The sequence below is a fragment of the Cavia porcellus genome, unplaced genomic scaffold (assembly GCF_034190915.1).
Source record: "Cavia porcellus strain 051 isolate PalLab524CR breed Dunkin Hartley unplaced genomic scaffold, mCavPor4.1 scaffold_7, whole genome shotgun sequence".
Lineage (NCBI taxonomy): Eukaryota > Metazoa > Chordata > Mammalia > Rodentia > Caviidae > Cavia > Cavia porcellus.
Window position 1 is genome coordinate 76,944,580 of NW_026947490.1, and position 144,179 is coordinate 77,088,758.

Genomic DNA, 144,179 nt, shown 5'->3' on the forward strand with positions numbered 1-144,179 from the left:
CAGTAAACAATGGGCTTACTAGATTTTTACAGAGTGTTATACTCATCATCAAAATATACATTCTTTTCAGCTGCACATGGGAAATTCTCTAAAACAGACTATACATTAGCCCATAGAACATGCTTAAGTAAATGTAAAAGGATTGAAATTATCCTATGCACAGTGCACTGATATTGGAAATTAATGTCAAAAGAAATTTCAAACCCTACGTAAACACATAGAAATTATATAACACCCTCCTAAACAACCAATACGTTATAGATGAAATTAAAAATATGTACAATTTAATTAAAATGCAGATACAACATACTGGAGTCTGTAGATGCAATAAAAGTTGTCTTAAGAGGAAAATATATAGCAATGAATTGTCACATCAAGAAAACAGAACAAACACAAATAAACAAACATGCTGCACCTAAAGCTTCTAGAAAAAAGAAGTTAGTCCAGTCCAAATCTCACTGAAGGTAAAAATTTATAAATATCAGAGCAGAAATTAACACAATTGAAATTAATACAACAATACAAAGAATTAATAAATCAAAGAGTTGGTTCCTGGAAAGAATAAAAATAATTGATAAACCTCTATCCAATCTTATCCAAAAAAAAGGAAAAGAAGAAACACAAATTCATGCAATGAAGAATGAAAAGAGTAAAATTATGAAATATCTTGAAAGATCATGAACATTTACTTCAAAAGTCTTTACTCACATTGGCTGGAAAACCAGAGGAAATGGATACATTCCAAGAAATATGTGAATTACAAAAGCTGAATCAAGAAGTTATAAAATTTTTGAATAACCCAATACTACTTACTGAAATTGAAAATATAACTAAAAACTTACCAACAAAGAAAAGTGCAGGTACTAATGGTTGCACACCTGAATTCTACTAGAAATTTAAAGATTTAATGCCAATACTCTTCAAACACTTTCATGAAAACGAAATGCTTCCTCACTAGTTCCTGGAGGCAAGTATTACCTTAATACCCAAACCAGAGAAAAATGCAGTGAAATGGGGAACTATGGGCCAATCTCCGTAATGAGTATCATGCAAAAATTCTCAGTAAAATTGAGAAATAGCAAATAGAATGCAGCAAATCATCAAGAAAATTAAACATCATGACCAAGTGGGATTCATCTGAGGAACTCAGGGAAGATTCAACATACACAAATCAGTAAAAGTAATATACCACATCAACAGAGCCAAAAACAAAAGTCACATGATCATCTCAATAGATGCAGAAAAAAAGCTTTTGATAAAGTACAATACTTGCTCATTATAGAACTCCTACACAAAACTGAACTAGATGGTATCTACCTCAATCTGGTAAAAGCCATCTATGCCAAACCAATAGCCATGATCATACTAAATGGACAAAAATCCTGAACATTTTCACTCTAAAATCATGAACAAGACAAGAATGCCCACTACCACCACTCCTATTCAGTATAGCTGTGGAAACATTAACCAGAGATATTAAATAAGAGTGAGATATAAAGGAATAAGGATAGTAAAAGAAGTTAAATTATCACTATTTACAGATAACATGATACTCTATATAGAAGACCTAAAAACTCCATCAAAAGACTACTAGAGTTAATAAGCAAATTTAGAGGTATAGCTGGATATCAAGTCAATGCTAAAACATCAATAGTATTCCTGTACACAAACAACAAACTTGCTGAGTGAGAAAGTATAGAAATAACACCTTTTTCAATAGTGCCCAAGACAATGAAATGCTTAGGAATCAACCTAACAAAGGTAAAAGACCTCTACATTGAAAACTGCAGTACTGTAAAAACAATAAAATAAAATAAAGGTGATTAAAGAGATATCAGAAAATGAAAAGATCTCCCTTGTTCATGGATAGGAAGGAAGAACCAACATAGTAAAAATAGGAACACTACCCAAACTGTTATGACAGATTTAGTGCAATACCAAACAAAACGCAACTAATATACCTCACAGATTTGGAGAAAACATTTTCAAAATTCATTTGGAAACAGAAGAGACTTAGAATTGCAAAGGCAATCTTCAGCAACAAAGGCAAGACGGGAGACGTCATAATCCTAATCCCTGGCATGAAATTCACTACAAAGCTACAGTGATAAAATCAGCAAGCCACTCGCAAAAAAACAGACTTGAGGATGAATGGAACAGATTAAAAGATGCAGATATAACTAAAAAGACATTTACCTACCTTATCTTTGATATAAGGGCTACACATGTTCACTGGAAGAAGAACAGCCTCTTTAATAAATAATGCTGAAAAAATTGGTTTTCCATACAAAGATTGAAACTAGACCCATATCTATTATCATGCACTTAAGTCAAAATGGATCAGAGATCTAAATACTAAAACAGAACACTAAATCTATTGTAAGATGAGGTAGGCAGAAATCTTGAAAACATATGAGTAGTCAAAGTGCTTGTGAACAGAACACAAATCACACTGAAAGTACTTAAAAAACCAACTAGAATCTCATCTTACTAAAAGTTTTTGCACTTCAAAGAAATCACCAACAGAGTAAAAAAAGAACATCAAGGATGGGAAAGAACATTTATCCAGCTGTATGTTAGACAAAGGACTTCTATCTAGAACATATAAAGAATTGAAAAACATCAGAACCTTCAAATTCAAAGATCCAATCCAAAATGAGCATCCGAGATCTAACACACATTTCTCAGGGGAAGACATACAAGAGATACAAATAAACCCATGAAGAAATGTTCACCATCACTGGTCATTTGAGAAATGAAAATTAAACAAACACTGAAATTCCATTTCAATCCAGAAAGAATGGTTGCCATCAAGTAATAAACTACTATTATTATTGTTTCAATTGTTTATTTTTATTATTGTTTTTATATGAGGGAGACAATACACAATATAAATATGAGTTTGATTAATTTCACTTATGAGTATGGTCTCAAGTTGCTTTCATTTACCTATAAAAGACTCAAGATCATCCTTTTTATAGCTGAGTAATTTTCCATTGTATATAGGTATACATATTTCAATGTATGTATGTATATATATGCAAGATAGAGAACTATACTACTAATCTCTATTAGTCCATCAAAAAATTGTTTGTTCTGTCATTGTTTGATTGATCAATTTTAATCCTAGATCTTATAACCTGAACATCTACTTATAACAATATGCAATATACTAACCAGTGTTAATTTCCTACTATTTTTAAAAATTATATATCATTTCTATCCTTTTTTTCTGTTTTGATTTTTAAAATAAAAAAGATTGAAAAATAAATCAACTAGTAACAAATCCTGTGGGGACAAAAAACAGTTCCTCACTGTTGGTGGGAGTATAGACTGGTACAACCATTGTGGAAATCCATGTGGAAATTTCTCCAAAAAACTAGGATTGAAAGTTCCATGCAATCCAGCTATTCCCTTTCTGGGTGTTTCCACAGAAGAAGTGAAAATGTCATGCCACAGCAGTACATGTGTACCTATGTTTATAGCAGCCTAATTTGTAATAGCTAAATATTGGAAACAAAGGAATGTCCATCAACCGCAGAATGGATAAAAAAAGATGAACCATTTTTATATAATGGAGTATTACTCAGCTATAAGAAGGTAAATCTGAGGAATTTTATAGGTAAATGGAGGCAACTTAAGACCATACTCATAACTGAAAGAAGTCAGACTCACATTTGTAAATATCATACTGTCTCTCTGGTGTAAAAAGAAAACAAAAAAAGATATAATATTCAAAATGTACAATAGATAATATGATAATGAAGGGGGAAAATGTTCAAAAGCAAAGAACAACTGCACAGGAGGTAGAGAGAAAAGGAAGAATGGAAATGATTATATACATATAAGTATCCATATATATGTGTGTGTGTATATATACATAAATATATACACACAAGATGGATAACTATATTACTGTTAATTCATCAAAAAGAACAATTTGTGCTTTTATTGTTTCATTTTTGATTACTTTTATGCCTAAAACTTGTAACCTGAGCAAGAACTTCCATGATAACAATATGCAATATATTAACTAGTGTTAATTTCCTACTTTGTTTGAAGGTCTGTGTTGTTCCTATCCTTTTTTCTGCTGTGCTTTTTAAAATAAAAAAGATAAATGGTGTCTGAATATACTAAGATCTTTAAACCAGTAGTTTGCCTAAGGGAATCTCTATCTTAAGATATTGATTTAGAAAGTCATACAAAGAATGCAAGGATAAACACCAAGATAATTTTCAGCCTTAACCATTCAATGCAGAATCATATAAGTGTTAAGCAATCTTCCAAACCAGCATGTTGTATAGAAAATTATTTGAATATTTCACATCATGAAAGATCTTTTCTCAGTGTTATGGTAGACATCCATACTGACAAAATAAGCTTATTTTTCTACATTTGTTATACAATAGAAAACACAACAGAAGGGGAAAAATATAGCTGGTTGTATTCTGAATGTAAGTGAAAAGGAAAGAGAAATCCTGAATTCCTGGTTGTCTACATTTAAGAGATGTTATATAAAGAAACTAATAATCACATTGAGAAAAGAGAGCAATTGCTCTGAATTACATATTTGGAATTCTGTGCCAAAGCTTCTCCACAGAGCTCACTGAGACATACAAGAACTTTATGCCAGGCACAGTCACATGCCTGGAATTGTAATACTCTGGGAGACAAAGGCAAGACCATGATTTTAAGCCTTGCCTCAGCAACTTAGTAGGCACAAGACAAACAGTGTAACTCAATGTGAAGGCGTTTTGTTGAATCCCAGAGTCACACGGAGAAACAAAAGAAAAAAGAAGAAAGGAAAAAGACTGGTGCTAAGTTTCCATCATTTCCATCCTGGTTTCTACAGCACAGTACATTGGACTGAGTAATATAAATTACGTAAGTTCATTTATCACAGTTCTAAGGGATAAGAAGTTCAAGATCAAAGTACCAGCAAATTCAGTGTTTTGTGAGGGTATAGTTCATGATTGCATCTTTTTTGTGTGTGTGTGTGTTGTCGTACGGTGTCAAAATAAAAAAGGGTCATATGGGCTCCTTTGAGCACCTTTGTAATCCCTTGCATGACTTTGGAGAACTCAAGAATTTATAACTCCCTAGTTTCCCACCTCTTCACACCACTACACTGGATGATTTACAGACGGACACAACCTTCAAACAACAGCACCTTACAGATGAGTACTTATAGTCGATGTGTGAATGATGAGATAAATACCAGCGAGCACCCTATTGATGATGTGACAGATAAACTGAATTTTTACACCTTGTCTGAATTGGGAACTCCCAAGGGATTGAGAGGATTACACTCCTGCGTGTACATGGGTGATCACGGAAGTGTGGTTTGAGGTATATGCCTCGTCCCCTGCTCCCTTCTTTCCGATGAGGTTCTACTGCTCTGCCAGCTGGGCACTAAGCATCGTTGGGCTGGCCCAGGCTTCTGGAATGATGTTTCTGCGCAGGAGCTGGCGGAAAATAAATCAAAAGCACTAAAACTGTCACCCACATTAAACTTCTCCTTGAAGTCAGGTCTTGTGTTTCAGTAATGGGTAAACTGACTAATAGAGAAAATTAGCAACAGGGCTGTGGGAAGTTGCTGTGACTGTACCTGACTGAGTGGTTTACAAGCCGTTGGAACTTGCAGGAGGGGTTGGAAAGGCGTGGAGCTGTGCTCTAGAGAAGCCCTACAGTACTGTAGGTAGAGTCTGAATGTGTATCCAGCCAGGTCTCAGAAGACCAGAGTGTGACCCACTTGATTACACCAAATTAACAATTTGCTATACACCATAAGAAATTATCTGAAATAATCAGAAATAATCTGAGTCAACCCCATTGGGAGGATATATTTTCAAGCTATTCATCTAACAGGAAATTAATATCTGCATAAATAAAGAATTAAGAAAGTGGATATTAAAAAGTAAGTAATGCAATTAAAAATCAGATCAATTGTCTGAATAGATAGTTCTCAAAAGAAGTAAAAATACAATGAAACATATAAAAGTACTCGGTATTATTATCCATTACAGAAATGTACATCAAAAATAAGATGACATTATCTCACTCCATTAGATTTGCTATTATCAAAAATGAAACCAAAAATGAAATAAAAAGTTAAAAGAGGATAGAGATGTATCTTAGTAAGAAGGACTTATATTCAATTTCCAGTATTGAAAAATAATAATAAATTAAAACTTGAAAGCTTCTTCTGTATTTATCTGTTTTTATATGAAGCCCTAGAGGTTTTTTCCTTACTGAGCATAAGGATTATTAGTAAATATAAGTTGATTATTTGTAAAACACTTTAAAAGTGAAACACTCAACATTTCTCTTTGTATCTTGTTTGTGTGTTTGGGGGAGTTTATCTTGCTTTCTGGAGAAATGCTCAATTAGTAATCCAATTTATTGTTCTTTTTTAGATCTTTTTGGTTTTTGTATTTTCCATAAAAAAATATTTGGTGCAGTGTTATTAAAATAACATTTTCCAAGGTTTTTGTTCAATTATTTTATAATTTCTTCATATTTAATGCTGGCCTTTGACCTTTTATTGGTGCTTAATATGTTAATCAGCATTTTGAGTGATATAGTTAATCAGCATTTATTAAGTGATATAGTCAGTTGTCACTGAACTGAATCACACTTTCAACACACTATCTGTATCATAAACTATGGTCTATTCTCTCTGTATAAATTAATTGCTGATTATTTCATCTATTTTCTGATAGAATAAATAGAAAGTTCTTCCTGTTGTATTTTCTCATATTTTTCTTTTTTCATTGTTCATGGAGAATCTGCAGTTTTATTCTTTAGTAAACCACCTACCAAATCTTCTTTTATTCCTCATAGCTTTACAATTAATCTTTTAGTAACTCTAAGTACAAAATGATATCCATCCTAAAAATCTGTTACTTGTTACTTAGGGTAATGACAGGTACTTAAATCTGTTTGAAATTTTATAAATAGCATCACTCCCTGCTAATCCGTACTGATAGACACATATTAGCAAGCTGCCCCTATTGTCTTTGGTTATTATAGTAATTTATTTTGTACACCAGCACCAAGCATTGGTGAAATCAGAAAAAGAGAAACAAGAGCATACACACTGCAGACTGCATTTTTTCCTGGTTCCTCAGAAGTTTATTATGTATGATCAGAAAGAAGTTATTTTTCACAATCAGCTGCAAAGATAATTTCCAATTTTGTGGTGAAGGAGGCTCAAGGTTCCAAACGGAATTCATTGCCTCTAGAAGAAGAGTATAAAAAATGATCGAAGTCATTAAATCAGCAATATAAACAGATTGCTCAGTAATGGATAGCCTTATTTTCATCTCAGAATATTGCATCCATAATTCTAGGTGGTACTTTGGCTCCAAAATAATCAATATTCCATACAAAGTAATAATGTCAGCTAACACTGCAGCAGCTTTCATGAATGTTCTGCAAAAGTTTGTAGGACAAATTGTCCCTTTTGCCACTTACATTAGTTTGTGTCAATTTAGTTTATTTTCTCCACTTGCCCCTTGTTGCTTATCGGAATTAATAACCACCAGAACTTAGTGGCTTTATAATTTAAGTGGTTATCACTATATTCTTTCTCAGTGTTTTTCTTTAGAATATGTTAGATATTTTTTACTACATTTTCAGATTGTCAAAACTGAAAAGACAAGTGTCAGGTTTAGTCTTTGTGGATCAAGAGACATAGAAATAATACTGTATTCATACACTTGAAAAGCAATATCATATGTTTTCTATATATGTCAAGAAGGAAGCAATTTCATTAACAAATTTCTTAGCTCAACTTTGAGAAAACTTTTCCTGAGAGTAAATTTACATCCTCATATCTTGAATAAGAAGTCAATATGATCAGCTTTCTCCTGTGACTTATTCTCTGAGTTGGAAGTATATTTTATGTTTATATATTATTAGATGATGGCAATTTTCTATCAGCTTCTTCTGTTGTGTATGGGTAAATTTAATTGAGTGTACAACACACTACTATAAATATAACTGAAGGTAATTAGAAAGTTTGATGATCCTGGGCAGTTTTGAAAGCAGCTCAGAAGTGTGGGGTGATATGAAAAAAGTAACTCAGAGTTACATTACTTAAGCTGTCAGTAAAAGATTAATTATCTTAATTTAAATCACCAGGATTCATTTATAAAGCTGGAAGTCTGTGTGTTTCTATATGCAAATGCTAATACTGCTCACTATGTATAACATTAGATATTTGTAGGCCATTTATAGTTACAGGTCAGAAAATTAGTTTTTAGGATTTTTAAACTTGGGGCTCTACTAAAGTGGTCCATCTTTCTCATTCTGAATTGTAATTACTTCAACCATTCTAAGAAAACACAAAGTTTAAAAAAAAAGAATATAATTTGAATAAATACATTCTACTTCAATAAAACTTAAAAAGCAACATTCTAATTCAGAATAAAATATTTGATTTGAGTTCTAGTTTTTGAGGGTGCATTTTGTATCTTGATACTTTAAAGAATGAAATTGGAAACCACCTACAACACAAGATAATTTGTTCTTTTATCACTTCTGATATTAATAGCTTTTCCAAATTTTACCTGCTAAAAAAGTAGTATACTATTTTATTATACCAGGAGTGCTTTAGTGTTTCCTGAGACTTCTGAGAATTTATTAATTCCTTCTTTAAGATATTTCTTCTAGAACTGAAAATATCATACCACAGTGATATATGTGCACCCATGTTTATAGCAACACAATTTGTAATAGCCAGATCGTGGAAACAACCTAAGTGTCCACCAACTGAGGAATGTATAAAGGTGTGGTATTTTTATACAAGGGAGTACTACTCAGCTATAAAGAATGATCACATTGAGATATTTATAAATAAATGGGCGCAGATTGAGAACATACTCATAAGTGAAATAAATCAAACTCACATGTATAAATGCCAAATAGTTTCCCTAGTGTAAGAAATGGTCAGAATACATAAAAGTATGTGTTAATCATGCTTCCCCATTATATTGTCTTGAAGCCTTATAATGTTTTCATTCATTAATCAGAATGGTTTTATTCTGGGGTGTTTGATTTTATTGTCTGTGATGGTATGAACAGTTATTTTGAAGAAAACAAGACATCATAATAGCTAGTGCTGATTTAATATCATCTTGTTTTGAAGTCCCATCAAACTTTTGTTCTTCTTTATTATATTGTATCTTATTGGATTTTATTATATGTGATAGTATAGACAAAATTTTTATAGACGAGGAGATAATCATTATTCATGTTCTGTTAATTGGTTCTAAATACTCTGTAATACTTTATCCTCTTGAATTGTTTTACACTGTCTTGTTATGTTATAGTATACAAAGACATACTCAAATATTTCAAGAAAAGAGACACTATGGTAACTACTGTTATGTCAGGTTATCTTGTGGTGAAACACTATGTTGCTTATATTGTTCTGTTCTGACCTGTGTTGCTATGTCCTCTTTTATCTTAAACTCATTTATTTCTTTTTAAATAAAAAACATATTTCTTCTATAGAAACATATGTAGGATTTATGAAAGTTTTTCTAAAATTTACATGAATCATTTGAAACCAATGGTCAGGTTCAAACAGAGTTGGATAAAAATGTCTGTGTGCTCTACTAGAATATAGCTGTTATTTTACTCATTGCATTTAGTATTGATCTACAGAAAAATGAAAATTCTCTTCACTTTCTTTATACTACTTCTAAAGGCTATTAGAAATAGTATTTTATTTCTGGCAAGATTTTTACTGATGAACCCGGTAACTGCCATCCTATTAGATTTTTTTTTATTAAAATGCTTATTTGAGACTTTTTATTAACACATATTAATTGTACTAATTAATAGGACTCACGGTGAAATTTTCATACAGACATATAAATGCACTGAACACACACATACACTTCCTGCACTCCCCTTTCATTTTCTAGTCTCCAATCCCCAGGGACTGTAAATGTCCCTTACAGTTTAGGGACTTCCAAAAACTGTAAGAAATAAACCTTTCCTTTCCCAACTTTGAGCATCAGGTGTTTTGTCTCAGCAATGAGTAAAAAATAACTAAGACATATATTAATCACTTACTTTTAGGTAGACATTTTTTATATTTTTAAATTTCCACAAATGAGAAAGAAAATGTAACACTTGTCTTTTTGTGCCTGGCTCATTTCACCTAACATAATATCCTTCAGCTCCATCCATACTGTTGTAAAGGATCTAACTTTCTTTCTATTCATTGGTGAATAACGTCCATTGTAATACATACCATATTTTCTTCACACTTTCAATTGGTGATCCGGATTCACAGTCATTCCTCGTCTTGGCTGTTGAGAGTAGACTCACAATAAACCTGGCCATGTAGATTTGTCTCTGTGTGCCGACTTCATATCCTTGGATAAATACTCAGAGGTAACACAGCTGGATAATATGGTTGTTTCACTTTTAGTTTTTTTCTTTTTTTCCCCCAAACTTGTATACTATTTTCATGACTAGCTGTACTAGTTAACAGTTCTACCAACAGTATATATGTTTTTTTAATACTCCCATTAATTGTCTTGTTAAATTACTAATTACTCAGGGAAAGCTCAAATTTTTATTAATTTCAGTAGACAGTTTATGCACAGAGACCAAAATCAAAATGATGAAAGACGACAAACTTCATAACAACCCATCTCTACGCTAATGTCTGTATCAGAACTCTGTACCCAGGAGGAATGATTTTGTATCAGTTTAAAGTATCTGTTGAGTATGGGTTCATTCACATGTAACAAAATGAAAATACATCGTTATCCATCCCTTCACCTCAAACAGAGTATAGCATAAAACTCCTGTGCATCTCACATTTTGGGGACATAAAAACACAATGTGTAGCTTCTCTCTTTTTTAACAGAAACAACACTGTCATTAAAACACACACACACACACACACACACACACACACACACACATATTCTACTACAACAGTATGCTGTAGCTCAATAACTTTTCAATGGATGAACCTTTCACGTGCATTCAATATTTTACTATTATAAATAAGAAAGCAATAGAGTGCTGCCAATCAGGCATTTTCTTTGACTATCGGTAAATCTCTGAGATATATTTCCCACAATGGGATTCCTGGATCAAAAAAGTAAATGTAATTACAATATTAAGAGATGCTGTCAAATTTTCCTTTCTTTAGAGGGTGAATTATACTGCTCTCAGCAATGTTGCACGCATCTCTTTTCTCAAAATATCACAGCAATATTTAGTGTTTGACAGCCTTGATAAAATGGTGTGTATGTGTGTGTATGATTCCTAAATATGAGTGAGCTTAAACATCTTTCTTAGGTTTCAATTTCATTACTTTCAATTACCTGCATATGCAAGTATTTGAAGACTATATTTTAAAAGTATTTTAAGTATTGAAAATTTTGACATACGGTTCCAATTTTGGCCTATTTAACTATCAATTTGTCTATCACCACTTATGAATGAGTTCACATTCATCACCTCTGAATTCAAGTACAAAGGAGTTTTAAAATAATACATTGATATATAACCTTTAATATACTTTAAAAATATATTAAAACAATTTTTGTACACCAAATTGGTAGCTGATTATATAATTGATTGTAAGGCACACTATATATACTGATACATAGTTGTTGGAAATAAACAAAAAACAAGGCATTTTCGTGATTGATTTGGTGATTATCTTTCAAGCTGTTTATACACATACACACTTTGACTCAGCCTTCCCCCTTGCAAAATAAATATAGTCACATATATAGGCAAAAACAAAATGCAGAAGAAAGATATCACTTAAAGCAATTGATCAAATTAAAAAGAAAAAAGCAAAACAACCACAAAAACAGTATAGTTGAGAGATAATCGGTGCTATTTCAAAGATTTCAGTTCATGCTTGGCTAACTTGAAATTAAGAATGATATAGTAAAAAAGGCTGGTAGGAAAAATCTGTACAACCTACAACAGGCAGGAAACAGACAAAGGAAAGTACTGAGCAGGAGATGCATGCCCACCTAAGGCCCATGCCCAGAAACTCACATCCCAAGCTAAGGGCACAGGTAGCCATGAATCACCCCAAAATGGATTAAGAAATGACTGAAGCAGTACAATTACCCAATCACCTATTGAAAGCCCACTTTCAAACACATGGAACTTTCGGGGAAAATTATGGATCTAATTTATAATAGTACATTGTCATGGTTTGTTGGGTAGCTCCCAGGCCTCATGGGTTTGTATTATGCATTTGTGATTGGTTCATCGTCTGGCGCTTAGATTGATGATGTCAGTGCTACACACCCACCTAGGGATGGAGCCAGGATGTAATGTAATGGTAGGAAGAAGGTGTGTCTCTCTCTCTTGCCGTTTCTGCCTTGCAGTTTACAGCCGCCATAAACTTCTCCCTGGTATGCCACCCTGCCTTGGAGTCAACAGAGTATGGACTGAAACCTCCAAAAACTGTAAGAAATAAACCTTTCCTTTCCCAACTTTGGGCATCAGGTGTTTTGTCTCAGTAATGAGTAAAAAATAACTAAGACATATATTATTCAGATTTCTTATATTTCTCCCTGATTCTCTGCATCAAGTTTCCATCCAGGATAACACGGTCTATTGGGGTATTACGTCCTTTTTAGGCACCACTTAGCTGCTTGACGTTGCGTTTTGTGTACTGGTCAGGTCCACACTAGATCTGTGGCTGTTGATCAATACCTTGAATGAATTAGAACCACCTATCAAATCAGTAAAGCAGAGTTATTGTTGTGTCTATGCATGAGTGACATGCAGGCCAGCAAACAGCAGCAGGAAGAACCAGCCAAGATACAGACAGGAACAAGAAGTTGCCTTATGGGTTGGATGGAATGAAAAGAAAAAGAAGGCAATGAGCCAGGTTCTGAAGAACATTCTGCCCTGGGAGGGTAGGTACCATGTTGTGATCACCTCTGAGCATTTGTTTTCAGGTGTCCACTTTCCTCAGCCTTTCGGTGCAGACACAATGGGAAACTTCCAGGAGCTCCCAGGACTTCAGCCTTGGGCTGGAGCTGTATTCTCGCGTCCTTTTTCTTTAGCTGCTATATTCCTGGCTGAGCAGCTGATGAATTATACTACCTTTCATATCTATAAGTATTTCTACATATACTTATCCTCATCCATATTGGGCTAAACATGCATTCTTTTCTTTTAATCCAATAACAATTCATTAAAATATAGATCAGTTTTCTCCTCTTGATTATCTCTACCATCCTACCCCAACAGTTGGAAATCTTTTTGACCCTACCCTCCAACAATGAAATGAATAATTTCCCCCAAAAACACATCTCTGTGAACTACACATGACTTTTTATGTACAATTGTTTTTGCCTTTCACTTTTGTGCTAATCACGTTTCCAGCACTAGAACAAATTACGTGAGAATAACTATTTTAAGGGAGTAAAGATTTATTATAGATGCTTGGCTTCAGTGGTTTCAGTCCATCCAACTTTGTCTCTATTAAAACGACTCCTCTGGCAAGGAAGAAACATTACTGAGGAAGGGCATGTCTGATAGATTCCACTGGACAAGGTTGATAGGTAAGTACCGTGTTTTCTCCTCTCAATACTGTCTGGTAGCTCTTGATCTTTTTCTCATGCTATGCTGCAGTTAATTTATCAAATTTCACAAAATAGCTTGCTGAGATTCAAGTTAGAGACATTCTTTCAATTTTACATGGTTTTTTTCTTATTTTTTACTTTATGTTTTATTCTAAGAGTGTACATGCTAGAAAACCAATTAACCAAGCAAATTTTAGTTCCATGAGATGATCTTAGTATCATCCCAATTTCACATGACCTGAATGGATGATTTTAATTACCTAAAGGTTATTTATAATTTAAGAGGGGCTAGAGTAGACAAAAAAGGGTGATGTTTCAGTCAAATAATGCTGATAAAATAGCTAAAATTTAATTGCTGTTCTAAATTTATATTTACTTATTTAACTATTGTGTCCCTGTCATTGGTTTGGCCCTTGTTATTTATCTACATAAATTGATAAGTTAAAGAAGGAATTATATAGTACCAGAAACACTAAACTTATGAACAAAGGGATTTCCCTTATATTTTTCCATCCATGAATAATTAAAGTCCTATGTGTTCTCAGAACATGCTTTCTAAGTGTAATATGGTAGCCAAATTTCAGTCCTTTCAAAGATGCTTTTATTCTGATATGTGTAGCTCTAAAAATAATTGCTTTTTTATTATTCTAGGCAGATAAAAACTCAATGTGAGTTTTAAAAATATATATTTTCACTTTAGAATGACTGAACTATTAGGTCAGATGAGTTGAAACATGACTCTTTTCATCTTGCAAAGTTTCCCCTTGACTGGTTCAAGAAAAGCCTAGGACACTGGGAAAGCGCATTTCTGGGTGTGTCTCCGTGAGTCCAGGAATGCGACTTTGGGGCCGTGTCTGGATCTTAGCCTCTTCCTCTGAGGCTCTTCTCCTGTTCTCTGCTCCTGGGTACCACCAGTTGGGCGAGTTTTCTCTTGCATGCTCCTCTGCTATAATGTGTTTGACCTAAGAACCAGCCAACCTCCAAAACTGTGACCCTCAAATAAACCTCTCACGCTTGAAATTGTGGGTGTTAGGTATATTGTCCAGCTGTAGGAACACTGACTGATTTAATGGCACAAAGAATACTGAATCAGGAAGACTTTCAGAAGCAATTTGAGGAAGACTAATGAGGTTATTGACCACAGAGAGGGAGCTGGTGTCTGAAAAGGGGGAATTCAGGAAGTCTGTTGTTTGAACACTGGGAAAGGGGTTTTAGGTGTATAAAGAAAATGCAGCCAACTTCATGAAGCTCAGGGAAATATGTTAAAGCTCACCTTATTAATGATGTACCTAAACAATTATTTTAACTTCCATCTTCACATCCAAAAACCATTCAAATAATAACAATATTTCTCAATGTGTGGGATTCAGTCAGAGACCAACAATCCTATTACAGCCAATGCAAAACTGAATTTTTTCTCTTAGGTAACTCCTGAAAAATAGGATACAGATATACAATTCAAACTTTTAGGCTATCAAGTGTAGCTTTGAATCTTGAGGGAATGAATCTAACACGCAAAGCCATGCCATTTTTTTAAAAAAGATGATAAAACCAAGGAAAATAAACCATAATGAAGCCAATCAAAACAAACCAGTGTAAATAATGCAGGACCTCTGAACATTATGAAATCAATAATAGTTACCATAATGCCTCTTGTTGTCTTCAAAATAGCTGCAGATTCCTTTGGGTATAGTAAAAATCAAACAGAACAGAATAGAGTAGAAACAAACAAACAAAAAAACAATGAATGCAATAAAGGACTTCAATACAAGCCAATAGTAAATCCAAAATGGTTATCCTAATATCTTGCTATTATTAAAATAACTGCTCATGCCATCAGACTTAAATAAAACAAAAGGAAATAAAATTCAACCCAACAAAACAATGAAAATAATATAGGACTTCAAAATAAGACCATAGGGAATCAACAACAGCTACAACCCTCAGAAGGAGATTCCCTAGATGCCACATTGCATACTGTTATCCTCTGAACAGATGATCAAACCACTAGCCCTAGACCTGCAAGGTCAGTGAAACACCACAGCACCACAGGTATCCAATTGCATTTACCTCCATACCTATCATCATAGCCTATGTTTCTCCAGAAAAGCCAGTCGCTTAAGGGAAGAGTAGGACGAGATTGGTTTGGCACTTCTTATTTGCCAGCCTGTGCACTGGAAGGGGCTGAGGTCTGACTGTCCCCACTCTGGTGGCAGTCCGTGCATGGAGCTAGCTCCCAGCATGGGCTTGCTTCCTGGTATGACTTTTTCCTCTCTCCTTGCCGTCCACAGATGGTGCTGACTCATGGGGAAAGCCTTGGATCTGGCTGTCCCAGTTCGGCAGCAGCCAATATGACATTTTATACTATTAACTGAGGGAAGAGGAGTAGTCATGGTCAAGGTTAGGAAGTTCTGAGTGTTGAGCTTAGTTGCTACCAATGCTTTGCTAGGTAGATAATTTTTTGGGTGGACATTTTGGGTCATATGTATTACATATCCTTGATTGTCTAGCCATCCTGTCAAAGTTTCAGCCTGAGAACATTTCAGTTTACTATGTTTTACTTTATTTAGCTGGCTAATTTCTGGAAGCCAAGAATAGAGTGAAAAACAAAAAAACACATTCATTGTCTTCAAACCTGGTAAAAAGGGAATTAAAAGTTCATTTAAAAAAACAAACTCCACGTTGCCATGTCTAATAGAAAATCTCTGTTGATATATATATATATATATATATATATATATATATATATATATACACACACACACACACATAATATCATAGGAATAATATTTTAATTTCATTCCTCTGTTTCATCATTTAAAATGCCTCTTGTTAAATGGCATCTTTATTTGAAATATGGAGTGAGAAAAAGTACACTAAGATTAGTTTTAGGAGGGATAAAAAACATGAAACTGCCATGAAAGTAGATAGATAATCGGCCAAAAAAATGCTTTCCAGAAATACCAATACAGAGTTCCAGTACCATATTGGAGAGTTTCACATAGTTTATGTTGCTTTTGGAAAAGATTCAAAGTTCAATTCGGTGACAAGCAGGAAAAAAAATGTCTAGTCAATCATTTTTTGTTTTAAAATTCCAAGAAAATGGAGGTTCTTATGAGTTTAAAAATAGATGCAGCTTAAGAAGCTAAGATAACAGGCAAGTTTTTCTTTATACTTGTCTTTCTCACTTTCATGGTGATGTAGAGACGCTGCCTATACCTGTTACGTGTTTCTTCTTCTCAGTCTCTATTTATGCCTTTCTTTATCAAAATTAAAATTATCTTTATTCTCTACCTTTTTTGTTTGTTTGTTTTGGAGTTCTTGTACCCTTAATTTGTTTTCCAGTGTCACGTTCTATTCAGCTGGGGGAAAAAAAAAAAAAAAAAAAAAAAAAAAAACAGCATGCAGCTCTATAGCAGCTCAGCTGGACTCGCGAGCTACTACTCTGAGCAAAATCAGTGCATCTGAGCATGGCTCGCTTCTCCTTACACCACAGATTGTGGTAAGTCGGGGCACAGCTACTGTTCAAAGACAGTTCATACTTCTGCTTGGTGCAGCTGAATAAACGTTTAAAAGAAGACTAGTGTATGTAGGTACATGTGCACATACTTTCCATTTCAAAGTCTCACTTTTCCTTCTTTCTTTATCCTTTTTCTAGAACAAATCATCTCTAGTATTCAATATAGGTTACTTTGGTAAAGTTCTTACTTCCCCATGAAGTCCTAATGGGACTTTCAGGTTTACTGTGGCATACATGAGACTTGTACAAAATCTACTTTCTTGTGAGTTTATTTTATTACGGTGTCTAAAAAGTATTTGACATTGATTTAATAATAGTTCCATGAAGAAAACAGTAGACTAATGAAAACTAATCATTTTACACCTTTACAAGCAAAAATAACATGTTTACTGAAACATGCAGTTGTAGAAAGAGAAAGTGGAATATAGTATTTTATTATAGTTACAATTTTCACATTTATTGAATTTTCATTAAATGCTCTCTGAAATACCTTTAAAGATTAATTTTGCCTAAAATTGTTGGCACAATTTTCCAACAGACCTGGTCCTAAGGAAGCATGTCAAATGAAGAAGTGAGTGATCAGGACATTAGACGTAGTCTCCCTTAATTGAATCAACTTTCTTCTTTCAATAGGTAAATAGTCTTCTCCAGAACTTTTTCTTTCATAGTTACACACATACTTTTTTTCTATGTGTGATCTACAATTTTATAATCTATGTGATATATTTTAATGAAGCAAAAATTTTAATTTTAATATATTAGTCACATCTTTTTAAATTATCACTGTTTTCTTCCTTGAAAAACCCTTCTGTAGCCTATTTTCATGCATGTTTTTTGAATATCTTAATATTTTAATACTTATAGACTCAATATGGAATACATTTCATCAATACATTTTTATGTTAGATTTTACTTATAAAAATGTACACTAAGATTAGTTTTAGGAGAGATAAAAAACATGAAAGTAGATAGATAATCGGCCAAAAAAATGCTTTCCAGAAATACCAATACAAAGTTCCAGTACCATATTGGAGAGATATGATGGCTTTTTCCATCATGAAAAAGCCACTATTTTCTACTGATCTGTAATTCTAGCAAACGATATGCATTTTTGTAAGTATGATGTGTTTCTAGAGTCCACATTACTTTTTCTGTATTTCTACAGCTTTTCATTCATAATACCTTATATTGTTTAACAATCTTTACTATTTCCAATGTTCAGTAAAACTTTGATTTACTATTCTTTTTTTTGAGATATGCTTGGACATTATTGCTCCATATTTTCCATGGTAATAATCTAAATGTTATTTTTATCAAATTATTTAAAATATGTAAACTGTCAAGGGCAAGAGAGTGAATAGTTCAGTTTTTGTGGGCTGTGCATTTTATGTTACAAGTATTTACCTCAGTTACTGTGTCCCTGAAATAGCCATGGACCACATAAAGAAGAATGAAATGTCTGTTTCCAGTAGAAAACTCATACAAGTTTATTTTCTAAATTTGTGTGTGGACTTGTAACAAAGACTGTGTAATCAAAGTTGTGTAATAAAGGTTATGCTTTTGCTACATATACTTAAATTCCATAAACAATAGATCACAGTTAGAGTGTTTCTTTTTTAATGTCATACAACTGTGATTTCAGTGCATTTCTTAGGCTATTATCTCTTACACTGTCTTAAGGATTGATCATTTTTAAACTCAATAACTGTAGTCCAGTAAATTTCTAGTGTGTAATGAGTGAGTATTGTATTACTTGCATAGATTCTCCAAATATTGACAATTACTTAATTTTCTTTCTAATTTCTACCTGTCCTGCTTGCTTTTCTAAATGCTAAAGGAGCTAACTTAAGAACTAAATACCTTCTCCAACATGCTGAAGGCATAAAACTTGGTCTCAGATGATTATTTTCTAGCGCAGAAAATCTGTTTCTGGCATGTAACAAAGACATTTGAATCCTGAATAAGTTTAGAAAAACTAAAGATCAAATTATGCAATATTCATACTCATTACTTTAGGTTAAATGTAGAAATTTTGCTAATAGCCTAGTTATTTTTTTACTGGAAATACTTGAGAATTTTATTCTTGACATCATCCTCAGTATATTAAATGTAATATAGAATTTTTTTTTATAAGCATTGACCTAAATCTAAAGTTTTCGAAGAGTGCTAAGCTGACTGGAATTTTCTTAGAAAAAAACTGAAATATCTTTGAAATTTTCAACAATCAAATGTTCTAAATGGTAAGAATTATGCATTGGAAATCTGGGACACAGAAAATGGCCTTTTCACATTGAACAGATACGAGTGCTTTGAAAGACAGACTCAAAAGAAAGCTGTATACCCTGTGCTTTGATGAAAAGGAACACCACATCCGTATTATGTCCCTGGCACAATTTTCCAACAGACCTGGTCCCAAGGAAGCTTGTCAAATGAAGAAGTGAGCGATCAGGACATTAGACATAGTCTTATTGTTTCCCTATGAAACGGGTCTCAGATCACTGTTCATATTTTCCTTCCAACTTTGCTTAGGAGCAGAGAACCAGTCTATGGCTTCTAACCTCATTCGGATCTCTGTGTAGAACTTTCTTTCCATCAGTGCTATTTACTTGCAGGCTAATCTTGGTAAAAACATGCCAAATGGTTTTTTTGTTCTTTGTTTTTTCTTTTACGTATCTCACTAGGAACTCATGTTAAAATTTCTTCTCATGTTTTCAGTGCTGAGTATCTACTGTTGGCAATAAACTTCAGACTCGATTTGTTGATGCTGAACACTTAGACACCATGAAATTTCAACAAGACAAGTCTACTCCTGCAGAAAGGCACGCTATAATCCTAGGGCGAGGCAGAGAGTGCAGAGAGGCACCAACAGCATCCTTTTATAGTCTAAAGCATGTGAAGCATTCCCATTTCCCACTTTGGGAGGTTTGAAGATTCACAGTCTATCCTGATTGGCTAGGCTGGGTGACCTGAGGAGCTATCTGGACCTGGGCATGGATGCTAAAGAGGAGGGCCATGTGGAACTGTGTTTGGGGGAGTGGATGTTTATTTTTCCTACTGTAACAACTGGAACTGTGATGCCAGGGCTGATGGGTGTGAGGAGGCAGTCTGGGGTGAACACATTTCAGGATGGAGGCATTTTAAGTGGCACTTAAGAGAACTTAACGCACGTTGCATGTGGAACCATAGAGATAGTTGAGAGGGGGCGGCATTCAATATTGCATCCTACTCCTTTGTGAGCTGCAAAGTGATCTTTCAACTGCAGCTAATTTGATGTCCTCTCTTTTGAACCTGACAGGACCACCCGAAGTACCAACGTCACTCTTGTTTCATGCTTAATGTAAGATTTAAGTTCCTGTGAAGTTGTGAGTTTAAGTAACATATAGCATGTTGTTTTGAGACAGAAGAATCTAAATTTTGAAAGGATTATAGGACATTTTGAAGTTTCTTTTCAAAATTTATTCACTTTTGTTGTGGTTACTTTTCATTCATTGTTGGGACAAAATACCTGGGAACCAACATAAAGGAAGGAAAGGTTTATTTAGCTCACTGTTTGTGGAGGTTTCAGTCGATAATCAACTGGGTCTGAGGCAGGGTGGCACATGGCACAGGGGCAACACTTCAAGGCAGTAGACTGCAAAAGCTGCAAGAGTAAAAGGGTTAAACAAATCTTCTTTCCTTCCTTATACTATGTTCAGGCAGGGCTGGTATAGAATTCAGGAAATCTCTGTGCCCTGCTCTTGCACAGGATGAGGATATTTACAAAGTAAGGGTCCTGGCTCCCTGCTGAGTCTCTTAGTTAAACTTCTAAGCTTCTGAAGATGACACAGTGTATCAACCATAACAACTTTCTTTTGTCATTTTTTCCATAAATGCAATCTTTCCTAAACATTACTTTCTATCTTTCCGTCATTCAAATATAATTCATTTAATTTCCCAGGTAAAATTTTGTATAGGAATCACGTATAATAACTTTTCCATTGTATATTTTACTTTTTAACAAACTGTTGTCCCATTTTTCTAACTGGGTATTTCTTCTCTAAGAATGTGAACATTGCCAGCCCCAGGGTACAGGCCTATATCTCAGCACTTGGAGGCGGAGGCATGAAGATTGCTGTGAATTCAAAGCCAACCTAGGTTACAAGCGGATAAACTTTCAGGGTAGATGACAGAGCAAGATCTGTATCTCGAAATACGAAGAAAATAAAAGGAGGATGTGAGCAAATAAAACTGCTTAAATTCCCATCTTCATGAGGTTAGAAAGTATTTTTGATTGCCAAGTAAAAGCAGAACTCTTTATGTATGCTAAACTAAATTGTAAAGATTGTATTCACAGTCACTCTGTCCTCTATCAGTGCATGTGAGATCAAACATTTTCAATTTACTCAAAATGATTACTACAGTAAACACAATGGTGTCTTTAATCATCACCTTCTGCAAAATCTAAGTGAGCTGAATCTGAAAATGACTGACACATTTAGCATACTGCTGTGTAATAAGAATATACACTTTGTGGTATTCTGGAGCATGTTTTTTTCAAATTATGTTGAAAGGGAACTTTATACTTTTACAAGTACTTAAAGCCTGCAATTTAATTCTCTAGATTCCTAAGTATAGAGTTCATATTTAAAGCTTAAAGATGTCCTTGAATTTTCAATCATTTAAAGACTTTGGAATCAATGTATTACTTTATGTTTATGTAAATGTACATAAATTAAAGACAAATTAATTACGTGCTTCAAATTAGATTCTGAGATACAGAACACAGTGCAAAAACCACCATTTTATGCATGAAAATGACTAAACATCTAGACAATTGTTAGTGTATTCAAACTGCACGGGAAAGATTGAAAGTGATCATGCTACTACTTCTCCTGATCCAAACCATCCAGAACCTTCCTTACCCTGCTATGTTCATGTGAAAGCTGCTGCCACCTGTGGGCTACTTCTGCATTGTCTTTCTGCTTTGCTGTTTGCAAAAGATAAAGGAAGAAGATCTCAAGGAGGAGAGGGATTATCAATTGTTATGCTTCTTCCATGCTTCTGCCTCACTTTCTGGGTAAGCTATATGCATCCTGGAATTAGAGGATTGTTGGAACGAGATGACATGGCCAGCAAAGAAAGCAGAGGTCCGAGGTAAAGGGAGGAAGAAGAACTCTATGTAGTGGCATCAAGGTAACATCGTGTAATCTAATTTGGTTCTGAGTGTGTTATGTGCTCAGTGAATTGGAAAGGTCGACCATGCAGCTAAGGAGCGGATGACTCTCAGAAGGCAGGCCTGCCAGGGCAGAGAGTACAGTCAGGACCTTACCTCGTCTAGACTGAAGCTGCCTCTCACCAAGTCTCATAGTGACCGGAACATGATTTTGATTCCCTTTTGCCACTTCACTAGGGAGCATTTTTGCTATGAAGTCTACACAATTACACCATGCTGCTCAGTGTCTAGAAAGAAATTTACTAAATTAAGTATTTTGTGGCATGAATTCTGTATCCTTTGCTGCATTTCTCATAGGAAACATTTAATAAATAGTCAATTCCTCAAAAATATGCATGCAAGAGTCCATTTTTTATTAGAAGGACCTTTAAGAGGAGAAGGAAGTAATAACTGACATCTGAATTTAATTACACATAATTACTTATGTAAATAATTATGCAAGTAGCTATGTAATTAGAACATGGAACTCAGATTCCTTTTTGTTGAATACAAGGTGAAGCTCCAAAGCTGAGGAGAAGCCCTACCATGCTAGGCAGAGTTGCTGGAAACATTTCTGTAGTGCAGGTTGACCCAGTGTGCTTCTTGATCTTGATCCGCTATAAGCAAGGCCCCCTGGACCCGTCTCTTAAATAGGCATCACAGGTGAAATGAAACTTTTGTTTTAGAAGTGACCACAAGTCACTCTACCCCGTGTCCAATGTAAAATCCATTATAATCTCTTTTCATCCTCTCCTTTCTTATACCCTATCTTCTGTTCATTTATTCTATAAAACACAGTTTCAAAACATCAAGTCTTGATGCTGTAAGAATATCTCTGAACATTTTCTCACCCAGATTTAATTTCTTGGGAATGCTATAGGATTTTTTCTAGAGCAAGTTTTCTTTTCTCCCTCATTGCCTTCTGGAAGTGCCTTGCCAAAGTCCAACTTCAAGAGTTCTCTCCTTCTTACAATCAATATTGTAATATCTTGATTGGAATTACTTTTCCTATGTATTTCCATTGCAGTCCAAACTCAAATGTACCCATTCACTTAATGAAGGTACTTTAGGTTCTAAGGGATAGACTAACCTACCTAACTTAAAGATCAAGAATAAGTGTCTCAAGCAAACTCTAGATGACTACGGAATGAAGGAGCCTGCATACTGGTGATTACACACTGTTTCTATACCACCTGCCACATAATATTCTTGCATAAATCACCACTAATTGTTTTCGAACCATGATTTAATGCCTTTCTCCTCTGAGGTAATGAAGGCCAAGTTTTAAGATACTCTATAATCTTGTTCCACTTCATATATACAGAGGAATCATCTTATAATTAATCTGGGCTTCTCTCAAACAGAAAGAACCTCCATCACCTAAATAATCTGCCAGAATTTCCCATCTATTTCATTTCATATTTTCTTCTTTATTTCTCAGGTAACATAAAATACAATACAATAAACACAGAGTGTTAAATAGCCACTTTGCTACTAATTCTACATGGTAAGCCCCCAACAAGAGATAAAATCCTTCTCTGAAACAGCTTGATATTAACTCTGTAGGTTTTAGTGAGGGTGAGAATTGCATAGGGAACTGCAAGGTTAGAGGGCTGTGTTTTCATTCTGGTTTGCCAGCCGTGCTAAGGAAGCTATTTAACTTCTCACTTCCCACTTCCTACTTCACAACCCATGAAATAGAACATGTGTTCTGTCTCTTCATGGAAGAGTTGGGAATGATTAGATCAGAGCCCTTTCATGCCGAGTTCAACTGCTTGATTCTGATTCCAAACGTACTACCTCCATCCACCGCAGGGGAACTCCTGAAACTCTCCCAGCATCTGTTCTTTTTTGAGTGCAATGTAAGTTGTAACTCCTCAGTGTTAGGATTTAGATAAAATGATGCATTAGAAGCACGTTGAGTAGCTAATCATAGATGACAAATTCTCCTGTTATGGTGCTAATGAGGAGGATGATATTTTCAATTTAAGTATGCAAGTAAGTATTATTTTCTATGTAGGTTTTTAGATCCCTCAAGTGTTAATTATTTTTATTCTAAATTTTTCAGTTGTCTTTGTCATCTGGCACTTTTGTCCACAATGGGTGATTTTTTAAAGAAAAATTGTTGACCATAGGAATGAATGATTGGATAATACTCTTATTCATGATGTATGGCTGAGAGTAATGGCTTTGGCCTGAACTGGAGTCAAAGGGGATTACTGAGTAAAGTGGAAAATAATATTGCGTAAGATTCACATGGGAAAAATTATAGACATTATAATCTGATTTGCCACATCCCACCATTGGAAGTCATCTTGAACATGATAGTAAGATGGCTGAAAAATGATTAAGATAAGTGGGAGTTTTTTTCAGTGAAATTCAGTAGTTTAGAAACAGCCAGACATGCATAAAGGAAATAAGTTCATGCTTTAGTATTGGCTGCTACTCACAAAATAACTTGCAAATTTCACTACCTGAATTATCACATATAATTATAAGTTTTAAATTTTATATTGTCTGGGTGAGTCATATACAAAAATATTTCGTTCAAATGACGTAGATCTTTGGGAGAGGAGCATAGATCCTACTTTACATTTAATATACTTTGATATAGTTTTATTTTAATGGATATATATTTTTATATAGTCTTAACAGAATCATCAAAAAATGAGGATAATATATTGCATATAATATGTTAACCTCTTAAATGTGCATATCAATACAGCAATTAGAAAGATTCAGTCATCCTTATTTCTAGTGAAATACAAGAATTTGCCTTAAAATAAAATTATCAGAATTTGTAGGGAGCAGCTTGTAATGTTTGCTGCTGCCCTGCCCCTCCCGCCTGAGGGCATTTTGTGTGTCAGCCTACATTTCCCATGATCCTCCCCTTGCCTACAATGTGTATGATGTAAGCCAACTTCCTGCTTCAGCCTACAGTTCCCATGATCCTCATGCCTGCCTGCATTACCCATAATCCTCTCCAGCTTACATCATATAACCGGATGTGAGGATGACCTATCAGATAACACTTTGTGCCTTCTTTCTGCCTTTGGCCCACCTCCACCCTATATAAGCTGTAACCATTTTTAAAAATAAAGAGGTTTGACCGGAATTTCGCCAAGCCTCTATCTCTCTTTTCTCTTGCCCTGCCCCCATCCCTGATCCCCTCTCCAGGTGAGACCCATGGATTGATTCGCGGATCAAGAATGTTTTAAGTTGTCATAAAGTTTTAGGAACAAAATGCGCAAATAACTGTTAGTTACAAATCTACAAATACTTTACGATTTGTATCCTATGGTGAAATACACTTAGCCTACTATGCTAAAAATGAAATTACAATTTTCAGAGAGTTCAGAGTATCACGTTGACTGAGCTTTGTAGCACATTACCACGTATCCTAACGATAGGTATGCAGTGAACTAAGTGGTTCTGTTATTTCCAAAAAAGTTAAAGGACTTTGAAAAATAAATCTATAATTTTGAAATCGCCATTTCATGAAAAAATTGTGTGCCTTCAATGTGGACAAACCAGCACACTGTTTTCCACAGTTTGCTTTTCACAAGTTCTGAAACAAACAAAAATCAATGATTTTCAAGGAACTGAACATTGATCTGAATGAACCTTAACCTAAGATTACTTATTTCATTCATACGTTTAAGACAAAATTGTGAATTTAAAATGTAATTGAGCCAATGATCATTACATTTCCTCCAAGTTTTAATGTGTCCAACCATCTTCTTCATAATTAAGATTCCAAGAACTATTTTGATGAAATATGCTTAATAGTTAATAAATTTTCACAATACACAATTACATAATTATTTAATCCATATAATGACACTGACATAAATTTTTATGCATTATCTGAGGTATTGTATTGGAATTTTTAAATATTATTTTTTTAAAAATCATTTTGGTTCAGTTTTCTGCATCTTTAGGGAATGTTTTACTGCCATCTGTTTTTATGAATCAGTGCCCAGGGTTAAGGCGAAAATTTGATAAATGCTGATAACCACCACAAGACCTTTGCCCTCGCTGTATTTTTAAATTTCTCTATTTCTCCAGAAGTTCATAAAGGTTTGATAACATTACTTAAGACCTACTCAGATTTCTGAGAATGGACACGAGACTTAACCAGGTATCAAACACAAAAATCTTCAGAAAACAGTAACAAAATTTTATTAGCATTGGTTTAACCAAGGCCCCTTTTTACTTTGGACTAGTTCCCTTGTACACTTTATGGAGTTGTCAATGATATACTATAAATCCCCCATGTCCTCTCATTTCATGTGGCAATAATATCTAAATAATATACTTTTATAATATTTTGTTTCTATTAACATTTTTCAGAACAACCTTCATTTATCCAACATATTTTATATGATCCAAACTAAGGCAAAGAAAGTTTGACAGGAATGAGTCAAAAAGTGAAAGTCAGAGCTTATCTTAGACCTGATTTCCTTAAAGCGCTTCCTCAAAATTAATGCCATTTTGCCTTCCAGTCCCCCAAATCTCTTCATTTGCTTTAAAATACCAAATGTTTTAATTGGTACTTGAAAGTGGCTATATTAAATTCTGCTATTTCTCTAAATTAAGCCAAGCAATGTCTGCCTCTGAGTCCTTTTTAAGAATAGCCCCGGGCTGGCCCCTTTCTAACCTCTGGCTTCCTGTGGAGATCATGGATCCCTCATAGTTCTGTGGGTATCTTGGCCTATAAGAATAGATTTGTAGTACGTCACTGCATTTTCACCTTTTTTAGTCTCTACATCTTTAAACTTTCCAATATCTCTTTAGTTGCTCTCTCAATTAATGGTGATTTATAAAATAGGCAGACAACTCATTTATAGAAATATATTTTTTAAAAAACTACTTAGAAAGCCATAGGTATTTTGCTCCATGGAAGAATACTCGTCATTGGGAAAATGGAATTTGTATTTTATTTATCTAGTTAACCTTGAAAATATTTAAAGGCAGCCTCTTATATCAAAGATAGTCCTGATACATGCACAGTGATGAATAAGATGTAGTTTGTGATATGAAGAAACAGGTCCAAGTCCAACATGACCTGGAATCAAACAGCAATCACGGTGTCTTGGTGAATAGTACATTACTTGCTTAGGCTTATTCTCACTTTGGCTTTAGTGCTAGTTCTTTTGTTTGCTCAGAGTGATGCTCATTAGGGTTTTTTTGTTTTCTCTTTTCATTACAATGTGCAAATTCCAGCAACATTTAATCTAACAGGTGATACCATCTCTGGTACAGCATAGGAGACTAAAGCTTTACAGCTGAAGTAAGTCAGCTGTCTGTGACAGGTTGGAACTGAAAACTTCAGAAATGACTGGAAAGGGCTGGGAGTGACAGGGGTGTCTGGTAACGAGTTGTGCACCCTGTAAACATAAGAACAGTAGTTTGCACTGAAAAGAGGAGAGAAGAGAAGGACTCTAACACATTTTCAGTTCCATTTTAAATTCCTTTATTTGCAAGTCAATAAGATTCCTGCACCAGTTTTGTGCATCCCGTTTTGTGATCACAGGCAGGAAACTTCACTGTAAAGACCTCTGTTTCCTTTTCTGCAAACAGGAGATGGTAATATTATAGATTGAATAATAATTATATATATTTATATTTATATGAATGATATCTTATCCTCATACCAATGCTACTCCAGTATTAAATGACTTAACATGTGAAATGTGTTTACAGGAGATACTGGCATATAATAAGCGCTTGGTTAAAGTGACCTGATATTATTGTTGGTTTGCCATTGAAATTTGAAATAATTTTAAGTTATCAAACTCCTTAGGGAAATAAGACTGTGGCCTTGTGGTAAAGCATTTGCCTAGGGTAGGTCAGGACCTAATTTCAATCCCCAGGACTAAAACATGTTACAATATGTATGATAAAATAAAATGAACTCCCTTGTTAATTCTTTGCCTTAGCTTTTTTATAAAAAGAAAAAGAAATTCTCTCAAATTCACCATCTATGTAGTCTTATCTTGGCATTACTATTCTTTCATTAGAAGATACAATTGGAGACAGACAAATGGCTTGGGTGGGAAAAAATGTAATCATGGCAAAATACTTTTCCACACTCCATTTTCTCATTGTTTAATTAAATATTGCATCATATTATTTCAAGAAGGCTATCATTGGGAATACTATGAGAATTTATCTATTATATGTAAAGATATTTAATATTTCTGTAGTTTATTTTTGTATTTATTTTTATCTGCTTATTTCATTTTAGTATTGCCTGCTTTGCTTGAATTTTGAGTTATTTCATATAAAAGTGAAAGATTTATGTTTAGGATCCATAAATAATTTTAAGTCTCAAAAGTAAAAATTTCAGTGAAAGAATTAAATAATTTTATTTAATATAAGTGTTAAATTTCTGATATTTTGGCCAGCTTTTTAAGAGTGGCAGTTAAAGTAGGACTTAATATCAATAACTGCTTAATTTATTTCTTCCAAATTTCTTCATTTAATATATTTCTACATTAAAATCTGCTAGCAGCTAGAAACTTTTCTTAAAATTTTAGACTCATAGAAATGAAGTTATGGTATGGTTCTTGCTTAATTTTCAAGCTTTGCATAATTTCTGTGGTTTATTTTGCCATTGATTTCTGATTGCATTCAGGCTGAGATGTGATGATATACATAAGATAATTTTTATTCTTTTGTACTTTTTTAAGTCTGCTTTATAGGCTAATTTGTATTCCAGTTTAGAGGAACTCTCTGTGTTTGTGAGAAGAATGTGTATTTCATTGGTGTTTTCCATACATGTCCATTTGCTTGAAAGTGAATTCAATTCTGATATTTATTTGTTGATTTTTTTGTTCACTTGATCTATATCGTTATGACATCATGGTATTGAGCTCTCTTTTATAATTGTGCTGATGGTTATGATTTTTATGTCCATTAGTTATTGATTTATGAAGTTGGTTGTGCTGCTGTTCAGTGCCTATATTCTGTATTTATAATTGTTAGTTTTTCCTCTACAATTATTTCATTAACAAATATATAGTGATCTTTGTGTCTTCTGATCAGTTTTGGTTTGAAGTCCACTTTATCTGAAAATAGGGCAGCTACTCTTCCTTGTTTGGGCTCCTATTGCACAGAATATTTTTTATGGTTTGGTTTTTAGTAAATGACTTGCTTTTTGAATTGTTTTTCTTCTATGCAGTATACCGCTATGTAGGACACTATTAGGTTTTGTTTTTTTCTATCAATTTGTATCTTTTGATTAGGCAGATGAGACTATTTACATTGAATTTTTCGTGGAAGTTATTGACTTATTCTTTGCACTGCATTAGCTTCCTGCTGCTAATTTATTTTCCTCTCCTTCTGCTCAACTCCTGTTTCAAACTGATGTATTACTTCCATTCAACTTTTTGTCATGGTTAGCTTCACTGTCTCTTTCCAGGATAATCTCTGAAAGATTTTCGAGGTGGTGTTTCTTGGTCATGAATTTGTTAAGATGCTGTTTGTTAGGGAACAGATTTAAATCTCCATCAACTTTGAAAGATAGTTTTGAAGACTGTATTAGTTTGAATTGGATGTGGTTTCCTTTTAAGGTTTGAAAAACTTTAAGCTCTACAAGCCTTTACAATTCCTGCTGAGATGTCTACTGTAACTCTAAGTTGCTTACTTTTATAAGTGACTTGCTAGTGGGTTTTTTTGTTTTTGTTTTGTTTTGTTTTGTTTTTTTCTAACAGACTTTAAGATGCTGACATTCTGGAATTTTGACAGTAATGTGTCATGGAAATGTTCTTACTAAAGATAGCAATTTGGGGTATTATATGCCTTAGTTACCACTGTTTTAAATTCTCCCCTCATACATTGAAAGTTTTCTGTCATTCTTTCTTTAAACAGGTTTTTTATGCCATTTGCAGTATGTTTTGATTTTTCACTAATTCCAAATAACCTTAGCCTGCCTTATACCACCTAGCTGTGGTGGAGTCCGTTTTCCATGATCTCTTCTTACTTTTAAAGTATTCCTGAGTCTATGGTCACCTGGATCAGCCATATTTTTAAATTTTGACAGTGACCTCAGATTTGTCACTTCTGCTCCCCATATTTAAGAAGAATTTTTCTAAATTTCCTGGGTCTATTTTTGGTATCCTTTTCATGGAGTTTGCTAAACTAGTCACTTGTATTTTTCGTCTTTTTCTTTACCTCGGCTAACTTTTTATTAATACATTATCTAAATTTACTCTTCATTTTGTTCATTAAATCTATTACCTGTTTAGCTTTGAGCTCATTGAGCATCTTAATATTTAGGTTTTCTAGTTTTGCAATCAGTTCACATAACTTTGTGTAGTATATAATTTTATATGCAATTATTTTCACTAAAATTCATGGTTTCACATCTTAAGGTCATGGAGATCACATTCAGTCCCTAGATAATAGTAATAATAGATAATAACTAGATAGATAATAACTTCAAATATTTAAATATTATAATAAGCATCACACTCATTCACTCTGATCTTCTCTAACTTTAGCTGTTGAGCTATCAGAATAATGTAGTTTATATCTTTAAACATTGTAGAAACTTTGCTGAGAATTGCATACACCTGCAGAACAGCCAAAGCACTGGACACTGTAGCTGTTAATGGTGTGCTCTCTGTAGGATTAGCTACTCACATATTGTTTCACTATCTTATCATTTTGTGATGCCCTTGTCAACAAATTCATCAGTTGTTCTCCATGGACAGTCTTACATTACTAAGTGTCCTCAGGGTATATTTCTAAACTAACTCAGCAGTTTAATGATATATAAAAATTTGTCATATACTAAGTCAATAAATCAAGTATCAATTTGAAAATAATCTAATGTATCTTTCCCTTACTGAGACTTATTTTTAGTTACCACCTGCATTTTAAGCCTCACAAATTATGCATTTGCAAAATTTCCACCATAAGAAATATTTTCAAAAATAATAGATATATGATTTTATTGTGATAAGAAAAAATAAACTTAATACACAACTTCTGTAAACTGGAAAGCTATTGAGGCTTAGGGAAGAAATAAAGACAAATATTAATTGACAGATTATAAAGAAGTCAACTGTAATTCTTAATTGTAAAATAATTATGACTAATGTTCTAAGAAGGAAACAAACCTCCCTGCTACATATTTCATTTGTTGAATCATTTTTATTTTTTCAAAATATTTTAGCACTCTCTTTTCAAAAATTTAAATTTCTCTTAATACTGATAAAAATGAAAATAATTTGTTGTAATATTCCGAATGTTTCTGGTCAATGAACATCTTGTTCGTAAGTTTACAACAATGAAAATAGATGACAATTTTAGCTTTTTCTTTTCAGATTTTCTTCTCTTACCTCCATTCCTCCCCTCTACGCCTCTCCTGCAAATGACTCCCAGATGGAAAAAGCAACCTACATTGAGTTCAATGTTTATTTCTTTCCAGTAAAAGACTAACTGGTTTCTTTTATTCAGATATCATGTCAATGCCGATTACCTATCTATCAAGTAAGTTTGAAAGCAGCCACCTATCAGTACATGATGTCATCTTTTCCAGTCTTCAGAATTTCTGTACACACCTGGCAGAATTGCCTTTCAAAATCTCAGGCCTTGCGTTTAGATATTTCTTACTTAACTTAATAAGTAAAAAAGATATTCAAAATGACTCATCAGCTTGTCTGGTCTTACATTTGATTAGTCTTAAACTACTATAATCACAATGTGAAGGGGTTAGATGACCTTCTCATCTGTTTTGCCTTTTATGAGAAAGATAAAACTCATGTAAAAATTTACTTCCAGTCTAGCCTTTGTGGTAATAGGATACTGTGCTTGTAAACTTTAAGTCTGCCTTTCTGCACTATTCTAGAAAAAAAAATAATAATAATTATCCAATCATTCCTTTTTAGTTATCTATCTGCTTTTGTGCTCACACATTTTCTTATAAGATTAATTTCTTTAAAAAATGAAATGTTTACATTTATAAGTTAGAATAACTAGACCAACAAACATCTCTTTCCCAGTAGTCAGTTATTCCATCCAGCAGAACTGACTTTTTCGTATTTTAAAAAAACGTCAAATTTTATAAAATATAGAAATTAATTACGAATTGTCACCTTTCCTACCTTGAATATCATGTATGTTTAGGAAGGAAGTAAGGGAAATAAAAAGCAAAATGAAATAGAACAAACAAACTGTAACTGTGTAGAAAGGGAAAAGGAAATAACGGAGCAGGGAAGAGATGAAAAGCAACAGCAAAAGAGGCAGGAGAGACACGGAAGGTAAGGCAGGAAGATCCAAGAAGAACACTCAAAGAAAAGTCCTTTCCCGTGAATTTCCTGCTTCAACCAGACGTAACTGGGAAATTAGTTAAAATCAGCAACCTCCCAATGTGCAGTAAAATGGGACGTTCAAACAAATAAGAAACCCTCACTCCAGCACATTCTGTAGGTGGCTGTGAGACCCAATCAGCTCCCAAGATAAGGACTGATAATTTGTTGGCTTGATTCATTCAATTTCTTACTTAATTTACAAACTAAACTTTCCCCTTTGTGTGTGTACATGTCTTCTGCCAACTTTCCTCAGAAACCAAACTGGCCATTTGCTTCAGAGCTGGGAAAGACCACCACAACAACACAGGGTACAAAGGATGTTGTGAAAGACTGGGAGATAATTTGTTGCTACTGATATATGGGCTTACGTTCTACTGATTGTGATTATCAGATGCATTGGTGTTTCAGTACTGGGGAGGAGTATAAGAAATATCTGTTAATTACCTCATTGTGTAAAAAGACCATTGAAGAAGTAGTTCCATTATCTGTAAAAGCTCTATTATTTCTCATAGTGTTCGCCAGAATCAAGACCATGAATGGTACACCTTTCCCTTGGTAAGAATTTCCTTTTCATTGTTGGAATTCCATGAATCATGTAGCTCTTCACATTTCCTGAATTATTTGGGATACTATGAAACTTAGACCAAACTCATACCATATGAATAACAAATATACACAACATCACTGCAAATAATGTGGGTAATAACTTGAATACTGGACTTAATTATTCATTGCTGATTTGTGATTGTCAAATCTCTCATAGAGTACAACAAACTGGATAGAGTAAGACAGATTTGTGAAAGCAGAAAAAGAGATGAAAAAGAAAGTATTTAGTGAAATGATTATAGCCTAAACATTTCCTCATCTTGTAAGATGTATCTTTATTCAAATTCACTTTAAGCTGATTTATATAATTAAAATGCACATTTGCATTAGTTACAGTGTGCTAAGGTAAAAACAAAAATTATATAAACACAAGCTTCGAAGCATAAATGTTTATGTATTCATGTTACCAAGTCCTGGGGTGAGTAATTCAGCTGTAGTGATGGTTCCAGGACATCTCCAACTGTGGCTTCCCCTCGTCTATTGTGAGGATTCAGAATGACTACTTGATTCCAGGTATGAAACTATTTTCCAGAAAGATCCAAGAACTTTTCTCTATGTCTAATTGATCAGAACAGTGCCATTACACTACCCTTCTCATCAGCAAAACCTGGGAATTCAACTATTTTAAATGTCAAATCTCCATTAAATAAAGATGGAGAACAAAATTAAACTACATGTGGAGTTTTCGAAAATATGTCGTATTTTATTAATAAGTCATTTGTCTTAAAAACTCTAGAAGCTATTTTAAGGAAATATTTGCCAACTGTCTTCAAGGAACAAAAATTAAGGATACATAATTCAGTTTATTAGTGTAAGTACAAAGACTTAACTTACTGGTGCCTGTCATGGTCTGAACAATTCCTTCTAAACCTCTCTTTAAATTTTCATATGACCATGGGTAATATGTTAGAGATAAAAGTATTCTGACATACAGGAACATATGAAGCACAACTGGCTTTGAGTTTCATTTGATTACAGTAATCATTTCATGGATGATTTCTGTTATAAATATTTCTGAGTCTTATTTTTCTCATCTGCAAAAAGAATCATTTCACTTCAGAAACTTCTCATGAGTATTATATGACATAAAATATTTGACATTACGTAGATTATAACATAACCTAAATAAGTTTTGGTTTCTTTGCAAATAATTTAAAGATGATGAGACTATTCATTCATAAATTTTCTTCTGTATAGGAAAGAAATCTAAGGCAGAAAAGGGAAACTTTTAATCTAAATTGTAAGTGATATTCTATGCCAAATGTAAAACTGTATTATATAATTCAATATGATATCTAAAATTTAAGAATTTAATATATCATAGTGTGTGTTCTGGGATTATGACTAGTATATAACAAACAAATATATTTTACTTCATAAGCCTTTAAAATAAAAAAATACAAAATCATATTTATGTATTTCCTATTAACATTTAGAAGGTCAAATATAACACAGGCACAATACTCCTTTTTTTTGTTCCATTGTTGTGTCTTCATTCAGTTGCTGAAAGCTGTATTATTCCCTTCTGGGAAGAGAAGAAATTCTAAATAGCATATCATGACAGAGTGTTTCAGAAAAGAAAAATCGGTTCCTGAAAATGTATCACAAAATCAATACATTTCCACAAGTGACCAGCTTAATCACCCACCCTTCTAGTCAAAAGAATTCCAATTGAAATTCCGGGCTTCCTCTCTGTCTTCAAAACTCTGAAACTGCTCAGCGACAGCGATACATTGACCGCGTCAGAAAAGAAAGTAGGTCTGGGAGTCAGGCATTGACTGCAGAGAGGGCACCCCAAGCCTGGCCAGGAGGCTGCAGCGCTGCGATTGGAGTAGTCATTGAAAATGCATTCATAGTTCTGCTTCTTTCTGTCAAACATATTATGATCAAGCATATTATATCCTTTTATATCTTAAGAATGACAGAAATATAACAAGAATATATCTTCTACTAGATAAAAATATCATTTGCCTCTACAATAGGAAATCTAAGAAGCTGTTATTTTGCACCCTGTGAAAAATTTAAAAGTAAATATTTTAATTATAAGAGAATCCAGGAAAATATTTTGAATGTTTGAGGAAAGTAATATGCATATAAACTATTTAAATTTGGGAGGGGGGGGCTGGGGGTTTAGCTCAGCAGCATAAGCTCCTGCCTTGCAAGCAGGCAGTCGTAAAAAAAAAAAAGAAAGAAAGAAAGAAAAAAAAAAATTAAAAAAATAAACTTTTCTTTCATGAGTCTCTTATTCCAGATATATTTTACCATATTCTAAGAAACTATTTGTTAGAAATTGGAAACATTTTCCTGGTTGTTTTTTTTTTTGTTGTTGTTGTTGTTGTTGTTTGTTTGTTTGTTTTCTTTTCTTTTCTTTTCTTTTTTTATCACGAGAAAAAGATGAAGCAAAAGAAATGGCAAAGAAAGAAGGAGGATGACCAGGATAATAGCTCTCCCACTTCCCCTGTTTACTTTTTTATTTTTTAAATTTTTTTTGGCTTTTTCTTTTTTTTTATTGGTACCGGGGATCGAAATCACAACTGCCTGCTTGCAAAGCAGGTGCTTATGCCGCTGAGCTAAATCCCGAGGCCTTCCCTGTCTACTTTTTAAAACCGATATGTTTCTATGGAATAAGTCTTTCAATGAGCAACAGATGCCTCCCTTTCCACATACCAAAGAAAACCTTAATTTTAAAATTATTGTATAGCTGTGGATATAGCTCAGTGACCCTGCACCTGCCTGTCAAGCTCATGGTCCCAAGTTCAATTCCAAGATAGGATTTGTTATTGTATAGTTTTTAAACTAAGCCTCAATACTTACAAATTTCTAAGCCAAGGATTAATATCTCCAAACTATATAAATAAAAGCATTTATTTTAGTAATGTCTTGTGTCTTGGTGGATATTAATTTTGTTTGGGCAAGAAGCTACTCATTTAAAATTTTTATTATTATTTTACCAAATTAATACAGAGAACTTCATACCCTTTCATAACTTAATAATTCTAGTAATTGGAATGTGCATTACCTTTAATATAGATACTAACTTTCATCCATTCTCAACTCTGACTTTACATATTACTTAACATCTTTATGCTTAAGTTTTTTTAGTAGAAAAAGACTTATGTTTGAGGGATATTATTATATTGAGACATAATATTATAGCTTTAATTAGGATTGCAAAGTCTTTAAAACATTTATTCCTGTATCAAAAGGGGAGAGGTTAGGAATTCTCAAGAAAAGATAGCAGTTACATCAACAGTAGAGACTTTAAATTGGCCTCACATGTCATAAGTATTTGCTTCTGGTTTGCACATCAACTTATAAAGTAAGTAAGACTTGAAAGACTTTTGAAAATAAAGTTGTGGTGGACGTCAGAAAGTCTTCATTTTTTGTTCATATGCAAGGACCATTGATAAAGGAAGTTAAACTGAGGTCAATGTGGTCAGGTCATTTTTGTGTTTTGGTAAAGATTTCTCAACAAATAAAGGAAGGACCCAGGAAGGGAGGGAGGCATAACAGTTGGTGAGGTGAGAGGGGCATCACTAAAGCCCTGGGAATGAAAGAGAAAGCAGGAAGAGAACTCTGTTAAGAGAACAGAATTAGCAGGTTAATTTGCTGCTGGATATGATTCCTGATGCAGCAAAGGAGCTGGGATATATCTGTACCTACTGGGGGAAACTGTGCTGGGAGTGCAAATCTGAGAAGCAAAGTGGAATCAGACCATGGAAATTTCTAAACCCTGCTAGGAAAAGGACAACCATGAAACAAAGCTGCAACCTGTGTAGGAGACAGAAATAGCTTTATCTTGTCTCTGTCGTCACAATTCAGGGTCACCAGAATGGAATTAATAGGAATAAGCAATAGATAAACCAATAGTTTGACGTGTTTCACTGATAAAGCCAAGTAGTAGATGTTTAGATCATTTAGTTTATCTTCCTGTTTTCTAGGCAATTACTCCTCATTCCTTACAACAGGTGCCCTGATGAATTAATACTTTTTATTTTCTTTTAGCTACTGTAGACTGGTCCAGGAGCATATTTTGACTGTGTGATTCCTTCTACCAACATTCAAGAAAGTAATACAAATTCAACTATCAATAGTCACAATGGAGTCCCAGACCAAATATTAAGGAGGAATTTACAAGGAACTGGATCAACAGATCTAGTTCTGCAAGAAGATGGGGAAAAAGGACCTGACTGCCACGTACCTGCTTTCTTTACACAGAAGAAAGGAAGATGCATAGAGGAGAGCTTTAGATGACACATGAGATCTCAGGAAACTGGGGGAGAAGAATGAGGATAACAAAAGCAAACTATCTCACCAGGAGCTAAAGGAAATAATTTGAGAGCAGGATATGAAGGTTTAAGCAATAACAAATTAACAAACAAAAAAGAAAGATGAGCTCACAGATCAGAGTTCAGAAAGGATAAGAAATCTTGAAAAGAAATTGGGATAATAATTTAAGCCAAATCATTGGGATAATAATTTAAGCAAAATAATAGTTTGAGCAAAATCAAGTTAAGCAAAGTAAGGATTTTATAATATATATTCACGAACATATATATTTTGATTAAAAATTTGTTAAATATTAGAATATTTAATACTAGTGAAGTTCTGGAATTCTGGGAATCTACTACCAGTCGACTATAAATTATTTTAATAGTGGTTGTTTATGTTATATTTAAAATTATTTTTAATACCTTCTGTGAATCAGGCCAAAGTTTTACTTTTGATGTTTAGAAATGTAGCACTGAATTAGATACATAACATCTCAAATGAATGGTAAAGAAAAAATAAAACTGACAATAACCTAAGAAAATACAATGTTGGCATGAACTTTGCAAAATATTCCAAACAGAAAACTCAAAACAATTTTATTAAAACAAAACAAATGGAATTCTGCTAGGATTCTTACAGGAAAGTGGTGATTTGTTACTTTTTAAATATAAGATATAAAAGACACAATCTTTTTGTACAGTTCCTCTGTACAAAGAAGCACTTAATATCTGTAGCACTGTATATTCTGCAGTGTGTTACACTTCTGTGTAGTATATTGAGCTTGCACAGGTTCCCACAGAATCATTGCTACTTTGTATGGCCATTAACAATTATGTGTACCAGCAAAAAAGAATGAATGGATACCATCCACTATCTAGAATGAATACTATACGGCTTGGTATGTTGTAAGCAAGTATCACAAAAGCAGTTGATGGAAGGCAATTAGCAGCGTTTCAAATGCTTAAGAAAAGGCCAAAGAGGAAGTTACAGCAATAATAAACATTGTAAATACATGGGTAAGAGATTGACATTTTGTGTGGACTCTCTGAAGAAGGAGGTTGTGTGGAGAAAAATGAAGAAACCTCAAAATATTAACTGAAATTTATTTCAGATATTTTCATATCTTATACTGGGCAAGTAATTGCTTTAAAAATAAATGTGAAAGGAAGGAAATAAACACACTCTTGAATTCTTCATACATGTATGAGCCTTACCTTTACTAAGCAAAAATTATAAAGTCAATTATCCACTGCCTAATGAAGAGAGGTTAATTTGGCTTACAGCTTCAGAAGTTGCAGTCCATGGTCAATTCTAAGGCAAGAACGTCACGGCAGAGAGGAATGGTGAAGGAAACTGCTCGGTTCATGGCAGTTAGCAGGGAGAGCGGAGAAACTGTCAGAAATGAAGAAGTTGGGGGTCAAACAGAGTCTGCAAAGTGATACCTCCAGACATAAACAAAAGTGTGTTTTAACTAATTCCACAGGTGGCTTACGACCAATCAAGTTCACAGTGCAGCCTATCACAATACACTACACAGAACTCAGGTTTTTCTCAGGATTAAACTAGATTTGAAATTTTCATCATCAATTATAAACACACAATGCTGCAAAATACTATTGGAGTTAGAGAAGAACCACAGGGCTGACTGTACAAACAATACAACGTTAATGGTAACACAGCAATAGCATGACCCTAAAAGCACTGCTATTTTCATAATTATTCTAGAGCTGCTAATACCTTATATTTAATGTTAAAATTATCTAACATCACTAAAAGCCATGGCATTATATGGTTTTATAAAAACAGTACATGAAAGCTATAGCTTTATAATAGTAATATAAATGTATACATACCTAACAAGTTCTATGATTTTGTTTTTTAAATGGTCTAAGGCTAAAAAAATATTTCAAATACGCAATTTTTAATTTTAAGAATACCTTTTCTATTTCAGTGACACCAAAATACTTTGTTGAAAACTTAAGAATCCAATTCTTAATTCTTTAAGCCATAACATGCTTGCTTTCTATACTAAAAAGATCCATTTCTATTGATTTTCTCGGTCTTAATATTCTCTAAACCAATCTCTAAGCCATCTAAACCATAGTTTGGATATTCTTTGTGAGATATCCAGAGCTTCACTAAATTGAACACATTTTTCACTTGCTATTTAAGCACATGTGGTTCAGATACACACACACACACACACACACACACACACACACACACACATGCAGTGCAGACAGAAGGCCATTCTTGTGTATCTATCATTTTCATAATTTTCAATCTAAAATTTTTGAAAACCTTAGCTACTTCAGTAGTTTTATTAGTGACTTGTGCATTTTTAATAAAACTAACACAATAGAAAAAGACAACACAGTGGCTAGTGATTATGCATCATTTCAACCTGCCACCACTGGGGAAAGAAATAAGAGAGGTTACCTTTTTTTCCTCCTGGAAACTTTAAAGTTAAGTTAATTTGCGCCAACAAAGAAAAATCAATAGCACATTGTTCAGAAGAGAAGAATCACTCATCATTTCTCTGGCTTCTGTAACCTAATGACGTAGATTTATGGAGGAAAGCATTGCTCGCCAATAGGAACTGAGTCTTACACAGACATCTCTAAGCTCATCGAAGACACAAGTAAAGTTCCTCCACTGGCCTCTTCCAGGGTCTGCCAGCAAAACAGGACTATATTCCGTTGGCTTCAATAGCATTTTGAGAGCCATAAATCTTATATTTAAAATGATAGAATAATGGATATTTCCATCTGCTTTATCTTCACACATTAGTTTTAATTTTATACAGGGTTCTATGGAAATAGCTTACGCCTATGGAGCTCTTAATATTATTCTTGTTACATGCAAAGAAATACATCCAGAATCAGTTGTGCCCAGTTTTGGTTTGGGTTTGTTGTCACTCTTTCTGTAAACTAATTTTCTACTGTTGGCTTAATTCTGAGAAAAAAAATGTTTTACTTTCTTAAAGCAGTCTTCAAATTTCTTCTCCAAAAGGCAATTAACTAATAATTCAGTAAGAGAAACTGGTTATACAGATTGATTTCATTTTCACACTTTGTACACGTGCGTAGCACACTTTAAGCATCCAGTCATCACCTTTCCCTGTATTTCACATTTTTGAGGGCATTGGCTGTGTTTGATCATATTCATAACCTCTGCTACCTGCCCCTACACCTGCATTCCCTTTCCCCCTTCATTTTATCTTATAAAAGTTTCCCTTTTATTTGTTTTATGATATTTAGATTCCACATATTAGGGAGAACACAAAATGTTTATCCTTCTGAGTCTGTCATATTTCACTCAACGTGTTCTGTGCTGTTCCTTTGCATTTCTGTGTGTATGACAGAATCTGCGGCTATTTAACATTCTGTTGTGTACACTCCACACTTCCATTCTGTATCAATCTGTTGATGTTTATTGGGTAGTTCATGTGATGATTACTGTACATTGTGCTGTGATAAGCTTGCATATGCAGGTATCTTTATTGGCCTGATGACTATAATTTTTTTTAGGATTCACCAAAGAGTTGCATAGCTGAATCATGTGGTAGCTTTATTTTTAATTTTTAAACTCCACATGGATTTCCATAATGACTGCAATAATTTATCTCCTCAATTCTTGTGCAGAGGGACCTAGAATGCCAAGAAACTAAGCAACCCTCCCACCCTCCACCGGTGAGCTGCTGTGAGAGTGGCAGGCTCCGGTGGCCAACCCCAACCGCGTTTACTGGGACCCACACCATGCTGGGACCTGGAGCACTGGGAAACCAAGCAGCCCCTCCCTCTGCCTGGTTTGTTTTGTTGAACTTTAATATACATGAAAGTATGAACAGCTATTTTGAAGAGAATGAGAGACTCCATGATACACATTAGTGACTTCCCCATTGTCTGTTTTGGAGACCTAAAATGTCTTCCTCATTCTGTTTGGATCAGTTTTATACTATGTTGTTTTGTATGAATTCTCTGCATGCAAAGACATGGACAACTATTTGGAGGAAAACAAGAGACAATGTGATAGATAGTGAAGATCTCAGATCGTCTAGCTTTGAAATTTGTGTCTCTTACATTGCTTTCTTACATCTATTTTGCTCTGTTATGTTGTGTTTAATTTTACCCTCTTTAAAGTAAAAAAAAAAAAAAAAAAAAATTCCTGTGCAGAAGAAGGCATCCCTCTCATTTTCAGTAACATTTATTGCTTTTAGTTTTGTTGAAGATAGACATTCTTACAGACATAAGACAGAACTTAGTGTAACTTTAATTTTTGTTTCTTTAACGACTATAGCTCTTCAATGTTTTCAAATCAATTTATTAGCCATTTGTACTTCTTTTTCTGTAGAAATATCTATTCAACTCTTTTATCCAGTTTATTCTTGGGGCATTGATATTATTGGTGTTAGGTTTTGTTAACTCTTTATCTCTTTCAGTATGTGTTTGTCATTCATGACATTTACATTTGTTGGGATTTGGTACATGTTCATAACACAGTTTTTTTTTTTTTATTTATTTGTCCTCCTCCCCTTCTCTATGCCCCTTGGTCACCTTCCCTTTTACAAAAGATCTATCACTCTGTTTTTTATCATCTGGCCTTTATTTTTCTGTTTATTTTATTAATATTTTGAGTTCCTCATATAGGGGAAACCATGCAATATTTAGAGTTGCATTTTTATTTTTGTTTCACTTAATATTATCTTTCCCTGTGTATCTATTTACCTACCAATGACCCATGTTTAACCTTTCTATTGCAGAGTAGTACCAATACCACATTTCCTTTATCTGTTCATCTGTTGATGACATACAGGCTGCTTCCCAGTTGGCTATTGTGAATTATGCTACCATAACCTTGAGTATGTGTATGTTACTGTAATAGTGAGTCCTTTTTATAATCTAGATATTACTCTTCTGTCAGAACCATAGTTGAACTGTAGCTTCCCTCTTCATTCTGCTGATTCTTTTCCCTTGTTAGCTAGAAAACTTTTTCTTTGATATAGTCCCACTTGCTGATTCTTGCTTTCTTTCCTATGATGTTGGATCCTTAGCCAAGCAGGTTTTGCCATTAGCTACATTTTCACATATTTTCTTTGGCATATTCAAAGTTTCAGGCCATACACCTACGTGTTCAATCTGCTTGAGTTCATTTTTGTACAGGATGAAACATATCCAGTTTCAGTCTTACACAAGTACCTTCCCCAACATAGAGTACGGACTCCCTTGTCCAGAAGCAGACGGTCATTTCTGCCTAGGTTTGTTTTCATGTCCTTCAAACTTTCCCTGAATCCACATATCTATTTTTGTACAAGTACCATGCTGTTTGTGTTACTATGGCTATGTGTATAATTTGAAATTTGGTTATGTGATGCCTCCAAACTTCCTTTTGTTTTATGGGATTTCTTGGGTCATTTTTGCTACCTTAATAACTTTAGGTTTGTTTTGCTATTTTTATGAAGAGTGTCACTGATATTTTGATGGAGATTGTATTACATCTTAGATAATTTTTACAAATTAATTCTATCCATCTTGGATTGAGCAAAATGTTCCAAAATCTGAGTGCACTACCAACAAAGGCTTTTTAAAGAATATTAGGATGTTTTCAGTGTGCATTTTATGTCCTCAATGTAAGTTTATTTTGCTGAATCACACATAAAAATGGTGAAAGGAAGTCTCATCTCAGCTCAAATTGAAAGGTATAGTTTTGGGGCTCTTCTAAAATGTTTTATTAAAACTGTTTTTTTTTTTTTTTTACTATTTTTTAAATTTTTTTTTAATTTTTATCGGTACCAGGAATCAAACTCATGACCACCTGCTTGCAAGGCAGGTGCTTATGCCACTGAGCTAAATCCTCAGCCCCTGAAAAACTATTTTCATGGATGTGTAGTTTGCAAAGACACTGAGGAGTGAAGCTTCAGCTCCCATCACAGCCCTGTAACTATGACCGTGACTGCTCCTGATGACCAATGCCTTGTAAGACTCCAAACTCCTTGGCAGTCAGTCGGCTGAGGGATCCCATTTCAAATCTGCTACAGAAACGTCTGAGAAGTACAGGTTGCCGTACCATTCCCATGCATGTGGCAGAAGCTTCTTGATGATAGATGCAATGTGTGGAGAGAGAGAGAGAGAGAGAGAGAGAGAGAGAGAGAGAGAGAGAGAGAGAGAGAGAGAGATGGAGAGAGAGACAGAGAGAGAGAGAGAGAGAGCTGAAATCAGGGAGTTATTTGCTAAATATGCCATTTGTTAGAAATGTTTTAAGTCATTGAAGCTCAGTCTATCATTAAAACAAAAGCATTACTGTGACGATTGCTGCAATAAAATAACATAAACCACTTAAATCACTGAAATTACTCAGTATTTGCAATATTGTATGAGTTCAAAAAAATGAACTTTGTTTGACTACCAAGGTTTCTTGGACAATGAAACCTTCCTGCTCTTCTTGTAGCTGTTAATCCTGACTGAACTGCTTAAAAATAACACATCTGTTTGATACATGTCACAAACCTGCTAGCAAAATCTCCTAAGGAGGGGTTCCACCATATTTAGGAAGTTTCAGATAACGTTGGAAAGTTTTCTTCTAAGCTATGATTTTATACTATAATTTAATTCTGCCTTTACTGAGTTGAAGAAATAAACAGAGAATTAAATGCAGTGCCTTAAGTATGGTATAAATAAGTGTACTCTTTTCAGACATCAAAATAGTCTACTTATGTTAACGAAACATCCTGGATGGGTGAATAAGGACATCTTATTTTTTATCACTATGAGTCTTCTTAAATAAATTTCCTGTTATTCAGGGTTTTTCTGTTTGGATGTTTTTGTTAGTTAGTTTGTTTTCGCTTATGCAAAATGCAGGATTTGGTATTTTCTCCTTATTTCATTTCCTTTGTTAATTTTTACAAGTTATCGGTGATAAATCAGGATAACCAGAGGTATTACTTTTGCCTTCTTCTCTGGCCTATAACATGGCCAAATTTGATGGACAACCTCTTATGTGTTCATCAAAATTGTCATTGATCATGTGGTTGGAATACAGGGAAGAGTATAAAGCACTGCCTGATTACACCCTCAGTGCCTCTCAGGCACTAAAACAACTCAAAGGCTCTTCAGATACCAAGTGTAGGTATTTATAAAGGTGAATCAAAAAGCCCAAAAAGATGTTTATTCAAGTATTATCATTTTATTAATTATCATTTTAAATAAATGTGCACAATGGCTATTACTCCTTGTAAGTTGAAAATACTGATATGGAAATGCCCAAAATACTGTATTCTGGTATCTAAAGCATCTTCAAATATAAATAACAATATTTAAAAAAACATACTAGTATTGCAGAATGAAGTAAGAAGATAAAAACATGTCACTTTCTCATTGGAGTTACTAGAAATAGCCAGAAGAGAGGAAAGGAAATGGGAAAAAAAATCCATAAAATTTTACTACTATAACTGCCTTAGAAATTAGACAACTATTGTATCATTTTACCTAACAAAAGTAAAGAAATTATTTGCAAGATGTTGCAAGTATAGTGCTAGAATACGTGTTCTGTTATCAATATTTTTTCAACCACTCTAAGATGCCAAGACTATCTTAGTCTATGACAGTAAGAAACTCAGTGACAGACTGAAATGTAAAATAAATCAAAAATTTATTTGTAGTGTTTGACAGTGCTCTAATACACACTGTATTCAAACCATTTATAATCTAGTATCATTTAAATTCTTATCTTCAAGGAGTATGGAGATAGTTATATAGGTTGTTACACTTTCAAATGTCTTAACAGGAAATTGTGATTAGATTAAAAACAATTCTTAATTTTTCACATGTCTACCCTTCCGACTTGGTTCATAAGGAGATGCAGTGTAGGGAATGCTTTGGGAAAGGTCTCTTTACAGTGAAATTACTTTGGTGTGAGACCATGAGTACATTTCAACACTTCAGTATAAATCAATCATTTTGACCTGATGCTAGCCAGAAGCTGCAGTGCTAATTATCAAGCTGAACTCCAACATTCCTTTCTATGGCTTCTTAAATAGTTTATCGCAAATGTTTTTTTGAAAAATCTCTTTATAGGCAAACTGTACTGCATTGTTATTTAGGGAAGAGGGTAGATGTCCATCTGGTGGGAATTCTAAAGAATTCAAGTGGAAGAGAAATGAAGAACGTGAACCTTGGGAGAAAGACCAGAGCATGCATTTGCAGAATGGCTAGGCTGAGGAGTTTCAGCAGAATAGCTCATAGTCATGAGTACAGTGAAATAACGATCTCTCGAGTTGCAGCTGGATTTCAGGGTGGTACAATTGTGAATACAGCCGTATACCTTAACACGAGCAGGAATGCTAGCTATAGCTTAAAGAATTGAAAGTCCCCACCTTGTCTTCATGCCAGGAACAACATTGCCCAGAAGGCTGCAGAGAAGACTGTGCTTCTTATTTTCAGATAATATGCTGTGTTTTCAAACAGAGAACTACATTGAAAAGAAACAACCAAAAACCATGATCCTTAAGATTAAAGAAGTCTGTTGCTTCTGAAAAGGAGGCATTTTGGTCTTTCTAGGTTTAGACTTGGGTTATCCACCAAACCAGCCAAATGTTGATGGTGCAGTGCAGATGCTCCAGAGAAAGGATTGGCACCTGATGCTAGTTTAGGGTTCTGCCTCACTGAGGTAGTGGCACAGACATCCCCACGCACCCATATCATCCTTTCTCCAAGCTTTGTTTATGAATCTGTTACAGAACCTCCCAAGTCAGCCTCTCAGGGAAAAATTTTACGAATACCTTTCTTCTACTTATAATGCCCATCTTTTCCCCTAGCTACATGAATTCCACTTACTCCAAATGTTCATTTCAAAGTATTCCTTCTCTCACAACTTACTCTAAACTTTAGGATCCATATTGTTCTCTCACTGAACCCATAGGTCATGATTTTGGTATCTCTCATTTGTCACTGAGTTGGTAGTGGTATTTATTTAAGGGATTCTTTTCCAATTGGCCTGTATATTCTGTGATGTTAGCAAATATGTCATCATTGAAGTTTTAATCCAAGTGTGGTTGTGTTATTTTTTTTTTTTTTCAAAGAAGAAAATCTCTCTTATTGTTTGAGTTCATTGAAGTTTTGTGAGCTGACCTGAAATCTAACTACTTTGGCTAAGCAATTCTCTCAAAACCTATTTTATCTCCAAATAATACTGTAAAAAACAAGGTAAGGAACACAGTTGATATGTAGATTGAGGAGGGACATGTTTTCTCAATTTATGAAAAGATTTAAAAAACTAAAGCATACGTACTCTCTTATTTAAAGAGGTAAAATTAAATAGGAAGCTTAGATTTCATGTTCATTCTAGTTCTAATTATCTTGCAAATATACAGATAGAATCATGATCAGGAATACTGAAACCATATTCCTTCCAACTGCTTCACAAAGCAACTCAGATTATCCCAACATTATCAGAGTATGGAATTCTGTATTTTCTTTAAAAATACACTAAACATTTCCTAGCTTTTCACTGAAGGAGTCAATGAACATGGCAAGTTTTCTAATACGCCCAATGAATGTGCACATCCAATATAAAGCCAGCATTCTTCGATTTGAACTTTCAGCTAAAATTCTTAGCTATCTACTTTAGCAAAAAAGTGACTTCTGCCCAGTCTTTTTTTCATGTCTGGATTTTGTTATTTTAAGTTAAATACTGTCATGGTTTATGTCTGTGGCCCCAAGGCCTCATGCATTTGACATTATGCGTTTGTGATTGGTTCACTGTCTAGCGCTTGAATTGATGGTGTCAGTGCCACACCCGCCTAAGGATGCAGCCAGGATACAGTGTAATGGCAGAGAGAAGGTGTGTCTCTCTCTCTTGACAGTTTCCACCTTGCTGTTTGCAGCTGCCATGAACTGTGGCCCCACTATGTCACGCTGCCTTGTAGCCAACCAAGGATGGGCTCCAAAAACTGTAAGAAATAAACCTTTCCTTTCCCAACTTTGGGCTTCAGATATTTTTGTCTCAGTGACAAGTAAAAAATAACCAAGACAAATGTCATATGGAACTAACTGTCTATTCTCTTGACAGTTTAAGCACTAGAGAAATGCTTTAACTGCCCCAAGATGCAATTCATTCAACAGAATCAAAACTGGTCCACATTAAAGAGAACACTGCAGAGCATACAAAGTGCTGCAGTGTTGAATTTGGTTTATTGTAATTATTTAAGCATTAACAGGATTATGGATTGGTTAAGTGCATTCCAACTCCTATGTGGCAATCGAATGCAGCATGTGACCATTAAGAAAGGAAGTATTTAATACATTAACAGCGTTCAGTGTAAAGTGCCTCACAGAGAAAACACTACAGAGCACTGCAATTATCTTAAATATGGATGTAACATTGCTAAATGTTGAATATTTATAAATTTAACTCTGGGATAAACAAAGATTGTCACAATAGTGTGTTTAAATGCTTTACTTTAGAGAGATGTGAGCAATTGACCATAATTTTTGTCATACCATAAAACTATCTAATGGAACGTGAGCAAATCCATGCTTAATCTGGAAGGTCTCCAACACTCTGTAAATCTTAAAATAAGTGTGTAATAGATCTCCTTTAAGGAACGAGTCTCTTTAATACTTCTCACTTATTCTTTCTCCTATAAAGTAGATTGAAATGTTTTCCTAAATGATGTTTGAGGCAGAAGGGCCAGAAAAATGTATCCCCAGAACTGGAGATGCTTCCTTACTCCAACAATTTTTTTTTTTTTATTTCAAAAACAAACAAACAAAACTCTCAATGTACACATCCTATGTTACTGGACTTCACGGGCCTGCCCTGTCCTCCAGTTATCCCCATTATAGTACTGCTATAGTCAGGGATTGTGCAGAGAACAATTAGAATCAGGATATGTTTATGATATTATTTATGATGGTCACCCAGAGTTAACACAAGAAAGAGCAGGAAATCCATCTACAACACTAACGACATAGATGATTTAGCCAAGGGCCCAAATCCCACAGCAATGTTCCATATGAGTTCAGATGAAGACTCAGAGCACATGACAATGCCTCCCATGAGTCCAACTGAAGGTCCAGAGCCCACAAGAAGGACTCAAACCAGTCTCCTACAGATCATGTTGGGAAGGCCCAAAGGTCAGCAGTGGAAGACAGAAAGTCTATGCCAGCTGGGTGAAGGAGCTGTGCTGGTAGGTTGAACGTTCTACACTGGAGCCAAGAAGTCACACTCACAACAAAGACAGGGCTGTCCTGAAAAGTACCACAGCCATCCTGTGTGACACAGAGGCCCCGAGCTCCTCTGATGATCAGAACAATCATGCCAGGAAGCCAGCATGATGAGTTCATCCTGGAGACCAAGCAGCACACGTCTTCCTCTCTGGAGCCAGAAAGCAATGATGTAAGGACCAGAGCTTCTCCAGGAGAACCAACGGCTCAAACAGCAACATGTAGGAGAACTCATCACACCTTAATTCCTCAATGCCTCCTTTCTCCTTCTCCATGTGTCTATTTATGCTGACAACTTTCCTCAAGTGGAGCATCTATGCTCAGCACTATGCTGATGTAATCGAGTCGGCGTTAAGTTGACCACCAGTTTTTAATTCATAACAAATATCATTGCAGTTTCCCCAATTCATCAACAATTTCCATGTTGCTGAAAGTTCAAAATCTCTTGTGTTTAGCTTACTTTACTGCTCACTGACACTCACCAATTAACAATTCCCACTTTTTTTGAAAACTTTTAATTTTGATTTTTAGTTTCTTCTGTCTCGATTTATGTGTGTGTGTGTGTGTGTGAGCATGCATGCATGTGTGCATGCATATGTGTGTGTGCATGTTGATATCAATCCCAGGGTTTCAAGCATGCTAGCTACACTGAACTCTCACCCTCTGCATAGTCGATTTTAAAAGATTACTATATCTGTATGGTTATCAGAATTCACTTTCTATCTTTCCTATACTGGCTTGTATCTACTACTGTAAAAACACATGAACAAGTCTTGTTCACTGTTGTGTATTCGGTGACAGCAGTAATGTGTGGCCATAACAGATGCTCAGTGTATGTGTCAGAGTGGTTCTGTTCTTCTGTCTTCAGTAATAAAGATTATCTCTGTTCTGGTGGCTCCAAAATATGTCTGTTTGATTTGATCTATGATCTCATGATTAAAATGTGTACAAATTCTCATTTGATGTACTCCTTAAGACTTTTATACTTAACAAATATAACAGATTGGTTCTTGATTCAGCTGAACCAGTTACAATTTTCTCCTGTCTCATAATGGAGGACATTATTCTTACTGCTAGATCCAAGAATTATACATCATCCCCAAAGCGTTTCATTTGCTTAACTCTTTTTTTGTCATTTTCTTTTTCATGGGTACCGGGGATCGAACTCACGACTGCCTGCTTGCAAGGCAGGCACTTATGCCGCTGAGCTAAATCCCCAGCCACTCATTTGCTTAACTCTTTATCTAATATATCAGACAGGTTTTTTCATTTTGTGTTCACCAATGGACTTCAAATTTTTGCTGGTTTCCGATGTCCTTGCTATTGGAAAGTGGCTTGTAGCATAGCTTGTCCTTTAAATGACAGTCTCCTTGTGTGCAGTGCAAAGAAATGAGACTTAAATTTACTTTGGTAGGACCAAAACACCCACAAGAATTCCAGAGAGAGAAATGCAAACTCAAAGAGACTTAAGTCTGTGTGTCTGTCCTGATGTCATTTTTTTGAGTGCCTAATTCCTGGGTCTCCTGATCCTGCCAGCCTGCTTCCTCATCACAGTGGCTTGAAAATCCAACACACATGCAACCTAATTCCGATTTCACACAATAGCCTGAAAGGCATAACGATATCTGCCTTATGCCCTGTTTCTTTTTCTACCCGTCTTATTCTTTCCTGAGTCTTCTAAACTCTAATTTTTTCAGCTTCCAAATTTTTTCATCACCAGGTCACTTTGTGTCACTTCCGTCGGCTTAACACCTTCTGTCTACTTTTTGTTCTTTCGAGGTTTTGATTTACCCATCTACCCCTAGAAGAACCTTTCTTAACAAAAGGATTTGGGTTCCTTTTGTTGTTCTTTATCTCTGTTCTGCAGATGTCTCTGAAATTACTGTATTACCTTATGCTTAGGTCGTTTATTATTGTATTAAATTATGCTTTTCTTCAAATTGCCTGTCATAAAGGTTTAAAAATGACTTTTTACCGCTTTGGTGCCTGGCACATAGTTATAAAACTAATAGATATTAAAAGAAGCAATATGTAGTGTGTGTGTATATATATATATATATATATATATATATATATATATACATATATATATGTAGTATATATAGTATATGTAGTATTATATATACAGTATAGTATACATACAAGTATATATATATATATATATATATATATATATATATATGAGAAGTTCCTAATAACCCAGATATGCTATTTATTCATGACATTTGTTGCTTTTAAGCAGAAATTGCACATTCTTTGAAAGAACCAAATATTTTGTACATAATAGAAAATCAAAAGCATAAAAATATTTTGTGTGTCTAAGAAGATAAATATTCATCAACATTTGCAGTCAAAATCATTAATATGGAGCAGATAAATGCAGACTATTACCCTCTTCAGTTGAGTGCCTGAATCGATGTGTCTAATAGCCTGTTATTCACAAATATTGAGTATTCATTTGATCAAGTAACAAAAGTAATCAGCAGAAAAGATTTTCCTTTCCTTTCTCTCCTCCCCTTCTTCTTCTTCTCCTCCTCCTGCTCTTCATTTTTCTCCTCCTCCTCCTCCCTCCTCCTCCTCCTCCTCCTCCTCCTCCTCCTCCTCCTCCTCCTTCTGTTGGATGCTTATTTTTCTTAGAGTCCATCTGGCTCCTAGAGTGCAAAAGCTCCAATTGGTTAGGTTTCCAAACTCTACAGCTATTTTCTAATTTGGATTTAAGAAAATTCATGCTGTGGCATGCTGATGGATTGACCAGGTCTAACCCTAAATCCCACCACAACTTCAAGCCAATTCAAAGATAAAGAAGTGAAGGAAACAGAACAGCATTGATTATAAGAGGATGCCTGAGCAGTCTCTGCTCATCACCTCAACATCAGCTCTCCTGTCTCCTCCCCAGCTGCTGTGCCTGGCTTCAGAGAGCAGGCAGGCAGGCGAGAGGGTGCAATGAAGTCTGGTTGGAGATGGTGGAGGACTTTGTCCTTGATGAGTCAGACAGAAACTTTTTATGAGTGGACCAAGTCCTCAGAGACCAGAGGGCTTCCCTGACCCTCAGCCTCGCCCGTGAAAAGGGAAGCTCAACCGTTTCACCTGACCTTTCCTTCTTGCTGCTCAAAGAAGTAATGAGAAGGAAGTGAGTTGCAGTTGGGACATCATAGAGGCCAGACAGAAGAGAGACTGTTTTATGGCAGCTCCCAAAGAAGAGAGCTAACTCACACTGGGATGGCTGAGAGTGCTGGAGACCACTAGGAAGCCGCTCTGAGCAGGATTTCAATTTTACTGATTGGCTTTCTATGTTTCTCTGTGAGTCTGTCCAAGGCCTAGGCCCCTTGCCTGGCAATGGCACCAGGCCTAGTAAGTGAACCTCTATGATTCACTGGTCCTGGCTGAGGCCTGTAGTGGCCTGTGAGGCCAGAGATACCTCAATGGGCAAGATAAGGCCACAGATGTGGACACTCTGGCTCCAACCTCAATTAACAAGGTACAGAATACAACTAGAAAAACTATTCCTACAGTCGTTCTTCTACCATGTCTTCATGATAAGACAGTGCTGCTGAACTGACTTGATTCATGACTTGGACACGTCCTTGAAGTGACCCCCAAGGTCCTGCTCTTTGCCTGTGCTTTCCTCAGTTACTCCACCTTTTGTGCTTGGCTAATATAAGTGGACTGATCCGGAGAAGCTTTGTCTCAACCCTCGAAGTCTCGAGCTTAATTAAAGGGTTTTGACCCTCCTGGCACCCTAAAAGTCATATCATATGTCTCTTTTTATTTAACCTCCGCCGTACACTCATTAGGAAATCAGGGATCTAGGTCAGAATCCAGTATGAGAGGTTGTGTCTCAGAAGCTACACTGTAGCTTCTTGAGTAAAGCTAACTAGTGAGTCACCAAACGTGGGCAAATGGCCAGGGATTTAGCTCAGTGGCTTAAGTGCCTGCCTCACAAGTGTGAGGTCATGAGTTTGAATTCTTGTACCAAAGGTGGGCATATGTAAGGAAGGAAAGGAACAGGAAGAAGAACAAACACTGAGACCCAACAACAAGAATGTTAAAATCATTCAAAGACAGAAGCAACTGTGGAATCTAAAAACTAAAACACACTTTGTTAAATGAAAGAAAGAAAAAAAGAAACAAAATGTCATGCTTTATTGGTTAATTAAAAACATGATATTGTTTGATATTGTTTTAAAGTAATACTCTGGGAAATGAGGGAAAGATGTAAATAATACACTTGGGAAATCAAATATGAGAATAATAGAAGTCCAGAAGTCAGTGAAAAGGACAGAAGGAAGAGCGACAAAGTAGAAAAAGTCCCTGAGCCCTAGAAGAACCTGCGATTGTGGACAGACTTAAGATGTTCTGGAAGAGATTGAGCAAACACCTACGTCAAGGGGTTACATAGCAAAGATATAATAAACCTTGCAAGCTCCTGGGCAAGAAGAATCAGTTGTCTATTTACAATGGAAAAGAAAGGATGGTCACTGAGCTCTCACCTGCAACACAGCAAAGGCACTTACAAGACATTAGAATAATATGTTAGTTCACTGAGAAAAAATTTAAAGAGTCCAACCAAGAATCCCACGTACATTTGTGATATCCAGTAATACTTAGATGAGCTAGATACGTAGATAGATGATGGAGATATAATTAAAGTCTATTAATATGATTCACCAACAATAAATAGGGATTCCTGAAATAAGAAAATAGGCCCTGGTGATCTGGAAAAAAAGCTTCTAAAGTAACTCAACAGAAAGTACTGACAATGGGAAAGTGCAGAGAGAAAAATGAAAGTGTCCTGAAAATTTGATGAAAGAAAGCAGTAGAGAAATCAGAACAATAAGCAGAGAGAAAGAGACTTTTTTCACATACTAGGAAAATATTCGGTTATGAGCACTGGACCTGAGACTAACCAGAAAAATGTAGAGAAGTATAAGAAAACTCTCTAATGGACAACAAATAAAAGGAATGAGCAGCTTAATAATTTCACCCGAGTTTTCTCCAAGAGAAATAAACTGAGAAGCATGAAATTAAATGACAAACAATTTAAGTGAAGAGAAAAATCATTTTATTACATTAATCAGTACATCAAATACAGACTTTTCCAAATAAAAGCCAAATTTGTTAGTGTCATCACATAAAAAGCATAGCATAGCCGTGCGTTATTTGTAAATAGTATTTAAAAGTAACATATACATATAAAAGGATATTAGGATCCATTCTTGAACAAATAAAAATTTAATCAAGTGAAAACCAGAAAATATAAGCCTAATAATATGGAAGATAAAATGTTATATTCAGTAGACTATAGAATAAAAATGCAAGTTATATATTACATTTGCAGACAATCACAGAAATCTGAAAGAGGAGAAATAGCTCTAGATCATAAAAGTGGTTCACAGTTACCAGCACCATTTGCTGGTGGGGGGTAAGTAATGGTATATTTGTTTGATAACTAATGAGGGAATTTCCCCTGACTTTTATATTTAGGCACCCTACATGTTACTACCTAGAAGACCAGACTCATACCAGCAAGAATGTTAGCCTGCAGACCCAAATTATATCTTATAAATATGCATAGAACATCAAAAATGAAACTTTAGAAAAAGTCAGTTGCAAGAGTTTTACTGGGTCATATTCTAATTTTTTCCAAGCTTATGTATTCAAACTGTTCCTTTCTGACATAGCACATTAACATGAAATAAAGTATTAACTAATTTACATTCTAATGTGCTCTTGGCAGAAGAGACTAACAATATTTCAAATAGCCAAAAAATTGCAGACCATAGAATACATAAGATTATCAAAATGCAAATACTTCCAGTAATGTTAACTCATCCATGTTAAACATTCTGTAGATTTTATATCTCTCATTTAAGTACTTCTTAAACACTATATATAATTTATAACATCATTTTACATACATGTATAAATGATGTTACAAATGAAAAAATGATGTTATAAATGTTAAAGAAACTCAGAAAACTTTTAAGTTTTGCAACAAGTAAAATATCTATGCACAATTATATCAACAAAGCTATCTATTTTTAAGATAAGAAAGTGATACTTTGAAGAATGTAACAGAATTATAAACTTAAGAGTAGTAACATGCAAAATTTTCATTCTTAGTAAAAAAAAAAAAGCTATGCAGATTTTTACATATCTAAACCAAAAGTCTAGAAATTAATACACTATCCCTTACCAAACATTCTTCTCCAAATTCAAATGTAATTATTACAGCAGTATTCACCTTCCTCTGTCTCTCCTGCTTCTTAGATACAGAACATATTTTAAATTGTTATAAATAAGTTAGGGTATATGGATAAAATTAAGTTAAAGTTTATTAGTTTGTGGCTCAATGGTAGAACTTGTTTTTCTGGCATTCCTGGTAGCTGGGTCTCTCTTGGGTTGCATGGCTGGAAGCTGTGACTTTTTCTTCTTTGCTCTCCTCCTCCTCCCTCTCCCCTACCCTGACCATTTTGGTTCTCATTCATTAGGAGCAAGTGTCCTGCAGAACAGCTTTGTCTCTAGGAAAATAACAGATTGAGTGGAGTCTTTCTCTTCCTCTTTTCCAACATTCATGGTCCCAGAGCACCATGAGAAACATCTTATTTTCATGTAAAAATAAAACTTAAATCGAAAATTTTGTGTAAGTTGGTGATTTCAAAATAATAACATGTAGATTCTGAGGGATTAAAAAGATTTCCTTTATGTTGGTAAGAGCTTATGACATGATGTTTGATTTTTTCTTATAAAAAGTCACACATAAGTGCAGAAGATGTAAAAGCTTATAAACAGTGAAACTATAATATAACTCACTACTCAAAAGTAACCACTACTAATATTTTAGCATGTGTAACAAAGTGTTTATGCATTTGTGAAAACAGAGGAGAGAACAGGACAAAAACAAATAGATCTTCGAACTTTTTAAAACATAAAGTACTGCCTGTATGATAAACATTTTAATGGTCACCTAGTCCAATACGTTAGTAATTTATAACCTATTGAATAATCTTCTGTTATACCTGCAAGGAAGTTGTCCTTAAAACCTTGCATAACAAATACAGCTCCAATGAGTGTTTTCATCCACAAATCACTGCAAATACTACAGTTAGTTCCTTGGGATTTAGGCTAACAGCAGAATAATAAGAACAAATTAATGGAATTTTAAAGCCCTTTTGGAGGCAGGCAAGAGTCTGAAGAGAGGAGTTAGCGGGAGCTGGAAGGGAAGTGCGGTTGACCATTAATATAGAAAATATGATTCAAGGAGCTTAACCCGGACAAGAATCAGAGAAAGTCCAGGCACTCTTGGTTTTCCCTTCTGGGGAAGGAGCTTCCCTGTTATCCTATTTATTTTACTCTTGTTCTTGTTAAATTTTGTGTTTGATATTCATTTAAAGTTTTTGTTCAATCAAAAGAAGAAATGGCATAAATAAAGGCCAGGAGTTGCTCTACTATGATTTTTAAAAACTATTTAAATAAATACATGGAAGTGCTACATTCAAATCAATAAGCTGCTACTTCATGTTTTAACTTCTCAGAGAAAATAGTAAACACACACACAAGTTTTCTAAATCCTTGAGAAAAACACTCATCATGCTAATATGATCTGACTGCTATTTTTGATCTAACAAGCTTAGAAGATAGTTCTTGACTTCTATGTACTCATCCATCCCTTCTTCAAATAAAATTATTTGACTATTCTAGTTTTCTCTATTGATCTCTGCCTTCATAGATGATAGACTTAAATCTTTATCCCTTGTCTCATTAAACAGAGACTGTTTTGACAGCGTCTTTATTAATGGAAATAATTCACATAAGCAAAGGTCTGAGGCAGAGCCCACACAGCAGATTTCCGTGGGAGAAATGAGGCATAAGTTTAATCCCTGCGTGCCAGCAGACAGAGACAGATAAGGCCATCTGCAGAGAACAAAGACGAGCGAGCTTTTTTATATGGCTAGAAATGAGGCAGAGGATATTAGGAATATCCTAGTAGACAACAATGGTCAAAGCTCTCTGGATGCTTCACATTTCAATGGGCAAAGACCTTGAGGCATTCGATGTGAATGTTAGAGTGTCTTCAAATGTTTGGAAGATCCCATGCTCTATCTTGTCTCATTAGATCATCCCATGGTTGCCTAAGACACAGGTGCTAAGCTGGGAACAGTGCCTCTGTTGTTGGGTACTGGGAGAGTCCGGTCTGAATGCAGTCTGACAATGCATTTCCACAACCTTTACTTCTTTCGCTATTCAGTCTCTATCAGTTATTCTTTTATGTTTGTATGGTCAAAGTTAGTAGCATTTGTATCCTTATGATAATTTTGTGTTTCCTAACATTGTAGAGAGCTGAGTTAGGTACAGATATTCTTAATATTATAGAGAACTAAGTCAGGTAGAGATATTCCCAATATCATCGAGAGCTGAGTTAGGGAGACATATTCCTACTATTATGGAGAGCTGGGTTAGGTAGAGATATTCCCAGTATCATAGAGAGCTGTGTTAGGTAGGGATATTCCTAATATCACAGAGAGCTGAGTTAGGAATATCATAGAGAGATATTCCTAATATTGTCCCTTCCTAAAAGGTCTTGCTCTTTCCTGTATACTTTCTACATGACTGCTTCCCCACTGGACCGATTTTACCGAAGCAACAAAATTTGCTCGTTGACCATAGTTTTGTCCTGCGTTGTGCCCACCTCATGATTTTGCACCCACCTTCTGATTTTGCTCTAGAAAACTTATTCTGTAAAGTGAGGTCCACGGCAATCCATTTTTTCAGGTCCCCTCCCATCTCTCAAGAGTTATCTCTGTCTCAAAAAATATTTCCTACTCTTAAATGCTATCGTTCCTTAGAATTCATTCTTCGTTGGGGCAAACAGGATTGCACCGGGTCTGACATATAGCAGGTCTGGGTTACATTTGCTCTCCCTATATCGTTTTTGTTGTCACTAATTTCACTTTAAAATGCATGATTAGTGTGATGAGGTTGCACTGCATAGATAATTCAGCATCTGTTTCCTGTCCGCAGTAACTTAATGTGCTGGGAGATTTTTCCCCCAAAGCTTGTCCAGGATGTTAAGGAGAAGAGGCAATATTAGCCCATATGAAAGACAGAAGAGACCATTTAGAAATTTCCATTTAGAAAGAAAATGAAATATGAATTCCTGCTTCTTTATGGGGAAGAGAGAATGAGACATGTGCAGTACGAAGCTGAACCCTGCACAGACACAAAACGCATCTTCAAGGCTGCATTGCCTGGTGCCCTGTTCCCTGGTTCAGAAATGTGCGAACACCAGCAGCCTTCATGGAAAACTTATGTTCCACCCAGAAATTTGCACCGACAACCTGTTATGTTTTCTTTCATTTACATACTCCATGACTATTTCTCTTATTTCCAATTACTGATGAGTTCAAGCCTTTCAGACAAGTTCTGCACTCAAGCAGGTACTGCTGACATCAGCTAAAAACCTGGCGAGGGATTTAAGTTAGAATTCTGGTGAGGCCAAGAGAACTATGTGATCTTACTGCTTGGGGTCTCGGGAAGATATTATTTTTATTTGTTAAACATTTACAGTAATCATACACGACGCTAAGTGATTCAGGCAGATAAAAAGCACATCAGAAAGTCAGCTGAGCAATTTGAATGAATACGTAGAAAGCATTACTAGGTTCAACAATGAAATTTTATATGGCTGTCTTCTCTAAAAGACATTTTTTCTAAATTCTCATTGACTGCTAATGATTAAAGGAAACCAATTGTAGGAAATGAATTGTATCCTAGTAAGTACCAAATGATTCACAATTTTATAGGCCGTGTAATTCTGTTGCAACATATTAAAATAAGTAGTTGATTACAGAACTTTACTAAGGATTGGAAGTGATTTCTGTGTGTCTCTCAAGAGTTTAATATTGGAAGTTTTTTAAAATTTTTATTTAAAGAGAAAAAAAACAAAACAGAAAGGGTAGACATAATACAAAATTTGAAACAAGTAACAAATCACTAGTTGATAAATTACACATGATCATTTTAGAAATAGTTGTTCAAGTTACAGAATTAAAGCATACAAAGTGGACATTGGAACAGTGAGACTGCGAACAGTTCTGTTCAACTATCCAACAAAATTTAGTGATATGGTTATCTATCTTCCACACTTAAACATACATGCAGTTATTTCCTTTAGAACTTTCTTTTCCTCTCATTTTTACAATAGCAATTACACATTTTGGGTTTTATTACTTTTATAATTCTTATTACTTTTTACACTAGAAACACAAGGTGATATTTATAAATACGATTCTTATTTATTTCACTTATGAAGATCATCTCAAGTTGCCTTCATTTACCTATGAAAGCCTCAAGATCATCCTTTTATGGCTGGGTAATATTCCATTGTATAAAAACACCACCTGATTCTCAGTGTGACAATTCTGAGAGATAGTGGAGCCCTATCAGGTACAGCTAGTGAGAGACCAGTGCAGAATTGCCCCTAGAAATGACAAGGGCAGTTCTCACTAGATTCTAGATTAGTTCTCCTGAGAGGATTCCTATAAATTCAAGGCTAACTACTCTTCACTGTGGCTGCCTGTGTCACATGTCCTCTCTTGTCACTGCCATGCGAAACATCAAGAGGCCTTCTCAGAGCCTACTGGAAACCAGGGTAAGGCCCTTCCCCCCTAGAAGTGTGATCTAATCTTTTCTACTAAATTACTCAGCCTTGGGTGTTTCACCATAGTAACAGAAAGTGGACTGATAGTGTGTAATGTGCACATAAGCCATATCCTTTTGGCAGAAGTATTCTGGTTAGCATACTCAACAAAAGCCATAATACGTAGTTGGTGATCTGTCGTCGTGACTGTTTGAAATGTTGAAATTTGTAAGAATCAAAATTCAGCCTCTATGTTATAAGGCATTTTTATTTTTCTCATGTTTTTGAAGCCTTTGGTTTATTTTGCATTTGTAGGCTGATAAATTATGAAATTGCCCCTATCTAGTGCAAACATTTTTAAGTGACACAAATCATCTCATTGCTGACTTCTTTCTGAATTAGAATTCGCCTGATGTAACTCCTCTTTCTCAGTTGGATTTACCTGTTTTTGTCTATAAATATATGTAAAATTATTTTAATTTAAGTGTCTCTTGAATAAAACATTGAGTTTCATTTTGCCTTGAAAACCAGTATCTTTTTCTTTTGGAGATGGATTTAAAACATCAGTGATTTAACCTCTTACCAGTGGACCCCAGGCAGGCATCTCTCAGGCACTGCTCTTTAGCTCTCATCAGCTTTTATGTTGAATGAATTTGATAGAAGTGTTGCTTTTTTATTTCCTATTATATTATCTGATTACAATTAATTAAAAACAAGCAACTTTGGGAAAACCTGTATTTAAATAATTGGACTGGTAAGTGGTTTCTGATGGATATGTATGGACTAAATTTAATCTGTGGTATTGTCCATGATCTTTAATTTTGTACACTGCATTTTCCTCACTTTACTTTGGCATGTCTTATAATTACTTTGAGTTATTCACTGTTGACTCCAGTACTTTATCTTTTTTTCTTTTTATTCTATGAAGAAATAAAACATTTTCCTGATAAAATATTAAGAGAATAACAATAATTATTATACTGTGTATTTTAAATTTCAAAGTAGTCAGTACAAGACAAAACAAAACGATACTTATAAAAAGCAACAAACAGATAATAGCACAAACTTTCTTTTCAATGAACTAAGATAAACTTTTGTATAGCAAAATAAGTTAGCATATATAGAAATAGCTGTAAGGCTATGAGCATGTAATTTGGGGAAGTTTTGAATTCCTTTCTACTTTCTATTTATCTCTCTACCATTTGCTTTTTACTAGTTTCTCATGTAAGTTAAATCACGTGATATTTGAGCTCGTGTCTGACTTAATGCACTGAAAATTATATTTTAGTGCTTAATTTTATAGAAATATCATTATATAATGCATGACCTCTAATTATTGATAGCATCTGTGGATCCTCACCACAAGCAAAGATGATATTTAAGCATTTCAATTTTTTTATCTCACATAATTTTAATACTAATTAACTTTCACCACTTTTTAAAGTTGTTTGATATTTCCACCTAGCATTTTCATTTAAAATAATATCTTTAGAGGTTAGGGATTTAGCTCAGCAGCATAAGTGCCTGCCTTGCAAGCACGCGGTCGTGAGTTCGATCCCTGGTACCGATAAAAATAAATTAATTAATTAATAATAATAATACCTTTAAACCCTCATCTATTAAGGCTCAAATCAACGTACTTACACTCCTTCCATATTTTCCTTCCTCCTTATGTATAAAATTAAATTTATGTATAAAATGTGTATTTGTGCATATATCTGTATGAGCAAAATATATAGCATGTTTTCTATTCCATAACCAAATTTATCATATTTTAGTTTTAGTAATTAAATGGGTTCATAGGTCACAGTATTTGAATTGCTTTGCTTTGTTATCTCCTATTAAGTTAAGTTTTTTCCTCTTTCATTTTCTTCCAGAAAACTAAAATATTATTTGTCATGTGCTTAAATGCTTACATTTTCAAGGCAAAAAACAAATTTCATAATTTATTACACTAAAATGAATTTGAGATATATTAAACAGGCAAATATAAAAGCAAAACTTTAGAATAAGTTCAACTATAAATCAACAAATACTGGACCCATGGATTGTATAGATTTCATAAAACACATGAGACTGCCATCTTTATGGAAATTACTGCATAAAATCAAATTTTAAAACTTCCATATCAGAAACCCATTGATAATTATTAAAGCAGATAAAATTGAAATTAAAAGTTACCCAAAACAGAGGTCTATATTAGTGCCAAGAACCTTACAAATAATAAATCCTTATGTAAAATATTATTTAAAATTTCACTTAGAGAACATATTTGTTGAAAGTCTTCAAGTGGGATTTTAATAGGTGAAGAAAATAGCCAAGTCACTTCATGTGGAAAGATTACCAGTCCTTTGATCAAAACTCTAGAACTATCAGTGGTAAGAAAATTATAGCTGAAGTGTTTGGGGGAGGGGACGCACCCTTATGAATGAGATAATTCAGAAGCAAATATGAATATATTTTCCTACTAACTAAATAATCAATAGAATAGTGGAGCTGACAACATTTGATATTCAAAATTCCCTAGTTCTCCAGGATTTTTTTCCTGTTCGATCTTTGCCTTGTGAAGCTTTCTGAATCTAAAAGCCATGTCTATATACCTGCAGACCTCCTAAGAAAGCTCTATAATGTGTCATCATATCTTTGCCTACTAAACTTTTAAACCAAGGATTTTAAACTGAGATTCTCCTTGCAGTCTGTTCTGTTGTATAAAACTGTAGTGAAGCGTTTTCCAAATACTTATTTTGGCAAGCAAAAATGAAAATATTTTCATCCATCCCATTTAAAAAAAGAGCAAGGTCTTTTTGTTTCAGAATATCCTACCCCAACAATGAAGACATGGATAGTTTTCATCCAAGTGAAAACAAGGTGGCCAAGGAAATAAAGCCTGTACACTTACATTCCACAGATGCTGATTGTTCAAAAGTGCCCAAGGTCAAAAGAATTCGCTGGCCTGCAACGCCTGAAGATGGAGTGGTTTAATTTGTGGAAAATCATTACACTGTCCATACCGTAAAGGCAAGCTACTACCAACAGTGGAAATTTCTGCAGGCCACAGGCCTGGCTACTGTGCAGATTACAGACTGTCAGTTAATCAATGTGTGTACTAGGAGTCACCCATCTGTCGTCCTAACCAGGCAAGTGCCTGCACTATGAAAAGAGATGTCTTAAAAATAAACATGGAAAAAACCCATATACATATATGCTTTTGCTAAAGGCAAAAGTTATCATCAACTCAAACTCTCCACTGCGTCTCACAGGTGCATCTGGTAGTACCAGCAATTTCAGTTATTGCAGGGGCTAGAGCATTTTCTCCAGCTTGCTTTTCAGGTTATAAGAATACTTTTATCTCGAAATCACAACATATCTTAAAACTTATTCTGGGAAGCGATCACTTTTGCTTTCTTACAATGCATTCACCATTTGCATTTAGGAACTTTGAATTACAGCACCAGTAACCCATTTCAAATCCAAATTTGATATCTCTGGCTTTTTTTTTTTTTTTTTTTTTTTTAATGACAAGCAAGAGTTTTGGGGAGACTTTTTTCCAGAAGACTCATGCAATTCTTCAAATGAGTTTGAGTCTTCAATCAAGAAAAAGGCACTCTGCATAGGCATGAGGAAAAGCACTTATACAGTGGCTTCAATTTCACTTTGCAGATAGTGACAAACTACAGCACTCAGATAATAATGAGCTTCTAGAGCTTTCGCCAGAACCTCATGAGATTAAATCGCATCTTACTGTTTCTTGCCGACATCCAAACATTCTATCGAATGTGGAGAAAACTGCTAGATCACGAAGACATATGAATTTGAGGTTTTAAGCCCTGTATAACGTAGATTTTGATGCGCTTCCCTGAGCTGTCATGGAACACAGAGTTCTCACAAAAACAAGCTCCAATTATCAATTTCATGACTAATGCATTTGGTTCAGGAAAACACATTAGCTCAATTCTATGCCTGGAAGTTTTGTGTTTTTTCCCCTTGGGGAACTAAAATCTCCCAGAAATGAAAGTTTCTCAAGGAATAAAAAAAAAAAAAAAAGTGATAATATTTACCTCAACATTGTTAAAACATTTTTTTTAACATTTTAGTTTTGAAAATGCTAAAGTTTAAGTGTTTTTTTGCAATATTGAATTATTTTTACTTTGTACCCAGGTAGTAAATATTTTAATTACATTAGCTTTCAAAAAAACGACGACAACAACAAGGAAAAAACAAGCACTTTAAAATATGGCAAAAAATTTCACTATGGTTAAATCGTACAGTTAGTCATTTTTAGTTTTGGGTAATTGTAAATGTCATGTAATTCTTTTCTGGGAGGAACGGTGTCCTGTGCATTGGGGAATGTTTGTAAGCCTCCTCGTGTCTACTCACTGGCTCTTATCCAGGGTTATAACCAACAATGTCTCCAGATACTGCAAAAATTCCCTGAGGGAAAATTGCTCCTTCCTAAGGGTCACTGACACAGGCTAATATGTAATGACCACACCATGCTGACACTCATGCATTTTCCTTGCATTTATTATTCGTGCTTGCTGTTTGTAGGTGTTGCATTCACTGTCGGGAGCTGCACTTGGACATTTCTTTTCGCTTCTCCAAGCCCTCTCTTCCCTCTTCTCTCCATCTCTAGCTCCCCCTCACAGAGGAATGATTTCCCTCCTTCTCAGTATCTTGCACTTTACTCTTCAAATTATTACACTTTGTGTTTCTCCTGTAGAAAAGCCCCATGTCAGATTTAAGGTTGTGTGTCTGATTTATTTTTTTTTAATATTAGGGCCTCTACACACATCCATTTCCCACAAATGAGTCAGCATTATCTGTCTGGATGGCTGAGTAGTACTTCCTTGTGTACAAATACCACATTGTCTCTATCCCTTCATTTGCTAATGGACTAAGGGTGCTTCCAAGGTTTAAATGTGATAAGCTGTGTTCCTATAAATATGACACCAATCACCTTTAATTGATGTTATTCTTGTTGCTTGTGTTTTCATGCTATTAGAAATTGAACTCAGAGCTTGCTTCATCCCTGGCTTTTTTTTTTTTTTTTTTTTTTCCAGAAAAGACTCTCAAAGTCACTAAATTGTGTAAACTGAACTCCAAGTTACAGCCCTCCTGCCTGATCTTCCTGGTGTGCTGTCTACATACACCTGTATGCTCCACTGATAGGTAGAGAAGGGGGAGATTCAAAGGTATAACATTACTTTATGATAACCTTTCAGCAGCTACCAGTGAAGAAAACAGAAACAACTTTTATGAGCCTCCCAGTATTTATGCCTGACTTCCTCCCAGCCATCTCCTGCGTGAGACAAGGACCAGATGCCCAGACCACACAGGAACACTTAGGACTGAGCTCTGAGGACATGCTACCCATTCCTCAAACACAAGAAGAAACTCCTGCTGCTTCTCTGTTCATCTCCTATTTCCTCTGATGCAGAAATAAGTCAAGCGATTTCCCCAAGTTTGTAAGCCTCGAAGTTGTGCTAGACTTTGAAGGCTCTATGGAGTGGGCAGCTGTAAGAGGTGATGGCTTCAGGAGCCCCACCTCCACCCCGCCCCAGAAGACCTCTCTGAGGACAAACAGGAACAGATAGACAGTGCTTTGCCCTCTTGCTGTCTGTAGTGGCTGGAATTATTTTTAATATATTGTGTCTTTACTGATATATTTCCATTGCATCTTCCTCATTTTGGGGTAATAAAGTCCTAGTGCTACAGGCAGCTGAGTTAGTAAGAAATATTATAGGCAGTGAGACAGGGCTGGGTCCTCAAAGGAGCCAGTGCAGAAGGCCAGACACTTTGCAAGTATGGGGGAGCAGACACCTCCTGCTGTGGACCAGGCCTAAAGACAAAAGATCAAACAAATGCCCCCATATCCTTAGGACTCATACTTTAAATAGTTCCCTGTTACCCTGAGGAAGCCAGGAGTCACCCTCCCAGTACCCTAAGGGAAGACACAGGGCTCCCTAAGAATGCCTGCTTTCTACATGACTGTCTCCCCATTTGTCCCTAACTTAATCAGTTTTACCTAAACAATTAATCTTATTGGCTAACTATAGTTGTGTCCCACCTTATGCACATCTGCCTGTGATTCCCAGGTTTCCCCCACTTAAACTGTCTCATCCTATGATCTTACTCTATAAAAGTCCCTGGAAAAGACAGAGCCCTGGGCAACCCACTCGGGATCCCTTCTGTCTCTCAGACAGAAGCTTTCTTTCTCTCAATAAATGTATTCTACTTTAATCTCTGCTGTTCCTAAAATTCATTCTTCGATTTTAGAGAACAGGAGCTCATGGACACAGTAGTCAGGAGTTTCATTTTCCTGTATCACTAGTGTAGTAATTAGCTGAAAATCATGAAGCCATGGCTTCTTTCAGGACCCTAACTTCCTCTCCAGTACACTCCCAGACCCCCTTCCTTGCCTGCCTGCCTTCTCTCCTGCTCTCAGCAGGTATTTACTTCACTCTTCCTTCAGCGTCAGATCAGCACCTGTTCCCAGAGGAACAGAGAATGGGCAGTATGGGCAAGGCCATCAGTCCGCGGAGACCCACACCCAGTTATATAGCTCCCATTTCACTCTGTGAGTGCACAGGGCTGCCAGGGTGCCCTCAGTCTCACCACGGTCACGGTGCCTTGACTTTCTTAATGATGCACCATGCAGATTGTTCCCTCTGCACTAATGAATATCTCTGATTTCTCCAGACCCAGATCAATTATGGTGTTCAATTGAACTGTCTCTGACTACCCTGCTCCACAGTAATAACAGACTTTCTCACGTGAGTGCTCATCATTTGTACAATGTACGAGGCATTCTACTTGCCACATACCAGGCAGTACAATATCATTTACAGAAACTACAGGTGTCTCATATTTCAAGTTTGTATTATATGTTATAGTTGTTTCATGCCATTTTTCCAAACTATACTGTGAGAGATAACACTTTCTTCCCTGGATGAAAAAGAATGAATAAATTATGCATAATTAGTCACAATTGTAATCCATCTCTCATATTCTGTTCCCTCATCTTCCTGAAGCAATCTGTGCTGTTTAATTTTTATTTCCCTAATCTGTATCAGTCTTTAAATGTAGCTCTTCTCAGTTCCTCTAGATATTTTTCCAAGCAAAGGAGAAATTGAGAAAATTGACATTTTTCTCACTGCTTCCTGCCAAAATATTGACTATCTGTCAGTTTTGGGAGTGTGTTGTATTGGCTGAATAATCGTCTCAACAGGCACTATTTCTCCATGTTTTATACTACAAATAGCACACTGCTGTTTGATTATTATTGTATCAAAATGAACGGATCCTTTTATTTTACTACAACAAAATTACGAATAAAAGCGGGGAGGGAATGTTTTTTTGTGTGTCTAGCCAGGAGCAAAGTAAAACAATTTTATTGTAGTGTAAGTGTTCAGATAAATCTCAATTACACAAAAGATTATGAACAAACGTTTGTTTAGCGAATTTACCCCTCTTCCCTAACAAGAGAAGTATTTGGAATAAATATATTTAAAAACTCTAGATAGTGGAAATTTGTGATGAAATATTAACCATAAAAGGAATGTTAAAATGAACATGGAAAACATTCAAATTGCACAAGCATGGGGAGACAATGGAACAAATTCAAACAGTGTGTAAGAATAATTTCCTCTGGCTGAGAAGGATGGCAGTGAGCTAGAGTTTTTTGGTTTTTTTTTTTTCCCTGTTGTATAACTTTGTATATTTGAAAGTGTGTTTCAACAATTCTGTTTGATTATTAGATTTAAAAAGTGGACAACTGTAACATATTCTAAAAAAGGTAACAGAAAGTACAACGGAACATTTGTTATGCTCTGAGATTATTTTGCATTTCCACAGCTAAGGATCACAGAGCCTCAGGACTTCCACAGAAAGAGGATGCTTCCTTAGGACAGAGCCAGCAAAACAGTCCCTTTGCACCCCACATACCTCCACCAGCACTCTAGTCTGGATTATAAAGATGACTGCAGCACCCATTCATGGCTGTCCATTTGCATACTCAGAATCTGCCTGCTGAGACTTTCTCCACCTTTGCAAAGCGAGCAAATGATTCTGTGGAAGAAACATTCACAGGGGACACCAATGCTACCAAGAAGGGGTGAACAGCTTCATTTTCAGCTGTAGGTGCATCTACACCCAGGCTTCTCTCTCTGTATTTTGCTACTCTAAGAACAAAGGAGCTGCAGGAGAAAGAAAGAGAGCTGCTTGTTTGGCTGACTTCTTACTCTTGAGAAAGTTGTTTGAGTCCTCCCATAGCTGAAAGACATTTCACTAACAAACAGTAGGCAGTTGCAAAAGGAATTCTCACTGAAAGATGGGAATCCATGGAAATGCAGCACCCTGTCCTATATGAGAATTTCTAACGGACTCATTAATGGCTCCCTGAGGCTCATCAAATAGCAGTGCAAATTTTGCCTCCCTCACCCCCATCATCTCCGTTTTAATAATGTACAAGAGGAATTGAGGTTCAGAATGGTCTGCTAAATAAAAGATTGTCCATGCTGAGAAAAGACATTGTAAATAGTAGCTTAAGAAAAGAATCATCTTTTCCCTTGTCAATTTTTCTATGAATTGACTGGACTAAATCGGGCAGTCTTTTGCTGGTGTCACTGGAGCCATTGAGAAGCTCAGCCATGATGCTGGGACACCCTGAGCTTTCTCTTTTCTGAACAAAGTCATTTCTCTACATAACCTCTTCAGCAGGCATGAGAATCCCATGAGGAAAGAAGCAAAACAATGGACCCCTTAAAGGCTCGCCACAAAAACTGGCATAGAGTTGCTTCCTGCTAAAGCATGATTGTGAAATAAATCACAAACTACAGGATCTGCCCAACCCACAAGAAGAAAGGAGATAAACCCCTTCTCCTATGGGATGAGACAAATACTTTATGGTCCTTTGAGGATGATAAGGAAACTACAAGTGATATAAAAAATAATCTGGAAAAATCCCCCCCTCCAAAAAAAGAAGCCATACATTTTCAAAACCATTTTCTCAGGTTAGGTCAAAGACAAAGAGAGGTAGAGATAAAGAGTTTTATATTAGCTATAAAGTTGAGATTTAACTTGAATCAGTTTAGACCAGACATTTTTATGCTTGAGTCTCTCTGGAGGGTTATGATATAAGTCCCTCTTGCCGTTTACAAAGCAAAAGCAATATGATTGGAACCAGAGTTGAGAGAGAAAATCACTCCATATTTGTGCTTAATATTGTTTGTGTTTTTCAATCAGAAGGTCACTTTCAGATATGAGTTTAGCCAAGAAAATAGGGAATATAATTTTGTTATTCAGAAAGTAAGCTGGGTCATTTAACTTAGATGTATTCACATATAAATCATTCCTTCAGTGAAAATTAATCAAGATTTTATAAATGCCAGCTACTTTACTAGGTTAGATTTTGAGTTTTGTGTAGATATGAGAGCTCTAATCTCCTGGGTTCCCAACTTTCCAGAAAGCAAATAAACAGCCTGTATCAAAGCCCCAAAGCTAAAGATAGTCTTAAAATAAATGAAACAACTACCAGGGCCTCTTATTGGTCCCATGCCATAGCTGATAGTAACCTGCTGGCTCCTTTTCGTCCTCAGTCTCTTCTTTGGGTATTGATTCAACTGTATGTGTAATGTTCTGCAACTTTTAGAATGAAGAAGAACTCCCAAGAATGTTTGCTACAATCCAGATGTCATTAAAAACCAAGTTTTCACAAGCACATACTTACAGCTTTTCCAGACAAAGACCAAACCATGAAAGAAAAGGAAGGAGAAAGTCTTAAGAAGGTTAAGTTAAACTTCAAAAACAATCCTACTGGTCAAGTAGATATTCTTGCACCTTAAGGAGAAAAACCTTCCCAAATGACTTTGTGGGCTCGGTGGGTCACAGGAGTAAACCTACGTGCTCAAGGAGGCTGAGGCTGGAGGTTAACAAGTTCAAAAGCAATTTGGGTCTCTCTCCAAAAATTTCTTTGTGCAGAACAGAAGGCAGCAATGTAAAAAGGTATTCTCATTGAACATAAACCAGAGCGTTAAATTTGTAGAAGGAAGCTTTCCTGACATGAGTCACATGGAGAGTTAGGTGTGAAGATATTCTGTTGCTCAGGAGGCACAGGGATTTTCATGCTGCCTGGAATGGCGAGACATAACTCAGAACCATGCAAATTCCTGGCCAAGGTTTTGGGGATAACATTCACATCCCAGTAAATTCTGGCTCAATTTCTTTTCTTCAGAAGTTAGACAACCTTAACTATGAGTACTGTAAGCGAAAGTGTCTTTAGGAATGAGACAAAGGGCAGGCAGTGAACAAATTCCTAAACCTAGAGAGTCCTTTTTTTACATTGTTATGTTATTATATAGATACATTTCCTCTATTTACAGCTACAAATATTAAAAACTCTAAACGTGGAAAGATTTTGTATTGTTTTGATTTGATTTGGTCAGTCGTTTAGAATTAACAGAGCAATTTATGATTCTTGTTTATCACATGTAGATGAAATACTTTATTGTAGAGATACTAATGTGCTTGATTACAGGCTTTTATGTTACTATATGCAAGATATATGTATCTTCGTATCTCTTTGAAATGAGAAGTCCTGATTTTTAAAATCTGTCTTATCTTAAGGGTTATGCATAAGACATTATAGGATCATTTAGGATCTTTTAGAATACAAGAGATGCATGCTATCTCCAGCATAGATAAGAAACCAGTAAATAATATATTTATTTATCCTCCTTTTAAGAAATACTTTTCTATATTTTTCATACTTCTTGTGTGTAAGACCCAGTTCATATTCTATCAGGCATAAAGGCAAATAAGAAGTATCTGTCCTTGATAGGCTTAATGGGAGTCTCCACATATGTCTATAAAAAGTCCTACATGAGGAAGTGTAATTTTTATTTGATAGTAGAGTTTTTGTAGTGAGGCACTTAATGTGACTTTACAAGAAGCTAAATAAAATGTACTTCATTGGTGACCTCGTGTCCATCATCTCTTTACACTGAGTGTTATGGCTTGTGTCTAGATGTCCTCTCAAAGCCTCATGCAGTCAAGCATGGATCTTTTCAGAGATGGCTCAATCTAGGCTGAGTGCTGCTGGGATCAGGAATGTGAGGCTGGGATTAATTCACAGTGCTATTCTAGGATTAAGGCGGACACTTTCAAGGTACCTTGGAGTAGTGAGAGGTACCCGCCCTAAGTAAGGGTAGCCTGGGTGAGACATAAGGGACAGAAGGAAAGCTGTTGCCTGTCACCTACTGATTGCCACTTTGCTACTTTTTTGCCTTTCTGCCTGCCATGATCTCTTCCCCCGCCCTCCTGTGATGCTCCTCTGCCTGGCCATCCTGCCTTAGAGCCAGGCAGTGATGAACTGAAACCTCTACAAACTGTGAGCCAAATAACCTTTCCTCCTTCTACTTTGGGTGTTGGGCATGTGCTCTCAGCAATTAGCAAAGCAACTAAGACACTGAGCATGAAATATTTTAATGTTAGCTGAGTTAGTAAAAATTTTTTGAAAAGCATGCTAGAATGCTAGAAAAGCTTAAGATTTAAAAGATGAGTCTGGTAAAATAGTAAGGAAAGAGTCAACCTATGTGGTAGTAATTAAAACTTATAGTTTTAGGGTATTTATAATTTCTTCAAATCAAAAAGTGATTTCGGTCTCAAGGGAAATATTCAAGAGATAATCAGATATAGCTAAAAGTAAGTGGAAGGATGAGCTGTAACACTTAATGTGAGTCCGTTCCAATTATGAATATATTTTATTTCCTGGAATGCTTGTTGATCTACCTTTAATCACCTTGAAAAAGAATTAGAGACTTGTAAGACATGCACTTATTTAGATATGTAAAGTAGATGATGTGATTGTGTGTTTTTTAGTTAAGCCACCATTCTAGGGGTTCATATTAGGACATGACATAGCTTTGTAAAATAAAAATGTTCAATAAACTTTCAGGTGAAATGATTTTATGTAATGAAAGCATTAAATGAGATCACAAAAAATTGTGTTATGCTAGCTGGTTTTTCATTTAACAGAAAATATGCATTTATAGTGGATTCTAGGATTTTTAAAATTTTATAATTGACAACTCTTAGAGATGGTGATGTACCACATAAGGAAAACTGGAGGACACAAAAAATGAAACAAACAGAAGTGATCAACAGTAGCAATCCTCAAGTGTCCTGAAACAATAAGATGGGGAAGGGGGGTCCTGACATACAGCACTGTATCCGGAACAGATGGGTCACAGGTGGCATTAGAGTACCAGAAATCTTGCTGTGCTGGTCATTGAACTTTGAGCACTAACTGTGTATCATATGCCTCCAATGTCAAAGGCACTCAGCAGGAGAAAATTACCATCAATTTGTTCTAATCAGTGTCACATTTTGGCATGGCTGACGTCCACCCAACAGAGAGGCTTATTGTATAAATAAGCTGTTTCAAGATTTTATAGGGTCCTGTGTGGCCATGCAGACCAGGAAATTGTCTAAAATTACTGAACATGGAGATTATGTGTTTAAAAGCTAGTTATCCTATCAAAGTACTGCAAACAAGAACACACCTTCAAGTCTGAAATTGATTTTATTCTTTTGCCTCATCTCCGTATTCAAGAATGAGCAACATGCCTAAATTCCTGCCAGATATTAATCTTTAATGAGCACAGATTCGCCAGGCTTTGCAATGACTTTCTGAATGTGAACCTATAAAGCTCATGTGTCATCCTAATCCCAGAATGGGGAGCCAGACACTTCAGGTTTATTTTTGGTATTCAAGAAGCCACCTATGTGCATACCTTCCACCTTCATTTCTATCTAAAAAAGAAAGTATTAAGACAAAAATTCCCATGATGCAAAATAAGTGGATAAGCCATTATCTAAGTAACTAGAAAAAATACCTTTTGGAATGTAAACTTTCTTGTTATATTTGGGAACAAATTAAAAATTCATAAACCATAAACATGACCTATTCCAAGATGCTTCAAGTGTCATGCAGCCCGTGTTTAATCTCTTCTCCCGCCACCTGCCATCAAGCCAGTGGGACCCAGCTGCCCCAATGATGACTCAAGCAACTGACATTAATTCATTCACCCACATGTGTGTCCTAGATAAAGGACACACTCAATTTTATGTCAGCATTACCAATGTGGAAGTACTTCCATCAACAACAAATTTTCTCCTTTTCCTCTCCCTATCCTACTGTTTCCACAAGAAGCTATTTTCATACTGGGTAAGTGTAAAACACAAAAATGTTCTTACATGACAACTTTCTTTTATATTTCCTAAAATTTCTTATATTTTATTTTTCAGGAAAAAAAAACATGTTAATGTAAAGCGTTAATTCTTTCTCATTCATTACAGAGAAGTTTCCTTTCTTACATTCTATTCTCACAAATATTCGTAAATTATCATCATTAATAATTAACAAATGTCCACATGGCTCCATCAAATTCTTTTTTATTAAACAATTTACTTCAGATTATGCAGAAAATACACTTAAACTTTGAATTATTTATTATTACAATAAGTTAAAAGATAATATTGGAGAAAATAAATGAGTTATTCATCCCCAAGAACAAAGAGAAAAGCAAATGGCATTTGTACATCTTTATGTGAAGTAAAGTCAAATTCACCTTTACGGTGATTCTAAAAGGTTTGTTCCACTAAGCGTAAACACAGCATCTCCCAGATGTCCTAGCTGGACTCTGAGTCACGTGGGTGAGCTCTACTTATGCCAGCTGCATGTGTCTGATCAGCAGCCCTTCAGGAGCCCCCTTCTCTGCTTGATGTTGTAAATCTAGTAGAATTAGCCCTGATACCATATTTTACAGCCCAGACCAGCACAAATGAAGTCTGTTCTCCTACATCTTCACTATCTCATGACCTAATTCATCCAACCTTGGAAGCCTCAGAAATTGCCCCATCCTGGTTTCTGAATACAAGGAACGTGCTAAAACATCAAACTCCAGAGAAGCAATGTTCATGGATTGTTACAGTTCAAATACAGACTTTGATGCTTATGTTAACTTTAGGGATGAGTATTTGATAGTTCTAAGAAAATTTGCATATTATAATATAACCATGAAATAGCAGCATGCATATTTTGTATAGTTAGAGACCTATATTTTAATAGATATAAATCCTTTCTCTAGGTGAACATTCTCAGCTCACTTGAATTAGTGAATAATTTTGAAAAAAAATTGAAAATTCTTCTGAAAATGTAACGTCAAAAAAAGTATGGACAAATTTAAGATCAGTGAGCTAAAATACAAGCTCCAGTGATCGGTTTAATTTGAGTTGTTCACGTCATGATCCTAGCAGCAAGCTTCTGAAACATTTCTACCAATAACCTGAAGCACATCTAGAAAACAGATGGTTACATATATGAACAGGTTTTAAAGAAACTAACAAGAAAAGCTGGTTTCATCAGCATCTCATCAGCACCTGATCTCGACTCTACAGGAACCTCTCTCTGAGCATAAATGCACTGAACTTCGCTTGATTCTCTGCTCACACTATATGGAAATTCTTAATATTTTTCCTAACAAAATAATTCACAGTTTTATTTGCACTGGCCTGGCAGATTCTGCAGTCAGGGCTTCCAGCAGGAAACACTGGTGCACCTGAAGGAATTCTACTCCAAACTTCTTGAAAGCTCAAGATGGCAGAGTCAGTCCAGTGTATCAATCTTCTCTGCAGGCTTTGGAACTGCCAACTCCAAAAATCATGTGAGCCGGTTCCTTAAAATTAAAACAAGCATACAGATTTCACACTTTCTAAAAAAGAGAGGGAGAAACTTCATCACTCCAAATCTAATTTTAGACAAGAAACTAAAAAGACAGCCCACCAAAGAAAGAGAAGATGGAAATAAAAACCCCATATCTCACTCAGCCATGACTCTCCTCAACCTGCAAAAATTTCTTCCTGGATATTCACTCTGATTTCAAACACTGGAAGCCGGAGGACAGAAGTTTCACTCATGTAACCCACAAATGTCAGTCTGTTAGGTCACATATTCAGATGGGGAAAAGCAAGAATAAATCTAGAAGATAAAATGATCATAGTGAGTATCCTTTTCTAATTTTCTAAATTGAAAATCCTAAATATAGTTCCTGGTATGAATATAATTACTTTTTCACAATATCTTTCAACTCCATGAAATACCATTGTCATTTTCTTTTCAAAGATGAAGAAGAAGACATAAATAATTTAAGTACCCAATATCATCCAGTTAATAAACAGGGGAGCTGGGGTTTAAGTCTTAATCTTTCCCATCCCAGAAATAGTGGTCTTGGTTACTTCTTACTCTGACATGGGCATTTTATTTTCTGTTTATGTGTTTGTTTTGGATTTCATTTTCATTGTTTTCAGGTTGTCAAAGAATAATTCTTCTAAACACACAGCAAGACATTGTACAGACTAAGCCTATCACCATTGTACAGACTAAGCCTATCAAATATATAAGAAAAGAAATAAGAAAAATGTTTATTTTTAGTATTTCATGTGTGAATTTCATAGTTCTGAAACCTATCTTCAACTAGCTTCCCTGGAAGTTCTTAACTCTTGGCATTTCCAGTTTGTGCAATTTGCAAAATGAGGATGATAATACTATTTACTTGAGGTCTCTCATGAAGAAATTAAAGTTTGTAAGATATTTAGCATGATTTTTGTTAAATAATAAAACGTCAGAACAAAACAATAATTTAAAACTGTAAAGTACCACTCTTTATAATTATTAATGTAATTATCAAATAAACATCATTGAAATGCTTGTATCAATTCAGTGAATGAACTACACACTGTAAAAACAAATTATATATTGGGAATTTTATGAAAGTTGCCTCAAAATAAAATTTTCTAAATTTAAACATTAAATCACATAATTATTCATAGATTTTGAAGGAGTAATCAAAATATCACATTTGTCCCAGCTGAACGTTTCAAATAAAATGTGAAGAACAGACACAAGTTTACATATAAATACATGAATATAGCAAAATTTTAATGGTCAAGCCATAAAACTTAGTAACAAAATACTTTGTCATTTTCAACATTAATTGTATCATTCTAGCTGATAAAAATTGAGAAAAGTATAAAACATTGCTTTGTGTATGCATTATTATTATTATTATTTAGAAATGGTACATTTATGTAACAAAAAACATATCTGATGGAATTAACTGGAAAAATATTACCAAAAAGAGAAAACAAGTGAGATAAATAAATATGAGAAAAAGACATAAAAAGATATGAAGTTGTTTTAATTTTCACGAGCCATTGATTGAAGGAATTTAGGGAAGTGTAGCAAAGTGACTTCAATGACATCTCCAAGTACCGAAGCAAATTTACTACTGAGAAAATTGCATAAAAGTTGTGACCAGAGGAAAAAAGTAACAAGAGCTATGAAAGCAGCCAGTCTAGATTCTCAACTTTCAAAACCCAGTTGTTTGTCTATGGGAAAGCTAAAAATTGAATCTCTTTGAGTCTGAAAACGATATGGAAAGGTGATGAGGCTAAAGGATGGTGATATTATTTCTAGCAATCCTTTCTGTACAGATTTGGAGGAATACAGATTGTCTTTAAAGAGTTCCAACCTCCATACCTCAGTGAACCACCTGAGTCAATCCGGAAACCCTAGTGTAGTGATAATCATAGTGTCTTCATGGAATACTGAGCATACCAGGAATAAGCAAACAGAGCAAAGTGTTGGCAGTTGTTGATAGTGTATGAAAGACAGATGCTGAGTCACTTTTGTTTATTTTTTCTAAGATCAGAATGATGCTCTATTAAAAATGTGTTTCACTGTATAAGTACTGTCTACATATACGAAGTAGATTTTTTTAAAGAAGCTTTTTTTTAAAGAAGCAAATGAAAAATTTAAAAATACAGTATTTAATTGAAATTTTTCTAAAATATTATTTCTTCAAAAATAGGTAAAATTCTAATATTTGGAATTTCAGGTGTAGCCATGGAGTGCTTTGCATCCATGAATTATCTTCCAAAGTTAAAAAGAAGTCTGAAATTACAAGGTAGCTTTTATCTAGACAGTTTGAATTTCTACAGTAACTCAAGAAAAGAAAAGAAAGAATATATACATATATATATATATATTTATGTGAAAAAAAAATATATATATAAATGGCAGGGTTATTTTTAATGTTTTATTTGTTCTTCTATTTTTAGGTTTATTTACATAAGATATGTCAAAACAACACCTGAGAAATAAAACAGCAAAATTTTGTTGACTATTTCTCCATTTTCTAAATTGTATAAGGACATGTGAAAACTAAAAGGAATAACAAAATGACAAAAAGATTCGTTTTTCAAGAAGCTTCTGTCTAGCTGGAGAAAACAACACAATTATGAATGAAACAATTTAAAAATAGTTCTGTCCAGAAAACACGGTATCTGTGGAACTGCTGTACAGTGTAAACTGGGAGAAGTGAGTTCCACTAAGTCAGCAAGACAGCCTACGTGAGATTTCAGAGGATGAGACCTGAGCCAGTCCAAGAGGAAAGGGAAGGTTTGAGTAGGTAGAGGAGAGGGAAAAATGGGCAAGATCTTAGCAAAACGCCAGAGTCTGGTGCTTGCAGAACTCTGAAAATTGTCCTATTGGAGTCTAGTATGTTTTAATGGAAAAAGAAATTGTATAACAAGATTCAATCATCCCATTAATCATCTTTTGAACTTTACAAGAAGGTTAGGAGACACTGTAAATTTAACAATGGAGTCAACTTGATGCAAGAAGGGCAGAAAACTTAAATTCACATACTTGAAAAACTAACTTCATTAGCAGATGTGAAGTTGGTAAGATTAAGACTAAATCAGAAATATCTCACCTATATGGTGCTAGAAGTTGAAGGTATTTAAAATTTTACCTCTGAAATCAGCACTGTTTACTGCATGTGATACCTTTTCTTCTCTTACAGAAAGAAAAACAGTCTTGTTTTATGCACACACTCTTCAAATTTGATTCTATAAAATTGAAGAATACAGGCAGTAGATTGGAATAGAATTGGAAAGAAGTATGAAATATAAATGACCCTTATTTTAAGAATGCGGGGAGAGACCACCGACCCACCAGGGTCGGCATAGTCCCCAGGGGCTGGCAGTCTCTCCTTGGGGTTGGCCATCTCTCTGTCAAACACGAGGAGTTTGGGCATACATGTAGCATAGGTTTGGAGCCTATGGGGCATTAGGGATGTACAGGTAGCCCATTGGCATTCATTTCCTGCCAGAGGCAAATTCCTAGGGGCAGGGAAGATAGAGCTCATTGGTTCTGCCTCCAAGGCTTTACCAGCTACAGTATCTGGCCTAGGGCAAGATTCTTTCAGATAGAATATGATTGTGAGATTTAATCTTCATCACTACAGTGACATAAAGATTCTTCCTCAAGTAAATGGAAGAATAGTTGTTTAAAAACAGAATTAAAATTATTGATATTGTAACTAATTTTGAGTGTTTCTCAAAGGATATTTTTTAGTATAGTAATTCAATAAAATGTAGTAATAGATATTGATCAAATCTATAATCAAAATATTTACAAATCTTACAAACACATATTGGTATGACACAGAATTTATGATCCCTATATAAATTTTTGTTGTTTCAAATTTATGATGAGTTCAGTTCACGTAGTATAAAATGGGAATAAAAATAAGATAAATTAAATTATAAACCTCTAATAACTGTTCCAACAATATAATGATACTCTAAAAGCCTGTAAATATCTTAACTGCACTAATTTGAAGTATATAAGAAAAAGACATTTACTCTGTGAAGTGATCTTTATGTCTCATCTGTATATCCTAAATAACAGGAAATTGAATGTGGCTAACAGGTAGTATGCTATTATTAATTCAGTAATGTGAAACGGTTTCCCTTGTGCCTAGACAGATGCAAGTTCTTTGGATTGTGGTTTTGTAATGGTCCAACAAATAGGACAATGTTAGAGGCTTAATAGGATCAGTAGACAAATGTGAGTTTTACTATAACAGTCATTTATCAATGTTCCCAAGAGACAACCAAAAAAGGCAATTTTCATATTGTCTGTGGTAAACAATTCCACTAATAAACAAAGCAATGCTCATCTTGTATCCAATGAACTAAAAGAGAGATGAGGCTTTCGCAATGATAGCAAATGTTTAGAAAAACACGTCCAGATGAGAAGTACCATCCTGGAGTATAAGAACCAAACCCAACCATTTCAACGGCAGAAGAACAATCAAGACCAAAAACCTCCCCTGGACTGAGGGTGAGTCTCCAGTACTTATCAAAACATTCATCTATTATAGGTAGCTGAGGTAGGTAGCAGTCTTACAGGCAGTCAGACAGGCTGGACCCTCAAGACATCAATGAAGAAGACAGCTGTGGCTGGAGGCTTATTCACTGAAGGCTGGGTTTCAAGAAAAAGAACTACTCACCTACATACTTCTTTTAGGGATGAACAGCAGGAATTGATGTTGTAAGCATCAATCACCTTGAGGGAGAGGTGCAAACCTTCTTAACCCCCTTTCAAGGAAAGTTCTTGTTTGCCCATCTGCATTTGCTATGTGACTTGTTACCCCATTTGATCCCCATTTAATCAACATTACTCAAGCAACTACACTTGTAAACTTATTGATTCACCCTAGTTTTGTGCTACCCTACACCCATCAATATCACCTAAGCGACTATTACTGGTAACCTTATTGATTGATTATAGTTTTGTCCCACTTTAAGGCTGCCTCTCTTCATGGTATTGTTCAGTAAACACCCTTGAGAAGCGGGGTTGGCCCACTTTCTAGTCCCCTTCTGTCCCTACTAAACAGGAGGTTTCTTTCTCTCAGTACATTCTTCCTGCTCTTAATCTCCATCCTTACTGGAATTTGTTCCTTGATTTTAGAGAACATGAACTCAGCATTTAGGACACCTAGCAGGTTGGGGGTTTCTTTCCCCTAAATCACCTCTAAAGACAAAGCCTACCATTGACCAAGACAAGGCAACTACATTACCAAGAAAACCAGCAATCTAAGAGCTCAAATAATTTCGTTTTAACCTCCTGAGAGAAAGTGAGACAGAGAAAAACGAAGTATAGATTGGAGTTGTTTCTTTATAGTTTTGGGATAATAGATACATGAGCCTTTGTTAAAAAGCACTGATGAGGGGTCGTTTGTCCTGTTAAGTTGGCCCTGTTTAGCATAATTTGATGACTTCTCTTTTGCTGTCTTTTACTCTCTCACTTTTTTTTTCTTTACATTTTTTTTAACATAAACAAGTCTAATTGCTATAAAATACTATAATTTTGGAGAGATCTCCTTCTGGCTAGTGCTCCATGTCCCCTAGGGGACCAGAGGCAGAAGGAGGCTTTCAAGGGGAGCTGAGAGATGATGCAGAAGTTTTCTTAGTGGAACTTTCATTGTTTGAGTGGATTAAATAGTGACTTTGCAAATGTTCCAGGTAGCAAGTGTTCAACTTTTACAGGACATAATGCCAGCCCATGCATTCTCGCCTCCACACTGTCCTCCAAAGGTACATCCAGATATCTTTTAGAGATGCTTTCAGTGTTGCTTAAATTTCTTTTCCTCTCTGGATAAAGTTTGATCGACACCATATACATGAAAGTAAAAGAGCAAAGAGAGAAACCTTTGAACTGGCTTGGCAATCGTTAAAAAATTCTCCACTGATAAACATAACCTGCGACCTTGCAGAGGTCATTCTGGAATATTCTATGACTGCCTCTGCACCTTACCAGGATATGCAGGTGACATCCTGGTTCCTTTACCAGGATTGGGAAGTCGTTCCTCTGGATTGAGTTGCACCACCTTATTTCTCACACCATTCATGACTGTGACATGGTCCCTAAGATGAGAGATTACTCAGAGGCAGTGCCCAATTCAAACTCCAAGGAGTTGCAGAGGCACTGCCCTTCACCAGAACCCTTTGGCATGAGACAGTTGTAGTTATACACTCCTTCAACTGGTAGCTCTGCAGGTTTTTACTGCTAGAACTAGAAAAGAAGGATAAAAGACAAACCAGAGCATGGTGAGAAGGCCAGAGCATTCATTCATTCAGGCAATGTGTTTTGATTCTACCCAAATTTGTGGCCCATTCTGGGAGGCTTTGGACCTATGGTTCTCGGCATCTGTGTCACATACACTTTGGCATGTTGCCCCTGCAGTGAATTCTCCTTCAATGCCAGCCAAGGAAAAGGCAGGATCATAAAATCATTGTGATGTGTGATTATTCACCTCATTGACTGGATCTGATAGCATGTGATTTTTGGCTGTTCCCTACAGTAAAAATCACCCTGAAAGGTAAATATTGTCAAGATATCATGACAGTCACAGCAGCACAACAAAAGACAGGTATGAAAGAAATTTCACTTCAGAAAGACGCTTGAACGGTGGGAAAAGTGAGTTTGAATTAAGCAGGAGTATTTTGATGGAGGTTTATAGCAATGTGACTTTTACTATAATAATTTTTTAAAATTTAGACAAAGTCACCATATTTTCTACCATACTTCATAACATTTTCATAAAGATCAATTTATATATGTTTAGCAAATAATGCCTGTTTAGTAATTTTTAAATCATCTCATCAAGTGAACATGTGATAGAAGAAAAATTCACTTTTAAAATATTCATTTTTAAATCTTAGAATTTATGAATATGTCCCCTTGTGTGACAAAAAAGAAACATTTCAGATATGATTAAATTAGGAATCTTGAAATGGAGTACTTCTGGATTATGCAGGTAATTATTAGGATAGTTATAAGGGAAATTGAAGCTCACGAGAAATGGAGAAAGAGATGTGATGGTCCCTGGGGCAGAGGCCACTAAACAGATTGTCCTATAGAGTCTCAAAACAGAAAGACAAACCTGGCTTTACGCTTTTTATTAAAGGAAGCTAAGTTAAAAGTTGATATACGGAGGGACTGGCCCTCTGGAAGTCAGTGAAAGGTAACACAGCAGAGCTGTGCCTGGATTACATCTGAAGAAGCAAAGTCTAGAGATTAAAGCCAAGGTGTCTAGATTTGCGTATTTGCCTAAGGGATGAATGGAAACTTAAGGTTCTACTCTAATTGGTGCCACCCAGTCCGTTAAACCTCGATGTGCATCAGACACCCAGTGGGCAACCAGAAGAGCTGGGCCCAACCCTTCCCCAACACGTTCCTGTTTCACCAGTCACAGATAAGCCAAGCTTTACAGATTCAGCCGTGTGCCCAGGTTACAAATACTCCATTCCACATAGCATCGGTGTTAGCTAAGCAGCTCTCCTTGTAGTCTTACGGTGGATGGTGTTTGACTCATGTTGTACTCACCTCATGATTTTGCCATCTGAAACATTATCGGAGAAGTGATCTTGGTGGCCACCCACTTCCGGGGCCCTCTTATCTCTCAGGATCTATTCCTGCTCCCCAATAAACCTCTCCTACTTTTAACCTCCCTTTGTCTCCTGTCATCTGTTCTTCAGTATCAGGGAACACAAACTTGGCTCATCTGACAACTATCAGGCTGAGAGTTACATTTCTTCTATGTCATTATCTACAATGGTAAGTAGTTAGGTCACATTTCTTTAATTTGCTGCAGCAGTAATGTAATTTAGGTCCTTAATTTAGGTCTTTTTAAACTTTCCATAATATTGTGTAGCTTTCATTGCAAAAAGTAAGAATTTCTCTGGTTAAGTTTGTTTATAATTTCTGGAGTTTTAAAAAGCTGCTTTTTAAACTTTATTTTTAGATTTTATTTTCATTGCTATTGTAATATACACTATTTATATTTATATATTGATCTTGTACCTTTGCAACTGGTTTTCTGTCTTCAGTGTTGTTACAATGTTATTCCACCAGTGAAAAATGTAATGTTATTTCATTAAATCTGGAAAAGAAGTTCCTTTTTTCCTTTTATTTTTTGAGCCAACATAAAAAGCTTTCCTTTATGACCTAACTTTTCTTCTATATTGGAGATTATTACATGTGTGACTGACAAGAATTTAAATGTATTTAATTTGACATGACATATTATATTCAGGCATGGTGGCACATGCCTCTAACCCCAGCACTTGCAAGGCTGAGGCAGGAGGACCACTGTGAGTTCAAGGCCACCCTAAGCTAAGTAGTGAGTTCAAGCCCAATCTGAACTACATGGCAAGACCATATCTCAGCTCCATCCCCAAAAAAGAATAAATTATAGATGTCTATCAAGTATGGTTGGTTTATACTGCAAAAGTCTCATATTAGCTTAGAAATCTTCAACCTTCAAAAAATAGTTGTCCTATTTTTAATTTCATGAAAAATAAAGAAATATTTATAACAAAAGAATAACAGTAGTTTATACACTATGTATCATAATCTCAAAAGTAGCTATTTAGAGTACATGATAGACAAAAAAAGGTTCTTTTACAAAGAAGAAACAGACATTTGTACAATCATTTCTTTTGAAGGGAAAATAGTAATATAAATGGAATAAACCAGCATATATAATAAAATCTTTTTTAAACAACAGAATAAGTACTTTGCGGTATTATTTGAACTTCTCTTTAGTTCCTATGTTTATAATTTCAGTTTTACTTCTCACATTTTGGAGCTCTATCATTAGGTGCATATATGTTTGTAATTATTGTGCCCTGATGAGTTACTCCTTTCATCACTACAAAAAGGCACTATATCTAAACATTAATTTGCCTGATACTAACATAACCTCACCAGCTGCCTTCTGGGTACTGTTTAAGTGGCATATATTTTGCCCTTTTAATTCTAATCTAATTCTATCTTTTAATTTGAAATATACTATTTATATATTGCATGTAGTTAGATTAGTTTTTAATAGAATTTGTCTATCCCTTTTAGTTTATAGTTTTCCTTTAAAAGATATGATAATGAAAGAGCTACAAACACAGGTTTATATAACTTTTTATTTATTTACATTGTCACCCTGACTTGTATTCGTTGTTTTTGTATTTCAATTAGTGTTAATGTCTGATGTCTTTTTAGCCTGAAATATTAAGGCAAATGGACTAGCAATGATTTCACTATTATATTTGTTTGTTTGTTTGTTTTAATTCTCCCTTTCCAAAAGGGGAGGATGATTTTATAACTTCTCTTTTAAAGATACAGAAATATAGTGGATAATCTTTTTATTTTAGCACTTTGAATTTCTGACTTGACTACATGAATTCTGAAGAGTAGCAAATTTCAATCTTTGAGGTGTTCTGGTTTATATTATGTCCCCCGAAATCCTCATGAGTTTAAAGGTGGGGCTTTTGGGCCATGGCTGGGTTATGGGTATGCTTTAACTATCTCTGTTAGGAGTCAGGTCCTGGAGAGAAGAGGGACCTCGCTGCGCACATGGCCTGGGAGGGTTGAGAGCTCCAGTACACTCCTCTCCTCACTCTGTGCCTCCTGGGTGTCATTAGTTGAACAGCCCTATCCCGTCCATCCCCTCCCACTGGGCTGGCCCACTTCTGAAACTAGCCAACAATGACCTGAAACTCTATGCACAGTTAAGCAAAGTAAACCTTTTCTCTCTTAAATTGAGAGTAGCAGGTGTTGTATGCCACAATCAAGGAATATAAATAACACACGTGAGAAGGTGGTAATTATGCTGTTGTCAAGATTCTCTGTATTTGTCTTTTTTATTGTGCATATTAGTTACATAGACCACAGGATTTCATTTTGATTTGTTGATACACAAATGTAACACACTTTATCAGTCTGACTGGTGCACCCAGGTGTGGGTCACAGAAACTTTTTTCTATGGAGAGTTTGTTGAGCTTCTTGGTTGTGCAGGCAAAGTTTTTAAATCAAATTTAGAAAGTTTTCAGCCATTATTTCTTATAATATTCTTTTTACTTTTTCTCCTCCGTTTGTGGGATTACAATTAAGCATATATCACATACTTAGTGTATGTTTTTCTCTTTTTTCTGTTTCCCAAGCTATCTCTATTGATTCATCTGTATATTTGTGATTTCTTTTCCTACCATATTGAAAATCTGTGTCTCTAATAAATTTTTCATTTTAGGTAATATTAAAAATCTAAAGGCTTTCCCTTAATTCTCTGTAAAATAGTTTAGGTACTTTACTGCACAACTGTTTTAGTGACATAATATTCCTTCAGTACTTTAGAAGAGTTTCCTTTCTTTCTTTGAAAATATTTAAAACTGTTATAAAATCCAGTAAGTCAATATCTGGGATCCTTAAGTCAAATTTCACCTGATTATATATTTTTTTTCTTTGAGCATGTCTTTTTTTTTTTTTTTTTTTTGAAACCTAGATATTTGAAGTGATATATTTAGATCTTCTCTAGGTTTTTTGTCTTTGATGCTTATTATCATTATTACATTTTTGATGATGGTTTATTTAGTAATTTTTCTTGCATATTTCTGCAAAGTCCATATTTTTTTCACATGTGGTCACTGAAAGCTTCTTATTGGATTAGCTATACAGTTTTCTACCGGTTGAATGCAGATTTGCTACAATGATGTGAACTCTTCAGCCTCCCGCCCCTGCTGAAAATCTCTGCATGTGTGTGGCGTAGCTCACTCAGTGCTCTGATCAGCAAATTAGGAAAGTCTTGCTTTCAGGAGAGCCTCAAAGCAAGCCACAAATGAGACATCGGAGCTTTCTCAGGTCTTTTCTGGACATTCAGATAGCCCTGCTCATGTGTGCGGCCAGACTCACAGGGCTAGGCTGAAGCTTTCCGGAACTTTATAAACACCATGGTCTGCCACTTTTTCTCCTGAGTCTTGGGAAGTCTACTGCTGGACTCAACAGAATGAATACGATGAGCAGGCATGCTATTAAACAAGGGCCACTAATGTTTGACACATACTTTGGTATAGGGCTGCTTGCAGAGAAGATGCTCTGAATCAAGTCAATCAAAGATGCGCCCTAAGAATGAAGCTTGCCAGCAAACTGCCAAGCAGGCATAAACTGACCTTTCCAGGGTAACAGGTTTGTGGCGAGGTCTGAGCCCTCCAGCAGACCATGGCATTTCAAGGGTTTTAAGTAAAGGCACATTAAAGATGGGAGTGGTGTAAATTAAAACAACAGAACTAAAACGGTTCTTACTGAAATTCTGCTGCTTTCTTTGGAAAAGGAAACGGTAATATTTGTTTAGGAAGTTGTAGTATATGTTTAACTTCCACAGTTCAGCATAAATTGATTTTGACAACTTTTCCTAGTATTCTTCTTGATTCTGTATCAGAAGAGATTGAAGTTCTTATTTGATTTCAAAAGTGCCTCCTCAATCATTTTTAAATATTAAGTAAAAAAAATGATTCAAACCTCTTTTAAGTTCTTATAGTTGGAATTGATAGGAATGATTGTATTTAAATGGCAAATAATAAGAATGATGGCTTAAAGGTTATTGAAAAATATTCCAGTACTTGAATTAGTTTGTGAGCTGTAAATATTTTAAAATCCAGATTTAAAATTTTCTGTAAATACTTTGAAATCCAGATGTTTGGCTTTTTATAATTTTATCTTATTGAATTCATAGACTTCAATATATTTATAATGTATGACCTGATGATTTGAAGTGTACATTGCTGGAGTGACTAAATGTGGCTAATTAACACATGCCATATCTCATATAATTATTTTTTGTGCTAAAAACACTTAGCAACCATTCTCTTCATATTTTTTAAAAATACAATGTATCATTATTAACTATGCTGGTTATGTTGAACTCATACTTGTTTATATTTTAAGGTATTTAGAGATTTTCTCATAATTTTGCATTGCTAAAATGTAAGTGTGCTCAATCTCAAGAAGATTAAATAGAGAACCAAAATATATTTAGGAAGAGCACTAGCTTACTTTTTCACATTACTTTCAGACTGTTATGATTATAGCACAGAAATAATAAAAAGTAATGACATTATCTAGCACTTACCTGGCAAGTGTGAAATCTTGAGTTGGATTCTTGGTACTCAAAAAAAAAAAAAAAACAAACAAAAGTAATAACAATAATTTTATCAAGAACACAACTAAAGTAGTGAAGATATTTTCTGTGAGTGAAATGCTATCATTTTTCATTTTTCCACAATCCCAGTGTACAGCTTTTAACGCATTTTGCAGTATGAAAAATGAAAGTATATTATAGCATGCAATCACTTTAGAGTTTATTTTACTCTTGTTAATGTGGCTTCTTCTGCCATGATATGAACATTGAACTTTAAAATAAGTTATACCATTAAAAATATCTACATAAGTAGTATAGTAAATATGACACTATCTTGAAAGAGACCTAAAGTTTACTTGTGACAGTAATCACAAGAAGATTTGAGAAAGCATGGAAATAAGGTCATCTGGAATAAATAAATTCATAGCATCGATTCAGATGAATGTCTCTCAGGCAGTGTACAAAGATAAGTGGTCTTTCTAGTATAAGAGACCCAAAATACAAATAATTTAATGAGTGAAGTAAAGAGTTTTGTGTTAAGAACAAAGAGGTAGATTCTGTAAAGATAAGAAGGATGAGAGGGAGACAAGAGGGCAGAAAGAGTAATCAAGATACAGTGTGCATGTTTATCAAATCCCTGAGCTCAGTGTAAATTCTGTAACACCAACAGGTATATCTACTAATGAAAATGTAACTAGTAGTTAATTGAGAGGTGGGACATATATGTTTGGTATTTTTCTACACAGTTCCACACATCTGGCTGCATATCTTTTGAATTCATAATGATTTATAATGAAAAAATGACCAGTCGGCAAGTGAACACATTCATATTATACTCCCATTATTGTTTAATAGATCTTACTTTGGAACAAACTTGAGGTTTTAATTGAAGCATCACAGCAGAGCTCACTGTATCTGAAACATATGCTTTAAACAGAGATCTACAATAGATCACAGTAGATTAGAGTCAGTGGTACTCATGAGACACTGAAAGTGTGTCTTACTTTTTCTCATTCCTGAGACAAAATACTTGATACTTAAAGAAAAAAAAAAGATTTATTTCAGCTCACAGTTTGGAGACATTTCAGTCTATAATGGGCTGGCTGCAAGCCAGGGTGGCATGGCAAAAAGATATCACATGAAAAACAGTTCATAACAGGCAGGAGAAAAATCAGAAAGCAGGAATCAAAAAGGACACCACACAGCAGCCTTTTATTTTCTTTGTCTTTTTTTTTTTAATGCAAGAAAGGATGATACAGAGTTTCAAAACAAAGTAATAGGAGATTAACAATGGTCAGTATATTGCATATTGTTATCTTCAAAGTAGTGACTCAGATCACAAGTCATGGGCATGAAAAAATGAACATTCTTTCTGATGAACTAATAGAGATCGTACTATACTTATATATGATATATATAATCCTTTCCCTCTTTTATTTTCTCTTTTCCCCCATCTCAGTTGTTCTTTCCTTTGAGTAATTTCTTACATATCCACTTTCATAATAGCTTTTGTAAATTTTGGATCTTATTTACTCTTTCACTAGGAGACAATATGGTTTTTACACATGTAAGTTTCACTTATTTCATCCGTGAGTGTGGTCCCAAATTGTATCCATTTACCTATAAAAGTCTCAAGTTTACCCTCCTTTATAGTGTGTAGTATCCTGTTATATAAAAACACCACATCTTTTTTTATCCATTCCTTGGTTGATGGGCAGGTGGGTTGTTTCTAAGACTTACTTAGGACAAATTGTGCTGCTATAAACATGGGTGCACATACATTATTGTGATATGATGTTTTCAATTCTTTTGGGAAAATACCCAGAAGGGAAATACGATGGGTTGAATGGGACCTCCAATCCTCATTTTTTGAGCAATCACCACACTGATTTCTACAGTGGTTGCACCAGTCTACACCTCTACCAACAGTAGAGAAGTGTTCCTTTTCCCCACAGCCCTACCAGCATTTATTATTGCTTGATTTCTTGACAATAGACTTTCTGGAGTGAGATGGAGTCTCAGGGGTGGTTTAAGTTGCATTTCTTGAATGACCAGTAGTTTTGAACATTTTTTCATATATTTATTTGCCATTTGTATTTCTTCATCTAAAAAGAGTCTATTTATCTCTAATTCCTATTTTTGGACTGGGTCTTTGAACCTGAGGGTCTTGATTTTTTTTAAATTATTTTTTATGTTCCAAATAGAAGTCTTTTATACGAGGGACAGTTGGCTAAAATTTTTCCATTCTTTGGGTTTTCTTTTCACTCTGTTGGTGAGTACTTTTGATGCACAAAACCTTTTTAATAATATGAAATACCAGTTGTTGCTTCTTTGAAGTACTTCCCGTGTGGTTTGTGTTTTGTTCATGAACTCTCTGCCTACACTTATGCCTTCAAGATTTCTACCTACTTTGTCTTCCAGCAGATTTAGTGTTTCTGTTTTAATATTTAGATCTCTGACCCACTTTGATTTTAATTAAGTGTATGGTGACAGACATGGGCCTCATTTAAGTCTTTGGTATGTTATTCCCCTTATGTTTTTACTCCAGCTACCCACCCTGGGACAGATAGCACTCACATTCTTAACCCTAGCGTCACATCACCATCATGAATCAGTCCCAGTATCACATACTAAACCTGGTCATCTCCAAAAAGTTCCACCTGTGACTACACAAGATCTTGCAGCAACATCTAGACACGAGTCACCAAATGCATTCTTTATACCTACAGACACTTGAGAAAGGAAAATCTAGGCACGAAATGAAACTGGAAACTCCAATAGACAATATGCAGAGCTAGGGATGTACAGGGTCACCTCTCCATCCCGCCACTGCTCCAGTGAACACATCACCTGGGGAGAGAATCTAAGGGCAGATACTAAAGGAAGAAGCTTGGCAGAGCAGTGGTGGCTGGGAAGCTGTGTTTCGCATCCAGCCAAGCATTTACTGCTCAGGCCTCATTTATCTTATCTCTCTTCCCACTGGGAGACAGAGCCTACAACCCATGGTATTTGCCACGGTCCCATTACTGAGATACACAACCAGTAAGGAGAACTCTGCTTTTAACCCTTGGCACAAAAACAATAGAATCACAAGAAAGCATGTCATCCAGATACCTCCAAAAGACCTTAACTACTTAAAAGTTGATCTCACAGGTACTGAAGTAGAAACATTACAGGTAAATGAATCAAAAAACAAATGCCTACAGTGTTTGAAGATATCAAAGAAGATACAAACAAGCAAATTCACAGCATGTAATAGAGCATTTAAATGAATGGATAAAGGAGTTAATAAAATGTTCTGGTGGCTTAAAGAATACACGAACATTAAACTATTTGAATAAATAATACAATTATACATGAATAACCATATTTTTAAAGGTCTATGGATTATGAAAAGGAATGAATCATAAATTTGGAATAAAAATAAAATGAAAGTGTTTGGAGCACATTTAAACCAAGTGAAGAGTGTCAAAAATTAAAGACAAGGTTGCCATATTAGGTAATGCAAATACTCAATGATATTCTAAAAAATGACACTGTAGAAGTTGTATTCAGCAGGGACAATATAACTAAAAAAAATTTAAGAATTATACATGAGGAGGAAGAATTAAAAGATGACTCAAAAGATTAAAAGTTATTCACGGAAGTCATTTCAGAAAAATGTTCAAATGTAGGGAAAATTTTGAGTACTCGCATAAACCAAAAAGCAGAATCCTGAAGAGCTACAACAGAAAAGAAGCTTTTTACAACACGTCAAAATTAAAATTTCAAAGTGTCAGTGCAAACAAAGAATACTAAATATCATTAGAAAAAAATTAAAAACAAAATTACCAGAATAATAAGGAATTTCTTACAGTTAAATATGTTATTTAACTGTACCAACTCCACACAGGGAATGAAATCATTATGTACTACAAACTTGTACTGAGAAAAATAAAATAAAATAAATTACCTGCCAATTAAAATAAAGAAAATATTCATAAACTGGGAGAGTTGTTAAAACTAATGAAAAAAATAATGCCATCAGCCTTGGAAAAACAATGCAATATCAAGGTTCAATAATGATCTTAACTCGGCAATCAAAAAACACAAACTGGCAGAATGGATCCAAACAGTAAACCAAATATGTGATGCTTCAAAGAAGCACACTTCCTAAAACACACACACACACACACACACACACAGCCTTACAGTAAATGGGTAGAAAATGAACTCCATTCAGCTAGAACTCAAGGGCAAGCAGGTGCAGCCATCCTATTTTCACACAAAGCTGACTCCAAGCAAAAAATCTGATCAGAAGAGACAAAAGAATGTCATTGCATGTTAAAATGAACAATTCAACAGGAAGACATAACAATAAGAAATACAAATCCACTGAATTTTGTCACATACAGCCTTATTTAACAAAAGCTATGGGGACACAGGACAGATACACACCAGTACAATCAAGTCGGAAACTTTAATTCCGCATAAACAGACAGTTCACCCAGGAAATATCAGAGTTAACCTTTATCCTCCAACAAACAGACGCAGCGGACGGAAATCTACAGAATGTTTCACCCAATAACAGCAGAGTGAGCATTCTTTTCAGCAGCACAGGTAACTTTTTCCAAAATAGACCATATCTTGGGCCATAATGAATATTCAAATTACTAAAAATAATTTACATAATTCTCTGCAGTTCTAAGATGAAAGATTTTAACAGCGAATGCTCATATTAAAAGTTATTCCAAATAAATAATCTGATATGCATCACACATTCCTACAAAAATGAATAACATTAGCCTCAAACTAGTACAAGGAATGAAATTAAATAAACCAAGTGAAGAGCTGTAAAATTGAGAGTAAAAAAATATAAAGCATAAATGATTCAATCGATATTTTGAAATGATGAACATGTTTGGTGAACTCTTAGACAAATTTACCAAAACAAAGAAAGACAAAAACCTTATCAATGTGATTAGAAATTTAAAAAAGAGAAAATCACAATGGACAGCATTAAAATCTAGATTATGCAAACTATTTGAAAACATTGGAGTATACTGGAGAGTCCAAGAGAAATGAATAAATTCCTAGAAAAATGTGAATTATCACAGTTGAATCAATATGACATAAAATCCCTGAATAACAGTGCAGTACAGGCAGTAATAAATATCCTACCAGCTAAGAAAAGCCCAGAACTTGACAGTGGCACCACAATGTTACCAGAACGTCAGGAAAAATTTAACCAATAATCCTAAATATCTTTCTTTCAATGAAATCGAAAAGGAAGGAACACTGCATTGCTATCATACCTAAATCAGACAATCGCTTAAAAAAAGAAGAGAAAACAAAAAAAAAAAAAAAAAAAAAAAAGAAAGAAAGAAAGAAAGAAAAAAAAAAAGAAAAGAAACTAATGAGCCAGTTTCCTTAATAAGCATAGATGATGCAAAAATTTTCCAAACATACTGGCAAATAGAACACAAGTGATTCAGAGTCTCATACATCAGGACTCACTTGTACTTGACATTATAGGGCTCTGGGGAAAATCATTTAGCAGTCAGGGTGTGTGTGACAGATACGATGGGTAAACTGGAAGCGAGCTGGATGAGAGAGCCGATGCCACATCTGTAAACCTCACAGGAAAACACAAGGCCTCGGCAGCCTTACAGTGCAGTCAAGAGCACAAATGTTACTGCGTTAGGGTCAAATAAAAACACATATGTGCATTTTAAAGATACTTTTTAGAGAGGAACTTAGGAAGGGTGCATTAGTCGATGTTTCCAGGGTGTCACCCTGGTGACCATGTCCCTGTAGGGAAGTCACATGACAGTACAGCAGAAACACTGCGGGTATTGAACCTCAGAGTGACCAGGATGTCTTAATTTGCATAACGTCAGCTCAAAGATGTTGTTTGAAGAAGGAAATGGTACAAAACTGACCTAAGCAGATTATGCCTTTGGATCACTTTTTTCCTTTTGCTAAATGTTTCTTTTTGAGGCTTCATTGTAAACTTGCTTCTTTGTATCTATCTTCTTTACTACTTTCCTTATAATATACTATGTAATTAAGTCAGACATGTTCGAGTGATATTTTAAAATCCTTTCTGCTATTGATATTTGGGTAAAAGCACGATGTATTATATAAATATTCTATTATTTTTACCTCCCATAACATCAATAGTTTTCATTTCTCATTCAAACCTCATTTGAACTTTAATATTTGAATTAAAATTTTAAATTTTAAATGAGATTTAAACTCTATATTGATTACTATTTAAATAGTATGGATAGGAGATGAACATCCATATACTGAATTATTCCTAAAATTTTTCATTATCACTAACACAGTAGTTACAATTTAAATATATTTCTATTTAATCATCTTAAACATGTATTTATTTAATTAATTTGGAAAAGGGAAACTGCTAATAGTTGGCAGTGATTTGATAACACCTTCTACACTATAATATAAAAACAGCAGAACTTCAGAAATCATGACTTAGTCTTTGTCTAAAACAGAAGGAATGTCTAAGGAACGCTTACAAAGCTTCGTGCTTAAATCTCAGTGTTTTCTGAACCAGGAATTACTGTATTCCTCCCTATACAACTTGGAATGTAGAGCAAAGGTCCTAATTGTAGGGTACTTGGTGTCAGAGGCTGCCAGATATGCCATTCAGCCTTATAAAAAAACAAGCACAGGGAATTATCCAAGTTTTATTCTTTAATTGTTGCTGGGAGATTTTCAGCCCAAGTATTACGTCTGTAGGCAAAACTGCAGGTGCGGGCATTGTTGGGTGTTTTGTTCCTGTCCGTAGCCCGTTATTACAGAGGCCTTGGACTTTACTGTCTCATGTTAAAATAGATTAAATAATCCTGTGAAATAGCCTAACAATTAGTTCATGAACCCAGCATAATACCTTTATATTTTATCACATATTCTGAAAGTAAATCAGATTTCCAACAGAAATGTCCGTGTCAAAACAAGATTTTACTTTACAACCTTTTAGGTTTTCATCGGTTCATATCTCATCTAGTAACTTTAGGGTTTTATTTCATGTTTTTCATTCTTAAATTATCATTATATCTTTGTTAATATGTAAATATTTCTGCCTAAAGATCTCCAAAAATCATCTTGTCTGTAATTTCAGAATTTTTAGTTAATTTCATCATTCCAAAATTTCACCATATTGATTTTCTTGACAGGGTAAACCATTTTATTCTATCTAAAGTTATTATCTTCAGAAAGTCAACACAAACATTATAGTAGTTCTGCATTTATTGACTTAAATTAATAAAGACATTTTACTTCAAAAATAATGTTTTGTAACTTTTATTACAAATTATTGTAACTTTTATTAGTGTAAAACCTAGGTGACACATGGAATCATATACAATTAACTGACTGAGGAACTTCAACATAATGCAGCTTATCTTAATTAACCCAATGAAATCATTCAATAAAAATAGTTTATAATGAAACCTCATATGACAGGAGAAACAATGTAGAAATCAGTGAAACATTCCAACATTTACAATATCAAAGTGTTCATTCACACTTTCAATATTATATTGAACCAATATTGGCAGATCCTTACACCAACAGAAGATTTTTATCTGAAACTAATTGCTACTTCTATCATAGAATATTTAGCATAATTTTTTATTTAAAAACTACTCAATATCCACAAGTATTAAGCATTCATCTAAGTGAAGTTAAAATCTATTTCATTTTCTTCCAGTATTTGGAAAGAAGCATATTAATTCTAAACATATTTCAAACTATATTATTCATATGATTTAATCTATAAATTCCTGGTTTTATCAAGATTTTCCTAGTGCATTATTTTCATTATTTCATATTTATTTATAACTTACCATGAAGGAGTCAGTACCATTTGGCAACGTTAAAGTTACCATCTTTTCTTCCAATCATGTTGCTATGGTATTTCCCAAGATTTTGTCTGCTATCTCTCCACCTCATCATTTATTCACTTATTCTTCCACAGACTGAGGCGCTCCAGTGTAACAGGATAATGTTGCAGATGGGATAAGTCACAAGGCTGAATCACTGCATTCAAGATGCTCAGAAGAAATGGAGAGAGATTTTGAAATAGGTATAAAACTAGAAACATTAAGTTCTGTGGAGTAAACTTTGCACTGAGCCCTGCTATATTAATAACAGTTAGCTAAATATAAAATACTAAGGGAGGTAGAAATTACCACTAAGTGGAAGGAAAATCATGACCAAAGTTTTCTGAGTTTACAGCACACACGCACATTGAAGAGAAAGCAAATAACAGAAGAGGGTGGAGAGATGCAGAAATAGAGTAAGAATAGCTGAGATCCCACAAACCACTGAAGCTCTCAGGCACAAAAGGGTCTCAATGACTTTTTTACTGTAGAGAGTTTACAATCTTTCCAAACCAAGTGAAATGTGACCCTAGAGAGTTTTGTACATAATTAGGAGGCTGTTACTGTGCTACAGGTTGAAACACGCTATGCAGCGTTATGAGAAGCCAAACTAAGAGTGAAGGAGGAAAAGGAATAATAAATGCATCTTAGCGAGACAGAAGTGGTTTGTGTTTGGCAGCTCGTTTGGAGGTGAAGGGTTGGCTACAGTTATTGTTGCTGCCTAAGATTCTATTTTTAGCGCTAACAGTAAATGAGTCATAAATGGAGAGAAGTTTAGGAAGAAAGAAAATAAGTTCAGTTTTCATATTCAATTATACATGTCTAACTGCTGCATAGATTTGTTCCTCATAAACTTAGACATGCTTATTTGAAAGTAATGAAATTAATGGCATAGATTTGAGAACAATGAATAGAGAGGCAGAGAGACAGAGAGAGAGAGAGAGAGAGAGAGAGAGAGAGAGAGAGAGAGAGGATTTTAAATGTGGCAATGGATAAAAAGGAGAACCAATGTTCAAAGGCTGCCTTGTTCACCTTTTGCATTTTTTATAAGGCAAATACCCTGTTTAGCTTGAACATTATTCTCTACCCAAGCACCAGCTTGCTGAACAGGACTTGCTGTAAGCCCATCTGCTATTGGCTTGACCTCTAAAGATCTTTGATTCAAAGATCTACAAGGAGACAAGAAGGAAAAAGCTTTAACTTTGAGAAACATCAACAGGTAAGTAGTGGACAAAGGAAAGTAATCGTGGGAATTATGAAGAAGATAGAAATGACTAGAGACTGTGAACATGCAAATGAAATACAATATAATTTAGAACTGATCATGTAATAAAGGGAGCGATGAACCACAGTTACTAGTTTATATAAATAGAAATGGATATATACCCCAAAAGACAATGATCAAAGAAAACCAACAGGCAACCCATAGAATCAGGCAAATATTGAAAGAATGATCGCAAAGAAATACACTCAACTAGGCATAATGGTGCATGCCTATTATCTTAGCACTCAGGAGGATTGCTGTGAGTTTGAGGCCAGACTGGGCTACACAAAGAGTTGAAAAGCAGCCTGAACTATAATGATACCCTGTTGAAAAATAAACAAATAAATAAATGCAACAGAATCTGAAATACAACAAGCTGTGTTTCCCCCCAATACAGAAGTAAAAGAAAAAGATAAACATCATTTATGAATCATTATGCTTAAGAGAATAGCCATTCTTTTACAGGCATATCTTATTTTATGATGCTTTATTGTCATGCCTCTCAAAGAGAGTGCATTGCTTTGCAAAGCAAAAGTTTCTGTAAAGCTTGCCCTGAGCAAGTCCTGTTTTGTCAACAGTTTGCATTGTCATTGACATTCATTGTCAATCAACTATCTTAAACCATGTATATATTTAAACCAAGTATATAACAATATTATATACTTAGTATGGTATAGCATAAATATTACTTTTATATTTGGGAAATCTGTCAAGTTTATGTGATTTCTGCTGTCATATTTGCTTTATTATTACAGTGACACCAAACCCAAATCATCTTCAAGATGGGCCTGTGCTAGGTTAGTATAAGGTAAAGATGTTAGACATTTCTGGATGTCCTTTCAACAGTTTTAGTACAACTTAAAATATTCATACAATTTAGATGCATTTTCTAATCCCATGTTTTTCTTCTAAAGAATTCCTTATGTGCATGAACATATCTTTTGTCAGTTGCAACACTGTGATATGGAAATTGTCTTCTTCACACTACTATATTGAAAGGGGATCAGCACAACAAAGAATATTATCTGTGAATTTTAAAAAAAGGGCAGAAAAACATGTTCTCACGCTGGGATTCTTAAAGACAAGAGAAGGAAGAGGAGGAGGAGGAGAAAGACAGGAGGAGAGGGAGAGGGAGGAGAAGGAGAAGGAGGAGGAGCAGAAGGAAGAGGAGGAGAAAGAGGAGGAGGAGAAGGAGAAGGAATGAGGTTGGAATAAAGAATTGAGTTTTCCCAATGATTAGGGCGTTATTGCTTATATTAACATTTTTCATCTAGGGTAGCACTCTTAATCTGCAGTGTTCCAAATACACTTTTTTTCTATTCCCTCGAATTTTTACAGGACCTGTTTTACATATCACAGACCCCACCTATTTCAATTGTACAATCAAATGATTTTTGGAAATTTTACCACCTCTGTTACCATCTGCATAAATTAACTTTAGAACCCTGCTGTCATTCCAAGAGGAGTCCTCATGTTTTTAACTGTTAATCCCTGCCCCTGACTCCATCCCAGGCTCTCATGAACCTGTCTGTCTCTATTTATTTGACTTTTCTCAGCATTTCACACACATGGAATCATACTGCATTCCTTGAACTTTAACATGCATAAGAATTACCTAAACAACCTGCTAAAATGCAGATTCCGTAGTTGTGGGGTGAGGCCTTGATTTCTGAAGTTCTAACAAGCTCTGTGCTGATGCTGATGTACCTGTCTACACATTATATTTTCAGGGGCTTTCATAGGAAGCTTCTGATTCTTAAACAGGGCAAATTTTAAAAGCCATTGATGGTGCCTCTCTATCGTTTTCAGTTTTTAACATTGAACATTATTCTCTATCTTACCTCCATCACTTTTAAAAATGATATAACTGGAAGTCAATGGTCTTCTCTAACAATGGCAAGCACGTTAGTTCAACATTATAATGAATATAAGTTTATTATACACCCTTGTTCATCTTTTTGAATACAGAGATTAAGATTTATGAAGGAAAAGTGAGATTTGGGGAATCTCAAAGACTAATTAAATCAAAAGCAAAACATTCAGTTTTAGAATGTTTCATAAAAATGGTTTTTGTTGACTTGGAATTCCATGCTCCGAAAGTTCAGTGCAGAGAAGAAACATGGCAGAAGACGTTTCTGAGAAAAACGTGACAGAAAGGTTTAGAGCATGTAGGTCTATCTGTACCTTCCCCCTTACAAATATATATTTTTCCATAATCATCACCACCTGTTTCATATAACCATAAATCACTTTTTGACCTGAAAGCCTAAAATTTTACAACACAGGAAATTAATCACTTCTCTTTCTAATGGCCTTAGCAGGAAAGTTGAACATTTTTCCTGGAAAATATTTACATTTTAACCAACTATTATAACTTCTGTAAATATACCTGAGACAATACTCTCAAAATTAGAAGGCACTTTACATTTGAAGATGCTTATGTATAATTTGCAAAAAAGTACTAGAAACTACACAAGTGATAGATGGTATAGAAACAATTATAAAGTTATATGTTTGACTAATCCTTAAAATAGTGCTTATAAACCACTATTACATGTAATAGTTTATTCATGATTTAACCAAACATATAATATATTCTAGGCTCTGTATAAGTAGCTATAAAATAACTTTTGAAATATGTGTGAAAAATTATAAACAATGAACTGTTGAAACTTATACCACTACAACGAAAATTATAAATAAAGAAAAAAACAATAGGAAAAGTAGCAGCTGCATGATTAATGGTTATCCTCAAATTTTCAGTATCTTCCCTGTATAATATCTGCAATCATTTTCACAAAGGGAATTTAAAACATTTAAGAAAAAAAGTATAGTTTCGAAACCATGACTTATCCAAATAGTGACAAAAGAAGGGAAACACATTCTTCTGGCCTTTCACGTTATTTTAAAAAGATAATGTATTCAGTTTTTTCTTCTTTTGATTCACAATTGAGCTCATCTTGAATGGTTATTTTCTATTTTACTATCAATGATAACAAAACCAGCAAGCTCCCAGTCTTTAAGAATGTACTATAGGGGCTGGGGATTTAGCTCAGTGGCATAAGCACCTGCCTTGAAAGCAGACGGTCATGAGTTCCATCCCTGGTACTGATAAAAAAATTAAAAAATAAAAATTTAAAAAAAGAATGTACTATATAAGAGATTTCTTACAAGGTATGGAAAAAATCGGATAAAAATCCAAGGCATTTCCCATGAAATGTCATCGTTTTTATGATTCCAGTTTGTAGCAACAGCAGCGGACAGCCAGCTTAGCCTCCAGAAAAACCTTTTCCACTGATATTAACTTTTATGTCCAACGTTTATAAAAACAGGAACTGACTCACGGACTGGCTGAAACAATCCCAAACCAAGTGAATTTTTTATGTACATAAGTGAGCTATTGTCAGGGAACTCCCTAAGCCTTTTGCAGAATACAGCTGGATTGTCTTATCACCAGTCAATTTAAAGAAAAAGACTGCAGTGACTAGCAATCGACGTAAGTTAAAATGTACCATTGCTGTTAAAGATTATCCTATTTTCTAAGAGGTTATGAGTATACTCTGTGATGTTTAATTTCATGTGTCAACTTGGCTAGAGTATTGTTCTCACATCTCTGCTCAAACACTCTGCTTTAGATCCCATAGAACTGTATTTTTGAAAGGTTAACATTTAGATCAGTAGACTTTGAGTAAAGTAGGTTGTCTTCCATTACATGAGTGAACATCATCCAATCCACGGCCAACATTAGGAACTCTGCCTTCGCACTAGATCTCCAGATCCTCCAGGAGTCTCCAAATGTGCTGACCTTACCCTTTGTGTTTCAATCTTGTCCATGGCCACAACTACTGTGTAAATCCACACCCCAAATATTCATTCTTTCTGTCTCCCTTTTTTTTTCTCTTTCTCCACAAAGACAGAAAGACAGACAGACAGACAGACAGACAGACAGATACACCCCTGTTGGTTCTATCTCTCAGGAGACCCCGGATATATCTTCTTATGTTATGCCTTCAACACCCTGGTTACTATCAATGCCAGTTGTTTGGAGTTTTTCCTCTAATTAAGTCATTAATTACACAAAGTTTTTTTGAAATATAAAATAATGGACCATATTTTAAATAAGCCCAGGGCCAGGAATTTAGCTCAGCGTCATAAGTGTCTGCCTTGCAAGTGCATAGTCATGAGTTCAATCCCTTATAAGAAAGAAAGAAAGAAAGAAAGAAAGAAAGAAAGAAAGAAAGAAAGAAAGAAAAAAGCCCATAAGGAGTTTTCTTGTAATTCAGCTAGTAAGCCAGATCTGTACCCTTTCTTATTCAAGTGCCTTTCTCATCTACATATTTCAGAAACGTTGCCTACATAAGAAGCCATCTCAGATAATAAGGTTTTAGAATGATTATCTCAGCAATGAAACCTTAAATACCCAATATTTTTGCATGTGTGTCTGTAGTACTATAGACTGAACCCGAGAACAATCCACCACTGAGAGATGTCATAAGCCCTTTTTATCTTTTGTTTTTAAGACAAAACAACCTCGTATTTGCTGTTCTCCTGCCTCAGCCTCCTTACTGCTGGGGTTATAGGTAAATGCCACCAGGTTCAGCTAATGGGGAAATTTTTAAGTAAACAAGCCATTCCAGTTGGAATTTTAATTGCATTCCTGTCATATCATAGAAGAGGATTTTATTTTATTAAAAATAATTACAAAGAGAAGAACCTTCAGTCTGCTTTGATAGGGCAAATAGGCCAAACCAAGTGATCTTATAAAACTCTAAGTTAATTGACATATATGATTTGCAAGCCTCAAATTCACTAGGAACTCATTTGTAGTCCTCCTCCTGTCAGAATAAAAGACTTCTGAGACATGTGAAAACTTTATGGTTAAACCCAGCAAAACATTGTCTCCTGCTGTTTTGTCTGAAGTAAAAATGAAATCTTAAATACTTTCACATTTAAGGAAAAAGTTGTCAAGAATAATACTGCTCCAATCTAACAAGAAAATATGTTCCTATAAAACATATCCCTTTGTTCCTTGTCCTGCAAATGTGAGATTAAAATCCAACAAAACCCAGAATGTCTGACAATGAGATCAGATTTATACTTTATATTTATTAATAATTAATTGAATTAGATTTTCTCATATCTATAGTTGATTTTAAAGGAAATATTAGACTGATAATGGCCTCAAGTTCTTTTGTTTTTATTTTTATCTGCAATTCACCAAGATAAACTTTTAAAAACAAAAACAGTAACTACAACATTTAAAACAAATCTATTATACATTGACTATATTGGAGAGCATATTTTAAGACATATAATGGGATTACTGTGGTTTTCTCTTGAACTTCACATTTTAGGATTGAAGCCAGCCTTTCCTAAGCTACTCAGGAAAAAAATACAAAAAAACTTGGAGATGTATCTGTGCACTAAGAAATAGAGGTTAAGACAGAGAAAGAAGGAGGAGGAAATGTCATGTGTTTGATAGAAAGATGAAGGTAGTAATCTCAAATAAAAAAGTGTGGCACATCTGAGCAGGAACACATATGTGGAGGTCAACAGTATTCTGGTGGATCACAGAGAACTCACTGAAAGGCTCTACAGTGGAACATTCGCCAAGCAGAGCTCCTGGGCTCAATCTCCAGTACCATAAAACAAAAAATGGGCCCCCAAAACCAAAGCAAAATAAAGACAAACCTCTAACTCCTATGAGACTTGCACTGATATTTCACAGAAATAACTCATGGAAACTTGGGATAAATATACAAATTTAAAAATACCTATAACTTTAAAACAAACTGAAATCAAAGATGTGCTGATAAATGCAGTAGCCAAATGAAGACAAAACCGTACTGTAACTCCCAGAAAGGTGTGTCTATGCTGTGACCAACTGCATGAGGGTATGATCCACCTAGTGGTCATGGAAAGAAGAACAAAACCCAGATTGCTGGAAATCAGCATTTTTCATGTTCATATATTTAAGTTTCACAGTGCTCAAAATGTCAGTGTTCAAGTCTTTTTTGTTCTTTAAGAAAGTATGAACCCAAGGGACACTGATTTGAAGTATGTTTGTCTAACTCAGAAAAGCAAAATGATCAGTGTTAGAATATTACCTTCCAGAATTTTATTTTATTTTATTTTATTTTATTTATTTATGGTACCAGGGATTGAACTCACAACCTTACACTTGCCAGGCAGACGCTTATGCCTCTGAGCTAAATCCCCGGCCTCTGCTTCCAGTAATTTTATAGTGTACATTTCTAAAATTATTTAATACACAATACTACTCAAAGTTTTATTTCCTGGAGAAAATTCAATAAAAAATAACCTTGATTTAAAAGTGAAATTCTCAATATAATCATAGTTGAAAATTGAAATTCTCACATACCCTTCTGTATGATTATTTTATTAAAGTCAGAGTACTCCAAAGTGTACCACAAAAATTAGCAGCTAAACAATCTTTCCTCTTGACTGTCATATAATCATAGTTTTAGATTCCTTTTCTTGAACTTACCTTTCTTCTATAGCAAGCTTTTCATTTATGTCACACGTGTAATAGTCAGGTTTCTCAACAATGAATGTTAGGTGTTTTCCTCTGTTCACTCTGTATTCTATCTTTCTTATTAACTCTTATGCCTTCATTTGCTTTATGATGACCAAGATTCCCATTTTTCCAGTCTAATTATACTGTGAGTTTCAGGCATATGTATATATATAAGCAGAGAGGACAGGATATATGAAGACTTCAGCATCTCGAATGTTAGCCTGAATTGCTCACAAGTGTTCTAACCATTTACATATTTGAAAACAGGAAATATTAATTTATACTAAAAAGTGATTTTTCTCAATTTTTTATACCCACAAAAGACATTTTTAGTTTGTCCATTTCTTTTTCCTTTATTCTGTGCATTCAGCTTATCATTTCATCTTATACTTCAAAGATATATAGATAACACATTATATACATGTATTTCTTCAAATATATATTCACATATATTTTGCATAATTCTCTTCACTTCCAATGTCATCACCATAACTCTATCATCATTATCTCTTACTAGGATCCCCACCGAGGCCTTTCAACTCCTTTCTCCATTTCCCCTCTAATCCTTTCCACATACATATCAATGGGATTACAATAAAATGCAGAATCATAGCATAATTCTGATCGTGTCACTCTATTTTCCATAGCAGAAACCCTTCCAGAGTCCACTGAACTCAGATTAGTATTCCAAGTCCTCACTGGGGTCTGCGAGATCCATCCGCTGTCTCAGTTTCCCATCCTGCTCCATTGACCTGCATCCTTTGATTTAATTTCAAACCTGGTAAGCACGATTCTGCAAATAAGACAAGGTCTTCTCTCTCCCCAACTATGTTACAAAGTGCAGTTCCTCTAACCGGATCATTCTTCTTTCCTCTTAGCCTCCTACCCTGTGTCACACTTGAATATTTCTTAATATCTCTCCACAACATTTAAACAACTTCTTTGAAGACTTCTCTAAAAGTACTCAACCAAGTTTAGATTCTTATACTGTCCCATGCAAACAGTGCTTCTCATAATTAAGCAACATAATCTTATATTGGAGCTACTATGTGTTAAGTATTTTTCTGTAGATCTAGAATTGGGGTCTTGTTTGTTCTGTTTAGATTTGTATAGCCACCCTGCCATCAATAAACAGCACATATTAAACAATGTGTAGGTTTTATGCTGTTTGATAACAGAGTGAAATGCTCACGACATTAATACAAGGTGTTCACCCCAAAATGTTGTCCATGGATTAATGTTTACATAGATAAATATGATCTATGAATTAAATTGTTAAAACTTCATTAATAACTTTTTTCTTATTCCATAAAGGTCATCCTCTGTAATCTCAGTATTAAAGTGTACTTGCTTGTAGTTGCTTAGAAGTCATTTTTATTACCTTCAGTGTAGTCTTTGAGAACCACACCTTGCATTTTTACGTTGTTCCCACATTGGTTACCTGGCATGCATCCAAACACTGCGCCTCCCTCAGGTTGAAAATGTATTGCAAGGTTGTCTGTGAGGCAGGAAGAATTTGTGCATTATTAGATTCTATTTTGATTCATGATCCTGTGGACTGGCAGCTGTTATTTCACTAAATTTGTGCACTATTCACACTTTTCAAAGTTCCATAAATATGTGAATCAGAAGAGTTACGGTAAAAATGAGCTGGAAAGAAAATGACCAAGAAAAAAATATAAGCTATTAGCACAGCTACTTACTAAATTGCTAAAGAATAGCAATTTAATAGAAACTAATGTATAGCGATTTAATTTTAATGAGACACTCCTTTAGAGCTCTGGAATTTTGAGACCACGTGCTTTTCTTTCATTCTTATCATTTCAGATGTTTTGTTCTCTAAAACTAGAATTTTATTAAGTGTGAAGCTGTTGATAGCTTCCTTTGACCAGTAACTTGCTCCCCCTGCTGGTGTTGCTCAGCTCAAACTGATGACCAAGTGTAGCTATTTTATTTTTTTAAATTTATAATTTGGCAAAATTTTTTGTTACTATGTGAAGATCTACATCTCAATTTTGTATCCATAGAAAGGTGTGAGTTGCCACTGAACTAATTTTGGGAGATATTTATTGATTTGGTGAGATCTTCCCTGTGATACCTCTAATTTAAAAATCTTTTACTGTTCTACTCTCTCTAATCAAAAATACTTACGTGTTGTTATAAGAAAAACCATGAAGAAGCATGGAGATTGGCTAAAAATCATATGCTTATCATTAGGGTTCATCAAGATGGACTAATGTCTAGGAAAATGAAAAGTAAAAGCAAAAACATTATATTTAGAAAAACCTTCCATCTTGACATTATACCAGTTTCCTGTTTCACTGAATATTGTAATAATATAAGCAGGAAAATATAATCAATTCCTTTTTAAAGCATTGAATACTTTAGACAAAAAGAAATACAGCTTGACAAGCAATTAGATTGAGAGAAGTAGCACTTATTAAATCCAGCCTTCCAAAGTATAGTAGAGCATGAAAAATAAATGGCCATGTTTCTCAAGATTATTAAAAATAAATGATCTTTTATAATTTGACATCACGTAAATACTTCAAATGGTTAATGGTGGCAGCATACAAACTAGATTCTCAGTCAAATGCAAATTCGTGTCAATTCTGCAATTCGTGTCAGAATATCACCCTGGCTTCCAACTTCAATGAAAAGCTTTCAGAGCAGAGGGGAGCGATCTTCTGTGGAATATGCGTGTGCTCTCGCTACATACTTGAAGTGTTTTACTCTGTGCTCTTCATACTAAAAAGACGTTCAGAAGAAAAAAATCTACAATATATTTTCCTCAGATGTCTTATCGTGAAGACTGCACTTTCAGACCTCCCTATCTGTCAAATCCCAGTGAAAAGATGGATTCACTTCAGTAAGTCTGAAAAAAGCTACTGGCTATTAGGAATACTGAATAAAAAGGGAAAATGCAAAGTGAGTTGAGTGCAAGGGAGAAAAATGAGCTGAAAATTACACGTGAATTATAAAGACCTTTGGAATGCTTTTGGCTTAAAATATTGTTTACGTGACAAATATTTAAGAAGATTTGAAACTCCTTGGAATCATATGGATGTAGAGGATTTTAGACATTTCATTCAACCATTATTAAGCACAGATTTATACTGTTACTGGGTTTATCCCACTAACCTTAGCTGCTTATGCTCTACCAGCTATTATAACTGGGCAGACAATCCTCTAGAGAAATCATCTGTGACATTCTTTTGTAAGATCAGGGAATCTTGAAGCTTTTCTGTATTGATTTTGAGGTGCTACAGAGTTGGAAGTGGGTAAGACCTCTCCATTTCTGGTAGCCCAATTCTAAACAGATAGCCAGCTGGGTCCTGTCCATCTCTCTATCCCATTTGGCTTGAGGTTCTTTTATACATAGTTCTCATAAGCCAATGAAAACTTGACATTTTTCTATCCTCTGTAATTAACAGGCAAATGAAGTGATGAATTTTTGTTTTCAAAAGCAGATCAGATTGTCTAATTGGGGTGAAAATTTACCCAGATGTAGACCAGAGTTATCATTTAGGTAGAGTATTCAAAGAATCTACCACTATTATGGAAGAATATGAATTCTGAGCCTATATACTTACTACTTAATTCAAAGATCCGTTATCTACCTATCAATGCAAAGAAATGAAGTCTCAGAAGATAAAAAATATTATTATTAAATGCAATTTTTAAACTGATGATATGAAGGGATAGGGGGCCAGTTTCTGTTTGAAATAAACTTTTCTATGATTTCAGTTTGCTTTTAAAACTTAGAAAATACAACCTGAAAAATCATTAAGCCTTACAAGGGTGTATATAATGAGAGTTTCCACACTGAATGCATTTGTGGAAGCCATGAGCGGTTGTGCGTTTGCTGTCTTTTTGTCTGTCTATCTGAGTAATTAAAGGAGAACTTCAGAGCACACTGCAGACATTTAAGTTACAATTCAGACACAGAAGAGAAAGGTGGACAAAGAGAAGAAAAGCGAACACTTTAAAATTGACCTTGCGTTATTATTGGTGCCACTAAAAAAAAATACAATTCCACGGGAGAAGATAGAGAAGAATAAAGTGTAACATTTATTTTCCATAGTGAAAAGGCAAATAATGCTTTGTTAGTGGTTTTTCTAAGGGAGCATTTTCTGAGTTTTGCTACTTAATCATAGCTGAATTCCTTGCACATACAAAACACAATGTCACATTTAATTTCTAAGCATTAGGAAGATGGAGTCCAAGTAGATATTAAAAGCAGGAAAGATAAAGAAACAATTAGATGGTATTTATGGCATGGGAAATAAAATATTCCTAGATATCACGGACCATATACAATAATTATTCTAAAGACTGAAATATAACACAAAATTGAAAACTGGAGATATGACATAATTAATGCTGGGGTTTATGAAGGTCATCATAGTTACCTTAAACATAAAACTGCTGCAATAATATAAACTAGGCTACTAAATGTTGAAAGGTGGAGTGGAACCAGTGTCCACACCATGATAAAGTACCTTGGAACATCTCATTAACTACTTCAAATTGATGAGCTGCTTTAACATCCTTATGGTTTTATTTTATTGGTTAAATATATTCCTGCAAAGAAGAAACATCACAGATTTCAGCCCAAAGGTAAACAAAAATGGGGGAGATATTTTTCATGGAAACTAAAAAACATCCTTGCTTTCCAGGTCAGTCAGACCCAGGGAATTTGAGGCTACGGCTTCTATCACGAGAAAAATGAATGTGAAATTTTCCCCCATTCAGACATCTACTCTTTCATCCTTTTACGCTTTACTAAATCTAAATGTCTAATTTCTGATACCTTTCTCATGAGATGTAGACATACTCTGACATTTGAAATCCATATGCCTTTGCTTCGAAAACAACAAATGAATTTCAGAGAGATTATCATTTTCATTATGCATTCTCTACATCAGTTATTCTTCAGTGTTTTACTGTTTTCCACACATCACATAGATATAGACATTTTAATGTTCTGAAAAATGTTTCTCCTGCACCTGGTAAACATATGCAAGCATCCCAGGAGTCTCTGATGTGTTTGATGGTTAGTTTTCTTCATTAAGGCTTCTTAAAACCTTGTCTTGCATCTTGGCATTGACTGCAGGGCTTCAAGATCTGACCAAGTCTCTTGCTGCAAAACTTTAGCACAGAAAGCTAAGAAAAGCAATGACCTGGTTATATAGAATACTCAGCCCTCTTTTCTTCTGCGAAGGCACAGCCCAAAGGAGAGGAGGATATATACCTTTTTCTTCTGTGCCCACTGAGATCAACTCAGACCTTTTTCCTCCCCAGTACCTACTCAAGCCCCTTAAAGATGGCCCAGATAAATTCTACCAGCCATGGAAGCAAGCAGACCACCTTGTTGGGAGAAAAAAGTGCTGTCATCACAGTCACCTGGCTTGATCCTCATGTACTCTCTCCTTGAATACTGTGCATCTTTAGAAACTGTTTGCTTCTGCTTCTAAGAACTTCTCCCAGGCCTGTTCACATGTTGTGGCAGGCTACTTTACTTGATTATCAGCTATTATCTCAGTAAAGAATTAGAAATCAACACCACAGAGCATTACTTGAGACCTCGATTACCCTTCTCTGTCTGGTGGGGGGGGGATTCAACATTTTACCACCCACCATAAACTGCTACAATTTACCAAGAAGGCACATGTCTTAACTGTGTGACACGGGGAAATAATGGAACAACAAGAGACATGGAACTTGGAGATGCAGCAGAATCACCATATTTAACGTCCCTGTCAGCTCAAATCAGAGCTTGTCCACTTCGCTTTCATTTCTTTACAGTGTGATATTTTATTCTTCTTAATTAACGTGGACCATATTCTTCTCTTAAAACTCAATATATTCCTTCTCAATTTCCTATGCTATAGTAACAAAGGAAAAAGCTTCTTTCATAGACTCATCTCTTTACACCACAATCCCTCCGGTTCCTGTGTTTGCAGAATGTTATCTCTTTGTTCTACTAACTTCTGGACTGTCTGAAAGAAGGTACTCCCAGGAGCAGGAGATTCAGGCATCAGGAGAGCAGCTTCTTCCTCCACCACCCCGTGCCTCTGCCTGTCGCTTCACAACACTCACCCCTCCGCACCTGCATCCATCCCATTCCCTCCACTCCAGCCCTGCGGGGCTACAATCATGAGTCCTGCATCCTCCTCCAGGTCATCATCTTGCCAGGTCATCAAAAATTTAACACTTGGTCCACGGCTTGTCCTTCCTTTTACTCATGTTATGCTCAGTATGCTCTGTGAGGTTGCTGCCAGTGAGGTGGATCAGTCCAGCGATTTGTTTTGTAGTTTTGTGAGCTGTGCCACTCTGATGGCTGTCATATGCAGCCTGTCTCAGTGCTTGAAAGACAAAATTGTGCATTGTACCTCTACTGATCTACAAGTGTCCCATTTCTAAAGTTTTCCTCTGTAAATTCTCTTTTGTTTTAGTTTTTCTTTTTAGTTTTTAGTCTCTTTTTAGTCTCTTTTTCTTTTAGTTTTTCACTTATTTTCTCCCACTAAAATTATAATTCAAGTCCATCAAACTTCTGGTTCCTTGTTTCCCCACATTTGTCAGTTTATGAGCAAACTCATTTGCCTTCCTAACCTACTTAGATCCTCTGGTACAAGTGGATGAGTTGTTGACATCAGTTTTCTTGAACTTGGTAACATTCATCTATCTTTGAAAAATTTCCAGCCTGCATCTGGAACACGCCCCTTTTCACACAACAGCGGCTGGTGAGATGGGGGACAGCGATACAGCTGTGCACATAAATTTTAAGTCCACAATCTCAACTCCTCTCAACCTCAGCCTCAACCTCCACTCTGCATACAATTAAACCTCAGCTATGACAGCTACATCTAAAAGCCCACGTCTTACCACAACCACATACATTTCAACAGCTTCGAAGCCTAAAATCTGAGAGAAATTTGTTGCTCTTAATTTATAGCATAATGAGTTCTTCAAACCTTGAGATGCCTGGGTATCCCAATGCCCTAGCCAGGAACCTAGAGTCCAGTTATGCTTCCAAGCTCCTGGTTCTCCTGACTTCCAACAGCATGGGTTGTTTACATTTGTTTGTCTTTCCCTATCATGGTTTATGTCAGTGGCCCCCAAGCCTCATGCAATTATGCATTTGCGATCGGTTCATTGTCTAGTGCTCAGGTCGGTGGTGTGAGTGCTACACCCACCTAGGGGTGGAGCCAGGATATGATGTAAGGGCAGGAAAAAGCTGTGTCTCTCTCTCTTGCTGGTTTGCCCTTGCTGTTTGCAGCTGCCATGCCCTGCAGCCTCACCATGCCACCCTGCCCACAGCCTACTGAGTGTGGACTGAAACCTCCAAGAACTATTAGAAGTAAACCTTTCCTTCATTTTGAGTGTCAGGTATTTCATCCCAGCAACAAGTAAAAAGTAACTAAGATATTCCCCTTTTGTTTTCTAATCGTATAGTATATGCTCTTTTTTTCTGAGGCTTGTTCAACATTCTATTCCCACAATTCTTCATGTTCAGTGCAGCTATTCCTGTCTCCGTGCTGCATACTATTCTATTTCATGAATATATCATAGTATTGTAATTCATTATGTTTTAGACAGAACTTTGGTATGTTTCCAGTTTTCAGAGGTTAAAATCATTAAGCACAGTACATATCTTTTGGTAAACACACATGTTTGTTTCTGAGCAGTGTATATTTAAGAGTTCAATTACTATACTTAGGTTTACAATAGCTCAAATGGCATGCATATGTTCAATTATACTAAAAAGTACTAAATTCCTTCCCAAAGTTATCAGTTAGTACCATGACACAGTCTTGTGGCCCACTTTATTCTGTAATAACAGCATATCTAAGTCCGAGCAATCTACAAAGCATAAAAAATTATTTCTCACAAGTATGAAAGTGAGAAGTCCAATATCAGGCATGAGCATCTGATGAAAATCTTCTTATTATGTCCTCCCAGGATGAAGGGCAGAATGACCAAAGGAATCAGAACAGAACAGTAGAGCAGAACAATGGAGCAGAAAAGGACACACCCACTCCGTCACAAACTTTGGTAACTGTATAAATCCATCACGATGGACAAGCTGTTTGCTGAAAGCATCTCCCAAAGGTCTCCCTTTCCGACCCTGTCACGTTATGGGTTACATTGCCAATGCATGATGTCCAGGGAGCACATTCAGGCAGGAGAACACAGTGAATAAATGCTGAGGTCACACCACACCCAGTGTTCTCTGTCTTATTCATTCTGTAAAGAGCTTCATGACGTGTAATTTTTACTTTGCATTTCCAAAAACCACACATCTTAATTTTTCCCTCCATGACTATCATTCAAAACTTTTCATGATTAAATTAGGACAATTTATCAGGAAATTTTATCATCTTTCTACCTATTTTTATTTCTTTTATTGATCTGAGGGCTTCCACACACAAGTTAGGCGTAAGTATTGTAATCATTTCTACCATTTTTACTTTTCCCCTCCCCCATTTTTAATGTCATCTTTTGAGGAATAAAAGTTTGTAGTATAGTTTCAAAGTATGATATTTTTATGCACTGGGAATCAAACCCAGGCCCAGGGAAATGCTCCGTCACTGAGCTACATCATCAGCCCACGTTTTCTTTTACTGGTTGTCGTGGTTTGTAACTAGATGTCCTCACAAAGCCACAGGGGCCTATATGTGGGACTTTTCACAGGTGAGTGTATTCAGCATCTGTAAGCATGAATTAAGGATGTGTGATATCCGAATTAGTTCCTTAGTTGGGTTAACACAGTTCCGGGTGAAGCTGAAAGGATTTACTCAAAACAGAATCCCTCCCTTGGTGTGAGTGGCACTGATCAATAGACTTGTAGTCTGGATGGAATAAAAAGGGACAGAAGAAGGCGACTTTTCTGGTCTTCTGACATTCCATGGACTCCTTCCCCACCATGTCCTTATGTCATGCTCTGGCCGGGAGCCAGCTGACTATGAATGACACCTCTATGAACTGTGAGCTGAAATAGACCTCTCTTCCTTCAATTGTGAGTGTCTCATAGTTTGTTTCAACAAAAAGAATGTAACTAAGACAGTAGTCAAGACTTTTGTAGAAACTGAGGCAGCCTCAACAGCACATGAAAGGCATTCACAGAAGATGACTTCCGGAAGTGCTTCAAAAAGTAACAAGACTTATGGGATAATTGTGTTTGAAATGATGGGAAGTATCATGAGGGGTTCTGATGTCAATGTCTTTAATAGTTTACTAACTTTCCTGATAGTTTTTGATTGAATCTTGTACACTACTATTACTCAGTGTTTCCAAGTGGTAATATATGCTTAGGATGAGGTTCATTGAATAAATTAGCACATATAAATTTATATATCATGTGATTTCTTCATAATGTGAATGAATTTAACCGTGTTGCTCTTCAGTGCTGCGTACCAAACACAGTCGCATGCATGGCAGTCAAGAACTCTCGCTGAGCTCACCTCCGCTACTTCTGAGTTTTGCATCAGAACTGAATAGACCTTCGTGGATCTTGCCTTACTATGTGGCTGATAGACCAGATGCTGACATGTCAGGACAAGAAGCTGGTTCCATGCTTATTGTGTAGAGTTCATTTCAGTCATTTATCCATTTGCAAAAGTTTAGGGTTAGGCATAAACAATGAAACCCACACCACCACCTAAGCACCCAAACTTACACTGTAATGCAGATGGAAATGCCAAAAAGAGACAGTGTCTTACTGTCGTGAATTCAATATCAAACATCAGCAAAATTTAAAAACTTTCTTTTTAAGGAATTGTGTAAGTATCCGTGTTAATAGTTTCTTCCTGTGCTTTGTTGGATTCTCTCTTGCCTTCCATGGTATGCACGACCCAGGTCAAATGCCATTGTTTTGCACATGGAGCACTTATACTATAATTTCAATTTTCTCCTGGTTTTTTTAGCAAAGCTGCACAAATCTCTTCCACATTGATAATGTGTACTTATTTTTAATGCAATTGTATAAATTGCAACATCTCCATTCTTTCTTTGTCAACATATTTAGTAAGCCTCATTAAGGCCTTCTTACATTCCACAACTAATTTTTTCTTCAGGTTAAAAAAAAAGGAGAATTTTTCATTTTAAACATTTCCTTTAATTGTACCTAACTGCTTCATTAAATAAATGAGTTAAATCATTTAATTTAGAGAATTCAGCAAACAAACACTAATACACAAATTGTATTGACATCTTAGAACAATTCAAGCCTGCAGCTATCTCTGTTTGATGGACAGTCAGTTAGTTTTGCCCTCTATAACTAACTATCTATCTATATGCTCAAGAGATGCCATGATTATTGTTTCACTACCATTATCTAAAGGAATAAAATATGAATCCCATTTTTATATATTCCTGCCCTCTAACAACATTAATATTTAAACATTATTAAATATTCAATAGTTTAATTTCATAGCTAGATATTTTAAAAAGTCACTGAGTCTTAGGTATGCAGGGTCTTGAATAGATAATACCTATAAAGGCATTATCTGCAAGTAGAGAAGGATCTCTGAAATTAAACACACCAGTTCAGCAATAATACTGCATATGAATGAAACATGAATGCAATTTCATTTCTTTAAGGAGTGGCCACTATTGTTTAAAAAAAGTTAATGGATCCTGTAGAAAATTATCGAGCTGATGAAGGCTAACAAAGGAAGCATATTAAGAGGCCAAGCCATAATAAAAAGATAAGGGGAGATGCATCTAGGAAAGTTCAGCAAGTTTCACTGGAGAGATTACGAACAAGATGTGCTCCATTGCTTAGCATATGAGAGTCCTGTAGTTCAAAACTCAGTCTGAGACAAACTAGCATCTTGATTATCTTCCTAACCTCTCAATTTATGACTCGACAATATACTCTTTAATGTATAATGTTATTAAATAAGACTGTCAAAATAGAAAAACATGAATATATGGTACAAAGTGGACAATTTTCACCACCATTTTGCAGTGCACAACATAAACTTATATTGTATCTCTTCCTCAGATCTAAAATGTAAGTTTATATTGTGCATAATTTTTCTTTTTCCTGTGTAAGAAATGCTTTTTTAAATTTTGAAAAGTACAGTTGACTTCGGCAATATAGAGCAATAGAGTTAGAGTTTAAAGATATAACAAGTATCCTTTATATAATATCTGGTCAACATTTTATATATTCTTGTGATTATTGTCAGACTAATGTAATAATGAACTTTGTAAAGATGTCAAAGCTGACCATAGCTCATTTACATTTTGCTAAAAATTTTCTGATTACTGAAATAATTTAATAGCTGTTTTTATAATCAGAACATTCTTTAGAGTTAAAACAGTGAACTTATTTTCCTAAAGTTAAATTGTTATTTGAATACATTTCAAACATGATTTCTCCTTGGTATATAAATATATAACATAAGAGATCGTTTTCCTGGTCTGTAGCTACATTTTAATTTGTTTGTTTAGCTATATATTATGAACTTTTCTTCACTTGTTAAATATTTGTAAAGCACATGTCTTGAAATATTTTTATATTTCATTCTGTAAGAATATTGTAAATTGTATAACCTTTCTCATATTTTTGGATATATAGGTTATACTTGATCTAAATCTATACAATTTGAGAAATGCCTGTATTGTATATGGAATTCTTCATGCAATAATTCTGTGAGTTCAATCCCTGGTACTGCAAAAAAAAGTATTTAAAAGTTGTGCTACCATCTGTTAATTAAACTTTGAGAAAGAATATATAATTTTATCCTAGAGTTACTACTTTATTACTGAAAGTTCCATTTCCTATAGCTTTGCATGAACTGAACACTGCATTAGTTTATTGTCTGTAAACGGGAAATGAGACATTATTTTATTTTTTTTAATTTCCTTATAAACAACTAAAATGTATAGTTGTATATTTGCTGCTGTGCATAAATTTTTAGCTTATTTTTATGTCTATTTTTTATGAATTATCTACTGCTGTATCAATTTTTGAACTGACTTGAATAATACAGATCTACAGAAAAAGATGCTGCTGTGTATTTAATTTATATGCTCTGAATATTTGCTTCAGGTTATCATTTGTTTGATTTCTTGACCTTTGGAGTTATGGAAAATTTTGTTCATTCTAATTAATGATTTATCCTGTGTCATTGCTTCTGCTTTCTATGCTTAGAATGTTTTTCTTTTGGAAACCACACTTGATCTACGGTTCTGTCTGGTCCTGCAGTTATATTTACTTATGTTTTTATATTTAATTATCGGAAATAATTTGGTGCATGGTGTGTAAAAGGACTCTCACTTTCTTTGTGTTTTGGAATAGTTGCTCTAGCCTCACACTCTTAGTCTGCTTTAATTGAATCTGCGCTGTGCTCACAATAAACCACAGTCGTAAAATGTGACTACGACTAGGTGATCATTCTCATCTTTTTTCAATTGTGTGTCACTTTTGTGCCAATGGCATCTTATTTTAAGTACTATTTTCCATTTTTTAATATTTTCTCATCTTTTTATTTGTATCTGTTTGTGGTACATACTTTGTAGAGAATTGGTACATAAATATATATTTTAATTCCTTTTTATCATCCAACCCTGCCTCCTTCTTTAAGTACTGTTTATTTAAAGCACACTGTGCTAAGTAGTTGGCAGCCCTTCATCATAGGTAGGACTATTCCATTTGTAGAGGAGAGTGTATGGAGCAGAAGGAGAGAAAGACGGGAAAAATAATCTTTTCTTAATTCAATTACGTATGTTCATAATTTGAATAAGGGCATCTTATATTCACTTGATAACTGCTTTATTACTTAGTAACTACTTTGACGAGTTTAATACTCCCCTCATTCTAATCAGAATCTTATCACATCTAGGAATTAATATAAAATTATCTATGTTAATATCTGTATTTTATAGTACTTAATTTCTTACTTAAGAGCACCTTACATTTCCTTGGTTAGCCACTTAATTTCATCTTCATTACTGATTTGTGATTGTTTTCACAAAGTACCCATGTGTTTACTTTTTATTCAATTGTCAGATTACTGAGAATGTGATACTTTAAAATTATTTTTGCAACTATTTTAAATACCACAGATAATTCTACTGTTTTGTATTTATTTTAATATCACTCTTTAATAAACCTTTAGTGTTTCTAATTTATCATGAGAGCCTCTTAATTTATTCTTAATTTATCTGAGAACATTACGAAGTGCATTTATTCTTTTTTAATAGTGCTAACTTTTATCACTGTTGAGTGTCACAATTGATTTGCTCTTGCTCCGGGAACAATGTGGTGTCTTGCTTCCAAGGCTGGTTTTGAATTTTAATGGAAATCATTCTGTCATTTCAAGGTTAAACATGATGTTGTCTATTGGCTTCAGTGGACAGCCTTCATTACAAAGATAACAATCTTTGCATACCTGTATTTCCATAATTTTCAAATAATAACTGGTTGTTATATTACATAAAATTATCATTCCGAATTTTTTGAAATCAATGTAGATTTTTTTCTCTGACTTATTGTTTGGGTTATAGAAAATTGTAAAACTTTAACATAAAACATCTGCCTTTCTAAACAAATTCTATGTGAACATGTTATATCAATCTTTTATTAGAAAATATGAAATAAAGATAAAAATTGTTCTTATTTATTTTTCAAAGGTTTCAGAGCATAGAGAAGGTTGATTTAATAAAGTGATATTTCTAATAGAAAAATTGGGGGAAGAAACATAGGTGTGGCTCCTGGGGACAGGGAAGCTGCATACAGTGACTCAAGCACACAAGGGTACCAGCTCTGAGGCCCACAGGGACAGGGAGTCTGTGTCCAGGGACTCATGGTCATCCAGGAACCAATACTGAGGCCCACAGAGACCAGAAAATGGTTCCCAGGGACCCTTGCTCATCTGGGAACCCACAATGAGGCCCCCAGTGTCAGAGAAGCTGTACCCATTGACCTACCACATCAGAAATCTTAGTGAAGCTCCTGGGGTTGGAAAAATGTACCTAGTGACCCACCCATACCCAGGAACTATCTCTGAGACCCACAGGGACCATGAGTCTGTGCCCAGAAGCCCATGGTCAAACAGGAATCCATAGTGAGGTTTGTAGGGACTGGGAAGCTGCACTCAGTGACCTGCCACATCCAGGAATCATAGGTGAGGCTCCTGAGAACTGGGATTCTGCACCCTGCAATATGTTCACATATGAGAATCATCTCTGAGGACCTTGGGGACTGGATGTCACTCTCAGTGATCCGAAGTCACCTGGGAATCCTTGGTGAGGCCCCCAGGGGCTGGGAATTTGTCCCCAGAAACTCACCCGCACCCAAGAACCATCTCTGAAGCCTGCACAGAACAAGAGTCTGCACCCAGAAAACTGGAGCTGTAGGTAGCAGATAGCAAGGCCTACTGCTGAACAGGCTGCCAGTGAGGAAAGCCACTAGTACTTGAAATCTGGCTGAGCTGGAGGAACACAGGAAAATGCCAAAATGAAAAAATGAAATGCAATCTCAAACTTCCAGCTCATCCAGGTCTAGTACAGGAGACATAGACATAAATTAATTAGAAATCACTCACTTGAAATTTTTGAAATAATAGCAATGGTGGTAAAGAAACAACTCCAGGAAGATGTCAAGGAAATCAGATCAGAAATATTCTCTCAGATAAAAACAGAAATGATAAAGGTCATGAAAGAACTGGTGAGTATATTCAAAAAAGAGAAGCATAGAGAACTGATGGAAACCTTAAATGAAAAACACAGGAAATAATTAGAATACATGAAATAGATTCAAGGAGATATCCAGGAAATCCAAAATTCCATTGAAAGCTGGAAAAATTACATAAATGAAAATATAGACAAACTATCATAATTGGAGATAGGATTCTGGCTAGTGATCATAAATGAAAAGATCTCTTAAAAATAACATGGAATCAGGAAATAATAATTTAACAGTTGCAAGATGATGCAAGAAGAAACAATATAAGGTTGATGAGTGTCAATGAAAAAGAAGACAAACCAAATAATGTAGAAGGACTATTTGCAGAAGTAATTGTGAAAAATTTCCCAAATATGGGAAAAGAACCTGGCATAGAGATAAACATGGCATATAGAATTCCATTTAGTCTTAATCAAAATAAATTTACAAAATAATTATTAGTCAAGACCCCAGAAATTCACTATAACAACAGAATGTTAAAAGCTGCTAGAGAAATTTAAAAGATCACCTATAGAGGAAAGCCTATCAGAATCATGGCGGACTTCTCAACACAAACCATCAAGTTAAGAAGAACATGGAGTGAGTTATTTCAAGCACTGAAAGAAAACAACTTCCAGCCCAGAATGATATACTCTGCAAAATTATCTTTCAAAATTAATGGAGAAATAGGATACTTCTACAACAAAGAACAGCTAAAGAACTTTGTGATCAACCAAGCAACCCTACAAAGAGTAGTGAAAGACATTTTAGAAAGAGATAAAAATGATCACAATTCCAAGAAGAACAGCAGAAAGAAACCAACAAGCAGGACAAGCAATTAAACAGAGGAGAAAAGCAGGAAACCAACAGCAGAAAGGTAACGGGACAAGGATACACTAAACATGGGAGCACCCACATATGTAAGACAAATATTAATAGACACAAAAAATCAAATGAGCAATAGCATAGTCATAACAGTGGGCATTAACACCTCACTGTCACAAAGAGACAGATCAACTAGACAAAAGATTTTTAAAGAAATAACAGAACTGAATCCAACTTGTGAACAAATGCACTTAGTACATATATAAAGTGTTCAATCAACAACATCAGTATACTTATTCCTCTCAGCTGTACATGGAATGTTCTCTAAAATAGACCATATACTAATCCATAGAACATGCTTAAGTAAATGCAAACAAAGTGAAATTATCCCATACAAATTTTCTTGACCATAGTTCACTAAAATTGGAAATTAATGACTAAAGAAACCACAAATCTCCATAAACACATGGAAATTTATAGCACTTTACTGAACAACTAATGAGTCATAGAGGAATTTGAAAAAGAAACTAAACAATATATACAATCAAATAAAAATGTAAATACAACTTACCAGAACCTGTGGGATGCAATGAAAGTTGTCCTCAGAGAGAAACATATGTTGGTAAATTCTCATATCAGGAAAACAAAAGGAACACAAACAACCTAATACTGTACCTCAGACTTCTAGAAAAACAAGAACAGTCAAGCTCAAAGTCCAAAGAAATGAGTAATTATGAAGATCAAATCAGAAATTAATGCAACTGAGACTAAGAAAACAGTACAAAGAATTAATGAATCAAAATGTTGGTTCTTTGAAAGAATAAATAAAATTGATGAACCCTGAGCCAAAATTATCAAAAAAAGGAAAGAAAAACCTCAAGTTCATGCAATAAGGAATGAGAAGGATGAAATCACTACAGATCCTGTGGCAATACAGAAGACCATCAATACCTTCTTTAGAAAGAAAAAGACAAAAAAAAAAAAAAAAAAAAAAAAAAAGCTACTCTCCTAGGATCAAAAACACATAAGAAACAGACAGATTCCTGGAAACATATGAATTACCAAAACTTGATTAAGAAAACATAAAACTTCTGAATAACCCACTATCAGTTAATGAAATTGAAAATCTAATTAGAAACTTACCAACAAAAAATAGTCCAGGTCCTGATGAATTGACTGCAGAATTCTACAAGAAATTTAGAGATAATTTAATGCCAATATTCCTCAAACTCTTCAATGAAATTGAAAGAGAAATAATTCTCTCTAATTCATTTTGGCAGGAGAACATTACCCTGATACCAAAACCTGAGAAAGATCCAATCAAAAAATAAAATTACAAACCAATCTCTTTAAAGAAAATAGATGCAAAAATGTTCAATAAAATACTATCCAACAGAATGCAGCAAATCATCAAGAAGATTGTATACTACAACCAAGTGGGATTCACCCCAGGAATGCAGGAATGGTTCAAAATATGTAAATCAATAAATGTAATACATATGTATTAATAGCACAAATGGAAAAAATTACATGATCATCTCAACGGATGCAGAAAAATCTTTTGATAAAGTCCAGCATTCATTCATGTAAAAACCTTAGACAAAAATCAAAATAGAAGTCCTTACCTCAATTTGTTAAAAGCTATCTACATAAAACCAACAGCTAACATCATATTAAATGGTCAAAAGTCAAAAGCAAGCCAGGAACAAGACAAAGTTGTCCCCTGTCACCACTACTGTTCAGCGTAGTTCTGAAACATTAGCAAGAATAATTGGACATGAAAGAGAAATAAAAAGAATAAAGATAGGAAAGGAAGAAGTTTAATTATCACTATTTGCAGATGACATGATGCTCTACATAGAAGACTTCAAAAACTCCATCATCATATTTCCATACAAAATAAGCAAATTTAACAGGATAGCTGGGTACAAAGTCCAATAGCATTCCTGTACACAAACAACAAATTTACTGAGTGATAATTTAGCGAAACTACATCCTTCACAGTAACATAAAAAACAAAATACTTAGGAACCCATCTAACAAAGAAAGTAAAAGATTTATACATTGTAAATTACAGTACCCTGAAAAAGAGATGAAAGAGGAATTCAGAAAATGGAAAGATACACTTGCTCATGAATAGGATACACTTGCTCATGAATAGGAAGAACCAACATTGTGAAAATGGCCATACTCCCAAAACTGTTATACAGATTTAATGCAGTCCTGATCAAAACACCAATAGCTTTTTAGTCATCTTCAAATGCCCATCAACTAATTGGAACTGATTTTAAAAAAGATGTGATATATTTATATAATGGAATACTACTCAGGTCATAAAGAATGATAAACTCAAGGCTTTTACAGGTAAATGGATATAACTAGAAACTATACTCACAAGTGAAATAAATCAGACTTGCATATGTAAATACCATATTGCCTTGCTAGTATAAAAAAGTAAATAAGATCTAAAAGTTACAATAGATATAGTAAAGGGGAAAGAAACAGATCAGAGAAAAATTATATTGTTTGGTCAGTCTTGCATGCCTGTATCTGGTAGCCTAAGCAATTAATTTGAGGGTAACAGTATGCAATATACCAATCATTGTTAAATGCCTATCATTTTGTTTTGAAATCCTGTATCATCATTGTTTTTTATGTTATTGTTGTTGCTGCTTTTGTTGTCATTTTGCTTTTCTTGTTTTTTTTTTTTTAATTTTTTGTTCACTTCTTGTTTTTTCTGTTTTTTTCTCTTTAAAATTAAAAAAAAAAATAGAAAAAATTTCAGTGGGTGGCCTGTATGGAATGAATTACCTGTGTTTTAAAATTTAAAAAGTGTATTTATTAAGCTGATTGCATTTATTATATCTTTTTGAAAATAATCTTTTGACTCTTTTCAGTTTTATTCAGATTTGCGTAATGATCACATTCCTCTTGGGGGGCTTATAAATAAAGTATTTTATTTCTTATCGTCTTTTTCATTTCTCTCCTTCCACTTCTTTCCTTCCAACCGCTTTTTTTTGCCTCCTTATTTTCAAAAAATCTACTTCCACTTTATTGTTCAATTGTTTATTTTTCCTTTAACTCCCTTCCCCTTCCTATACCTCCACCCTCGATTCCTTGGTCCTCTTCCCATCTGAACACGTTCTTCCCACTTCTTAGCATCTGTCCCCCATTTTGCCCCACATTTGTCCTCTGAGTTTCTTATACACATAAACAGTGTTACATTTAACCTTCCATGTTCAATTTATCTCACTAGACATTATGGTCTCCAGGTAGACGCATTTTCCTGAAAATGTCTCAAGTGTATCCTTCTGTTTGGCAGAGTAGTAATTCTTTTGTATATGAATATCACATTTTCTTTACCCATTTATCTGTTGATTGGCATATGGGCTGTTTCCAAGGTTTAGCTGCTATAAATTGTACCGCTATAAACATGAGTACGCATGCGTCACTGTGATATGATGACTTTAACTCTTCAGGAACAACTTAATTTCTATGAAAAATCAGCAAACACAGGTGCTCTAGTTACATTTAAAACCCTCCTTATTAATATTTTCATAAACTTTTCCACTAGTTTATCCCAAAATTTAAAGCCTCTCCATCCTACTATTTTGAGAGAGTTGAGTTTAAGTTCTTTCTCCAATTGAAGTAGTCGAGAATAAAGTCTTCCTCGACTGTCTGTCAGGTGTTTTTCTTTTCTGCCATTAAATTATTTGTTTCTTTGACACTCTTCCTCTCTGCTCTTTGAAGTTCCTGGAAGTAACACAAGGTTTCAATCTTACATAGTCCTTAGCATGGAAAAACATCTCTAAAGATACTAAGTATTTAATAAATATTCATCAAATACATGCGCCTTATTAGAATGAGTGGCCTGCAGGGAGGCCGTGCAGAATCCAGAGTCCCTGTCCCCATTGCAGGTGCAGCTCCTTCAAACCTGTCATGTTATTACACTTAGAAATGATGACCCACAAATGCCTCATCCTATTCAGAGGTGGAAAATGAATGGTACTGTTCTGATACCACGGTGGTACTTTTTAAAAACAAGCCCCAAATATTGTCAAAGGGATGATCTCATTTTCTGATTTAAATTGACTCTCCATTTTCACAAGAACTGCTAGTTTGCTGTGGTTTATATAGAGACACCTTCAACCCTCATGCACTCGTGGGTAACTGGATTGTAGGAATATGATACACATAAGTGGATTTGCCCACTCGTAAGTTTATAGCTACATATGATATTGGAAGGTCAAGTCTGGTTACAGAACACGGGTCACTGGAGGCATGGCCTGAAAGGGTCTGTCTTTTTCTCTCCTCTTCCGTCTGTTTCCCACCACTGTGCCACAAGTTCCTTCTCTGCCATACCTCTCTGCTAAGCTGCTTCCCTTGGAGCCAACAACTATGGCTGAAACTGTGAGCCTGAACGAATTTCTCCCCCTTTAATTTCTGGGTGTCAGGAATTTTGTCACAGCAATGAGAAAAATAAGACATAGTTAAAGTAATACTTTGAGTCTGACCTCAAGAATAACAAACTAAATGGGTCTTCTATTGTTAGATTTTCCAGAAATATGGAAATTACAGTTGCTTCCTATGGCTTTATGTGAAATGTGTTTTCACCTCACCAATATTCTTTCCACAAATAGACTTTTCAGAATATACTTTTCTGTTATCAATTGAAAGGAGAGATAGATACTTTGGAAAATAGCAAAAGTTAGATAAACATTAATGACATCTCTCATTGTGTTAGTTACTTTCTCATTACTGGAGGAAACTACCATACATCCACAAGTTAAAGGAGGAGAGGCTTATTTTAGCTCATAGTTTGTAGAGCTTTCTGTCCATAGTCAGCTAGGCAGAAGCAAGGTGGCATGGCAGAGGGTCATTGCAGAGGAGCAGCAGTCCATGGCGGGCCAGGCAGCAGGCAGTGTACAGCAGGTGGCAGCAGCCTGCCCTCCATCTTTCCCTTTCATTCCACTTAGGCTATGAGCCTAATGGTTGGTGCCACCCACACTAGGGTGAGCCTTCCCTTCACCCACACGCAGAGCAATGCTAGCCAATCGGTGCACTAACCCAATTGCCACACCCTTAATCCATATTTGCATACTCTCTAGCCAGCCACCACTTATGACTGTGTGAGGCTTTCAGGTGATATCTAGATATAAGCCATAACCTCCCCTTTCCTTTTAAAAGTCATGTTCTGAATAGAACTGGGCTCTGTTAATGAAAAGCACTCTGATCATTTAGCATTTACCGTGGTGACGCAGCTTTTCTCCATTATCAATAGTTGCAAAGGTCTAGAAATTTCTTTTGGTTTGCTATTATGCCTGCTTTAACTTGATCAATTATACACTGTTACTTGTCCAGCCAGCCAGCCAGCAGGTACAGTGTATTTAATTATGTCTGACTTCCAAGACATGTTTTGTTCTTTTAGACCAAATCAACTTTATTTGTTTAACTTCAACTTCCTTCTGTAGAATATGTTCGTTCCCACCACCCTCTTTCGTGTGAGAAAGGCCTCTTCTAAAAGGAGAACAGACACAGTAAGAGACAGCCACGGAATGCTTCTTTTCTGTGTATCTCTCCTTGAGCTTTGTCTTGAAGTACTTCCTTTTAACTTACCATATTGCTGTTTCTTGTATTAAACTTAGCATAAATTTTAGTTGTGTTTATGTTTTTGCTCCATGTCTCTTTTCCATTAGACTGAAAAATCTCTGATTATACACTGTGTAAGAAACTTTTACATTAATGGAACAAAATAATCTGACACCATTAATTTGAGGAAAATAATCGTGTTTTGGTTAATCGTTTCCAGGAATTTCAGCCCATGGTCAACTGGGCTCATTACTGTAGGTCTGAGGTGATGCAGAGCACCATGGCAGAGAGGCTCATTTCAAGGCATCCAGGAAGCAGTGAGTAGGGAAAGAATATGACAGAGGAAGGGTCCAGGTGACAGATACAGTCCCTGGAGTCACATTCCATCATCCACCCAGACACACACTTAAGTATGCTTTCCTAAGCTAAGCATCTCTTAAACCACCCAAGCTGACAGTCAAGCTCAACTTTACCATGGCTCTTCATTTTGACACATTTGACCAACACCTCCTAAATGAAAAATGATCATCTATAAGCCAAACCACAGCCGGAGAGAGAATGCACGTAAGAGATCAATTCATTAAAACACTTGAGAAATGCAGATTTGAAAGTCAGGAATGCAGTAGGTATGGGAAACCTATGACGTCTTGACAAATATTCTAAAAACAAAATTTTTGAGGAGCAGAGTTTATAACTTCTGAAATCAATATCTTTTTCTAAAACTTCAGAGCATATGACCCCTGAAAACTGTCAAGTATTTATTTATAATACACCTGGGCTGGAGTTGGAGAGCAGATTTGGTAGGTCAGCTTAGGGGGAACATTTCTTTCCTGGACACCTCGTCTGTAACAAGCTCTGGTCAGACCTCACCACAGCTGTCACATTTACTCTCTCCTTTTCTTGATACATCTGTACATTTTTTGCATGATGTATTACAAAGTGAAAGGAGAAAGGGAGTAGTGTCCTAAAACGATGGCCAATACAGTAGCATTCAACTGGAAGTATAAAATATGTGGTGGCACATTACACTATTTGTTAATATATTTGGACAAGTTCAGAATAGTTTTGGGAAATGTCATTAGTTTCTGGAACACAGATTTGGGAGTCAAAAAACAAAAGTGCCTGGATTAGTAACTTAGTTCCATTAGTTACTTTACATATTCCTTAGTATGTTCCTTCAAATTTTAGAGATCAGTGTTCCCAATCTATAGGATGACACATATTTCTTAAGAGCCAGGGATATAATGTTTCTAACGTGGCCAATAGAATCCCCAGGAAGTCAATGGCGGTGTCATGATCAGGACATCAGTGATGACAGAGCATTTGATTATGTCAGATCTGCATTCTCAATATCTTGTGATTGTAAAACGTGTGTGTGTATGTGTGTGTGTGTGTGTGTGTGTGTGTGTATCATAAGTGCAACCATAGGCATTTAATTTTAAATTAAATTTGGTTAAAAGTTTGCACTCAGATAACAATCTTCAAGTCACTTTTAAATATCATTCTTTCAACCTCAGTCTTCCAGAAATGAGCTTATTTCTATAAAAGTGTACATCTTGTAACTCAGGTAAGGTAAAGTAGTGGATGGGGCTGTCCAAGAAGGCTGACCAGGGCAGGAAGAATTGTCACTTCAAGATGTCCCTAGAGATTCTTGCCCTGACTTTCTTACCACTTAATGATATGACCTTGGGCAAGTGACAACCTGTCTCTGCTTAGTTTCTTCATTTGTTAAATGAGGGGGTTGACAATATTCCCTTCTAAAACTCTTTGCCAGTCTACAAGAATTGTGATTAGCACCTGTCACTTCAGGCAACATCTTACCACTTTGACTGATAAGGTCACATATGTCCAAACCCTATAAATGAATCATTTTGCAGAGGTGCTACGGGTTTTTATTAGGGTCCTCAGATCTCTTTGAGTGAACACTGAGTATTTGCAGAAATCACTTCCCTAAAAAAGGTGCTAGGTAATAAACTTGTAGTTAACCCACATACTCATTAACAAGTTATTCCCAGGAGTCCAATAACAATATATCTTCTGGCTCACTCCCTGTCTCTGTAGACACCACATCACTTTACCCTGACATCAGTGACCACCACTGTGCCCACCAACTACTATCCCTAGTGGTAACAATAGTCTCACATGTGATCTTTTAAACATGGGGTAATTATGTTGTTTTACCTGTAAAAATAAATCTCAGGAGGAAAAAATAGTTCTTTAAATAATTCCTACATGTCTTCCTTAGTATTTGTGTATTTATTTAGTTTTTGTTTCTTGCTGAAGCATTAGAAATGTGAAGCATTTTTTCCTTCAATTGTATTTAATGAAACTTCTTATTACATAATTCATACAGATTTGATTTAGTGTTTATTTATTTACTTATTTGTTTATGTATTTATTTTTTATTGGTGCTGGGGATCAAACTCACGACCGTCTGCTTGCAAGGTATGTTCTTATACCACTGAGCTAAATCCCCACCCCAATTTAGTGTTTTTTATTAACATTTTGTTGACACTGTCTCAATTGATCCTAACAGGATTTTTAAAAAAGCCAGTTAGTGGATTTAACTCTTTTATAATGCTGATCTCCTCCAACGGTGTGATTTCCTCTGATTCTCTAGAAACCTCACTGAATCAGCTCCACAGAAAAATGTCCCTAGAATGGATAGTGTGATTACACGAGAGGTCGGAGGTCCATTTCCTTCATCTTTGATGCTGATAACTACTTCACAGTATTTAGATTAATATTATACTCCTTTAATCGAGGAATCAGTGTAGACCTGAGACAATAAGTTAGCAGCTTGCCAAAACTATACGTGGGCAGATGGCAAGATGGATCTAGATTTCTATTTTCCATGACTCCTGGAAGTGTCCAGAGGGACAGCAGGACAGTCACATTGCAAAGATTCCAGACTGGTCCACATCTCCACCCTGATCTTTCTGATGTCACACATACATTCACTGCCACCTAAAGGTGCCTTTTTCTGTAACCACTGCACACTTGACTGGAAAGACTTTTTGGGGAGGGGTGGTTTTGTTTTGTTTTGTTTTGTTTTGTTTTGTTTTGTTTTCCTTACCTTTCCTTTCTGGGGCACCCTTGAGCACAGCAAATCATTTCTCTAGTTCATTTCCAAGCTCTTTACCAATACACCCCATAATTCTTCCCACCACTTTCCCTTCTGTTTTTCTTTTAAATGTTGCCTTGTTCATTTGTCATTGTGAATGGAGCTCGTAGGGGAACTTTGTACTTTATTCTTTGAGAAAAAAACATTGAAGCATTTAAAGTTTTCTGTATGGCTAAAACCTTGAGGAACCTGTCACGGCAGATGGCAACACAACACAAACCTCACAAAAGTCTAAGGCAACGCAGTGTAGCATTTCAGTCAGTTTTGGTTTAAGTAACAACATGGTTGCTGGTGGCACCCAGCTGTGGACCTGAAGCGCACGCTGTTTGGAAATTTCGTGTCTCTCAGTTACGGGCTGATCATGCATGTTCTTTTCTGCCTCTTGTCCTCTAACAACCTCCAAGGTGCTATTCTTTCTCTTTAACCTGCTCATTTTCTACTGTATAGATTATATTTACTCCCAGTAACCATTTCACAGGGACTCTTTGAGCTTCCACATTGTTGGCTGAGGAAAGGCTGCTGTTATCAATCCAGGTCTTTCTGGTCCCCAAATCCCTCTGAATTGGCAACAGATAATATAGGGACCCTATTTTATTTCACTGTCACATTTAATAAACACGGGTCTCTCAATTCTTTCAGTAATTCATAATCTTGTTCAAAATCCGACTCCCTAGGTTATGTAAGATTATTTTTCACTCTTCCCGGAGTCCACTTCACTCAGGGAGGACTTCTCTTTCTCCCTTTAATCTTCCATGTTCGTTTCTGCTCCTGCTGTTTGTCCTGCCTCCAGCTCTTTGTTCTTTAGTGGAAATCTGCGTCTCTGCTGGCTTCGTCATCCTCACAGCCAATCTGCTACAGTGCCCCATGTCTCCTTGGTAGCTCCCAGAACTTCAATGAGGCTTTTTAGAGCACATGAGACAGAGTTTGGATCGGTCCAACTGGGCAGCAAGCTCTCTACATCTGGCTCTGAAGATGCCTAAATACTGTCCCATGTGTGATGCCATGGTACACACTTTTGGACTGGATCACATCAGGACCACTTTATACTATAACTGGATCTTCTACCAACTCAGCATGTAAAAACTGCTTTACAAGACAGTATTTCAATTTTTTTCCAAATAAAAAGCTAACACAAAGTATTGTACATTACTCAGATATCCAGAGAATATTGTGATATTTCCAGTCCTTTATAAATTGATAGAAAAGCCATTTATTTCTTTAATTATCTAAAAAATGTGCACCTATTTGTTATCTCTTAAAGAATACTTATAATGACATTATACAGCCTCCAGAAGCATGATTAGATACTTGTATACTCATCTAAATATGCTCACATTCTTAGACAATTAAATTCAATATGATATTCTAATATTTTAGCATCAAGAAATGCTGTTACAATATAGCGTACATAACTGGTGTCTTCCTGATTATTTCTTTAGAACAGATACCTAAAGTGATTTTTCCAAATCAAAGGCCAGGAATAAATTGAACTGTGTGATTGATATGGCTAACTGGCAATGCTACAGCTCCTTTTTACTTCTCTGGGTGTCAATATTCACTCCCTTATTAAATTCATTTATTTTGTAAACAACTGCACAGTAACAGGGTCTGCTTTCTGCTCATTGAAGAGACATAGACCTTGACATCTGAACCAGTCCACAGGTTGTGGGTACAGTTATGAAAATGACTCCTGGACTGGGTAGAAGGCTGTTTGTCTTTGTTTTCAGTGTCTGGCTACTGTGGCAGGACTTACGGACAAGATACCATCTGAAAGAGGACCTATTTTTAAAATATGATTTTCTTATAGGACATGTTCTTTTATGTTTAACTTATTTAAAATTGAGTGGTTATTTCAACTTCATATAAGTGGCTTCCCAGAATTTATCATCACAGGTTTTTTGTTCCTTTCACAGGAACAGTTCCATTAAGCTCCATTAAAAGGGCATTGAAAAGCATTTGGCTTCCTACAAAACAATATAAAACATAATCCCCTTTGCCATTTTACCAGAACTATTGCAACACACCAGAGAATGAGGCAGATTTACTTTTCCTTTCCATGAAGACAATAAGAGTGCCACTTGGAATAACATTTTTCAGAAATGCCGAACTAGTCTGAACTCCATCCCAGTGTGTAACATCTAATTCAGTTAGATGGGCACAGAAACTAATACAGGTGATGATCTAAGGGTAACACGAGGAGGTCTGGTGACTACGGATTTTGCTAAGTGATTCTGATTAATTTGACTGGTTTGGGGACTGAGGTATAAATATACCCTTAAAAGGTTCTTGTGTACTTCAATTCAAGATATAGTAGATATGCCTGCCATTTCTACACAGTGGAGACTTGTTTCCAAGCATCAAGCAACAGTGAGATTTGGAGTAGGACATCCATTTAATAAAGAAGTTCACAAATTATATACAGAGTAGTGGTACATATATTGCATTTAGGAAGGGAACTAACAAGAGAGAATCAGAGGCTCTATAGCGTGATTAAACTTCTGGACAATTTGTCAGTCTCACACAGCAAAAGTAAAGTTCTCATGAGAAAGCCAGGATAGCAGTGTAGCAAGGGAACCTGGCTAATGTTATGTCAGGAAGCATGACATACACGATGTATACACAGTGCTTCCCCAAGGCACAGCAGTCACCGCACCATTCGTGCTGATTTTCTACATAAAGGAGGAGAGATCCAGATGGACAGTGTCGTGGATAACTGCAATCCTCATCAGCTTGGTTAAGGTGTATCTGTAAAGGAAAATTTCAGGATATTTAGTATATTAGTAACAGTAGTTCAATGGTAAGAAATTTGGGGCTTGAAGTACTGTTGCTTCTACATAATGGCTCTGCACTGGAGAGACATCATTGATTTCAGATGTTGAAGCTGAATCATCTGAAAATTCACAAAAGAAGGTAGAATATCACATGTCTGTGATCAGACGTGTGGAAGACCTTACCTGTGTGACCCAGTCACCTGATAGTCTAAGCTAAATGGAAACCATTAACCCTTATTTGTAGACAGTCCCACATATGTCTGAGTGTCAGGAAAGAGTAAACTTGGGTGCTTACATGATCCTTAGTCAGACCATTGTGGCACTGTCCCTTTGTTCAGCTCCCCAGAAGCTAAGGAGTTTGTAGCTTTGTTCCACCTAAACTTTGTCGATGATGTGTTTGCCTTGGAACCAACTGATCATGGCCTAAAACCAAGAACAAATAAATATTCTCCTCTTAGACATTGGCTGTTACATATTATATCTCAGAGATTACAGAATATTACAAACCAAAAAAGTGTTGTTGTCACTGTTAACTGTAACTGATCACATGTTCTAGAAGCCTTTGGAACTGGTTTCTGAGGGGTTTTGGAAAGGTTTGGAGATGCAAGTTAAAGAAGTATTAGCATTCAATAAGCAGAGCCTGATGGATGATTCCAATCAGAGTTCAGAAGACCAGAATGTTGATAGAAATGTGGATGGAAAAGGTGAGGCTCAAGAGATTTCTATTAGAAGCAAAGAATCCACTGGCAGAAATTTATATCATCTTTCCTGTATCCTGAGACTTTGCTGTATACTTAGTTTAAGGAGGTGGACTAATAAATCTGAAAGAGAACATTCAACAGTATTCCAGGCTCCAGGCACTGGCATGGTACTGGTGACTCTTTTTAGTCAGATTTATGAGAATCAGAGGTAAAAGAGTAGAAAATTTTAAAAATTCATATTTCAGACCAGAAGGAAATGTGTAAAGTTGGGGCCAAGAGTTTTGGTTGCTACAGAGATTAGTGCCATTAAAAAGAAATAACCTACTTTGAACAGGAACGAGATGAAATAACAAAATGATAGCATCTCAGAAATCAAGTCCTCATGCATTGCATATTTAGTGTTGCAAAAATGTCTTTGATTTGAGAAGAGAGTCCCGGGTTGCCTGCTCAAAGAAGACCCTCCACAAGAATTGGCTTCCTAGCGCTTGCTTTAGTGCTCAGCTATAATATCTCATAAAGACTGCAGCAGAGTGGTCAAAGATGGCCTGGCTACTCCCTCCACTGACAGCAGAGCTTAGCATTGTCCACGCGATGCTGCTTTTACCGGCATGTAGTATGCAAGAGTTGTGAGGTCAGGAAGGCTTCCACCCAGACTTCCAAGAAAGACCTAAAATGAAACCATGGGAAGGAAGTCAGGGGTGCAGTGGATATTTCTGCCCTTCCTCCAGGATATTTCTGCCCAAGAAATTATAGAATCCAATGACATAGAATATGTGTCTAGTAAATCTGCACCCTGTAAGTGCAGCCAGCACAAGAGAGAGAGAGACCATGTGGGCTCTCACCTGGAATGTCAGAAAGATCAGGCCATCCAGGCTCCTCAGAACTCACATTTTAGCTGTGAGTCCAAGGGCACTGTGTGCCCTATCAGCTATGGAGCTACAGTGCTTAATGTTGCCCTGTGGGTTTTTGACTTAGCTTTAGTCCAGTTCTTTCCTATCCCCCTCTTCTTCTTTTTCAGAATAGGAACTATTACTCTGTGGCCTTTTACCTTGGGATTATGTAACCTTAAAAAATTTTATAGAGGTTTACAGCTAAAAGTCTGTGTTGAGTGTCAGAAGAGATTTGGACTTTTTAAAAATGCTGGAACTGTTGAGACTTTGGGAAAGATAATTGCATTTCTGGTTGTATTATACAAGATAGTTGCCTTATGTCAGATACAACTGTGAATTTCCTATTTTTGTTTGGAGATTACATATTATTTAATGAAATGTTTCGGGGCCTGAAATTGACTAAAGGTAATTTGGATTGTTAAAACTGATTTTTCAACTTCATTGAATAAAAAATACACAAGAAATGAGTAAAGTATATTCCTGGTTATGTCTGGGTGGGTCAAGAGGCAAGACCTTGGGTCGTATTTATGGCCATTGACCAGGTTCTATCCAGCTCTGTTCCTGTACTTTGCTTCCTACTGCTATGAACTAATGCTCATTGCTCTGCCATACCCTTCCTGCAGGATATTTCTGCCACAGATGAGCTAATCCCTGACTTTAACTATGAACAAGTGAAACCTCTCCTGTTTTAAATTGTGTGTGTTGGGTATAGGATCTGAGCTACTAAAAAGCTCACAAATATATATCTCTCCACAAAGAACACTCCATAAAGAGAAAAATAAATAATCACACGAGGGTAGCCAGAAAATAAAATCTAAAAGTAGAAAAGGGGGGACAGCATCAGGGAATCAATCAGTTAGGCAGAGTGCATACCAAGAAATAAGGGCAAATATAACTGGCACTTAGAGTAGTTTTTACCGTGACCTTAGGACCTTAGGAGATGGAACTTGGTAAGTCAACTGCAAGGTAGGGAATTCTTCAATATACCTGTTTTTCACTATTGTTTTCCTGTCTCTCACTGCCAGACTCTTGCCTATGATTTCTCCCCTCTTGCTCCTCTTTCATATGTGATTTTCATCCCTTAATTCACTTCAGAACTTCCTGATCTGCAATATGATTCTTCTAAGTTTGTTCAACTTCTTTAATTCATTCAGCAGCAGTTTCAGATTTGCACTTCTATTTTTGGAGTTAAGAGGGAGTACTTTCAGATTCCTCCATTGTTCTTGAGAACCATCTCTATCTTATCACATTTCTAATCAAACTTCAGTCTTAAATACCTGTCACCTCTCTGAGACTTTGAAAGTTTTTGTATTTCAGAGACATTTTTTAACTTTTTATTCATAAAAATTCATAATTTCAGAGGCTACTTTGACCTATCTTTATGGGTTTACTCTGTTAACAAGAATTTATAAAACACATTTGGCATTGTTTGTTCACCTTTTTTTGAAGTGTTTTCTTTTTCAAATAAAAGTGAATTCTATTCATCTCATGCTGATTTTAAATAAACACTGGAATCTGCCCTTTGATCAACTCAGTGTACATATTCATGAGAGTTGGGTTATTGCATTTGTATCAATTTGCGTATTATCAGAAACTTTTGGAAAATCACATTTAATTATACTACTGCCTTCCAATTTTAGATATATCACTCCAAGAAGAAAACTGAACATACGTTGGAGACAGCTCCAAAACTTGGACTATTTACCCCACTATTGCTAGCAGCTCAATCCTCACTTGTACTCTTTGCATCACACATCTTCCCAAACTATATTACTTATAGGAAATATTCTCCAGTAACTATTCACATCAAGCCCAGCATCTTGTTGTGTATTTGTGTATTTTGTGTTTATAGTGACTACTACAGTATGGAGTCGTGGAATGCGTTTGTCCTGAAGCCTAGGTTCTATCTTTCTTTATGGACTACCTGCCTGTTTGCTTGTCTTGCTAGTTATTCCAATATAAAGTTTAAAGCAATGCTATGAAAAGAGCAGGCATTTACTAATACTAATTGCATGGGAAAATGACTATAACTTATCTGCTAAATGTTTTTAGTGTCATGCTCTTTGCTGAGTTAAGCAAAATTATTAAGTCATCCTCAGCGTTACTGGGCATCTCCATGTGATCCACTCTATGAGGAAGCCACACATCTCATATGATTCTTGCTCTCCTGATTCTAGCTTTTGCTCTAAAATTGCCTCTTCTCCAATTAGCACATGACTCTAAAATCAGGTATCAATTTTAAGTATTATAGAGTCATAGTTGGCACCAACACACTACACAAATACGGAATATTCATGGGTGGTCATTTTCCATCCTGAATATACATACAAATCTATGTCTAGAAATGAGTACTGCTTCTCAGCATCTGTTCTGTCTTTGCCCCAGTTAAATGTTCACACCGAAGCTTTTTTAGAAAATACAAGCATTGCCCCCAGGTTCAACTCAATCTTGATAAAGTCTGCTTTGCACAACATCTCTAGTTCCTCAGTGCTTGAGCTCTAGATTTACCTAACTACCCTCATTCAGGAACCCAAAACCCAAGTGCATGCTCACTAAGCTGTAGCCATTCTCCATGACTTCCACCATGTATTTAAAATACATGTGACCAGATATTTGTTCTGATTCCTGATTTATGCTTGAGTTTTCCCAGTCAGAAGTAGAGAAATTTAAAAGAAAAAAAACAACCCTTAGTTCATTTGGCTGATGTCAACCCTGATAAGCCATCCAGTTCTTGCCGGTCTCCTCTTCAGAAACAAGGCATATCTTCTGCCTACAGCCACTGGCTCCAAACAAAGCTCAGAATGCCTCACCTGTCTGCCAGTTTTGGCACTGCTGGTACCACAGAGCCCACATGCACACGTCAGTTCAGGTCATGCCAAGGATGCCAGAGACTTCCAACTTTATGATTTGGGCTACAAGATTGAGGCTTCAGACTGAACAAGGAGACCCGGGACCTGGAACCTGGGGAAGTAGACCCTGGTTGTTTCCCTAGCTAACTTTCAACTATGTTGTCTCTTAAAGAAGCAGCCATGGGGTATGCGGTGAAGTCCATCAATTATAAATGTTCCTTAAAGGAAAAATATACTTCTGGTCTCGAGCATGCCCATGACAATTATATAGAAGTCTTTTGGATCTCAGTAGAAAACAACTAATATTAAGAAATTCTTAATACCAAGGTCTTTAATTAAGATATAAGATTTCTCAGTTCTAAGGTTTTAGAGGTTCATCTCTCAAGCTTCTGAGCACACCTCCCCGTGTCTCATCAGTGTGACAGGCTCGTGCCTCCTCTCTGTCATAGTGCACTGGGACTGAATGCTGAAGCTCTCTACCCACAGAGACTGTTTCTAGATACAGCTCTTTGCCCTGGTGTGGGTTGTATGCAAGTTGTTATAATCACTCTGTAACTATTGCTAACAACACATTGACTCAGCCAGGACATGAGTTCCAGCCACAGGGATAAAGTTCTGAGGACAAAATACTGACCTAAACTCCTGGATTTAATGTTTGTGTATCTCAATCTATCCAAGCAACTATAGCAAAATTGTTTCTAGATCTTTATCTAGAAAATTCTAAGGTAAGTGGGGGCAGGGGATCATAGCTACAAAAGGTAAAGTGTGTTCACAGAACTCTAGAAAGTGGCCCCCATGATATCTACTCATATGGATCAGGGGATGAACATTATGAGAAATGGGTGAAAGATATGGACCCTCCTTAATTGAAAATTGTTAAGGTCCCAAATATTAAATTCTGTCAACAATCTGAATACTTCCTAAACCCCTAACCTTTACCTATGAGTTCCAAGATAATGACTGCTAAAACAAAGTCCATCAAGGATCATTAACCACTCCATGTCAAGACTTGAGTAAGTACTGAGTTCTGAATCTTTCTTTGTTCACATTTTAAATTTAACATTTCTTGCAAAATAGATTAACACATACTTAAATTCAGTGTTGAAATTCCAGAGAACAAAGCATACTTCTTGTCATCTGGAAACCTGACAGAATGGTAACAATACAGTTTCAAAACCAGACTTATCAAATAAGAATAGTTTCAACAAGCCCGAAGATGGTATGTTTACTCAACAATTAAAAAACTGATCCACCAAATATAAAAATGTACTGAGACTACTTATAAGCATAAAATGTTATATGAGCTATAATACATTGAAAATTCATCATGCATTTTCTAATTTGCAAGACTATATCTATCGTCAAAATGTTTCCCACCTACTCAAATATTACATTCCTTGAAAATTTTCATGCATCTGCCACTGAATCAAAAGGGATTCACTCCCATTCCCTTGTTACCTGACTTTGTAACATTCTTTACACAATTTTATCCATACTAAGATATTTTCATCTTTTAATCAATAATACAATCATGTAAGTTGCTCTGTACATAAAATCTTGAGCACATGCACCAAAATGCTAAAAGCTCACATTTTTGAACACTGTAAGCCAGTGTTCAAGGTAGTAATTCATTTAATCCCCAAAGGCCTTGTTAGGCAGCTGGTAGTACTATTCTCATTTTCAGATTGTCTAAGTAGCCAATGCAAAGACCCATAATAATTTAATAATGTTTGGAAGATATGATGGTGCACAATTAATCTGGGTTTCATTTTCTGCAATTTAAAATAACATGCATATCAGAAACTATGTCTTACATACTTCATTTTCCAAAGATTTATGATTCTGATGCAGAATTGCATATAACTTCCTTGAAACTTTATTTCCAAATTCAACAGGGTGCAATTTTCTATTTTCTTTTTTTTTTTATTTAAAGAGAAAAAAGAAAGGACATAAAAAACAAAGCAGTGAAAGGGTACAAGTAATACAGAATTTCAAGAAAAAATATACAGTAAGAAATCACTAGTTAATAGGTTACATATTGTCTTCCTAGAAACAGTTGTCCAAATTATAAAATTAAAGCATATAAAGTGGACTTTCCTACAGTGATATTGGAGACAGTTCAGTTTAATGATCCAACAAAAGCTCACTAATATGGTTTTTCATCCTACACACTCAACATGCCCACGGTTATATCTCTTAGTCCAGCTTCCTTTCCTCTCTTTTTTACAATAGCAATTACACTTTTGGGGTTTTATTACTTCCACAGTTCTTATTACTTTTTTTTGAAGAGAATAAAACCAAACGTGACTAAGCAAAACAGAGACAGAACAGAAGGGTGGGTATAGTACATGATGCAAAAATAGAACACCAGGGGATCAAAAGTGGTTACCATTGTGCCTCTTGTTATTTTTAAATTGAGTTGCCTATATCATCAGGTATAATAGAATTGATCAAAACAGTACAGAATAAGACCAATAAAACCTACACTGGAGACCTTACAGGACTTCAAAAAAAATCTAATAGTCAAACCATAATGGGCATCATAGTATATCTTATTGCCTTCAAAGTGGTTGCCTATACTCTCAAAATTGATACTATCAAACAAAATAGAATATAGAATAATCAGACAGAACAAGATGGGGAGAGCAATATTGGGGTTCAAATCAGGTTAATAGGAAAACAAAAAAGTTACTTTAATATGTCCCACTATTTTTAAATTTAGTTTTCCCTTAATTAAAAAATGAGAGAAAATAGATTAATTTTAAAAAGGGGGCGATTGAGATAAAAGAGGACATTGTAACAGAACAATGCAGGTCAGAACCAAACAATCTAAGCATCATTGTGTTTCACAACCAGATAATCTAACATAATAGTAGTCGCCATAGTGCCTCTTTCCTTGAATTATTTGAGTATAAATTCATATGCTATAGCATCAAGCATATCAAGACAGTGTGAAGCCATTCAAGAGAATGAAAGAATTACAAGGTATTTAGAACCAGCTAATAGAAAACAAACAATGGTTTCTATATTATCTCTTTGCCTGTAAAAAATTTTATTTGTACTATCACATATAGTGAAATATAGTAAGATACATGTTAATACCAGTGGAAACAGATGTACCACAGCTTGATAGGACTTAAAACAAGATGATATTAAATCAGCACTAGCTTTGATGTTGTGTTGTTTTCTTCAAAATAGCTATTCGTACTATCACAGATACTAAAATAGTACAACCCAGGTTAAAACCATTGCAATTAATGTATGAAAACATTATATGGCTTCAAACCAGTATGATTGGGAATCATGATTACCACATACTTTTATGTATTCTTATCATTTCTTACACTAGGGAAATTATTTGGTATTTATACATGTGAGTTTGATTTATTTCACTTATGAGTATAGTCTCAAGCTGTGTCCATATTTTTATAAATATTTCAATGTGATCATTCTTTATAGCTGAGTAGTACTCCATTGTATAAAAATACCACAACTTTTTTATCCATTCTTCAGTTGATGGACAGTTAGGTTGTTTTCAAGATCTGGTTATTACAAATTGTGCTGCTATAAACATGGGTACACATATATCACTGTGGTATGACACTTTCAGTTCTTCTGGGGATATGCCTAGAAGTGGTATAGCTGGGTCAAATGGGGCTTCCAGGCCCAGCTTACTGAGAAATCTCCAGACTGACCTCCACAATGGTGGCACTAGTCCACACTCCCACCAACAGTACAGGAGAGTTCCTTTTTCCCCACAGCCTCGCCAGCATTTGTTGTTGGTGATTTTCTTAATCTTGGCCATTCTTTCAGGAGTGATATGAAATTTCAGTGTGGTTTTAATTTGCATTTCTCTAATGACTAATGATGATGAACATTTTTCATATATTTATTTGCTGTTTGTATTTCATCATCTGAAAATTGTTTATTCATCTCAGATGCCCACTTTTGGATTGGGTCTTTGAATTTTGAGTGTCTGATTTTTTTTTAATTCTTTATATGTTTTAGACAGAAGTCCTTAGTCTGAGGGGCAGTTCACTAAGATATTTTCCCAGTTTGTGGGTTTTCTTTTCACTATGCTGGAGATTTCTTTTGACATGCACAAACTTTTTAATGAGAGGTGATCCCAGTTATTGACTCTGGGAAGTATTTCCCATGCGGTTTGAGTCCTATTCATGAATTCTCTACCTACCCATATGTCTTCAAGGCTTTTACCCAATTTGTCTTCCAATAGATGTAGTGTTTCTGTTTTAATATTTAGATCTTTGATCCATTTAGATTTTCAGAGTTTGGTGATAGGCATGGGTCGAGTTTTAGTTTTCGGCATATGGAGAGCCAGTTTTTCCAACACCATTTACTAAAGAGACTGTCATTCTTCCAGTGAACATGTTTGGCCCCTTTATCGAAGATAAGGTGGTTGAATGTGTTTGTAGTTGTGGTTGTATCTTCTAATCTATTCCACTGATCTTTTGCTCTGTTTTGGTTCCAGTACCATTTTGATTTTACTACGGTTGCTTTGTAGTATAACTTCAAGTCAGGGATTGTGATACCTCCTGCCTTGCCTTTGCTGCTTAGAACTGTCCTTGCTATGCTATTCTAGGTCTTTTCTTGCTCCAGATGAATTTTAGGAGTGATTTCTCTAGTTCTTTGAAGTATGTTGATGGTATTTTTGTCGAGATTGCTTTGAATCTGTATAAAAGTTTTGGGAGAATGGTCATTTTCACAATATTTATTCTTCCTATCCATGAGCAAGGGATGTCTTTCCATTTTCTAAGATCATCTTCAATTTCATTTTCCAGTGTATTATAATTTTCCCTGTGTAGGTCTTTCACTTTCATGAGAGTAATTCCTAAATAATTTCATTTTTTTTTTTGGTTGCTAGTGTGAAGGGTGTGGCTTTTCTTATTTCTCTCTCTGTGACTTTGTTGTTAATGTATAGGAATGCTGTTGTTTTTTGAGTATTGGTTTTATATCCAGCTACATTCCTGAATTTATTTATTATATCTAGGAGTCTTTCAATGGAGTTTTGGGGATCTTCTATATAGAGTATCATGTCATCTGAAAATAATGATAGCTTAACTTCTTCTTTTCCTATCTTTATGCCCTATATTTCTCTCTCTTGTCAAATTACTCTGGCTAGTATTTCCAGTACTATATTAAATAGGCGTGGTGATAAGGGACATCCTTGTCTTGTGCCTTATTTTAAAGTAAAGGCCTTCAACTTTTGGCCAGTTAGTATGATATTGGCTGTTGGTTTGTCATAGACGGCCTTGATTATATTGAGGTAAAGACCATCTATTCCAATTTTCTGCAAGGTCCTTATCATAAATGAATGTTGGACCTTATCAAAAGGTTTTACTGCATCTATAGAAATGATCACGTGATTCTTACTTTTGGCTCTATTGATATGGTGGATTACATTTATTGATTTACGTATATTGAACCATCCTTGCATGCCTGGGATGAATCCCACTTGGTCATGGTGTAAGATCTTCTTGATAATTTGCTGCATCCTATTTGCCAATATTTTATTGAGGATTTTTGCATCTGTATTCATTAGGGAGATTGATCTGTAGTTCTCTTTTTCAGTTGGGTCCTTCTCAGGTTTTGGTACTACAGTAATATTTGCTTCTAGGAATGATTTAGGAAGGATTGCTTCCTTTCAATTTCACTGAAGAGTTTGAGGAGTATTGGCATTAGGTCTTCTTTGTACTTCTAATAGAATTCTGCAGTGAATCCGTCTAGGCCTTGGCTTTTCTTTGTAGGTAAAGATTTAATTGCGTTTTTTATTTCATTAATAGAAATTGGGTTATTCAGCAGTTTTACATCTTCATGATCTAGCTTTGGTACTTCATATGCTTCTAGGAATCTGTCTATTTCCTCCGTGTTATCAAACCTTTGAGAGTAGAGGTTTTCGAAATAGGTGTTGATGATCTTCTGTATTTCTATAGGGTCTGTAGTGATTTCTCCTCTTTCATTCCTTGTTGCATGAATTTGAGCTTTTTCTTCCCTTTTTTAAACAAGGTTGGCTAGGGGCTTGTCAATTTTATTTATTCTTTCAAAGAACCAATTCTTTGATTCATTGATTTTTTTGGATTTTTTCTAGTCTCTATTGCATTGATTTCTGCTCTGATTTTTATAATGTCTTCTCTTCTTTTGGCTTTGGGCTTGACTTGCTCTTCTTTTTCTAGATGTTTGAGGTGTAACATCAGGTTATTTATTTGTATTTGTTCTGTTTTCCTGATGTGCGAACTCAGTGCAATAAATTTTCCTCTGAGGATAGCTTTCATTGCATCCCACAGATTCTGGTAACTTGTATTTGTGTTTTCATTTTCTTGTTGGTATTGTTTAATTTCTTCTTTAATTTCCCCTGTGACCCACTGATTACTCAAGACTGTGTTATTCAGTTTCCATGTGTTAGTGGGAATTTTGCAGTATCTTTTATCATTAATTTCTAGTTTCATAGCGCTATGGCCCAATAGCATGCAAGGGGTAATTTCAACCCTTTTGCATTTATTTAAATATGTGTTGTGAATTAATATATGATGTATTTTAGAGAATGATTCAGGCACTGCTGGGAAGAATTTGTATTCTGTTATTGTTGTGTTCTGTTATTGTTCTGTATATATCTATTAAGTCCATTTGTTCACAGGTGTGATTCAGTTCTTTTAGTTTTTACTGATTTTCTGTCTGGTTGATCTGTCCATTGGTGTCAATGGTGTGTTAAGATCTCCTGTTAGAGTTATGTTACTGTTAATTTGGTTTTTCATTTCTGTTAGGACCTGTTTTATATAACTGGGTGATCTGGTATTTGCTGCATATATATTTAAGATGGTTATCTCTTCCTCTTGGAGTTTTCCCCTAACTAGTCATGTAGTGACCTTCTTTATCCCTTCTGATCATTATTGGCTTGAAGTTCACATTGTCTGAAAACAGAATAGAGCCACTCCCACTTTTGGGGCGGTTCCTGTTGCATGAAGTATTGTTTTCCTTCCTTTTACTTTCAGTCTGTGGGTATTCTTTTGAGTTAGATGGGTTTCTTGTAGACAGCATATGCTTGGATTTTGTTTCTTGATCCATTCTTCCAGTCTGTTTCTTTTAATTTGTGTATTGAGACCATTTACATTAATGGTTATAACTGTTATATATTGGTTTATTTTTGACATGTTATCTTTCTGCAGTTGCATCTTTATCTTTCTGTTCTGTTTAATTGTTTGTTTAGTGGTTTTTTTTCTAAATGTATCCAGGCTGTCTTTCAGTATTCTTTGCAGGGTTGGCTTGGTGATCATGTAGTTTTTCAGCTGTTCTTTGTCATAGAAGTATCTTATTTCTCCATCCATTTTGAAGGACAGTTTTGCAGGGTACATCAGTCTAGATTGGAAATCATTTTCCTTTAGGATCTGAAATACTTCTCTCCATGCTCTTCTTGACTTTATTGCTCATGCTGAGAAATCTCCTGTGAGTCTGATAGGTTTTTCTTTATAAGTGATCTGTCTTTTCTCTCTGACAGCTTTTAATATTCTATTCTTTTGTGCAATTTCTGGGATGACCATCATTCTGTGTTTGGGTGTAGTTTTATTTTGGTTAAGGCTATTTGGAGTTCTATATGCTTCATTGATCTTGATATCAGTTTCCAATCTCATCTTTGGGAAATTTTCAGCTACTACTTCTCTAAATATCCTCTTGACATCCTTTATGTTGTCCCTTTCTTTTTCATTTATCCCTATCAACCTTATGTTGTTCCTCTTTGCGTCATCTTGGAAGTGTTGAATTGTTATTTCCTGATTTCTTATTTTTAAAGATCTTTCCTTTCCTGTTCACTGGCTGCAATCTTGTCTTTGAGGTCTCAAATTCTATCTTCACATTCTTTGAGGCAGTTTTTACAACTTTTGATGGAGTTTTTGATTTCCTGTATATCTCTTTGCATCTGCTTTATATTCTGTTTGTTTCTTATATTGTTCATCCAGGGATTCTATCTTTTGGTTTAGTTCCTCCAATTTTTTTTAAATGTGTCTTCTTTAGATATGTTCAGCATCTCCTTCATTTCTTTTATCATTTCTTCTTTTACCTGAGAGATTGTTTCTAGTTTGAATTCCTTTAAGGAATTCCCAGAGTTGTTTCTTTATTTCAGTTAGTATTATGCCAGGTATTTCAAGTATGTGGCATATATTTTTTTCTATGCCCATGGCTCCTATGCTTTCTTGGGATGGGCTGAATGTTTGAGATTGCATTTTGGTCTTTCATTTTGTCATTTTCATATATTTTCAAGCTTCAAGTGTTGTTCCAAGTGAGGTAGAGAAGTCAGCCAGGCTGGACCGGGTTTTGTGGCTTGGCAGGACTCACTGTTCCCACCAGGAAGCCGTGGTCAGTCCGTCAGGCAAGGGAGAGAGTTCTGCCAGGCTGGAGTGGGATTCCCTGCCCTCTCCTGACTCACTAATCCTGACAGGAAGCCGCAGCGTGGCCCCCAGGCAAGGGAGAGAGTTTCGCCAGACTGGGGCAGGATTCCCTGCCTCCACTGGACTTACTAGTCCTGACAGGAAGCAGGGACCTGGCCCCCAGGCAAGGAAGAGAGTTCTGCCAGGCTGGGATGGAGTTCCCTGCCTCCACTTGACTTACTTGTCCTGACAGGAAGCCCCAGTTTTCTATTTTCTAAACAAAGGATTTTATGTTTGAATATTTGGCAAGAATAACAGCAGAATGTCCATGTCTCAGTAATATTGCTCCTGTAAGACAAGTGTAAGGTGACTATACACATCTCTCTGCAGAAATTAGATTGGGTCCTTCAGTCTGTCTGTAGACCTTAAATGAGCTTAGTTTTACTAAGTCTCATCTCCACCTGTTACAACTTTATAGAGAAAACAAATAATAAGTCTAATGCAGAGGCATATTTTGCATGTTTTCTGCAAAGTGTGGTACAGCATTGCAACATTAGAACAATCCACAGCATGCAGGACTTACTGGCAGAACTTTCCAGCCCTGTCCCTGAGAGATTTACTCAAGAGGAATCTATTTACTGGTCTCCTCACAAAATCATTCAAGATTTTTAACTTACAGTTGTTTTCCTGATGAAGATCAGTTGGAATAGAATCTGATGCTTTACATTGTATTTACTAAACACTTTATTTCAGAAGAATTTTTAAATCTACCCACTCTACACTCCCTAAAAAGGAGAAAGAAACAAGAGATGAGGGCAAATTAAATCAAGCAGGAGAAAACACAAGGGAGAGAAAAAAATAAAAGTTAAGAAAATAGAAAAGAGGTGTATATTCCACAGTCTGAGGACCTGTCTTCCAGTTTTTAACAGTACTATTTCACATTGTTCTACTTCTTGAGATGATTCCTTTTGCTAAAGATTATATGCTTCCATTCTTCTGTCTCCCACTAAGTAAAAACTTTCAAGTAGAGGATGCCACGGTATATAGAAAGAGTTTTCCTAATAACAGGACTAATATATCATTCAGTCTCATGATTAATGATACATGATTTAATACCAGAGAAGAAAAGACTCTAATTGGTGGGCAATTACATTGCATTCAACTCTATTAGATAATGGAATACAATAACAAAATTGTGGGGACGTTATCAACACTTTTCCACCATTAAAGAATTGTTCTGATCCTTGTCAATCTGATTGTATTTCTCACATGATATTATAAATATTTAGGGAAATCATAAACCCGTCACAGGATGTGAAAATTGCAGCACAACCAAAGCATTTTTACATGCCTTCAATTCATGTGGAAGTAAATATTTTGGGGCTATTTGACAGTCTTCATTTTCTTTCATCATGATATGCACATTGACCGTCTGCTGTCACGCTGCTATTGACACAAACAGCTGTTTGCATTCTGCCAATAAAAACAGCATTGATGCTAAGAAGCATTTTAGAATATCGATCCCTTGCAGTCTCATAGAATCCAAAGGTGCTCTTTATTATCTCTTATAACCCACGGCCAGAAAAACAATTCCCAGTCTCAGATTTCAGACCATTATCTAAGTGCTGAGGCTGTCACTGCTACCCTATAACAACCAGTGCTTTCAGTGTGAGGCTCTGTAACTGTACAGCAGGGGGAGATTCCACAGAAACTCTATTCCAGCTTTAAAGAAGAACAGGGCAGATTAGGAGAAGGATTTTCTCTGAGGAACCTGTCTGACGGAGATCCTGCACCAGCCTGGCTTCTACACACTCACAGAGCTTCGCTCTCAACAGCTGCCTGCGATTCCAGCTCTGCCTTCCCAGCCCATGACTGAAAGACACTCCTGTCACCAAACATGCTACGGTTACACCAAAAGTAAACCAGAAATCTTTACCTCTCCGAACACCAGTGCTAACTAATGCTGCCTGAGAAGAACATACACGGATCTGAGTGGTTTGTGCCTGAGTTTTTGATGCTCATGGTGTCCTGAATTAATATGCCTCTGTGGACTGAAAAGATGTTCACAGGCCTCTGGTTGAATGCCATACACAAGTCTTATATAATCTATTGATGATGATGTTGTTGTTAGTAGAAGTAATAGTAATGGTAGTAAATATTTGTATTGTGTGTAAAGCTTCAAAAAAGTAATCAACTAATTGATACACTGATGGATAGATATAGATTGCCTATGTAGATGCAAAATAAAGAATTTTTTTAATAAAATTAAGAGTAAATTAAATATTTCAGTTTATCCTGGTTTTTGTTTTTTTCAAAAAATAAAGTTTAATTTCAGGAATGTACCAAGAATCTCCATTCTTGGGAGATAATTTTGCTCTATACATTTAATTTTTGAAGTAAAATTTCTTGGCCTTTAGAGATGAACTTATGTCCCC